Below are 101,275 nucleotides of genomic sequence, written 5' to 3'. Positions count from 1 at the left end.
TCCAGGCCATCCTCGCCATCCTCATCATCAAGGTAATGGCCAATTCTAATCCGTTGTTTTTCCAAACACTAAGGATCTAACAACAGGTGGTATTATTGTCCCTGTTTCAGAGACAAAGATGCTGAAGCCCAGAAAAGCTGCCATCTGCCCGACGTCATTTAGCTGGTCTGCCAGAACCGGAACCAGTGAAACAGGGCTGTCGCACTGTCATTAACTTTTGAAGTGAACTGTGTTCTTGAAGCGGACACGTGCCTACAAGAGTGCATAAACCATGAGCATGGGGCTCCATGGACTTTCCCACAGCGAATGCACCCATGTCTCCCGCACCTGGGACCGGGAACCAGGCAGGACGTTACCGTACTGGCCGCTGCTCAGCCTGGCCAGTCACGGCCGCCCCGGGGCAACCATGGCCAAACTCGTGTTATATCGAGAGCGGTTCTGTCTTCTTTGCACTTACATAGATGTTTTGTCGTTCTTGACCATTATGCTGCCATGCTTAGACCCCATAATGACCCTGGAGGAGTCTAGAAAATGGATCTTGAGCCCTGGATGGTGTAGCTCAATGGATTGGGTGTTGGCCTGCGAAGCAAAGGGTCGGTGGTTCGATTCCCAGTCAGGGCACATGCCTGGGTTGTGGGCCAGGTCCCCGGTAGGAGGTGTGTGAGAGGCAACCACACACTGATCTTTCTCTCCCTCTCTTCCTCCCTCCCTCCCCCTCTTGAGAAGTAAATAAATAAAATCTTAAAAAAAAAGAAAATAGAAAGAAGGAGGAATTAATCAGCACAGAACTTTGCCAAAATGCAAGCAGCTTCCATGAGGGAGCCATATGCAGAATTTGAGTCCAAGGTTCTGTGGACAGTGGCCGTGCCCTGGACTTCAGTCAGGGCTGGTCCTTGGGAAGGAGGCCAAGCCCAGCGGGGCAATGTCCCTGCTGGATGCAGGTCAGGGATGGCCTCCCTTCCTCTCTGGATGCAGAGGTGCCCCCTCCCTCCAGTGCCACCAGCCGGCCCAGAGGTGACAATAGGGCTGCTGTGTGCTGCTGACGGTTGGGGCGTTTCAGGGCTCAGGCAAATGAGTGGGTGCACACGCAGATATAGAGGTGTGCGGGCTCAGGGCGCGGCCCCCACCTCAGCACTCGCCAGAATGGAGGGCAGCCCGACGCAGCTCTGTGGGGGCCAGGGGCCCGAGGAGGCGGGGGACAGCCAGGCTGTGGGCCAGCTGCAAGAGCTGGCCCTGAGGTGGTTCATGGAGACGCAGGCCCCCCTCATTCTGCACCACGGAGCCCTGCCCCCCTGGTTTCACGGATTCATCACCCGCAAGTAAGGCTGCCCCTGCCTGCAGCCCTTTGGGGAGGAGAAGGTGGCCTGGGAACTCTGGGACAAGCCTGGCTCCTGCCCTTTCCCCAAACTGGGCAGGGACCCCGGGAGGCGGTGGGCAGGGGGACAGAGTGGGGAGCAGCACCCCGTTCCCTGGGGCACCGGCCCCCGCTCTGCATGTAGGCTAGGACACGAAGAGGCACTGGGAGCAGGGTGTGTTCAGGCCAGCTCTGAAGGACTTGATGAGCACCTAGGGGACCGTGACACTCAGTGTGCAGGTCCAGCACTGTCAGCACCATGTGAAGTGGGGGCTGTCCCCTGGGCGCACAGTGACCCTAGGAGCAAACGCCAAGATGCAGGGTTCGCACTCCGATCGGGCTGGCTCTGCAAGCCGTCCCACCAGCCCTCCCTGCCAGAGGCCTGTTCTTGGTTTTCGTGCTCTGCTCTCACTATCTTGGAAGTTTTCCCTCTGTAAGCAAGAGCTGCCCATGTCGCTTGCACTGGGTGCTGCCAGCTCTGTTGCTGGCCCTGTGTACAGCAGGCACTCTGCGTCCGTGGTGAGTCCGTGCCTCAGGCACACCCTGGCCTGTGGGCTGCCCAACCAGGTGGCAACTGGAATTTCCCACTGTGCCTGCAAAATACTTGGCACCACTTAGAAACAGCCGCAGACACAGTGGCCTGGGGCTGACAAGGACATAACAGGAACTGTCATGTAGAGCACGTCCCACACTGAGTGGGAACCTTGCAAACCTGGAATCTCCAGCTACGTGGATTCCTTCTTGCTGCATGGCCCTTCTGCTGGGTGGCCAGGGTCAGGGAGGCTGTACCCAAGGGGTTGCAGGGGGGGGACATGTGGCTTTAGGACTCCAACCTGTAGCTGCTGAGCTGGGCCTGGACAGACCCCAGACCCGCGGAAGGGCTGAACAAGTACGTGCAGGTCTGCGGGGCCGGCACCGTGCTAGTGCACCCCCCTTGGGGACTCCCAAGCCCAACTCAGGGCATGTGCTCTGCCCAGGGAGGCCGAGCAGCTGCTCAGGGACAAAGCTCTTGGCTCCTTCCTCATCCGCCTCAGTGACCGGGCCACTGGCTACATCTTGTCCTACAGGTAAGGGAGGACACACTATGCAGGTAAGCAGAGGGCCCCCCCAGCCCGCACTGCCTGGCTTTCGCTGGGCCCTGGCCCCTCACTCCCTCACTCTCCATGGTCATGGGACAGTTCCTCAGCAGCACTGGCGCGTGCTCGGATGGAGTGCCGGCCGGCCACGGGGATGACGGGGGTGGGACAGGGAAAGGCTTCCCAGGGGAACCTCTAGGCCAGGATACAAGGACGAATAGTAAGTTGCTAGGCAGAGAAGGAGGCGTGCCTGGGCCTGGGGTTTAGGAAGCATTTCCAACAGACAGGACTGCCTGTGCAAAGAGCCGGAGGCATGGGAGACCAAGGTGTCAGCGAGGCCGCTGACTTGGAGGGGTGCCTGGGAGGAGGGCAGGTGCAGTGGGGGCAGGGGCTGGACGCCCCCTTCATGGCAGGGCAGGGTCCACAGTGGGGTGGGTCAGGCTGCCTCAGGCAAGCGCGGAGCTGGATCTCATCTGTAAGACTTTGATATTTCGTTTGTCCTGGCTTTTTCAGTATTTCCATCTTCTAAAATACGGGGTTACAAGCCTCGATGACTGAATTTTGTGGTGCCCTTTAAATTTTGCACCAAGCGGGGTCTGTCCCTCGCCCAGCCCTGCCCTCCCCAGCCCCCTTCGGGCGTCCCAGGAGCCCAGCTCCCGGCCCTGCAGCACCCACTCCACAGGGGCCGCCCGGAACCCGAAGGGTCAGGCCAGCCTGTCATGTTGCAGGGGCAGCGACCGATGCCGGCATTTTGTCATCACCCAGCTCCGAAACCGGCGCTACCTGGTCTCCGGGGACACGCAGAGCCACGGCAGCCTGGCCGAGCTCGTGCGCTACTACCAGGCGGTGCAGCTGGAGCCCTTCGGGGAGACCCTGGCTGCCCCCTGCCCCCGGGTAGGCACCCCTCTTCACCGGCTGCGGGGAGGGTGGTGGGTTGGCTGCCCAGGTCTGGGGTGCGCACCCTTCAGGGCCCCCGGCCTTTTCTTCCCTATTTGCTGCTGCGCGGGGGCACTCACCACGGGGGTCATGGCCCCCTTTTGAAAAGGGGAGACTGAGGCAGTGTCTCCCCCAAGCTCGGGGACCCGGCGGGCGTGATTCATTCCCTAACCAGCAGGCAGCCTCCAGCAGGCACTGGAGGCTGGGCGTGCGTGGGCCCTCACTCCGCCGTGTCTCCCCTGTCCCCAGCAGGAGGACGGCGATCTCTACGACGCCATCACCCTGGGCCTCCGGCAGACCAACCTGGGCCTGGAGGACCCGCCTGCCACAGCGCCCCCCGCGGGGGCCCCAGACAAGGCCGGCAGCCCCCGCCCCCCTCCGAAGCCCCAGGTCTCCTTCCTGCACATGAAGGGGAGCCAGGACGGGAGCCCTGGGAACCTGTCTGAGGAGCAGAGTGTGGAGGTGAGGATTCTGGGTTCTGGGTGCGCCCACACACGAGCCCCGCAGGGGACCCCTGGGTGGCTTGCTGTGCCTGCCTGTGGCAAGCCAAACTGGGCCACCTCTTGCTTGGTGTGGCCTGTCTCGCTGGGTGATGTGGGGCAAGTGCCCAGTCTCTGGGAGCCTCATTTGCATTCCTGAGGCTCCCATGAGGCTGGCATGAGAGAGTGGGCGCAGGATGGGGGGGGTCTGCCGTAACTGCAGCTGGGGGAGGGTGGGGGGCGGGGCTCAGAGGCTCCTCTCGCTGTCAGACCCCCACATATACAACACCTGGGGAGATCTTCCCCAGCTCCTCACCTGGCGCCCCCCTGCTCCACCTCCACCTCCTCCCTCCAGGCCTCTGCACCTCCCCCCTCCAGGCCTTGGCTCTTCCTGTTCCCTCTGCCTGAACTCTCCTCCCAGCAGCCACCTGCATGGTTCGCTCTCACTGCTCTCACTGCTCTCACTGCACCCCGTTCCTGGCTCCCAGGCCATCTCCTGGCAAAGGCACCTAAGCTGTCAAAACGCCCCCTTTCCTGCCAGTGGCTCTGTCCCCCGTGACCCTGCTTTGTTCCTCCTCATTTCCAATGGGCACCCAACAGCATGTTGCCTGCTGATGTGTTATCACAGGCTGATGGCGGCGGCCTGTGTGATGGTGACAGGCAACACACAGCCAACTCTCAGGCTGGCACGTGCTCACCCCTGACCACTGAGTCCTTGGCACCCAGGACACAGCCTGGCACCCAGCTGGTGCAAAAGATTAATCTGGGGGGCATTCTGAAGGGCCTGAGTTCTAGAGGCTCTGGGGGAGCAGGGAACCACCCCAGAGGCAGGAGGAGCTCGGGTGGTAGGGACAGCTGGTGACCTCAGACTTTGAATCAAGACAAAGACCATTCCCAGAGTCCTGCATGGTTGCTGGCTGGGTCCTGAACTCATACAACCCGCCCTGTACCTGTCAGGTAAACTGAGGCCGAGACAGGGTTGCAGGTGGTCTGGGAACGCTTCAGTTTACCCATCGGCCTCTTAGCGGCAGTGACCTTTACAGGTCCTCCGTCCCTCTCTCCACAGCCCCCCACCGGGGTGCCACCCCTCCCCGAGAGGGGTGCCTCCCGTCCGGACCAGTCTCCTGGCAGCCCCAACATCGTATATGCAAAACCAAGGAAGAAACAGCAGGCACTGCCAGACCCGGCCACAGAGGTGTCCGGCAGGCACAGGCCACTTCCAGCCGGCAGCCAGGCCAGCACCCCTGGCAAGGGGGCCCTGAGCAGACTCTCAGATGGAAGCCAGGACAGGCCTGACAGCCCAGGGCCGGCCCTCTCCGGGGGCAGCCCAGACCAGGGCTTGACCGTCTCTCCGACTTCCTGGGGCCTCCTCCTGCCCCCTCGTTCTGAGGCCGGAGGACCCTCAGCTGCCCCCCGGAGCCCAGGGTCCCTGAGGTCCAGCCATAGCGCCCAGCCCCACTCCCCAGACAGCACCAAGGACACCTACGCGCTGCTCCTGCAGGAGGCCAACGATGTGCAGGGCCAAGGCGGCAGCACCTACGAGGAGGTCCCGGTCTGCTGGGGCGGCCCTGCCAGGCTCCTGCTTCCACGGGCTGCTCTCCCCCGAGGCAGGCTGTCGGGGTCGTCCACAGACTGTGCCTACGCCAGGGTCGAAGGGGCTCCGGGGCTCCTGGAGCCTGGTGACACCCACCCACACACCCCAGCAGCCAAGAGCAAGGAGCCTGGACAGACACAGAAGGTGGGCTCCGTGGGGAGTGGGTGACGGGCAGCTCCCAGGGAGCAGCTGGTGGTGGGCAGGACCTGTGGCTCTCGGGCAGGGGCAGGGCAGGCTTCCCCCCGCACCACAGGTGCCCAGACCTTTCCAGCGCTCACGTAGGCCCGGAGGTGGTGGGGGAGGCCGCTGTTAGGCTTGGGTGTCAGATGTTCGCTTCCAGGCCCTTCTGAGGTCTTTCCCTACAGCACACCGGGGTCCCTGACCCTCACTCTTAGCCACTTCAGGGGTCTCCGAGCCCCTGAGAGGAGGAGAAAGGGCTCCATGTCTGACTTGTCACGGCTCAGCCACTCCCTAGCCACATGGCTTTGGGCAAGAGTTTCCCCAGCAAGAGAAGGCCACCGGGCTGAGCGAGATGCATGGCGGGCCACCCAGCTAATTTGAATTGTAGAGAACAAGTAATTTTTTTTTAGCATGAGTACACTCCAAATACTGCAACTGTTCATCACCTATCCGAGACTGAAATTTAACGGGACATCCGGTACTCCTGTCCCTCGCCTATAGGAGGCGCTGGTCCTCAGGCTGTGTGCTGGACGGCTGCCCCTGGAGCAGCGATTTTCACACGCTGTGGGCAGCCAGAATGGTTAAACCATGTGATACCTGCTTAGTGGGGGGCACTGCCCTCTTTTCCCCCAGATGGTCGAGTAGAAGAATGACAACAGCCAGCAGAACAAGAGCCATCCGGGGTGAACGAATCAAAATTATACCCATCTTTCTTTGTCAGAGCAGGAAAAAAATCTATCTTTTGGTGTGCTGCACAATTTCCGTAATTAGTTTCTGGGCTGTGAGATGCACAAGGTTGAAAACCGCTGGCCGAGAGGATAGGGCACCTTCACAAGCTTGGGACACAGCCCGGAGAGCCCTCGGGGAACAGAGCTGTTGTTCTGACCACTTCTGATAAGAAAGGAGGGGGGCGGTTCCTCGGCCCTGGGCCCCAGCACACCCCACCCACACCCAGGGCTGACGAGCAGGCAGAGTCCACTCCCTGTGGGGACAGCCCTGACCAGCTCCAGCTGGAAGGCTTCCTTCAGCGAAGCTCCCCAGCCCCTCCCTGGGGGGGCGGGACTGTGCCCAGGAGGCCCTCCCTCCCCTGGGCCCATAGGCAGATCCAGCCGGGGAGAAAAGCCTAAGAACCACAGCAGCTGCACCCAGGACTGCACTGCCCCTGGCCACAAAGCCCTCGCCCTCCCTGGTCCCCAGGGGCACCACGTCTAGCCCGCCCCATTCCGCCTGGGGACAGCAGTGCTGGAATTCGGGCACCCTGGGGACCCCAGGCTCCAGCGTCCTCTCCCTCCTTGCAGCCTGACAGGTTCCGGAGGCTGTTCTTTGCGGACAAGAAGCCCAGACCCTGACGGCCTGGCTTCCAGCAGCCCACACCGCGGGTCTCCTGGTGCCCGGCCCTGCAGGGGTCCCTGGGAGGCCCTGACTCACCCGAAGGCACCCCTCAGACCGCCCCCAGCCTGGGCCGGAAGCAGGCTCGGAGACACAGCGGGAGGGGCCTCCCACCCCACCCGCCAGAGGAGGGGACTCACACTCCTCCCCTGAGACCCAGGCCGCCGGGTGGCCCCGGCCTCCCAGGAGCCTCAGGGCACAGGGCGCTTGGCCTGGCAGGGCGGTGGTCCCTCAGGTCGGGTGGCTCTGCCTGGACCCCCCTCCCCTGGGACCCTCTGTCCCATCCCACCCACTTCCCCGCCTCCCTGAGGGTGACCTTCAGCCGGCTGCTCCCGCCCACTGCCCCAGACACGGGAGGCGGAAGACAGACTGACCAGCCGCCTGGTGACCTCCCCACCCATCCTGGGCAGAGCAGGGTCGCTCCACACTCGTGGGAACTGTCCCCTGGGTGGCCTCGCGGCCGCGCAGCCCCTCCCGCTGAGAAACGGGTGCCTCCCGGGGGTGCTGTCAGGACCGAGCGTGGCCACCGGCCTGCGCCCAGCACGCGCTGGGCCCCACACGCGGTCACCGGAAGGACCACCATCACGGAGGAAGCGCGCACATCTCTCACCCGACGTCCGTCCTGCGTGGGGCTCCCTCGAGGACTTGGTCACAGAGGCACCTTGGCTCCAGCCCTCAAATGAGAGTTGGCGCCGAAGCGGGAGGCACGGCCTAGTCCAGCGGAGAAGCGCTAAGAGCGGCGGGCTCGCGGGATGAGGGGCGAAGGTCCCGACGCGGATTGATACAGACGGCGCGGACTGACACGGATGAACAACGCGGTTTGACGCAGACGGCACTGGGACCGCGGAGGGTTTTACTAGCCGCAGTTCGCAGATGCGCGCGCAGCACTCACTAGGGACGGCTCCGCAGGGCTGGGAGGGGCAGATGCAGGGACAGGGCCCTTTGGGCCTCGTGTTTGCACAGCTTCACGTGGGGAAGGATGGGGAGATGGGGCCGGGGGGGGGGGGGGGGCGCAGGCTGCAGCCCAGCTGTGGGGGTGCAGCGGGATTGCACGACCCATTAAAATCTCATCCTCTTTCTTTCTCTCTGCCCCGGGTGACCAGGGTGTGTTTCCCACACGTGGTCAAATCGGCGCCCCACCTCTGTGGGGCGCGCGTGCGTGTCCCCCACGCACACGCCCCGTCAGGTGCTCTGCCTTCCCCTCCTACGGGGGCATTTCTGAGGCAGGAAAACTGGGTGCCAGGGAGCTCGGGGGATGGAGGGAAGGCCTCTAAGGGGCTGTGTGTCCTGGGGCCGAACCCCAGGGGGGCCTGGGAAGGGCCCTGCTCCTTACGTTCCCCCTTCCCTGGTTAAGGCTTTTTTTTTGCTCAAAGGGCCAAGATATTGTCCGTGGGTGTAAACCCTGGAGGCTGCAGCTCCCGTGCTGGGAGCTTGGAGGTCACAACCGTGTAGACAGCAGAGGAGGATGGTGGGCTTGGGGGCCCGCAGCCTCCACCCGGGCCTCAGATCCGTACGTGGAAGGTGCTAGAAAGAGAATGAGAAGAGGGGGTCAGGGCCTAGACAGTGCTCAGGGAGGACGCAGGGCCCATGGTTATTAACGCCGAGGGAAGGGTGGCCTGCAGGCCAGGCTGTGCCCTGGGATCCACCCCAGGCTGCCTGCCGCTCACCCTTCACCTGAGGGCTGGCCCTGCAGGGGACGGGAGCTGGGCTAGGACGCCACCTGTGTGGCCTCGGACCCCACTGCCGCTCTGTGTGGTGACAGGGCCTCAGTCCCTGGGGGCCCCAGGAGACCTGGCACTGGGCAGCCCCACGGGTAGCCCCGGGCAGCACCTGAGGAAGTCGGGGGCCTTGGCGATCATGTCCTCGAAGTCAGAGAAGCCCAGCTTGCCGTCGCCGTCCAGGTCGGCCTCCTCAATGACCTTGTCACACACCAGCACCACCTCGTCCTCCTCCAGCTCCGACTTGGTGAGCCGGGCCAGCGTCATTTCCAGGTCCTCTTTGCAAATGAAGTTGTCGGTGTTAAAGTCTGCAGGGGAGGCGGGGGACACTCAGACTGGGCTGGGCACACTGTGTCCTGCCCCCCCCCCCCCCGACGCGCTCTGGGGACACTGGATTCTCGTCCCCCACTGGGTGCGACTGAGTACGTGTCAACCACCCACATGTGAGGCTTCCTGGGAACTTGGGTCTTCACCCCACAGTGACCCTGTAGTCCTTGCAAAGTTCAGGGACCCCAGGCCCAGAGAGGCCGAGTGCCTGAATCCGGGCCAGAGGGCTGCTCGGAGGATTCTGACGTGATGCTGAGGCCACATGTCCTCGACGGCACCCTGTTGCCCCGGCACCCAGCCAGACTCGCCGGCCAGCAGACGCAGGCACCCCTCAGGGGGAGCCCATGGCTGGCCAGGGTGCACAGTGCCGGGAATGCTACGTCATTACGCTGGGCAACAAGCCCGCCACAGCAGCCTCAGCGCCCTTCCAAACACTTCCCCGCCTGACAACCGGGTCCTCGCACTGGACGCTGCGTCTGCCCGAGGGGCCCTTCATACCCATCGGTCCAGCAGACCGCTACTCGGCCCTCACACTGCGGCTCCAACCTCACCACTCGGTGGGGCCTGCTGCCTAGACACAAGGGCTCCCTCCATGCAGCCCCTGCCGCTGCTCCAACCCTGACACCACGACAGTGACAAAGGGCCTGCCTAACTGCCTCCGTGAGTGTGGCAGGCGCCAGCTCCCTGAGTTTGCACAGCAAAGAGACCCAGTAGATGCAGTGAGAACCCCGGGACAGAGAGGAAGAAACGGAGGCGTGGGAAGGACAGGGAGCTCACATCCCTGAGGTCATAGCCCTGGCGGTCAGTGTTGCCTCTCAGAGCCCAGACCCCTGACAGGTGCCCACCCTGCCCAGGCCTGTGCTGGCTGACAGGCTGGAGAGAGGGGGACGCCTGTGTCCGTTTCACATGAGGACACTGGGGTCCAGCAGGGGGCGGCCCTTGCTGGAGGGCGGACCCCATCTCCCCAGGGCCGCCCCCAGCCCAGGCGAGCAGGGAGCCCCTCTCTGCAGACAGTGGCCCCACCCAGAAGCAGGGCCGCGGGGTTCAGGGCACAAGGGGTGACGGGAGGAACTCAAGAAGCTTTTTGGGAACCAGCAACCGCGGCTGGCAGGCAGGGTGGTTCTGTCTCTGACGTGCAAACACAGGGGGGCATGGATGCATCTAGACCCAAGTCCTCTAAATAAACGTGAAACTCCCTGTGTGAAAAACGGGGGCCCTGGTGCCTGGCTGACCAAAGTCCCCGGGGACAGGAGGTCTGTTCGAGGCTCTCTGGTCGAGGACAGGTCTCAGCCCCTCCCTGGGCCTCAGCATCCCTGTCTGAGGACAGTATTGAGGACTGGACGCCAGTAGGCTGGACGTCTCCCACCGCTGTGGAACAACTAGGGTTTTGAGGCGGCCAGCGCCCTCTGGTGGCAGGTGGGGCATTGACCGGAGGGCAGGGCTGGCAGGAGAAAAGGTGGCTCACCTCCCACAGTCTGGGGACCTCTGGGAGCCTCACTACTTGGCCGAGGTCTCCTCTCCAGCCCCAGCCTCAGCTGATGCCTTGAGACCCTTCTAGAACACAGAGCTGCCCTTCCCCACCTGAAACCTCAGTGGCCCCTGGTGGCCTGGGCACCAGGCCCAAACTACTTGATTGGACCCCACAGCCTGGCCCTAGGGGGCATGCAGTGTCCCTAGGCACAGGCCCCACCTCCTTGCCGGGGCCTGCACATTCCGTGTCCTGGGTCCTCGTAGGCTGCTGCTCCCTCTGCCTGGCGCTCGCCACCTCCCTGCCCACCCCGGTCCTCCCAGGCCCCACTGAAACCTCTCTCCATGGGCCCTCTCCTCCCCACTGAGGTGGGGCGGGTCCCACCTCTGCTCTGAGGGCCCCATGGGGTCTCTTGTGCACCAACTGCCAGCAATGGCCACCCTGCTGGGCAGGCATTCTTCTAAGTGTCCCTGGCGTCCCCCAGGGTGGAAACCAGCAGGAACTGGATGGCCCGCTGACCCATGTGCCCACCCTCCCTCCCCAAGGCCCTCAGCAGCCGCTCCCCCGCCAGCCCTCATCACCGTAGATCTTGAAGGCGTAGTTGGCCTTGAGGTCTCGGGGAGCCGACTCGCAGAGCACGGAGAACATGTCCACAAAGTCATCGAAGGTGAGGTTCCCCTCGCCATCCTCGGAGAAGGACTCCACTATCCTTTCCTTGAAGGGATTCTCCTGGACACAGAACCACGACAGTCTCCCTGGGGCGGGTTAGCTGGGAGGACCCCAGGGCCAGACAGGTTACAGCCTACTCGACCCAACCCCCTGGGCCTCAGTTTCTGCATCTGTAAGATGGGAACGACATTTGCACCCACTTAACTGGGCTCGGGGAGGACTGAGGAGTTATGATGTGGAGGGTGCAGCAGGCCGGCCCCTGCGAGACCTCACGGGGGCGTTAGGTGCTGTTGTGTCACTCAGGTGAGCACAGGGAGCTTGGCAGAGCCAGGGCGTGCTCACTGGAGGGTGAGCTCCAGGGAGGCTGGGGCAGGGGCAGGTGCAATGTCCAGGAGAGCCCACGGCGGCGGCCTCCGCCTTGGTGTGTGAGGGGGGAGGGCATCCCCAAGCAGGGGCAACCCTCAGCTCAGGCCGGACCAGGTCAGCACAGCGGGAGGCAGAAGTGGGACCCCCAAAGGGCTGGATAATTGGACAGGACAAGCAGCAAGAGTCAGAGAGCGCGGCAGACCCCAGGCTGGCCACCACCCAGCTCCCGGATTCTCCTGGACCAGTCCCGAGGCCGCCGACTCCCTCCTCACCCCAGATCACGCAGGGACACCTCCTGGAGGCTCGGAGACAACCACGTGCCTCCTGCCTAAGTGTCCGAGGGCCCACGGGCCTGGGCTTGATCCCCTCTGCAGGCCAGGCTGGGTGCCTGCACAGGGCCGAGACTGGCCTCACTGTCCCTCAGGACTGAAGTCACGACTGGGGCACGGGCCCCAGTGGATACCACGTGGGGACCCCTGAGTCACACATCCGAGGCCTGGCAGGGGCCTCTTTGTAAAGTCCCACACAACCGCTTTTTGTGCCCCCAAAGCTTCCTCGCTGGCAGAGGGCACCTCACGTGCATTACGGGTGAGGAAGTCATGAGTGACATCTTCATGTCCAATACACATGTGGTCGAGGACCAGAGGTATCAGCCCCACCTGGGAGCTTTCTAGAAAAACACAGCCTTGGGTCCCCAGACCTCCTGAGCCTGAGTAGGTGTTTTGACAAGATCCCCAGAGGAGTCCTTGCAAGTTAAATCCAGAAGTGATGCCAAGGATGACCCAGCCGTGAGAAGCTGCAGCCAGCAAGGCAGGAGAGGAAAACTCTCTGAAAAAGCCAAGGGCTGAGAAAGGGCTGAGAAAGACAGCAGACTGGCTGTTTAATAAGGTGGCAAGTGGCCTTGGCTGGTGTGGCTCAGCGGATTGAACACCGCCCTGCTAATCAAAGAGTCTCCAGTTCAATTCCCAGTTAGGGCACATGTCTGGATTGTGGGCCAGGTCCCCAGTAGGGGGCGTGCAAGAGGCAACCACACTTTGATGTTTCTCTCCCTCTCTTTCTTCTTCCCTTCTCCTCTCTCTAAAAATAAATAAATAAATAAATAAGGGACAAGCAGGTGAGCTCCAACCTAGAGCCCCACACATAGCTCAGTCATTCACAGTGAAGTGAGGAAACTGAGGCCCAGAGAGGTTCAGGGCGCGCTCAGGGCCGCACAGTCGTGACAACGGGCGGCCCCTCACCTACCCGGAGCTCCGGCATCTGGATGATGAGGTTCATGGGCACGTGGACGATGGGGCTCTTCCTGTAGTCCATGGGGACGAGGTTGGGGGCCAGCTCGTAGAACCGTGCGTGGAGCCTGCGAGGGGAGCAGAGGAAGCCCTGCAGGGGGCGTGACCCCACGCCGGGGCCGGCGCCTCTGCCAGCTCACCGCCGCTGGGGAGGCAGGCTGCTTCGACGCCGCTGCAGGGTGACTTCGCAACAAAAATCGAAAGCTTTCATAGTCTACACGTCTTCTGACCCAGAAGCCTCTGGGTCAGACGTTTATGCCAGGAAATAATCCCAGAGGTGAGGGTCGTATGTCACGGTGTCACCGCAGGGCCAATATAATGGCAAAACACTGAAAACCAAAATGTCCAACTAAATGCATTATGGAGGTGGTGAGATCATTTCTTCTTATCTATTTTTACCATGGGCCTCAGGAAAAGCAATTTTAAAGAAACGACTATACAACAGGATCCGAATCTTTGATAAACACGCGAGAAGGGAAAATATTGGCAAAGCGGCGAACCCAAAGTTTCAATATCCGGAAAGGTTCCTAGTCATTATTTTGAGGGCACAGGGGAGGATCAGAAGTCATGTTTTGGTCCTCTCTTGACTGGCTTTATTGTCTAATTTTTCTCTGGTCATGTATCACATGTGCAATAAAAAAATCAAGAGTAATTAAAATAGATGATACAAAGTAACAAACAGGTGGCTTGCTGGGTGGGCCTCTGTCGGTGCCAAAGGGACGAGGACTTGGCCCACTTACTAGGGAGGGGCTGGGTGCTGAGCTCTTACCTACCAGAGTGAAGGGAGCTGAATGGGGGGCTGCCCACCCGAGTCAGCGTGGGGGTGGGAGGGCTGTGCCCCAGAGAGCAACTGGACCCCGCCGGGGGGCAGGGTGGGGGTGGAGGGGAGAGGTCCCTGATGGTTATCTGTGATTCCGACTCAGTATCTCTGAGCTGGGCTGGGCCCCGCGCTGCTGAGAAGAACCTGCAGCTCACCTCTCCTCGCCATCTGGTTGGTGCTCGGGGTGCAGCTCACCCAGAAACCCACCTGGATGGGGGTGGAGGGAGGCGGGGAGGAGGAGCGGTGCTCAGAGGCTCCCGGAAGCAGGGCCTGGGTCAAACCCCACCCTGGTGTTCCTGCCTCTGGGCAGCACCCTGGGGGTGGGAGCACGATCCCCATTTGATGGAAGGATCTGAGGCTCAGCGAGGCTCAGGTGTCACCCGAGGCTGCCCCAGACCTGGGAGGTGGCAGCAGAGCCCATGTGTGCTGATGCCGAGGCAGGTGGGGTGGTGGGCTGTCCCTGCCCACCAAGCAGACAGGGAGGAAGAGTGGCCTGTCTGAGCCCAGGGGTTGGGGCAGTGGCCCCCACAGCCCTCTGGGGAAGCCACCAGCGGCTCCCGTCCCAGCCTGCCCGCCGACCTGCAGGGAAAGTGATCCCCAGCCCTTGAGGCTCTCAGTGCCACCCGATAGCCCAGGCAGGGGGCCAGGTTTCCTGGTGTTCTGTGCGCCCTGCTCACCATCTGGTCCTGGTGCCCTGAGACTGCCACCCCCTTCATCTCTCTGTCTCGGCCCAGCTCCCTAACCCCCAAGGAAAGCCCAGGGTATCCTGGGAAGGGAATACATGCTTAGTGGACAGCCAAGGGCAGTGGGGGCATCGCAGAACTTTCAGGCTCCCAGGGGCCAAAGGTCATCAGAGTTGAAGGGCCCTGAGGGGGCTCTGGTCTGACCAACAGGGACCCCTCGTCTGAGAGGCCCCAGGACGCAGGGAATTAGCAAGGGGCCTGGAGTCTGAGACCACGTCTTCAGTCCCTAGCTACGTGACGCCGGCCACACGGGGCACGAATTTGGATTCTCCCACTACAAGGTGACAGTGAAGATCACATGAAAATGTGCCCGAGACCACCCACCACACACACAGCCGGGTACACGGCCAGCAGATGCTCGATTCCTGACAGAAAAATCTGGGTCCAGGAGGGGCAGAAGGTTCCGGCTCCCGACAGAGACAGTGCTCTTCCTTGGCTCAGCCCGTGGGGCCAGCACGCTGGGGTCCCAGGCCCCGCCCCGCCCCCAGGCCCCGCCCCTCCCACTCGGAGGGGCGAGCAGAACCACACTTACTTGAGGATGTCATTCTTATTGAAGAACGTGCAGTCCTGCAGAGAGAACACGCACAGTCGGTTGGGCGGTCCCAGCTCCTCCTCCTCCCTCAGACCACCCACACGGGCGGCCCTCGACAGTGCCGGGGCCGGAACATTCACGGCCACCCAGCCCACTGGGGACAGCAGTCTCCTGGGTCCAGAAACTGCCTGAGGCTCTGGACCTGACCCAGGGGACTGGGTGCAGGGACAAGGGCTGTGAGGGAGAGCACTTAAGGGGTCGGAGGGGCAGTGGCTGGGAGGTGGCCTCCACCACGGCGCAGCCTCAGAGAAGGGAACCTCATGCTTGGAGACCCAGAGTCCCAGGCACACAGCTTGGGGGGGGCGGGGGGGGGCGGGGAGGAACACCTTCCTGGCAGCAAAGCCACAGAAATCAACAAGGTCACATCAGGGAGGCAGTGGAGAGGCTGGTGCGGGGTGCGGGGGGAGAAGATGGTGGCATTGAGTGACTGGAAGCATCTGGACAGGGGAGGGATGTCAGCTGTTTTCAAAGCCACTCGGGTGCTGCTGGGTGCAGCCCGAGCTGAGGACGACACCACACTACGGTCCATGGGAGTGGGAGGGCTGTGCCCCAGGGAGCTACAGGACCCAGCTCAGGGGCGGAGGGGAGAGGTCCCCTGATGGTTATCTGTGATTCTGACTCAGTACCACTGACAGCCCCCTGGGCTCTCAGGGGCCTGGTCCCGGGGGGCTCTGACTATCCAGTGCTGTTACATCCCCCTCGCTAGCCTATGGGGGGCTGTGCTGCTTCCCTGGGCAGAGATGGGAGCCCTGAGGCTCAGCCAACGGCAACTCTTTCTCCTTGGAAAAAGTTGTGTGAGAGGGGTGATGCTCAGTGTCTGCTGAAAGAAAGAGAAAGGAGGGAGGGAAGGCGTGGGGTGAGAAAAGCAAGGGGTTGTGGCAGAAGGTGTGGGTGGCTGGAGGGGGCAGAAAGGAGGGGAGGGCAACGGCACAGTTAGACCCTTCCGTCCGCGTGAGACTGAGGAGGCCTGGCCAGGGCCCTGGCGGTGGAGACGGGAGGGATCCCCAGGGAGGCTGAGTTACAGGACGCATACTTCACTGATCAGCTGGAGGAGCAGCCTGGGGTCTGGGGGAGGCAGCCAGCAGTGCTCTGGAGCTTGAGGGGGTTTGGGGGATGGATCTGCAAGGCAGAGAAGTGGTCTGGGAAGAACCCTGAACCTTAGGGATCACTGGCACCTGGGGCAGGAGGACACGAAACCCTGCAGCTCACTTGGGGAGCAGCCATAACTCAGGGTTGCCCACAACCCCCCCAGGCTGGCCCGGTGCTGCCTGGAGAGTTGGTGTGTGTGGGCAGCGGGGGGGGGGGCGGGGGGGTGCGGGAGGCAGGGGAACATGTGAGGCTCTCGGGTTTCACAGCTCTCATTTCTCCCATCCCAGCAGCCCGGCAGGGTCCAGCCAGGCTCTGGCAAAGGGTCAGAACCCAACACAGGGGCTGGCTGCAAAGGGTAACCCGATGCCAGGCTGGTCTGAGTGGGAACCCGGGCCCCTGCCCCCACAGGGCTACTCTTCACTCCTCAGCCTGGCCTACCTGCTGACCTGTGCTCACCTCTATGCCTTTGCCTGAGCTGGGCCCTCCACCTGGAATGCCTCCTGCTGGCCCTGATGGGCCTGCTGCAGGGCTGCCTTATTTCTGAAACTTCCAGCAAAGCAAGAGCCCCCTCCCCTACAGGTTTCCCACTCCCACTAGCGCCCTCCCCTGGCATGCACACTTCCTCCAGTGAGGCCACACTGCAGGTGACCGTGTCTCCTGATGACAAAGGACACACACAGCCCCACCGCCCCCAACAAAGAGTGAGCCAGGGATTCATGATTTGGATTCCCCCGTGAGACCACAGCAGGGTCTTGAATGGGTTGGTTTACCCGTCTGTAAAATGGGGCCAATTATCCACCGGCCCAGGATGGAAGGAGCTGACCATAAGTACATGCAGGAAGTTTAGTGCCTGATACACAACAGACGCTGAAGGAATGTGTGGGTCCCCATTCCTTGTCAGGTCCTCACGGGGAGCTGGGAAATCTGTTATTCACACTAGGGCACCCAGGAGGAGGCACTTTCATTTTAGGGCTGCCCACGGCAGGGGACCCACATTTCAAGACCAGCACCAAATACATATTCCTGACAGCGACGCAGGGCGGCTGTGGAGACCCTGCTGGCGGCATGTCCCCAAAGTGCACTGCACACAGGTGACAGCCCAGTCAGGGCCTCTGCCTGAGGGAGTCGGAGGGAGTCACCCGAACAGGGCTCTGAAGGATGAGAGCCACCCGGAGGGGCAGGCACCCAGGAGCGTGGGCGTCATCTGCAGCAGGGTCTCCCCTCTGGGACCTCCTGAGGAAGGGTCCAGGGGGTCTGTTAGGGTGCTTGGTGGTGGAGGTGGGGGCAGAGTGACCAGGTAAGTAAGGCTGGTAAGGGGTCGCCTCCTTGTTCCATCATTTCCATGCTGGGCCAGAGGAAGACTCCCCAGGTTAAACAAGACACCTCAACTTACAGCCGCAGCCGCCTTTGGGGGCTGAAGCACCTGACTCCCAACCCAGGTAGGACGCAGCTCGGCTGTGCTTTCCAGAGGCTCGCTGTCCCGGTGAGGCTCGGAGGAGTAGCGGCCCACCCAAGGTCATGCTCGGAGTGAAGGCAGAGGCCAGGAGTGACCCGGGAAACCGGCAGCGACGGGAAGACGCGAGCAGGGGCGCGGGCTCACCTGGTAGTTGTCCAGCTGCTCATCAGTGAAGATGGTCTGCTTGTTCCCCATGATGCGCGCGGCCAGCCGGGCGCCACCTCCCACTGCGCACGGCGAGCCCAGCACGCATCCTGCCGCGCAGTCCACTGGAGGGGTGTAGTCGGGGCGGGGCGTGGTCGGAGAATGGGGCGGGGCCTAGACATGGGGGCGTGGTTTGAGAGAGGGGCAGAGTAGAGAGGCGTGGCGGGGGCTGAACGGGGCGTGGTCCCCGAGGGGGGCGGGCCTGAGCAGTGGGGCGTGGCGGAAGAAAGGTGCAGGTCCCTGGCTGCAGGGCGCTGTGGCTCCCCTACGCGGCGCCGGCCGGGAGAAAATGCCCCTGCTGCTAAGTCCTGCTCCCGCTGGTGCCGGCGTGGCGACCCAGGCACTTTCCGCGGCGGAGATGCAGGGATGCGGCTCGGGGTCTAGGGTAGACACTTTCGAGAGCTACACGGGGACAAGTTGAGGGACCTGGCTCCCCTGGCCAAGGGGCGGGATGTCCCAGACCTGTGGGCGCGACCTGGGTCAGGCCTTTCTCCCGCCCGTCCCTCGAGGAGAAGGAGGGGTCACTGCGGCTGACTCCTAAGGCGCCACTAGCAACAGGGCGCGGCATCCCAGGCTCTGGGCCTCTTAGGTGGGAGAACAAGATTTGTTCGAGTATCTTTGAGTCCTTGGACACAGGCTAGAGACTTGATACGATTTAATAGACTTACTATGTGCAGAGACTGACAAAGGCCAGGGCATTTCCTGGGGCTTTTATGCAAATGCCGTAGCCGCCAAGTGCCTTCTAGGGGTCCGGCTCACACAGGAGCTATTTCTAACCTCAGGGCAGCCCATTCTACAGGCATTATCTCCATCTCACAAATGAGGACACTGCACTGGAGTAGTGCAGTAACTCGCCCAGGAGCCCATGGTTGGGAAGGGGCAGAAAGTGGCTGGACTCAGAGGCTGTGTCCTCATCCTTTGTTTATATTGGACACGTGGGATAGGGGCCTCAGACATGGGAAAGAAGTTAGTACATGTGACCAAGAATTCAGAGAATGTGGGCTTTTAGAGCAGAGACATGCTTTTATAAGATTCCCCCAATCTGCACTTCCCCCTTCTCCCATGTTAGAGCTGGAGAAATTGAAACTTCTCCAAACCACGCAATCACTTTTACAGAGGTTCTCCTTCTTCCTCATGAACAGGCCAGTATTCTGTGTTCAGAACCTGCTCTGGCACGTTCTCTTATGATTGTCAATCTCTGTTCACTTGAATTGCAGCCTTCCAGGTTGAAAAGCTAGAACTTCTGCAGAAGACTGAGTTTTCATTTCTGGAGTCCCTCCTCCCACAGGTGAAAAATAAAAGCACCACCCTGACTAGAAAATTCCCATAAGAAATCCCTTTTGATTGCTATTGCTGAAACCGGAGAAGACACCAGAGTTCGGGCTGCCTGTCACTACCAAACCCAGTAAGCAGGGACAGGGATTGAATCTTTATGGGCACTTTGTTCAGATGGCTGACGATCTGAGAAGATGGCCAGTTCATACCATCTTGTCTTTTCTTTCCAGGCCAAGGTTTTTGTAGCAGGGAATAAGCAAGGTGTGGTGAGGGGTTTTGAAATTCTGGGAAATGTTAATTGGATTAGGAAAAAAAAAACACGACTTCAGCATTCTTGTCCTGGGCAGTGGTCTTAAGCTGTGCCCCAGGCGGTGGTCTTTAGCTGTGTCCTGGGCTGTGGCATCTCACCCTGGAGTACAATGGCTCAGATATCATCTTGAATCGCTTGGAGTCCTCTGGAGGAACAAAGGTGGAACTGCTTATGGTCTCCTGGAGTCAGGGAGGGTCACACTTTCAGTTCCTGGAACAAAGTGTGCATTTTCGCATTGATTACTAGGCTTATTAGCTATTACTTAAAATAAAATTTTCCAACTCTTAAGTCCCCTATCATTGCTAGTGCCCTGAATGAGGCTCTCTTGAACTAATACAACAATGCTGTGAGGAGTTCCCATGGTACAGATGAGAGGCAAAGTGACTTGCCCAGCACCACCCAACTACAAAGTAGCAGAGCAAGACTCAACCTCATTCTGAATCCAAATCACGTGCTCCTGTGGCTCCCAGATGTTGGGTGTGGTCCCCAGAAAGACAATGTGTGTATTTGTTCACGGGGATTGTGGATGGAGGGAAAGCGGCATTGATTATCTACTCTGTGCCCATTTACTGGAAATTATTCCACAAACGCCTCTTAAGTCTATAGAGTGTGGTGTCATAATCGTATTTCACAGATGAAGAAATCGTCTCAGAGAAGATGACTTGCCCACGGTCACACAGCTGGTAATCGGTGGGTTAAATCTGGGCCCTGACTAGCGCAGGGGGACACTTCGTTATCGCTTCTACAGGCGTTGAGAATACAGTGAACCACGGGACAAAAATCCTGCCCTTTTGGAATTTATCCCTGGGGAGGAGACAAACGGTAAACAAATAAATAGGTGAAATAGACGTGGTATGTCAGCGAGATAAGTGCTACAGAAAAATAAATCAGCGAAGGGGCATAGACAGTAGGGAGGAGAGGGATTGCCATTTAAAATAGAGTGGACAAGAAAGGCTTTATTTACGTTGGCCTTCAGGAAAATGCATATCAAAGTCGCAGTGAGATACCACTTCATCCGCTCTAAGAAGGATGGCTATAATCAAAAAGACAGATAGTAAGAAGTGACTAGTTACTGGAAGTCTCAGAGCCACAATCCTACCTAAATGGTGAGTCAATGAATGGAGGAGCTGGAGAAGCCTGGGAGAGCCAAACCGCGCAGCTTCCGGGTCCTGGCTGCTTACGTCACCACGAGATAAGCCCCGCGATTGGCCAGTGGAGGCGGTGCGTATTGTGGAAGGCGGAGGAGAGGCAAGAATTCCCTGGGTGGGCTCTGGGGCGGGGCTTCTAGGGGGCGGGGCCTCCCTGGAGCGTGAGCGGGCGCGGGCTTCGCGACTGCGCAGTAGAGTTGCTCTGTCGCCGCGGTGAAGAGAGAGACGCGATGGCGGGTCCCGCGTGGATGTCCAAGGTGAGCCCCGGGCGGGCGGCGGCAAAGTGGATCCGGCGGGCTTGATGCGGAGGTGGCCCACGCGTGGCGTACGAGCAGCCCGCATCGGGAGGGCCGCACTGGAGGGGGATGACAAGGACGAGGGGTCGCGCGGCCCTGCTCCCCGTGGTACCCCAGGCCGGAGCCCAGGCCCCGCGCAGATCTGGACGGTCCGAGATCCGACCGGCTTCGCGCTGACTGCTGGGCCTCCCCGGGTCCGTTTGGCCGGGCCGGGTTACTTCGCGGGCCGCGCACTCTGGGCAGGCGAGGTCCCGTGGGTGACCCCGGGCTGCTTCCTGCCAGGTTCCCCCGCCTCCGCCTCTGCCCAGCTCTCGCCGGTCTGCCCCTGCGGCTCTGCCCCCTTCGAAGGGCACGGACGCCTTACACCTTAGAATTGACATCTGAGCCCTTGTACAGGAAAACCAGCAGCTCTTCCACCTTTATGGTGAGGACCTGCGGTGGGGAGTGCTTCCGCGATCCTGACAGCTGGGATGCGAGGGCTCGGCAGGGCTCGGGCTCTGCGGCTTCTTGGTTTCTGGGTGGCGCTCACTCGCGCCCTTAGAGGTCATCCTCAAGGTTACGCAGGAAGTCGGTGTCAGACCGAGAGGAACCCAGAGGACTGGGTGGATGTTCCTGGTTCTTAGTCCCGCTCTGCCTGCTCTGGGACCAAGGTCACACCACAGATTATAGGCACAGGAGGAGAAATCAGGCTCTCAGGTTTCCTGGTGCTGGTCAAGAAAAGTCCCCTAGAAATCTACCATAAAAATCTGAATTCTTTTGCCTGTAGATTTTAATACTCTTTTTCCTTTAAGTTTAAAGTGAGGTCTACATGCTCTGTTATTTGGTGGGGAAAGGTCTACATTGGAATGTAGGAGTCTTAGGTTTAAATCCTGATGGTGCAGCTAAGTGGCTGTGTGACCCTGAACAAATTACTTTACATCTCTGAGCCTTAATATGTCCATGTGTAAAATACCCATACTTGCTTCACGGAATTGTTTGGGGCTTAAATAAAAGAAATGTGAAGTCGCCTGGTTCCTGCCGAAGGAACCAATGCCTGAAGCTTTCCTAAGGGATTATCAGAGGATTTATTTTGCCGTCATCACACAGACCAAGTTTCTGGGACATCACTAACGGTTTTGTTCCGTAACTGGGTTCTGCTTGGTACCTCTTCGGACCTGGATTTGTGTGTGACGGTGACTGTGATGTCACATTTGCTCCTGAAGGGGAAGCAGCTTCTGTGTCTCTGTCTCAACAGGAGTCATTCCCTTAGTCACTGAGCTTACACTCTCAGCACCTCATTCAACTGTGGTAGGTACTCGAAGCCTCAGAGGAGGGACTAAAGCACCACTGTTGATAACCAAAGCACTAGTCAGTTTGTTTTGCCTTCAGTGTGGCCTACAAGAAAAAAAAAAACACGTGAGAGCCCGTTGGGGTGTGGAATCAGGAGACGAGGGAGGTTCTCCTCTGGCATGGACTTCCTGTGGGAACTTTGACAGTCCACTGACCTCTGTGGGGCCACTTTCTCCCCTTTAGAGATTAGAGCAGGGGGTGCCTCCAAGATATCTTATGAGGAAAATCCATTGTTTGACTTGAGAAAGTATAGTTTCTTTCTACCTTCAACGTCTTTTGACAAGTACATTAATAAAATTGCCTTTGGAGTAGTATATAGTACTTAAGTTCTCAAAGCAAAAGGTAATCTGAGTGCCGTATTTAGATTTTCAGATCTGAGGTAGCTTGCCACATTGAATATATGAGAAAGTATTACTTGGAAGTTCCCGAATATCTCTGCAAACTTGCAGCATTCGCAGCTGTTAGAAATGACTTCATCTCTGCCCTTAATGCATGTGGTTTAATTCTGTGCGTGACATTTTTTTGTTGATATTAATATAGGTCTCTCGGCTGCTGGGGGCATTTCACAACCCAAAACAGGTGACCAGAGGTTTTGCTGGTGGTGTGAGTATAATTACATCTTTTATTTCTTCCTTTTAGAAGTTTCTCAAGAAAGATGTTCTAACACATTATATGTAGCCCTTTATCTGCATTTATTTAAAATTAGGGAAAAGTGGCCATACTTACACTGTATATTTAAATTGGCTAACATGCAGAAATCTATTAGGTCACATTTAAAAAGAATTATATTACAGCTGGCTGTGTAAGCCTGTAACATTAATATCTGGAAAGAGCCTTGTTAAAAATAGATAGAAATTTCCCTTGAGTCTGTTACTTTGTTTCACAGTCTCATTTTGGTGAGATAGTTTCTTTCTGCAAAACGATTACACGTTGAGAAAAAATCATTGAGAAGCTTCAAAACCTGCTTTGCATTTTTATTTTGTGAGCATCCCTAAAAACAGTAGATTGGCTGCCAAATAGGAGCATCTCCAACATCTGTAAGTCCTGCAGGCTGATGCTTTCCTTCCGTGGCCTTTATAGGCGGTCACGTCCGTGTCTGTCTCTCATGAAATCCGCTGCTTTTGGAACTCCCGGCATTAGAGTTCTGTGCTTCAAAAGCTGATACCACATTTTTGGAGCATTCTAAGACTGTGGGTCAGTGACTCCTGTATGCTTTTATTTTAGCCTTCTTGCAGAATCTGGCTTGGGTTTCATGATTCCTATGCTCCCGTATCACATATTATTTATTCTATGTGGCGTCTATGAGGCTAAAGCATATATTTTTTCATTTACTTTCTCTAACTGTAGAATAAAATGGGGGTTTTTTTGCTGGCCTGATAACATTTGTTGCAACATGTTGGGAGAACAGGAAGAAGCAGGCAGAGGTTCTGGGCTCTGCTCCTGCAAAGATGCAGAGCGCGGCTGCATTTGGAGCTGGAGGACAGTGAAGTGGGCATTTTAAATGCGTTTTGCAAAGCTAATGAAATGATCATTGCGCTCTGCTGTGACTTAGTGTTCAAGCTATCTGTTTTGTAAAAAATATTAGCCTGGTGGGGAGGGGAGTATATTTGAAAGAAATATGAAGAGACACTAATTTTTGAAAGGATTTCTTCAGTTGTACCGAAAAACTGAATAGGTCCACCTGCTCAGGGAGTATCACTGGAAGGCAAAAGACCAAGGAAACTTGAACCAGGGATTTAAAAAAAGTAGCCCAGGCAGCTGGAACTGGAAAAGGCCAGGGACCTTGTCTGGGCCAGACCTCCAGGTACAGGAGAGTCCGCAACACTGATGTATGGTTTCTAAGTGGAAAGAGAGGGTCTGAATATTATCTTACCTAATTTAAATCCTCTCATCATTTCTCTTCACACATTTTTATTTCTATGTTTGAAATGCTGGCTTCATTTGGTTCAGAGCCTTTGAAAGAAATCATTGGGGCTACTTTATAAATACACTTGTCACTCTGAGTGTAACTCAGACTTTGCAGGTATGATTACATGAGCTATTCTCATTGGTTACGAGTCAACTTTGCTGAGTTTATTTCGATTACATTTGTCATTAAGAAGCCAGTTTTATAGAGGAACTCAGAAAAACAGAGTCCCTCCCTTACTGTGAAGCCTCGTCTTCTCTGAGACCTGCGTCTGGAAGTCGGTCGTAAAGTGTTTGATGGGACTGACCGGGTTTGTGTGAGACACTCGGCTGTCCAGGACCCCAGTGGAGGGGGGGCACTTGCCTTCATGGAAGCCCTCTCAGTTTTAGCGAGAACCCTGTGGAAAGCTTTTGCTCTCTCTGCTTTTACAGACTTGAATTAATGGGTCCCTTTGTAGCCTGCCTGTAAAGAAATAACAAAGGGGAGGAGTCTGGTAGTTTATTTTTGTTTTATCTAAAGACCGTCACTTGAGTCGTTTTTGTAACTCTGAGCTCAGCTACAGAGTAGTATCGTGGAGTCTCTTGAATCTTGCCTTTTTGATGAGCCCCGGGGGGAGGTAGGTCTGTTTTCTTAACGGCATTTGGGTCTTCTTGAGAGGCACCCCCCCAACACACATAAAGTGGATTTCTTTATCAATGATACTCTTTTTTAAACCTTCAAAAATAAATTCTTACTGTCGTCTTTGATGATTTCTCATATTCAGGTTCAGACAGTAACTTTAATTCCAGGAGATGGTATTGGCCCTGAGATTTCAGCCTCGGTTATGAAGATTTTTGATGCTGCCAAAGTAAGTGGACTTTAAACACACCTTAAATAGCAATTTGTAGAAGAGCTTCTTAGCCCATGGGAGTCCGTGACCTCTTAGGATGAGTCATTTGCATTTGCATGGAGTTGGTATGGTCTGTTAATCTTCACGGTTGTAACTGGAGCATTGGTGTTGGCCACTGTCACTGTGTGGGTGTTGTAAGCCGCCACATCGGCACCCAGTTCTGTGCAGTGATGAAGGCAGAACCGAGGTCTCTGTGGATCTCAGTCCTGCCTCGGCTTAGGTCTCCCGGCCTGGCCCAGTCACCTGCCTACCGCCTTCTGTCTTCCTGCCCAAGAAGACAGAATTGCTCTTTCAAAACACCACACGGCAGATTTTGAAAGGTTAGGAAAAGTTCTGATGTGGTATTATCATCAAGTGCAAGGTATTATTCTAACAGCCCAGCCTCCGTTTTGTTTTGGGAAGTTAGAAAACTTGGGCCTTTTTCCACATGATGCTTTATTGTTGCTCTTTATAGCTGCAGATGATAAATGTGTAAGATTAAATTAGTGGTGGTAGCCCTGGCTGGCGTAGCTCAGTGGATGGAGCGCGCGCTGGGAACCTAAGTGTCCCAGGTTCGATTCCCAGCCAGGGTACATGCCTGGGTTGCAGGCCATAACCCCCAGCAACCGCACATTGATGCCTCTCTCCCTCTCCCTCTCCCTCTCCCTCTCCCTCTCCCTCTCTCTCCCTCCCTCCCTCCCTCCCTCTCTCTCTCTCTCTCTCTCTCTCTCTCTCTCTCCCCCTCTCTCTCTCCCTTCCCTCTCTAAAAATAAATACATAGCCCTGGCTGGTGTAGCTCAGTGGATTGAGCTCGGGCTGGGAACCAAAGTGTCGTAGGTTTGATTCCCAGTCAGGGCACATGCCTAGGTTGCAGGCCATGGCCCCCAGCAACCGCACATTGATGTTTCTCTCTCTCTCTTTCTCCCTCCCTTCCCTCTCTAAAAATAAATAAATAAAATCTTTAAAAAAATAAATAAACAAATAAATAAATAAATAAAATCTTTTAAAAAAATTAGTGGTGGTTATGATACCAACAGGTGTAAGTTGAGGAATGCAGTTTATTTAAAATACGCACACATTGTTTTTTACGTGAGCTCGTAAACAGAACTCCTGCGGAGGAAGTGATGCTGGTGCGGGAGCACCTCAGCGCACTAGAAAAACAGGCTCGTTCCCTGCGCTGTCCACGAGGCGTGCACCTTGTTCTGCCCTGACTCCGGCACACTCGGGGTGGTGGCAGCTAGATGCGTGTGTCTGTGCTGAAGGATGTGGGTGGGAAGAAAGGACGGTGCTGTGGTTTATGCCTTCTAACTGCTGCCTTTGTAGGTTATGCAATACGGCTTTCTTTTTTAACAGCGTACTGAGAGATAATTCACATACTGTACAGTTCACCACTTAAAGTGTACGATTTAAAGGTTTTTAGTATGTTTGTCAGTTATGCAACCCTCACCACAATCTAATTTTAGAGTATCTTCATCACCCAGAAAGAAACCCCATATCCATCAGCAGCCACTCCCCACTCGCCGTCCCTCTCACCCTGCCCCCACCTCACCAGCCCGTGCCACCACTGACCTACTTCATCTCCACAGATGTGCTCGGTCCATTTCATGGGACTGGAAGCTTATGATGATATACAGTCTTTTGTGACTGGCTTACTTCACTTAGCATAGTGTCTTCCCGGTTCATCCACGTTCATCAGTTTTGTGTAACATTTCTGTGAACTGTCACTTCTCTGCTGATGACCATGTTCTAATTATAGCCACGCTAAGTGCTGTGGAAAACCGGAGTGGGCAGGTGGCAGCCAGGGGCCTGACTGGACGGGGTGGACAGTCCCTCAGGGCAGGCTGGAGAACGATATCTGTCCTCGCACGCCCGGGACTTTCTGGACCTTTATGATAGAGTGTGTTTTCACCGCTCACACCAAAGGTGAAGAAGTGTGTTGGTGATGATGGTGCAGGACTGTCACTCACGTTGTCTTTCCCCCTCACCGTGCTCTGCGGTGTGGCGTCCAGGCGCCCATTCAGTGGGAGGAGCGGAACGTCACTGCCATCCAAGGGCCGGGAGGAAAGTGGATGATCCCTCCGGAAGCCAAGGAGTCCATGGACAAGAACAAGATGGGCCTGAAAGGTAGCTCTGAAGGGGGCACGGTGCTGATTCTTGCTCCCAGCGTTATATTTTTGAAAGTCGATGCATTTAAGCCAAATACAGCTAGCCTCCAATGAAGCCACTCACTCACAGTAAATGCTGTGTTTTTCATTTTGGGACATATTTTCCACAGTGAAAACACAGAGTATTACTGGCTAATGTCAAATGTACTTTAGTTAGGTCATGATTCAAAATCCTAGCACAGGGGGGGCTTTAGATCCAGACGGATCAAATTTGAATCTCATCTCGGCCGCATACTGCCTGGGAGGCCTGTGAGAATTTCTTACTCTTGGTTTTCAAAAAGAATTTTGTTTTTTTTCTCTACTTTTAAGTGACAGTGACAGAGTTGATACTTCATAGGATGGTGGTGAGGGTTAGATCATGTCACGCTTGGTGCTCAGTGAACGTTCCAGAAATCTTCATTGAGGAGATTTCCTTCTGTCAGTTGAATCTGAGGGATGGGTACAGTCTGAGGCAGAACACAGGTACAAGGAAGCTCGGGGATGGGATCAGTGGGCACTGAGTGATTACCGAGGGTGACCAGCCAGGATGGACTCACCCACGATGAAGAGAACATTCAACTCACGAACAGAGCACCCGTCTGTCCTTTCAAGCGACTTGCTCTTTTGTGAAAGTGTCCCTTAGTTCACGAACCATGCATGTTAAAGGAGGGGTCCTAAATACAATTCTGATGGAAAGTTAAAACCCCCAAAAATTGCAGTTTCAAACAAACCTATGTACTTGTGTTTTATAAAGAAGAGAAGATCCTATGGTCATCTGGGTGTTGTTCTTTCTCACAGGCCCTTTGAAGACCCCAATAGCTGCTGGTCACCCATCCATGAACTTATTGCTGCGTAAAACCTTTGACCTCTATGCAAATGTCCGACCATGTGTCTCCATCGAAGGCTATAAAACCCCTTACACCGATGTAAATATCGTCACCATTCGCGAGAACACAGAAGGAGAGTACAGTGGAATCGAGCATGTGGTAGGTTCATTTCAGATACTCGTTATTCTCGGTTGGGTTGCTTCCTGTGCCCTCGGGCAGTTGTTCAGATTCCCAGTGAAAACAGCTCCCGCGGCAGGCCGCTGTGGCCTGAGGTGTGGGCGCTTGTCTCGGCCCTGGGTCTCTGGGCCACGTGCTCATGCGGGCACACAGGCCTGGGAACATGCCCTCTGCATGAACTTTGAATCCTGACTTTGCAGGGGTCCTCTTGGGCAGGCAACCATCTCTGAACCTCAGTTTTCCTCATCCGTGCAATGAGGCTTCCAGAGCCTACCTCATAGGGCCGGGTCAACATTCACCCCACTGATGCACCGTATGCGTGATGTTAGCCATGGCTGCTGGCACCGTGTGCGCATGCCACTGACGTTCATACAACCATCTAGTGCCAGGATGTTGCCAGCCCCTTTCCAGCAAGGCAGGACTTCCTGTCTTGACTTCCTTCTTTCAGATTGTGGATGGCGTTGTGCAGAGTATCAAGCTCATCACCGAGGAGGCAAGCAGGCGCATCGCAGAGTTCGCCTTTGAGTATGCCCGGAATAATCACCGGAGCAACGTGACCGCCGTGCACAAAGCCAACATCATGTGAGTCCCTGTGGGCCCAGCACCCTGTCATGCTTTGCGGGGGAGCACCGGGGTTTACTTTCTTCTGTCCAGCTTGTGCACTGACTCCTGATGTCTCCAAAAATACCCTGTTGAACGGTGGGAGGGTCAGGTACTTCTCTTGTCACAATCTCCTACTTTTAATGTACCTCTGGGGGTAAGTGAGTGGAGCAGATTTGCGGCAGGGGCTGGTCAGGAATTCAGGTCCTGAGGTTTAAGGAGGGACTGAGAAGTAAAAGAGAAGGAAGCTGTAGAGTCTGGAAGCCCCGTAGAAATGGCACAGCAGGAGTGTTTGTGAGATGGTCACATGCTCAGGGGCATTGCAGCAGTCCGCACTCGCAGTGCTCACCCTCGAGGTGCATGATTCTAGCCCGTCGAGTTCTCCTTGGCCCCAGCGGTTAAAGGCCATCGTGAACACGGAAAGAAACAGGTTTCCTGACCTAAGACAGTGTTGAACATGTAAAAGAGTCAAACCATTCAAATAAGTCTGTCAATCTTTTAAAGTGATTTTAGCATTTTCTTATAAATACGTATTTCTTAATTCTTATTGGGTAACACCACTGCCTAAAAAATAATTTTACTGTAATTGAAATCACACATCTAGGCTTTCGAAACGGACTCTATTTCTCTGACTTGATGCTTTTCTTTCTGCAAGTTTTTGCTTTCAACAATTTTTATTTGATTAAATACAGGCGAATGTCAGATGGGCTTTTTCTGCAGAAATGCAGGGAAGTTGCAGAGAACTGTAAAGACATTAAATTTAACGAGATGTACCTCGACACAGTATGTTTGAATGTAAGTATGCATTCCTGCTGGCCTGCTCCTTTCTGCGGCGTGCGGTGTGTCTGCTGCGCAGGTTTGATTGCTGAATGCACACGTGTGTTTCTTGTAGATGGTCCAAGACCCGTCCCAGTTCGATGTTCTTGTTATGCCAAACTTGTATGGAGACATCCTGAGGTAAGTCTGGTTGCACCCTTGTAGCCTGTAGTGTTTTTTTTATAAAGGTCCGAAAATGAATCCTGTTTGCTGTAGGACGTGAGCTGAGCTGCAGCAGTTTAGGGGGTGATCTTGTGATTACACACGGGTGGGCTGTTCCCCATTTCTGCGCCATCTCGGCTCCCGGCCATTGCTCCCTGATCGCGATTCTGCTGCACAGTCTTCCTGTGTTTTATTTACTGGTTGGCTGGTTGATTGATTGACCTCGATGTTTTCTATATCACTAAGGAGGTGGGTGGTCATTTTTGTAACTTTTGACATAATTTGAGACTTACAGAAAAGTAGCAAGAATGGCACACAGAATTCTTGTGTACTCAGAACCTACATTCCCCAGATTGTCAACATTTTACTTTTACTGTATTTCTCCCTCTCTTTACACGCTCACACTCGTGGTGTTGGCCAAGCGGTGATTTTCTGAGTCCGTCATTCCTTCTTACATTCCTTACTTGGGTGTTCTGTGGGACGAGCTTTTCCTTGTCCTGTGTGTGTCTGTGTCGATCAGTTAGGACTCATTTCTCTTGTTCAGCATTACCGTCACCATCGTGCACGTGGAGACGCCTGGGCCTGGTCGGGCGCGTCCCTCTGAGCTGTTGCTTGCTGCCTGGCACGGTCACATGCTCCAGGATCATCCTGATATTCCTACCCTAGTCCTGGGATCGGCCATTTCTCCAAGGAGCCCTGGTTCCTTTCAGTGGAGAACGATATTTAAAAGTGGAGTCTGGGTGCTGGGTGAGACATTTTAGTTTTCGAACCCACACTCCTGACGTTCTTTGCCCCCAGCGACCTGTGTGCAGGATTGATTGGAGGTCTCGGCGTGACACCAAGTGGCAACATTGGCGCCAACGGGGTCGCGATCTTCGAGTCGGTAAGGACCCTGCTGACACACAAGGCAGGAATTGGGCCAGAATGGCACGAGAACCCAGGAGGGGTGATCTGCACAAATGTGTTAAAACTTTTGTGTTTTTCCAGTTGTCAAAAGAAGATCATGTTTTTTTAATTCAGTGAGTTTTTTAAATATAAATGTGGTTCATTCATTCCCCTGTTGTATCCTTAATATTTAAACTTCCTTAGTTGAAATATTTCACTGCAAGTTGACAGGGAAAGGTAGTCCATAATTTTGCAGTTTCTTGAAACAATTACTTTTGCCCTTCATTTTTCTGCAACTTTGTTGCTAGACCCGTGTCTGATGAGCTGGGCGCAGTCGCTGCTGAGCGACTGCATCCGCAGGTCAGGAGAGAGGGCCAAGAGCCCCGCGCCCCTGACTGCGCCGCGTTTCCCCGAGGCAGGTTCACGGGACGGCCCCGGACATCGCTGGCAAGGACATGGCCAACCCCACGGCCCTGCTGCTCAGCGCGGTGATGATGCTGCGCCACATGGGGCTGTTCGAGCACGCTGCGAAGATCGAGGCGGCCTGCTTCGCCACCATTAAGGACGGGAAGGTACTGTAGCGGTGCCGTGCTCCTGCGTGTCTCCTGTGGTTTCTCCCGGGAGGGAGCTGCCTGGTGCCAGACAGGCTTTCTCCGAGTGGGATCCAAGTGAACCCGGGGGAGGGGGGGGAGTGCACATGTGTGTGCACTTGTGTTTCCTGAAGGGAGGCTCCACGTGTTTCACTGGAGAGGGCTGAGAAGCAGGGAGTGAGCCGTGGGGAGAGCAGAGGTTTCGCAGTCAGAGCCGGTCGGGGCCCAGGTGCCGCATGGCTGGCAATGTGATCGTGGCCAAGGCCCTCACCTTTGTCTATGCAGCTTTTTTCTCCTCCCAACAAGGCTACTGTGTAGCTTTCAAGGTGTGAAGCATAAAGAAGCCGAGGAATAGGATGAGCTCCTGGCCTCCAGGAGCTCCGACGCCAGCCGCAGACGCAGACGCAGTGGTGTGACTTGTACCGCGTGTGTCAGAAATGCATAGAGTCTTAGCGATGGCGGGCGTTAACCCAGTCCTTACGCTCTCTGGTCTTTGCATACGTCGTCTCAGCCAGTCTTCTTCGTTGCTCTGTGAGGAGGCCCTGTAACGAATTCCGTTTTACAGAGGAGGAAACGGAGGCACAGAGAGGTTAGGTAATTTGTCAGAGGCCTCACAGCTTCATGTACTAGAGCCGAGGTTCGCACCCAGTCTGGCTCTTGCCCAACAAGCTCCACCGTTTCCGTGAGCGCCTGTGGCCCCAGCGGGGTGCGGCGGAGCCCTCTGACCCAGGGAGCACGGAGGCGGCGGTGGCTACTTACTTCTTACAGGAAACCCCAGCTGTTTCCAGCAGCCCAGCAGTCCTACTGAAGGGCGTATGATTTCATTTGTTGTTTTTTTCTGACGCTGTATTTGTGAATTTAACCTGCTCACAAATAGCCTAGCAGAGGGGTGCCAATTACACAGCAGGCCCTCTTAATTATGCAGGATACGGTGACACCAGGTCAGTACATGGCGGTCTGTCTGGGAGTGCCGAGAGGAGGAGCTGGAGGGAAACAGAGTGGCTGCGTGGGAGGGTTTCGTGCCTACAGACGGAGGTGTGGTAGTCAGCGATTTAGATTACCTTAGTGTTTGTTTCCCAGCCTCTAAAAGCAGATCAAAAGATGTCTTAAGTTTTTTCAACTTTAGAAATTCCCCATGGGATTTATGATTCCCTTGCTTAGATGTCACATGTCCACAGTCAGATGCTTCCTTGGGACTCTGCCGTCCCCCTGGGGTCGGCAGGTGTGGTGAGTGGGGCTGGCTTTGAAGTGAACTGAGGGAGACAGCAGCGGGGAGCCGCCTGCTCAGCTGGCGTCTCACCACATGCTTTAAACCGAAATACCCTTGCTTTGGTTTACTATGAGACACACTTTTACTTTTGCTTTCCCCTTTTCTCAGAGCTTAACAAAAGATTTGGGAGGCAATGCAAAATGCTCGGACTTCACACAAGAAATCTGTCACCGAGTGAAAGACTTAGATTAAGGCTTTACAGATGGCACCCACCTCCGTCCCCGCCGCCCAAGCCACGTGGAGCTGAGCGAGAACACGTTCCATTCTGAGTGCACCGGGTCTCCCGGCCTCCGCCAGAGCACCTCTGGGCCTGGCCTTTCACCCAAGTCCGCAAAGGGCGCAGGTGACGTCCCCTGGGTGTGCTTTCCAAGGACTTTTCCAAGTGCTTGTTTTATTTATTGATGTCTATTTGGTAAACATTTTTTGTAAGCTCTTAAGTGGACTGTATCATTTACCATTGTTAACCATTTTACACTTCAGTTGAAACCGTTTTCCTCAGCTGTAAACATGATATACCATTAATAAGAGAAAACATCTAACTTTCTAAAGAAAAAGTTGTCACTAGTTTATGAAAAATGTAATAAAAATAAAACAGAATACTGACATAATAGCACAACATGACATTCTTATCAAATGAACGGGCACCAGAGAAATTTCCTAGGAAAGTTCACATCACAAACTGTGACCACGGTGTGTTTCTTCATGATACGGAAAACTAACACAGATCTGTCCTTTATATGAATTACTGACTATGAATAAAGACTTCAAATCCAAGAAATACGAGAGGTAACTTCTGTTACTAAGATACAGAGTGATACGGTGGCTACAAAGACACAGCTACATTGAATTATTTTGTTACCTTGAGCCTTTCATGAAGCGAAGGGCCGAACTTCCTTCTCACTGGACACACTAAGCATCATGGGTAACAGCCGTGGAGGCCCCACCCGACAGTCCGGTGTGGCAGCTGACCTGCGTGCGGTCACACTTCTGCAGCACGCGTCCCCCTCCGGCCGGTCCTGCTGAGGGGCCTGACCACACTATTAATTCCGTGTTTCAGAGGCTGCCCTCCCTGCCCCAGAGCACCCCCAGGGAGGGGCCAGGTTGCAGACAGCAGACGCCTGAGCCGGGTCACAGCCAGCAGCAGGGACCTGGGCTCGGGCTCGGCCCTCAGGCGCCGCTCCCCCCAGCATGGTTTTCCTTCGCCCTCAGGTGCTGAGTCACTGTTTTCCTGAACAGGCACCCTTTGGCCCCAAACCAAAGGCAACTCACGTTGCTCCTCGTGTAACGACACAAACCTGAGGCTCTGCTTAATGGGCCCGGGTCACGGGATACCTTAACGACAGGTATCCCTGCCTGGGTGCTTTTTAAGGCTTGTAACCAGACTTGCAATCTCACATGTGTTTCACTGTTTCAGCTGTTGCTTCCTCTGTTTTGTTGAAATTTGTGACTTCCTCTTGTGTTCACACTAATAAAGAATTCCGGAGCTGACTGAGACGTGTGCTCTCGGGGTCCGGGGCTCAGCCCCGCGCTAGGAGCCGCTGCTCCGCGGCAGGGCTCGGAGGCAGGGGCGGCACCTCTGCTTCCCCGGGGCCCACGGTCCCTCCCGAGCCTGTGGTGCACAGCCCTGCAGGTGAACGCCCGCCACTCGGCACTGGTCCCGCCTGCTCAACCGACAAGAAAAGTCACGTACTGGTTGACCTTCATTAAAAAGTTTAATATCCAGATCACGCATTAAATACAAGCCAGCAGCAGCCGTCCTACGGAGCAGCACGTCAGGAGGCGCGGGTTGGGGACAGCCTGGCTGTGGGCTGGCCGGTGGCCCGTCCGGCACGTTCCAGAGTGAGTGAGTGACAGCCACTGTCCCGGTGGCACCTGCAGTAACACGAGCCGACTTCCCCTCCCTCCACACAGCCTGCCGCTGGCGCGCTGCTCAGTGAGCTCCTGGCCCATAAATTCTACCTGGAACTAAAGCCATGTAGTGTCAGCCCTTCGGTTCTGGAAGCAGAGCTGGTCTCCTGTCACCCGAACGAAAGGCGGCCTCAAAACTACGCGCACGTGAAGCTGCTCGGAATCATTGGCCGCTGTTGGCGTGAGACCTGGCGCACGCAGACGCTGGGCCATACCTGGCCCGAGACCTAACAGACCTGCCAGGAGTCCCTCCACCCGGACTGAAGAGGACGTGGACCAGGTCCCTCTGGAGGCCCGTCGCTTCAGGAGGAAGGAGGAGGCCCTCCCGTTACTTAGTTTGCTCTTGGTAGAAGGAGTCGATGATGTCTTTATACTTCTCCAGAACCGTGAGCCGCTTCAGCTTCATCGTGGGACCTAAAGCGGATCGGAAAGCGTGAGTGCACAAGGACTCTGCGGTGCGTGGTCAAGGGCCAGACTCGCTGGGCCCTGCAGCTCTGGGATTAGGCCGGACGAATGGGCGGCCAGCCTCCGAGCTGGCCGCACACGACCCCTCCACTGGCACGGGTCGCAGTGCCAGCAGAGCACAGCAGTGGCGTCTGTCACTTCAGAGAATGGTCACGGCAGGCCAGCTGCTCTCAGGGGTGGGGTGACGTGAGCCACCTCCACCTCACCCTTGACCTGCACCTGTTTCCAACCTCGATGCATTTTCTGTGCTGTCCTTTGAATGAAGAAATGACTCAAACAACGCAAACCGCAAGCCTATATATAGGCTCTGCCCTGGGTGCTGAGGACCGCCGCTTCTGGGGCATGGCGGCTACTGTGCTGTGATCACACGGGCAGCTGTCACGGGCTCTCCGGTCTGGCCAAGAGCTGCGGACACGGAGCCCCTCGAGCTCCAGGGGCTGCTGCCCGGCCAGTGCTGGCTGTGACCTGGGAGACCCCGAGCGGGAACCACCCAGCTTAGCTGCCTGGATTTCTGACCCACAGGAATTAGGAGAGGTGCTCACTGATTTCAGCCGCTCAACGTGGGGGTACTGTGTTACACGACAGTAACCGATGTGCACGTCACGCCTGCACCCAGGAAGCGTGTGTGCTGCTGGACACCGTGCTCTCTGACTGCCTGGGACGGGGCGGGGGTGCCTGGCTGGGGGGCCTCGGCTCTCCCTCCGAAGCGAGGGTACACACGACTCAGACCCGAGGTGCTGGGCGGCGGAGAGTCCAGCTTGTGCTAGCTCCCTCTGCACTGGAGAGCTCAGAGTCAGAGTCCCCTCTCTCGCCACTGCTGAGAGAGGACCTGCGTCTGGGACCCTGGGCCGTGAAAACACCCCAAGCTGCCACGAGAGACTCCACAACCCCGGCTGAGGCCACGCCGGAGTCCCTCTGGTTCTGTGGGCCATGGTCCAGAAGGGCTTCACCAGTCCCTGCCACCAGATGAGGTGACATCACAGGAGGTCACGGGGGCCTCACCCCCTAGATAGAGCCATGGGGCTCCACCCCAACCACCAGCACGGCCTCAGTGTCTGCCAGGTGGCCCCATAGTGATCTCAGGGGACAGTGGCCCCAGAGTCAAAGTCACATGTCGTGTGTTCACAAGGACACACGGCAGCACAGCCCGCACCCTGGGCAGTGCCCTCCTGAGTGAAGGGCCGCCAGGGACCTCCACTGGCCACGGCTGCTTCTGGACACGCCGCTCCCAGGCCCGCCCCGGCCCTGTCTTCCCACACGGCACCTGGGCCCCCGGGAAAGGAGGCCGGAGCAAACCTACCCAGCTCTCCGCCCGAGATGGAGAAGTCCCTCTCGAGAACGGCCCACTTGCGGATGTGGTAGGGTCGGGCGGCCGCCCGACCGTTCACCCTCTGGATGCCCTCTTCGATGGCCCGGTACACGGCCTCGTCCTTGCTCCCCACGATCTCGGACACCGTGGTGGCGTGGCTGCCCACGCGCTGGCAGAACTCCACGGCTTGCTCGGTCAGCTGGTCGGTTGGGTCAGAGGTGTCCGGGTCCAGAGTGCACTGCGGACCAGAGATGGGGTCAGCTCCACGCCCCACCGCTCAGGATGTGGCAGAAAGAGCAGAGGCCTGAGACTCGCACCCCAGGCAACGACACCCCGAGTGCTGCCCCACGGGCTGTGCTCCTGCTGAGCAGGCCGTGCTGGGAGACACAGCCCGTCCTGGCAGCGGGCTGCCGATCGTGCCGGCGAGGGCAGCAGGCGCGTCCCCCCAGGGCGGCTGCCCCAGAACGAAGTCCTGACACCCAGGCGTGTCCTGTCTGAACGTGGCTTCACTTGGGACAGACCCACAGACACACCTTCAAGGTGAGCAGCATGGACAGGAACTTCCTCTGGTCCCCGATCAGCATGGCGCTGCTGACGATGGGCAGCTCCACCTTCACGGCCTCCTCGATGGGCACCGGGGGCACGTTCTCCCCGCCGGCCGTGACGATGAGCTCTGGGGGGGCAAGGCCAGGCCCCGGATGAACACGGACACAAGCCTGGGCCACAGGTGCCCCTCTGTGGCGGTGGAGCAGCGGCACCCCCAGAAGCCCCTCCCTCACACCTGCTGGGACAGGGGCAGCCCCCGGAAGACAGACAAACGCTCACCCGGGGCTCACTCCCCTGTGCTCACCGGCTGAGGCTCTCCGCCTGCACCACACCTACCAGACCCAGGTGCTCGCTGACCCTCCTCCCTCAGCCCTGAATCACCCCCCCGACCTCTGTTGCGTGGCCACGCCCTGCCCCTCGCACAGCAGGCACCACGGGCAGACTCGGCTAAGTGCCACGTGTGACGACTGACTCAAGCCTCGCCGCAGCCTGCACAGAGGCAAGCACTCTTCCCGTTTCTGACAGGGGGACGGCCGGCAGCAGAGCTGGTGTAAGTGCGGCACGGTGCCTCCCCCTGCCGACACCTGCCCGCGGGGATGCCCTGTCCTCTTCTCCTGACAGGCCGCCTCCTTCCAGAAGCCTGCGTGACTCTCCTCTCCGCACGAACTCCGCTTCCTCCGAGCTCTCCCTCGCCCGCCCGTCCACGGCCCTCCCTTTCCCCTGCATGCGTGCTGGGTGCCCGTGTGCAGGGCCCCGGCCAGGCCCTCAGCCCAGCGGCCTGCTCGCAGAGCGCCGGCTTATGTCCAGGCTGGACGGTAGCGCCGGGGCCTTCCATAAACACAGCCTGACTGACGCAGCTGCGCTGTGCTCCTGCCCCGAGTCTGACTCAAGAGAGACGAGCTGCTCCCACTCTGTGCACAGGTCCCGTGTTGGCCTGGGACACAGAATGGAGCGACACACCTGGCCAGGTGGCCATCGGGTCCCTGGGGAGAAGTCAGCAAAGCCCCCTTTCTGCACAGGAGTCCCAGCTCACTCTCTGGGAAAGCCGAGTTCTTCGTGAGAAATTTCTTGCAAGTCTCATGTCCTAAAATGTCACACCCAAGTGGCGTTCTCCTACACGTCAGATCCACGTTTCATGTAGAAACACCCATCCATGCCTTTACATTTTCTGGGAACGCTGGCTTTGCTGGTCCAGGAGTCTGAGCCCAGCTGCACCACCTACCGGCGGGGTGTCCTCAGACAGCTGGGCGCCCTCCTCAGTGACCTGAGCTAAGGATCGCGTCTGCCCCACGGGAGCCAAGGGCGAGGACAGCGGCGGCCGTCCAGGGGGCAGCGCCCGAGGGCTCCCTGCTCGCCGCGCACGCGGGTGCTGGCGCCCTGGGCCCCTCCCCCACCTTTCAGCCGTCCTGTGATGTAGAGGAAGCCGTCGGCATCCAGGCGGCCGAGGTCGCCGGTGTGCAGCCAGCCGTCAGCGTCGATGGCCTCGCGCGTCCTGTCCTCCATGTTCAGGTAGCCCATGAAGACGTTGCGGCCCCACACGCAGACCTCGCCGGTGCCCTCCGCGTCCTGGTTCACTAGCTTCGCCCGGCAGCCGGGCAGCACCTTGCCGGAGCTGGGGTGGGGCCCGGAGGCCTGGTCAGAGGGGGCAGTTCCTCCAGCCCCGGGTCAGCCCCCCGAGAGCCTGGGGTCCCCAGCCTCTCTGTTTCCACCGATGCCACGAGGTGCCCCTCCCAGGCCCTTCTGTCTCAACAGGGGGCCCAGGAGCGAGGGCTGCAGCCAGTCGGGAGTTTCCAGGGGACGGATACACACACGGGCGTCCCTAAGGGGACAACCTGAGGCTCTGTGACAGGCGAGCAGGGAGGGGGGTATTTAAGCCCAACAGATGGTCCTTCGACTCACCCGCAGACCGGACTGTCCCCTCTGCCCCCCAGAAGGCTGGCCTGTCCCTGCACTCTGACCCCGAGTGGCGCCTGGGCCATCAGTGATGCTCGGACACTTGTCACACCCTCCCCACGGAAGGGGCTACAAAGGGGAATTCCTCCGTCAGAGCCCTGCTCCTGGATCTCGGGCCCGTTAGTCGGCTTCCCACCACAGACAACGGGACACCGGCAGAGACCACCGCCACGAGACTGAGGCCTGGCCAGGAGACCTGGCACTGGGGACCCCGAGGCCCAGGGGCCCAGGCTCTGGGGCCAGTCAGCAGGCGGCACTGAGGGGTGTGACAAAGGAGTATGCGCTCGGACACTGCCCCAGACGCACCTGCCTATCCGGTAGTTGCAGGGGCTGGATATGGAGTGGGGGCCCGAGGTCTCACTGAGGCCGTAGCACGAGTACAGGCGGATGTCGAGGCCCAGGAAGAAGTGCTGTGTCTCTATAGTCATCGGGGCGGCTCCGTAGAAGCACTTCTGACACCTGGCTAAGCCCAGTGCCTGGCGGACCTTGGCCAGCACCAGGTAATCTGCCAGTCTGGCTGTGAAGGGCTTCAGGTCGCTGGTGGAAGAGGGAGGGTGGGCCACAGAGAAACACACACGTTAACAGGGCAGGTCCTTCAGTGGTGCGCACTGCTGGCCCGGGCGGTCTCCATTTGACTGGCTGGCGCCAACACTGAACCCACCACCATATATTTTGAATACCGGCCCCGCCTATGAACACGCAGGTGCACAGAGGTGTGTGTGCGCTGGTGCTTGTGTGCAAGTAAGTCTCCAGCCCAGAAGTCAGGCAGAGTCAACTGTGCACGGGCACACGTGCGCACAGAACGTGAGTGCCGAGACCAGGGGCATGTGTGCGACACGCCTGCACAGGCGTGTGAGCCCATCTGAAGCCTATGACCGGGCTGTCATGCACATTCACTTCGTGTGTGACATGAAGTGGAGGCGCAGACACAGGGACACCTGTCTCATGAGACACGATGCACTTTCACAGGCTGCCCCAGGAAACACCTGGACAATGTCTGTAAACCGGGAGAGGCCAGATCTATGCCCCTGACCCTCCCACAGCACTGGGGGCAGTTTAAGAGGCGGTTGAAAGGCATCAGGAGAGAGCCGAGTGGTCACATGAAGGCTGGAAAAGCCCATCACTGTGGCCCCTTCTCTGGCCACCTGCTGAGGTCAGCAGCTGCTCCCGGGATGTGAATGCATCTGGGGCAGCGAGTCAGTCCTCACAGAACCCAGAGAGTCCCGTGGGGCCTGGGGAGAGGCCTGCCCTGACAGGTCCTCGGATGCAGCCCTGACAGGTCCTCTGCAGCAAACCCAGCCCTCCGTACCTGCCTGGGCAGGTGAGGTTCTGCTCCAACATCACTGACATTGCCCACAGTAGCATCTTGCGCCGGATGAAGCCAGACTGAGCCACCGCCTCCTGGATGCGCTCCATGGTCTTCTCCCACACCCGAGGCACCCCCATGTGCGACGTGGGCTCCACCTCCCGCAGCGAGTCCACCAGGCTCCCCTGCTCGCCGCCAGAGGGAGAGAGGCCTCCTGGTTCAGGGCCAGCAGGGGCAGGAGGCCCTGTCACCAGGGTCGCCCTGCACACACCACAGGCATCCTGCACACAGGTGTGCTGTCGGCTGCAACTCAGCAACCATCTGCTCACTACTCTCTTCTGCCCACAGAACCCTGGTGTAGTTCTGACACTTCCTAAGTCCTGTGTGGTAACTCCTCCTCAGCTAACTCAAGGTGACTTCCCATCCCTCTAAGCAGTGACTGGTTTAGGGGTGGACATGTGACTCCGTTTGAGCTAGTGAGATGCCAGATGGGCACAAGTCAACTGCGGGTGGGCGGGGGGCACTTCTGGGAAAGTCCTTATGGTTAAAACAAGGATCCAAAGAACAGGTGCAGCTGCTAAGGCAGGTGCAGGGCAGGCGGTGGCCATCTGCGACCATCCGTGACCTTCCTCCGAGGATGACCCGTCCTCGATGGTGCTGGGCCCCCCAGAACGACTCCCACCGACTTTCCTTTAGGCAGTGCCACCAGTTTCCCTTCTCGTGTAGCCGCTGAAGGCTGTGCCGGTGCACCCGGGGCCGTCCCTCGTGCACGCCCACGGCCCTGGCACACACGCTCGGACACCCACACGGGCACGGGGCAGGCTGACCTGTAGGGCGTCGGGCTCGGCAAAGCAGACCTGGGCCCCCCACTGGGGGCCTGTCCACAGGTCGTAGATCTGGGCAGCGATGTGGCTGAGGGGCAGGTAGCTGACCACCACCTCCGGCTGCACCTCTGATAGCTGGATGCCTCCGGCCTGGCTGCCGTGCCGTGCTGTCCACGTGATCTGGAGGAAGAGCGGGCGGGCCTGGCAGTGTCTACCTGCCAGACCTGGAAGTGCACACAAGTGCAGGTACCTGGGGGCTTGGGCTATCTCTTTGGGTCACCCCTGGGCTGTCTGTCCTCCTGGGCATCTCTGCAGCAAACCCCAGGGACAGGTTCCCTCCTTTGCTGGGTTTGGTCTGGACCACGGACGGAAGAGAGCCCCACGCATCCCTGCTCCCCGAGCTGCGGGTCAGAGGAGCCTCCCTGGGGTTACTGGGGGCCACCACCCAGGTCCAGGGCAGCCCAGCCCATTCCACCCAGGACACGGCACTGGCCCTACGTTGTCCTGACTCAGCATCACACCCTTGGGGCTGCCGGTGGTGCCGGATGTGTAGATGAGCACGCAGCACTGGCTGGGCTGCTGGGCGTTGATGACGGCGTCCAGGTCCTCCTCGGGCACCTGCTCCCCCAGCTCCATGAGCTCCTCCATCTGCGGCCGGAGAGTGAGAGCACGCCGTCCGGGTCAGCGGCAAGGGCCCAGACAGGCCCCACCAGGCGCCCAGGCCCTCTGCCCGTACCGTGTACACGCCGGCCACCTTCTCCGCAGGGGGTTCTCGGTAGGTCACTACTGCCTTCAGGTGAGGCAGGCTTCTCCAGATCTGTGTTGGCAGGAAGAGATGGAGTTTCATTAAACATAGTCCCTCCGGAGAAGAGCCCCATCTCTGGGTGTCAGTCGACCTGGCAGACACTGTGGGAAAGGTCACTGGCCTCCCCCAGGTAAAGATAACGAGTGGAGAAAGGTCGATGGGAGTGTCACAATGGATGAGCTCGCGGCCACGTACAGCACCTCTACAGGTGGTCCCCACCTGAGGGCCCCTGCCTGGTGAGTGCTGCAAAATGAAGCCAGCAGCGCCCCCTGCTGGGTGTTCTCGCCCCACAATGTTCACTCTGCAACATGTGAAGCCAGCGATCTCACAGGAAGTGCGAGGTTGAGGAACAAGCCAGCAGGCAGCTGTGCGAGGCCGTCTGTCGGTCCGGCAGGGCTGACCCAGACTCCGGAGGCTCTGACACGGGAGCTGGGTCAGCTAGCTCACCGGCGCGCGTGCTGAAGGCAGCACGTGTGGTGGGGGGCCCACACCGAGCTCTGAGGCAGTGGGTCTCTCTTGGGTGGGGCCTCGTTGGTCGGGACTCAGGGGCCGGTGGCTCTGATCCGAACTGAGGCTGCCACACGCCGCAGGGCCTGGACCCGGCTCAGCGGAACCGACTGGGCCGTGAAGACGCACTGCGGGGACCAGACGTGAGGGGCCTGTTTCACTCGTGTTAAAGGTGACAGAGTTGCTATGGTTACTTTTTAAAACGTGTCCTTTTCTTTTTTTAGAGATGCATGTTGAAATTTTCAGGGATGGCAATGACAACGTGAGATTTGCCTTCGAATATTTCAGCACAAAAGGGAATGAATCAGTGCGATGAGTGGTGACACATCCCCGACGATCGTTGGATCTGGGTGATAGACCGGTGGGGTCCACAGGACGCTCGGTTGGTGTTGGGAACTTTCATGACGAGCATAACTTGGGTAGCTGCCCAGAGTGGACGTTTCCTAATTGTGGGCCTGCTTCTTCTGTTGCAAGTGGTGCTGGGAGGGGCATGTGGATTCGATCTGCATTTATGAGGAGGAGGTCTCTCCCTGAGGGGCAGGGCAAAGCCTCCCGGGGGCTCCGGAAGTGCCCGGCCCTCCCCACCAGAACCTGCCAGAACGCCAGAGAAGGGGGTGGGTTCATGGCAGGGGCCTCTGGGGCCCCCAGAGCCACAACTCCTGAGGGAACCAGGGCCCCACTGAGCTCTAGGACAGCTGGCAGGCCAGGAACCTGCCACTCACCAGTTTCGTGAAGGGCCTGGTGCGTGGGGTGGGGAGGGTGAGAAGGGCAGTTCACCCTGGGCTGGATCATCCACACCCACATCTCCTCTCCCCCTCCCAAGCACTGGTCCAAGTCAGACACATGGAGACACTCAGAATGGAGATCCTGAAAACACAGGGTCCCAAAAGGGTGCGGATGGACCAGGATCCCCAAGCAGAAGGAGAGTCCCCTCGCCGGTACAGGGAGCCCGTTTGATGAGCCCTTGACAGGAAGAGAAGGCAGGTCCACAGTGCCTGCGGCTTCCACACTGATCGTCAGCGGCATCCAAGAGGGAGCGCGAGTGAGGATCGGAGCCAGCCTGTGCATCGGGGACCGTGGGCAGGCCGACCGGCCGCGGAGGGCCCCCCGCACGCAGCTGGCCCATCCAGACACCGAGGTGTCCCCGGGCCACCGCAGGCCTGCATGGTGCACGTGGGGACGGGGCCTCACATGAATGAGGTGGCATCAGCCCTCTAGGGAAGACCCAGCTGGCTCCACAGGTATGCTCTGTCCTGACAGCTCGCCCTGCGGCCCCCACCACCTCGGGGCAGCCGGTCCTCCCCCCGCACAGGTCCCTGGCCCCACAGGAGGCCTGGCCCCGAGTAAGTCACAGGAGGCAGCAGGGTGGCTGAGAGTTCTAGCCCAGGCCTGGTCACCCGCTTCTAGAGTGACGTGAGGCCTGTCCCTGGGACCTTCTGGGCCTTGGTGCCGTGACCTGTGCATGCACGGGTGACCTGTGCGTGCACAGGGGTTGTGGCGGACGAACAGGGCTCTGCCCACAGGTGGAGGAGTCCTTTGCGAGCTGGAAGTCCCCAGGGACATCCAGCCTTAACCCCCGCAGTCCCCCCCAGACCTTCAAGATCTTTTCCAGCTGCTTCTGTGTGTCGACCACGATGACATTGGCACGGCAGTCGAGGGCAATATACTGGCAGGCCTCGGGGGAGCTGGTCGTGTAGATGCCGGTGACGATGCCTCTGCAGGGGCCCAGGCTTGGGGTCAGGCAGTTGCAGCTGGCCGCCCTGCCCCTCAGGCCAGCCCCAGAGAGCCCCTCACTGCCCCCACCCCCAGCAGGCAGGGCTCCCCCAGCAGCTCTGCACAGGGTCTCAGGGAAGAGGTGGGATGTGGGGGATGTTGGGGCCTCTCTCCACTCCCTGCACACTACCCCCAGACCCTGGCCGGCCCCGGCGCTCACCCTGCAAACACAGTGCCCACTGCCGAGAGGAACCACTCGGGGGAGTTGAAACCGAGGATGGCCACACTGTGCGCCGGCTCCAGGCCGAGCTGTAGCCAGAGAGATGGGCCTGGTAAGCCGACAGGGAACTGGGCCTCCCATTCCCCCCAAGGCCCCTCCCAGACCTTGGAGCCCCTCCCGGGGGCCCACTCAGTCCAAGAAGGCCCTGGGGGCCTGTCACCCAGCAGCTCTTGCTCCCCCCTCCCCCCAGGGCCTTTGCAGGTCAGCGTCCGGCTTCCCAGTCCACCTGGGTTTGCACATGATCACAAATGGGGGTGGGGGCCTGTGAGAGCCCAGTGCGACCGGCAGGCGGCCCGGGGAGGGAGGGGCTGGCCTTGAGGGCCACTCACCTTCAGGAAGCCTCTGGCAGCCTTGCGGGCCAGCAGGTAGTACTGGGAGTATGTGATGTGCTCCCACGAGCCCCGGCGCTTGAAGCCCAGAGCACGGAGGTGCCCGTACTTGTCCCTGGCCCGGAGGAACATCTGATGCACGGTTTGGGAGGCCTGAGGGCAGCCAGGGTCAATGCGCAAGCGGACCCTCCCGTCCGCCCGGGTCGTCCACAGCGTCTCCTCTGCAGGTGGGGAGAGCACAGCTGGGGCCAGGCTGGCTCAGGGCCGACCCCGCCACCCCTGCTCCTCCCCTGGGCAGGGCTGCGGGCCCTGTGGTCCCAACAAGGCAGACAGGCCAGGGGCTGGGACAGGCTGGAGGCTGCTGGAGGAGGAGGGCTGACAGCCCCGAAGGGAAGGGCGGGAAGGGAGAGCGGGGACAGGGGAGGGGCATGGGGCCTTTCCCCTTCACCAGTGGCCAGGGTCAGAGGGAAGTGCTGCGACCTGTCACTAAGCCCTTTCTCAGCCACAGGTTTTTACCTGCGGCACTGACCACCTTTTCTTAAAGATCACAACACAGTACTTGTTCTAAAAAGCCCGAAGTAATCTAGAAGCACGCGGTACAAACAGGGGAGGCCCCGCCGGGCCCTGCCAGGTCAGCACACTGACACTGCCGTGTGGGCACCGTGTCACAGAAACGCGGGTACGAGGGGGTAGGTTTTACTTGGTCGCTGTAATTTTTTACCCAAAGGCAGGAAAAGGATCATGTTACTACCATATTAATTGAGAAGAGCAAACCCCACATGCCCTTGGGGGCCAGGTGAGTAATGTACCCACATCGAGATAAATAATGTACGATCGTCAATAATGAATGAAGGAGGCAAACGTGTGGGCAAACCCCAGCGGCACAGGCCTCCGGCTGCTCTCATATCCCCGCCTCTGACCAGGACGGGGCCCTGAGCCCAGGCCGGCCCTCACTGTGGGGGCAGCAGGGCCTGGCGGGGACCATGGGAGGAACAGCACATGCATGTCCACGGGGGCGGCCGTCACATTAGGACTTAGCACCCAGCTGGAAAGGAAACAAGAGTTACCTGCAAGGTGGGTGTTGATGTGTAGTCACCTGATTTTTAAATGTTGGCTCACACTTGGAAAAAATACTATGTGGGCCAAAGCAAACACAGCCAGGAGCCAACCCGCACCTGTGACCTCGAGACAGGGCGGTCTCTCTCATGGGGGATGCGGGGGCACAGCACCCCACTGTCTGGCCACCTCACCCTTTCCTCAGCCACCTCCCCACTGACGCGCAGCCCGGGTCCCCGACTTCCCCAAAGCACAGGTTTCTACAATGGGCCAACTGGGCCAGGAGAAAAACCCTGTACAATTTTGATAGACCTCTGGACAGAGTACCTTCGTGTAACTTCTGTCCCGTTAACCAACTCCCCCCAGGCTGCCGACCCTGGAAGGCGGGGCCCACGGCTGCGCAGTCCTGCGAGCAGAGGTCAGGGCACTCCCGGGGGAGGACAAGAGAGCCTCTGTCCCACCCCAGTCCTGGGAGGGCTAACCCGAATGAATGACCATGAGTCCAGGGTCCCAGGCCTTCCCCTCCCCCAATACCCACTCCCGGCATGCCCGAGAGCCCCAGGCAGGCCTGGTAAGGCCCCGCCCTGCTCATGTGCTGCTGGCCTGGGCCCCCTACAGCCCAGTCCTCTGAGTCCTCAGGGGCCTCAGCCTGGGCATGGGAGCTGCAGCAAGGGAAGTGGGGTGGGGGGCTTTCCCAAGGCCCCGCGTACACTTTCTGCCCCTCTCTCTCCCTCCCTTCTTGCAGTCCTGTTGCCCCCGGCCTTGGCCTGACCCTGGCCTGTGTCTCATCAACTGCCTGTTGGGCCAGGGAAAGGGCAGAGGCAAGGGACAAAGGCTGGCATCCCTCAGCCTCACTGGGCTGTAGACCAAGCTGGGCTGAGTTCCCAGCAGATGTGGGAATTATCTAGAAAAGTGGGGGTGGGAAAGGCCCTCACCAGACTTCCACCAGCCCAGCCCCAGCCCCAGCCCAGCCCCAGCAGCTGCTCTGCCAGACCCCTCTCCTCTCATTCCGGCTGGGGTTCACGCTCAGCCTGCAAAGGTCTAGGAAGCAGTGCGTCTCCAGGGCCAGCACAAGGCTGCCTTTGTGTGGAGGTCAGATTCTGGCAGCTCTGCGGCCCGGCTCAGGCGGGCTGCCCCCTGGGAATGCATCTGGGGACTGGGGCTCGAGGACCCTCAAGCTTCTTGTGAACTCGGGGAGACTGAGGCGAATCTGAGTTCCTGAAGGCAAGGCTCCAAGAGCTCCCAGAGAGGCTGCCAGAGAGCTCAGCAGTTGGGAGGCAAGGCCCGGGGGACCCCGCTGTGCTCCGTGTTATCTAGGTCCCCCAGATGCAGCGTGCCCAGTTAGAGATCTACCTCCGTGGGCTGTGGGTCCCTGACAAAGTCACTGGCCCTCTCTGTGCTCGGTTCCCCCAGTCAGATGAGAATGAGCAAGTGCCCACCCCGCTGCTGCCATGAAGATAAAAGGAAGGAACGCAAGTCGGTCCCTCTGGGCTGCACCCACGGTCTGGTCTGTGCTCTCGTGGTGAAGGGGGCAGCTGTGAGGGGAGGAGGACTTGGCCTCGCGCACAGTCCCCAAACGTCCCCCCAGTCTCTGCTGCAGAGAGAGCTGCCTCTTCTCACCCCCTGCAACGTGCCCTGTGGAAGGGCAACTTCAAGGCCCCCAGGTAGGGCTGCTCCAGTTTCCTCCCCGGTGCAGAGCCCCGAGGGGCTCCTGAAGCGGCAGAGGGGTCGTGGAGACGAGGGACTCCGAGGCTGGGGAGAGGCAGGCTCTCGGGCGTGCTGACTCTGGGCGCCACCACAGCTGCACCCCAGACGTGCCGGAGGCTGCAGTGGAGCTGGCCCCGCACACCAGGCCTGAGGGAGCCGGCGAGGCTGCCTGGTGTTGCCTGGGTGGGGCCGGGGTCTCCTGGGGTGTCTGTCCCGGGCACCTGCTGACAGCAGTGGGGTCGAGAAGCCTCCTCACCACCAACCCCAGACACTGAGCTCCCAGAGGCAGACCCCTCGGCTCAGACCCAGCCCAGAGGGGGGTCTTCCTGTTCTGGGAAGCCTGCCCTTGCCACTCAGGTCCCGGGAAGCAGGCCTCCCTCCCTCAGCCTGCAGGTGCCCCACACCTGGGCCCATCCACTCTCAGAGGGCAGCTCCTGGATGGCAGAGAGAAGCTTGTGCAGCTCAGCCCCCGGTGGCCTGGCTCTGCCCCTGGATGGAGGCACCGGTGCATGCTCAGCGGGCTGCCCAGCCAGCTTCCCAGGGTCCCCATGAGCCAGAATGGCCTTCCCCTGCCTGACAGAGGCTCCCCACCCTGCCCCTGGGTCCAGGGCCTGTGCCTCCCCTGCCCCATGCCAGCCCCCAGTGGGACCTGCTGTTCCCAGCACCCATGGCCGCAGGGACGCGCAGGTGACAGCTTGAAGAGCTACTGAGGCCACAGGGCTGGGATAACTTGTCCCCAGGCACGGGCCTGGGGACACACATACTTTCCTGGGGCTCCAGGGACACTGGGCTGTCCCCACACTGGCTCCCCACCTGCCCCTCGAGTCCCGCCACCACAGCCAGGACTCCCTGGGCACCAGGGCCTCGCTGCACACCCAGCTGCCCTTCGAGCACTGCAGCGAAGCAACCACCAGCCAGCCTGCGGAAATGGGGCCTGGGCCCGCAGACGGACCTCCCGGAGTGACCTGGCCTGCCATCAGGTGCCCTGGCCCTGGGAGGAGGACACAGGAGGCCCCTCCCGCAGACACCAGCCTGACCTCTCCTTGGCCCGGTTCCTTCTCTATCTCTGGGGACGGGCACGACAGGCAGCAGCCACACCTGGGAAGGGCACACCCCAGGCCGGCTCCCTACCAAGGCCACGCTGAGACCCCCTGGTGTGCCCTGGTTCTGGCCTTGTCACTGCCCCGTGCAGAGACGCTTGGCAGGTCCCACTTCGAGGGCGTCCCCCACGGCCCCGAACCCAGGCCTGTCTAACCACGAGAGACAGGCCGGGCACATGCAAACTGCAGGACAGCATGCAAGGCACATGGCCAGTTCAACCTCTGCCACCGACAGCCCCCACCAAACTTCGCCCCACCGCCCGGAGCAGCCTGCAGCTGGGAGGATTCGCAGCCGGAAACCCAGCCTCTGGGGGAAGCCCTTCGCTCCCGACTGGTGACCCAGGCGGGTGAATGGGCAGCAGCAAGGCTCCGTCCCAAGGACAGCACGGAGCGCGGAGGCCATGACCCTCTGCTGCCGCCGTGTCCATCCTCCTACACATCTGCTGCCGCCACACGCTGGGCAGCAGCCAGTGAAAACGAATGAGGTGCCTGACGGGGAAGGTCACGAAGGGACCTATGACCCGGTCAGCCTGCAAAGCGAGCTCCACCAGCTGCGGCCGGCAGGCCTGCCCCTCACCCCACTGCTCCAAGGGCAGCATGAAGGCCCCTGTCTCTGCCTGTCCCCTTCCCGAACTTCTACAGGAAAAAGTCTCCCCCCACCCCCTTGCGTCACACGGGGCCCTGCTGGTGCTGGCGATTCCACCTGCCCTGCCCTCCAAGTTCTGCCCCGTGGCTCCCACCCTGCTTGCTTCCGCCTGGACTTTCATCTGCCCCCCAGCACCGGCCGGTTCAGCAGTCCAGCTGGCACCTCGCCCTGCCCAGGCTCCTGGCTGGCTTACCTGGAGAGCTGGGTGGAGCATCCTTCGCCTTCTCTGGGGACGGGAAGTCGAGAACGTGGCTTAGGGACTCTTTGGAGAGTGTGTGCCCACCAGTCAGGGAGCTGGCAGGGAGGAGAGATGACGGTCAGGACAGGGTGGACGTGCGTCTCGGCCCTGGCCTCTGCCCCGGCCAGCGGGGGTCAGGCGACCAGACGCCTACAGGGGCTGACTGCACCCCGCCGCCCCAGCCCACCTCTCCCTGCAGGCTCTAAGGGCTCAGCAGAAAGAGAAACCACGCCCGGCTCTACTCGACTCTGCTGTTTGACTCTGGGCAAGCGCATGGCTCTCTCTGGGCTCGGTATCCCCGTCTGGAAAGGCAACCCCTGGACTGGCACTGGAGGGTGCTGGGCGCCACCCCAGGGGAGTGCAGGCTTTCAGAGGGGCCCCAACCCCTCACTCCCCACAGGCACTGAGAACAGCCACATTCAGACACCCAGAGTGGAGTGAGGGTGTTCCCAGGGTCTCCCAGGTCCTGAGCAGGCCCAGCAAGAACCTCTCCTCTTTGGTGGTGCCTGTGGGTGGGCCCTCTGTCTAGTCACCCACATGGAGCACGGCATGGGACCAGGGAGGCCCTCGTGCCTGGCTCAGACCCCCCTTGCCTCCCAGGCGTGGCGGCCCCGGACTCCGCTTCCAGCCAGCCCAGCTCTGGTGGTTTGGTTACTGGGCCTCCACTACCAACTCAGGTCCCCGCGCCTCGGCACCACACCGGGGAAGACCCGCCTCAGGTAGGTGAGCAGACAGACTCCAGCACACCCAGCACACCTGGGCAGGGAGGCAGCGCCACACAGCCGAGGGGACCCTTTCCAGCTGCCAGCTCTGCAAACAGAGCCCACCAGAGTGGCGTGGCGAGCAACCTGTGTGGCCAGTCAGGGCGGCCCTGAGGGCCCGTGTCTGTCGGGGGCCCAGCTCCCGGACAGCTCGGCCAGTTACCTGCTTCTGAGAGTCGGCCTCCCTCCTGGCAGGTACCACGGGTTCAAACTAAATTTGCAAATACACCTGGGCCCACCTGGTGGCAGTCTGCTTAAGAACCTGAGATAGGTTTTAAAGCAAAAGACATCAGGAGGTTATGAAAGGAGAGGGATGGAGACAAGGGGGATGAGTGGGGGGCTGAGCTATCCCCTTTTGGGAACTTGGTGAGCAAGGCCTGGCCTCAGCTGCCCTTCTGTTGCTACGGTGACCGTTGCTGTGGTGACCTGTGGAGGGCATGCTGCCGGAAGGGTGTAAAGAAGACAAAGCGTGCTCCTGCGGCGAGGCCCACTGTGCCAGGCGGGGGAAACGGAAGGCTCTGAACGCTGCAGAGCGTGTCCTGCTGCCGCTGGGCCGCTGGCACTGCCGCTCCTCTCCTGGGCTGTCAGCAGAAACCACCTCCATTTGGGAACCAATCTTACAGAAGACTGTAATGTTACCCAAGAGCCCCTGAGCTCTGGGCTCAGACAGTCACGGGGCGGGGGCGGGGCACGACACGGGCACAGCTGGCTGGAGGTCCCACGCTGGTACAAGGTCTGTGCTGTGTCTCGGGCCATCCTCAGGAGACAGGGCTGGCCGCAGGGCAACTGAGGGTGTAGAGCTGACCGGCCTTTGCCACCAGCAGCTGGGCAGCCACCCCCAAATTAGTGGAGGCTGGCCCTGGCTGTAATCACCCGTCTTCCTCCCTGCTTCCTCACAAACAAGTCTATTTTTGAATCCTCACCATCAAAAGGGACGGGTGGCATTTCTTCCACCTAATAAACTGTGAAAACTGGTTCAAGTTTTAAAACAGTCGAACAAAGACTGAACAGCAAGATGGCCACCAAGGAAGCCGAGGCCCGGCGTCCGTCCTCATCGTGATGCGAGCCCTCTGTTTACGGGGAGGAGGGGCTGCCTTCTCCCCGGGGGCCGTCCCTGGGCATCTGGCGGCCCTCTCCTGCGGCTCAGACACTGCTCTCGTCCACTCCCCAGCCAGTCCTTTTCCTCCCTCAGCGGCAGCGTGGATCCCGGCCCCCTGCCTGTCCTCCTCATGACAGGAACACCTCACTTACCCTCGTGGACGGCCCACGGAGGGGGCTATCCAGCCCCTCTGCCTGGCACACACCTAACTGCCCGGGTGGGGGAAGGGTGGCCTTGCCCTCGCTGGAACCTTTCGGACCGAGCCCCTGCCGTGGGACATGACCCCTGCTCGTCATCCCTGTGACTCCTCCCGCTCACCCAGGGTCACGACCTGTCACAGCCCACACTGTCCCGCTTCATGACCCCGTGCGCCCTCCCCAACGTGGCTGCTGCCTGCACGCCACCGCGGGCAATGCTGCTGGGGAGTTCTGGTGTTTCAAGCCCCTCTGGCATCGCTGGCGGCCAGCTCTCCCCACAGCCAGTGGGCTGGCCTGCAGCGACCCAGCGTCCCCTCCCCTGCAGCTGACCAGGAGATGAGGTAACTGAGTGGGACGACCAAGCCTGGCGGGCTGCTGGGGAGCAGTCTCTCCTGTTCTGACTCCCTGAGAGCACTGAGGGCCTTCCCGGTTCTTGCTGCTACCCCAGCACGCCCAGTGGCAGGGACAACGTCCCGACAGGCGAGGTGTGACTCCTGCCGTCGAGACCCCGAGCCCATCCACGGTGAAGCACGCAGGGTGCCCGCCACCCCGGACAAGCAGGCTCCTCTGAATGCAGGGCTGCAGGCCTGGGTGCCATCCTGGGGCCGAGTTCCCGGGGCCACAGGGAGCCCGCAGTGCAGGGGAAACGGCTGGGGAGGCTGCTGGGCCGTGTCTGGTCTCCCATTCCGCAGGCGGACGGGGGTGCGCTCACGCCCGCTCACTCACTCGCTGGGAGCACCGGGCCTTACCCTCTGCTCACAGAAGCAGTGTGTGTCTAGCACCTGCCCAGCAGCACAGGGAGCGAGACGACACTCCCAGGACACGTCTGAGTGCAGACACGGCGGGGGGGGGGTAGGCAGAGGAGTCTGGGACAGCCCGCTCCCTCCCTTCCTCGCCGCCGCCTCTGGCCCAGGGGCCTCTCCTGCCTGCAGCCATTCTGGCCAGAGGAGCAGACAGGACCACATGAAGACACAGCCTGCCAAGCCTCCTTCGGCCCCTGCGTCGGCGAGCCCTCCTAGGCTATCCCCAGACCCTCTCGTGCTCTCAACTCAGGTGTGGCCCTTGAAGGCCCCTGTGGCTTGGGAGGCTCCCTGACAGCAGGGCCATGCCTGACTCCACGCTGTCCCCCGGCCCCGAGCACCACTGAGGTGCGCCGTGGGGCTCAGCCGACGCTGGCCAGACGGAGTCCCTCTCAAGCTCTCCCTGTGTGTGACGCTCGCATGTCGAAGGGAGCCCTCTCTCCCCTCGGGAGCCCCTCATGGAGGAGCATCCACCTGCTGTTTACTTCTGCCGCCCTTTCTTCCCACTCAGCCCTCAGCAGCCAGGCCACTGCTCTGCCCGCAGTCGGTGTTCAGTAACTGCTTTCCTGAAACAACACAGCACTGAGGATCGCCAGAGTCGGCTTGCCTGGGTCCGACTGGCTTTACTGGCTGGGGGCCTGTGGACAAGTCGCTGTGCGTCTCTGGGCCTCCACATCCTGCCTCCATCCTATGGCTACTGGGAGGGTGGCATGGCACGTGAAAACCGCCTGGGACGCAGTCCGCTCTCGTGGTCACCACTGGTGGGCTCCCAGGGATCTCTGGGGCAGTAAGCAGCGGAAGGCTCTCTGGTGAGATCAGCAGGGTGACCGAGTGGGTGGAAACGCCCCAAACCCACCCCTGCGGGTTCAGGGGCCATGCCAGGCCCAGGTACACCCCTGAGTGGCAGCGAGGGGCCGGGGGCTCTTGTTCCTTACACGGTCCTCAGGACAGAGCTGGCAGACCTGAGCAGGAGCGCCTCCGGCATGGTCCCCGAGGGGTAGCCGTGCCCCGCAGGCTCACCCAGGAGTGAGCCTCAGGGAACGTGATCTGGTGTCCCCCAGGGGGGCAGCGTCAGCCCCAGAGAGGCCCCGTGCCACCAAACCGCCCTGCAAGAGAGACACAGCGTGAGTCAGGGCTGGGCTAGGTCAGGGCTGTCGCCTGCCTTCCTGCCCGTGACTCACCGGGCCGAGCACCCGACTGTCATCTGCTCCCTCCCGAGCCCACACAGTCCTGACCACGGTGCTGCCCCCGGGCTCCCGGCTCCCTGTCCCCAGGGCCGGTGCACAGCCCCCGCCCTCCCGTCACTGCTTCCAGTCCCCGTCTCTGTGTTTGGGGCCAAAGGAGGGGGGCCTCTCTTCCAGGACCACAGAGAATGCTCCCTGAGGAGAATGTTGCCCGCTCCCCAAGTCCTGAGAACGCCTCTCGGGAGGAAAGTGGGCCCTCCGTGCTCCCAGCTGCAGCCACCAAGGCTGCGAGCCGCCTCCACACGGCCTCTCCAGGCCCCTGCCTGTGCCCCCACCCCTCACTTTTCTTCGTCTGCACACCGGCATCACCTTGAAGACCAGCCCCACCCACCTGAAGACCCCACAGAGGACTCCCGAGGGCACGCCAGGAGGGCCTGGCTGTGGCGGGGCTCACCTGCCTCCTCCTGGGGGCCGGCAGGCTCAGAGCTCCGCATCCCCTGTGTGGGCTCAGCGGAGGCTCCGTGAGTGTGGGAGCCGCACCGCCGGTGCCCTGGGCTCCAGGTAATGAGACAGTGGGCTGGGCACGAATGGGGACCCAGCCCAGTCTGCCTGGGGCTGCCTTCGAGGTGTGGCCCTAGATACCTCTGACCCACCTGGCACAGGCCCCACTGCCCACCTGTGGGACTTACCTAAGAGGGACCTGCCGGTGCGGGTGGGGGAGGCGCAGTGCTGGCTGTCGTCCTGGACAGATCCGCAGGGATACAGTCGCTGAGGCAGCCTGACTCACCTGGAGCCACCGGCAGGAAGCTCGCCCTCCTGGCTTTTCCTTACTGAGTGAGTGCACGTGCTGAGCCCAGCACCTCACCTGCGCTGGCTCCTTGCAGCCTCTCAGCAGCTTCGACGAGGGCTTGGTCAAAGCCCCATTTTCCACACGAGGTGACAGAGACCCCGCCAAAGGCGGGGTCCGGCCCGAGAGACCGGGGCCTGACTCTCGAGGGCTGAGGGGACCTGGACTCCGAGGACGTACTGCCAACATGTCCACTGTTTGCATCGTAAAACCCAGCCAACCGTCTCATCCTCGGCCCCAGAGCCCCCGCTCCATGGTAACAGGCATCCCTGCACCCAGCCCTTTGCCCTTAGTGCCCCCTCCACCTCCTCCCTCACTGCAGAGACCTGCAGGTTCACAGCATCAAACCTGCGTCTTCTAGGACCAGGGCCCTGTTTTGTGGAGCCCTGCCCCCCAGCCACCCCGACCCCAGAATCCCATACTGCCTCTGGGGCGAGTGCGGTGCAAGAGGTGAAAGAGGGGAGGCAGCCTGCTCATTTGAAGGCCAAGGTGCAGGGCACAGGGGCAGCAGTGGGGACGCAGCTGTTCCAAGGCCTCCCACACAGTCAGACGGCAGGCGGCCCCCAGGTTCCTGCACTAGGCTCACAGCCGGCACACCGATCTCCAGAAAATTCTGCCCTCGGCCAGAATCCAGACCCTTTAAGGCCTCTTTCCCCAGCAACCTTGCCCATGGCACCTCAGGAGATCCTGACATTTGGGCCTAGGGTGCTGGCCCGAGCCCCTCTGAAAGCCTGCTGGGGGACCATCTGCCCCCATCGGTGCACCCAGATGCTCTTTGCTGGTTCGGGTTCCAGAGGTTTGGAATCCCAAGCTGTGTCAGCGAACCCCAGCCCAGCGAACCCCACAGAGCCAGGGCACCCCTGCGGTGTCCTCTGCTCTCCCTCCCGCACTGGTGGCAACGATGGGAGGTGACCCTGGGGAGACGTGGGTGGGGGATGGAGGTCATTTGGGGGCTCACAAGGACCCATGCCCCAATTGCTCAGCCTCATCCTGCAGCCTGATGGCCAGGCTGGATGCAGTTTCCAAACCGATGAGGAGGTCGGGCAAACGGGCTTATTCCCGGATCAGGAGGGCTCGGGAAATGTGCACACTCCCCTCTCCCTGCCCTGGCAGACCCTCCTCCTGCAGGAAGCCCCATGCTTCTTCCTGTAGCCGCCGGCCAAGCCCCTCCCAGAGCACTGTGTGCAGGTGCTGGGTGGTGCCCTTTAAAACAGAGTTGTCTGCTGTGCAGTGACAATCTCAAGTCCACCTTCCCGGAGTTGGAAGTGAACCCTGACTGCCTCTTGACGGACGGTGATCACCAGCGCAGCACGGGCTCCGCGCAGACACTGCAGGGACAGAGTGAGCAGGGGGAGCCTGGCTCTGCCTCAAAGGCTCAGAGATGATGGGACTGGCGGCCGATAAAGGATGCATTTGAGGTCACTGCGGAGGCACCGGACCCAGGCTAGGGCAGGGAGAAGATGTGATTATTCCAGGTGAGGCAGAAGGCAAGAGCCCTGGGCAATTGGCAGCGAGGAAGGCTGCTCAGCAGGGCGAGGACCCAGGGCCTGGCGGAGAGACCCAGCTCATGCGGGGCTTGCCAAGGCAGAGAACTTCTGGGGACCCATGGTCTCCTGGAACGGAGGGGCGCGGTCTAGGACACATCCTCCCAAGTGGGCCCTTGGCCTTCTCTGAGCCCCTGGCCCAAGGCCTCAGCCCTGAAGGCCTCCCCCTGGCTGCTGCCGAGGGGGTGTAGTGATGTGACTGGCCCACTCACTGCTGACCCAGCTGGCAGCGCCCAGAGTGTCCAACCCCATGGAGCCGAGTCACACAGACCAAGCGTCAGTCATCAGGACGGCCTCCAAGCCCAGGAAGGAGGCGGCAGGCAGTCTGATCATCCCAGGAGAAACTCTCTGGGCACCAAGACACCAGGATCATAGCCCAGGCTCTGCCTCAGCCGGGGGGCTGTGGGCAAGTCCCTGGTCCTATGTGGGACTCGGTTTCCTCAGCTATGTCACAGACAAAGGGCTTCCCAACTTCCCCAGGGCTGCAATGGGTGCCTGGCTGGCCTCCCGCTGTGCTGGGCAGGGCCAGGCTTTAAGGCGGGTGCCACCAGGCCGCCAGGCCTGTGGGCCAAGAGGAAGCAGCACGGCAGGAACCATGCTAGTGCTGGCCAGCAGCTGCCATGCACCCAGCACTTTCTGTGGGCCCGGCACTGCTGCCTACAGTACCTGACACGTTTAGTCCTCACAACAGCCTGGGACTGTTGCTGCTACTGTCCCCACTTCACAGATGAGGAAACTGAGGTGCAGAGAGGTCACGTAACTCAGGCAAGGTCTTGGGGTCAGCAGAGTCGAGGTACAAACTCAGGTGAGTGGGCATCTCATGCTCTCAACCAGCAGGCTGCACCCCGTGGTCTCAGGGCTATGGAGTGATGGGTGGGGGGGAGCGGTGGAAAACAAGGAGGTCTAGAGGGGGGTGTCCCATGATCCTCTGCTGCTCTGCCACCCACCGTTCGTCTGCAGACCCTTTCAGCATACCCGCCCCTCAACTGTGTTTTGAAGAGTTTTGTGCATAAGTGAGACGCATATGATGATTCATGATAAAGCCACGACGTTTGGGTGGACGGACCTCAGTGCGACGGTGGCCCTGTAAGATCGTGGCGGAGCTGAAAACTTCCTGTCACCCAGCGACGCCGCAGTCCTCCAAACGGGCAGCACCCTGCTTTGCTCACACGTGCGTGATGGTGCAGGTGCAAACAAGCCTACTGCCGGCCGGCCGGCCAGGTGCACGAAAGCAAGGCAGACACAACTGTGTGCAGCACACGCCTGTCGCCAGTGACGACGAACGGCTGAGCTCCAGGTTTCTGTGTTTCTGCACCAGAGTTTCCACCGCATTCCAGAGTGTGCTCTTTCTAAGCGGCAAGGACTTCGCTGGGAGCCTGTGCGCTGTGCCACACCAGCAGCAGCCTCACCCAGCTCCTGTCCACTCCCTCTCACGGCGTCACCCTCTCCCGTGCTTGGTTCAGTCGCACCTTGTTCTGGGCACTACGGCTCTGCACGGGCTGGCAGCCCAGGAGCGGCAGGCTGTACCGGACGGCCTGGGTGTGTGGGAGGCTCCATCTAGGTCGGAACTGCCCTCTCCGTGAGGGCCGAGGACAGCAGCGGGCAGTCGGCTGTGTCTGTCATCGCTGCAGTCGTGCGTCGCTTAATGACGGGACACACTCTGACAGACGAGCCCTGGCTCTGGGGGACCCCTCTCTGCTCCGAGGCTTGTGCAGGCAGTGCTGGGGGAGGCTGCTGGGTGCCAGGTGGGGTGTGCTCGGTTGCTCACCACCCTTCCCTGAGCCAGGCTTGACCCTTCGGGCTCCCTCCTCTGGCCTCCTGCCTCCAGCCCACCCCCATGCCGCTGCCAGACTCCCCCCTGCCCAGGCAGACTCTCCCAGGCTTCTGCTGCTGCCATGTGTCCTGGGGCCCCTCTGCGCTCCTCCTGTGGCCCTGGCCATCCCCATGCCTGGGTGCCCCTCATCTGGCCACACCAGCCAAGCCAGACCCAGGAGCTCTCCTGGCCCTAGCCTGCCCTGTCTTAAGCACACCCTCAGTCCACACGGCTACTGCCTGCCCCGAGCACTCACACCGTCCACACCCAGGACAAGCTGCCCCCTTCTCCAGGTCCTCTGGAGCCCTTCCTCCAGCCGGGGATGCATCAGGCCCACAGAGGCAAGAGTCTCCACCGGACGCACTGCACGGGCACCCCCAATGGATGGCACAGTCCACAGCCACAGACTCGCTGCCCAGTGAGGGGCTGGGCCTCAGGCTCTTGGAGGCCTTGCAGGTGAGGAGCCCCTGCTTCCGGAAGCCGGGTTCCACTCTGGGCCCTCTGCCCAGCTGTGGAGAGCTCTGTGCCGAGGTGCATTCGCCCTCCCACCTTCTGCCCCCAACCTCACTCCACCCCCCGCCCCGTCAGAGACAGCCACACACCACACACACTGGCCCTGCAGAGGGCTCAGGGCCGGCCCTTCCCCATCCTGCACTCCGCCACCACCCAGGCCTCTCCCGTCCCTGAATTTCCTGTCCTCCCACTGTCTCCTCACCGCGGCAACCCTGTTCTCTCCGCCCACACGCCCTTCCACACCTCTCCCACTGACGCCACCCTTGAACGTCCAAGGCCTGTGTCAAGTGGACATAGGGGTTCCACGTGCTGGGGGGTTCCGGGGCCGCGGCGGGTCCCACCTGCTCAGGGTCTCCCCAGCCCGGATGGACAGGGCCTGGGCCCCTCCCTCTGGACCGCAGATTAGAAGGACACACACAGTAGAAAGGCGGTGGAGAACCTCGACCCACTGCACTCTGGCACACAGGGAGGCTGAAGCCCACAGAGGGGCGGTGACCTGCAAGGGTCACACAGCAGACCAGAGCAGACCCTTTCGCTCTCCCAGGCCTTGCCTGTCACTGACTCCACGTGCCCGACGAGATGGGGGCCATCCTCAGTACCTAGAAAACTCTTCCTCTGTCCCGCCGAAGCTCGACTCTCACCCCTGCAGGTGAGCCGTCACTCTGTCGCACCCCCTTGGCCACGCAGACGGGGGACACCAGGGAGCAGCCCCACATGGCACACGTCTCAGTGCAGACCCTCCCTTCATGCCCAGACAGAGAAACTGAGGCTCAGAGAGCAGAGCAGTTTGCCCAGGTTCACACAGCAGAGTACGGGCCCCGGCCTCGCGCTCGGTGGACAGACACCTGAATGCCAACTCACCCGGTCCCCAAGTTTTCCTGGGTGGTCCCCAGACTTGTGTCCGGCTGGCCGTCCTGCAGGACCTCTCTGCTATCCGGCATGCTGGGGTTCTTGGGGGGTGGCTGCATGCAGTGCAGCAACTGCGTGGCGTCCGCCTCGGGAACCTGCCGGAGAGGGCTCAGTCTCGTGCTGCGTGAGGCCGGCCTTGAGTGGGCAGCAGGGGCAGGCACCAGGCGGGGGAGAGGCTACTGCAAAGCCGCTTCCTCTCTATTTTTAGAAGCTCACAACGCTCCTCAGTGGTGCAGTTGCTCAGAATGAAAACTTTCCTTTCCTTGGTGGTTTTGTTCCACTCACCAGGAGGAGAATTTCAATGAAGCCAGTGTTCTTTTTGATGCAAATCCACTCCCGGTCTCCCAGGAAGCCTGGCCAATGGGCTCAGGGCTTCTGGGTCCCCAGAAAACCTCCCCAGCACCAAGCCGCACCCCCACTGCCCGCACTCTGCTGCCTTGCCTCACGGGCACTGGACAAGGGCCCAGGAACAGATTTCACCCACTCGGGCCCCCACCCCCAGGCCCACGCTGCAGACTGGACGCCCGAGGAGGACCCCCAAGTGCTGCCCTCCAGGAGACATTGCCAACAGTGCAGGCTTTTAGTTAGGTGACACGATACAGGGGACCTGAAAGGTGACTGTCCAGGGCACCTACATCTCAGCACGGCCTGTCCCTCAGCCCCAGGGAAGTGCAGTGGCAGATGAGCTGGTAGCCACACTCGACGAGGGGCGGGGAGAACAGAGGGCTTCCTCTGAGCAGCCGACGTCCGCCCCGGACTCACGGAGTGTCAGTCCCCAGGCGCGCAGGGGTGGGGGTGGCTCACAATGACAGAAGTGCATGCCCTCAGTGCTGGAGGCCGGAGTGCCACGCCGAGGTGTCGCCAGGGCCTGACCCCTCCGAAGGCTCCAGGGAAGGATCTTTGCTGGGGGCTGTTGGCAACCCCCACGTTCAGCTTGCGAATGCGCCACTCCAGTCTCTGCCGCCATCTTCGCAGGGCTGTCTCCCCCGTCACGTCTTGGCTGATGACATCTGTAAGGACCCAAATGCCAAGTAAGCTTTCATTCCAAGGCTCTGGGTAAACATGAATGTTGGGGGGACATGATTGTACCCAGTATAACTGCATACAGGAGATGCTGGTGGGGAGTCCTTTGTCTTCAGAAGGGGTCAGTGAGTCCAGCAGGGCTGCTGGGGGGTAAGGCTAGCTGGCTGGAACCGGATGTGCTCCAGGGACCATCAGAGTGTGGCAAGGTGGGGCCCAGCCCACAGCACACGGTCCAGAGACAGTCCAGGGATGACACAGGATGACACAAGTGTCCTTCCCTGGAGCCTCAGCAGGCCTGAGGCACTGGCAACGTGTGGTGTGTATGCATGTGTGTGTGTGTGTGTGTGTGTGTGTGTGGTGTGTGTGCATGCACACGCATGTCCATGTTGTGTGTCTCTGTGTGTGACAAGTGTACATGTGTGTTGCTATGTGCAGGGTATGTGCACGTGCCTACATGTCCGTCTGTCTGTATTTTCTAGGGGAGGGCTCCTGGCTTTCCGCAGACCCTCGAGGACGCCTGCACACACCAGGGAGGAACCACAGGAGGTGGGAACCCCCAGCCTCTGGCACCACACACACAGGCCTGGTTCAACTCTTGCCTCTTCTGATTATTTGCTGAGTGACTTTGGGCAAGGGACTCCACCCTCTGCACCTGAGCTTTGCCACCCAAGGGTGGGTCTTGGAGGTGTCGGTGAGGAGTGAGCTAAGAATGCTGGGAGGCAACCAGCACAGAGTTGGGTCGGCAGGACTTCCTCGTGGCACCACTAGGTGCTGAGGGGTACCCTGGTTTCTGCACACTTGCCTGCTCCCTACCCTCCGCTGGTGCCCAGTGCAGGCCAAGTTCCCCGTGGGTCCACATGAGAGCAGGAACAAAGACTCCAGGAACAAAGATTCCAGAAGCTGCTGGCCTGAAACGGGAGGGCGCAGGGCGCACACGGAGCCAGTTTTTCCACCCCTGGAGATAAGATAGGAGATCGAAAGTAGGTGAGAAGTGAGAAGAAGGAGGGCGTGTGGGGCGGGGAGGAGTGAGGAGTCCTTGAAACAGGACGGGAAGGGCTGAAAGGGACTCAGAAAACAGCGTGAGCTGAGGGCAGAGCCCTTCATCAGCTGGGGCGCAAGCTGCCGCCCTGAGCACGGTGCACTTTGCCGGCCCCTGCCGCAGGAAGGCCCCTGCAGGACTGCAGTCGCCGTGACCTCACCCAGCCACCCTGGCCTGCATCCCACCCCTCTGCTCAGGGCCTCAGTATGGACAGTCCCTTGGCCTGGACGGGTGATGCCCCCTACCGGCTGACTCTCCTTCACCTCCCTGTCGTTACCCAATGCCACCGTGTCAGAGAGGCCTTCCCTGACCCTCCGTCCAATCCGGCACCACGCCCTCACCGCCATCTCCCTCCCAGCGCTGTGTGCCTCACCACCTGTCTGTCGCCCGGAGTGCAGACTCCCGGGAGGCAGGGGTGTCTGTCTGTCCCTTCAGTTCCTCCTCTGACCTTCTCTGCCTGGTGCAGAGCAGACACTCGGTAAGCCTTTCTCAGGGGGACGGCCTGTGGCCGACGAGTGCGGCCGAGGCTGCACACCGAGCTCTGTGGCAGCTCCTTTTCTGAGCGGTTCCTGGGAGCCCCCCGGGCAAAAAGGGGACTCCATGGAACAGGCGATGTTCCATGGAGACGGCAACTCAACCTGAAGATACGCGGTCTGGTTGACAACAACGATGGAAAGAAGGGTGATGAGGAACACCAAGGAAAACAACTTGCCAAAAGAAATCACGGGACAAGCAGGAAGGCGGCGTGACTGTCAACAGCGGTCTCTGGGCCCGGCCCACTGGGAGGGAAAGCACCACAGCCGGCCACGCAGCCGCCCCAGCCACGGCCCTGCCCGCCCCCCCCCCCCACGCTTTCCCTCTGACAATCGACACCCGTTTTCCGATCCACCTCTGAACCCCCTTTCACAACTTTCGCCATGCCTGCCTCTGGGACCGTACATCATTTAAACCTGTTCTTCACCTCGATTCACTTCATAAGGCAAAAGTCGACTCTACCTTCATCCTAAGCAACTAGATCGTGAAACCACAAAGTGGAGGGCTCATAATATACACACACACACACACGCACGTGTCACAGGTCGGCACAGGTAACCAGGTTCCTAGGGATCACAAAGAACTGAACTGAACACACAGAGAGTTTACAGCACAGAGAGAGGTCGGGGGCGGGGGGGAGATGTATTAAGCAACAGTGCACTCCACAGGACATGGACGTGGGCCAGCTCTGAGCAGAGAATGACCTCCTGGGCTGGAGGGTTCCTGTTCGTATAGGGTGGACATTTCCTGGCCAGTTTTGGTGGCTTTTACTGCGCATGTACAAGTAGTTGCATTACTTTAAAGCTACTGCGCATGCGGTGTCCCGTGATTTTCCGTGCTTGGCCACCGGAGAAGGGGGTCGCACGGTGCTGATTTATGACAGTGCTGCTGTAATGAAGCAGGGGTCGCGCCCCATCTGTGCAGGTGCAGTCACCATTCACCATGACTCAGCGCCTTTCCAGAAACCGGGAACCCCAGGTCCTAGAGCAGGGGCTCTGTCCTGTACGGACGTCCCTTATCTCAGCCCTGGGGCCCCTCCGGAGTGTCCTCCTTCCCGACCACCGCCTGCCTCCTATGCTCAAAGGCATTTCCTAAGGTTTGTTAAAATGAATGTGAAGCTGTTTTTTCAAATGTCCATGTACCACCGCTAACATTTCATCGTAGGACACTTCTGGAATCTGTTACAGAAAAAGCTGGGAACGTTCATGTTTGTTTTCATGAAAGGATGCAAATGTCACCCCTGGTCACAAGAGGAAGTTCAGGAAGGGCTGGCGGAGGACGGGAGGGAACCGGGTCGCTCACACCCTCGCTGAGGGCCGCGCGATTGCCGTGGGCGTCCGTTGGGGGAGAGGAAAGGGGAGCGACGGCCCCGTTCAAGGTCAGGAGCCGTGATGGGGAGGGGGTTAAGGCAGGCGACCTGAATCGCCGCACACAGGGATCCTGTCCGGCTGGTCGGCTGAGGTCTAGAGGCAGGCGTCTGCTCTACAACCGCGAGGCCCTCAGGACAGAGGTGTTCGGAATGGAGGCAGTGACAGAAGGAGAACGGTGTTTGGGGGCTGGGCCGGAGGAGGACTGCTGTGAACTTTGAACATCAACCTCTGGCCTCCTCTTCTGTCACCGTGTGTATACATAGGTAGGACATAATTTTTATTTTTTTTTAAGTTTTGAAATGCAGCCTGGGGCTCTGGTTGGAGGCCTCCCGGTCCAGGGCCGGCGAGAAGGCACGACTGCGAGCCTCTGCTGGCCCCTGGTGGCTGCAGGACCTCCCACCAGCTCAGGTTTCCAAAGAACATTTTCAGGGACCTGGCAATCGCCACCTGCCTCTGCTGCCGCTGCCCGGACCCCAGGACGGGTGCCGGGGTGCCGGGATGCCGGGACGCCTCCAGGCCACGGCTGTGGTCCCCGCACCTGGTCCCCGGTGCACCTGGGTGCGCTGCAGCCCTGTGCATCCCTTTCTGCACTGAATGGGCAGGGGGGAGTTGGGTCCCAGAGTCAGAGCTGAGTTTCCTCCAGCTCCACAGAGAACCCAGGGAGTTTTGAGGCTCAAACCCCTCTCCCTGGGACTCAGATTCTCAGAGGTTTAGGTCACCAGGACAGCTCTCCCGCAAGCAGGGCAGAAGAAAGTGGGCACAGGGACTTCCAGCTAAGATGGAGGCGTAGGTAGACACACTGTGCCTCCTCTCACAAACAAAATAAGGACAATAACAATTTAGAAACAAAAGAAGAACCAGTACTGACAGACAACTGAACTGTATGGAAGTCTGACAACCAAGGAGTTAAAGAAGTAACATTCATCCAGGCCAGTAGGAGGGGCGGAGTCGGGTGGCCAGGTGCAGAGGACTCTCGGCAAAGTGTCGGCTGGCAGACCCCGGGCGCCTGACTCCACCCCTCCTACTGGTCTGGGTGAGGTAGACTCAGCAAGGAGGAGGATTGTGGAGGGGGCTTGGCGTACAAGGTTGCTGGCATACTGGGGGTCCCACATTCATGCGCAGATAAACCTGGCAAAACTGGAGAGCGAGACAGACCAAACAACCCAAGGTCCCAGAGCAGGAAAATAAAGACTTAAAACACTGATGGAAAACACCTGTGCGGATTAAGGTTCCGGGAGAGACTCCCAGCCTCACAGGCGAGTGCGTGGGAGAGACCCACTGGGTCCTAGAACGTACACAAACCCACCCACCCGGGAATCAGCACCAGAAGGGCCCAGTTTGCTTGGGGGAAGCAGAAGAAGGGACTGAAACCTGGCAGAGAGTGGAGCAAGCGCCATTGTTCTCTCTCGGACCCCACCCCCACATACTGCGTCACAACCCAGCAACTGCGTTGCCCGCCCTGGTGAACACTTAAGGCTCCTCCCCTTACTACGTAACAGGTACGTCAAGACAAAAAAAAAATGGCCCAAACAAAAGAACAGATCAAAGCCCAAGAAATAACACAATTAAGTGACGAAGAGATAGCCAACCTATCAGATGCACAGTTCAAAGCACTGGTGATCAGGATGCTCCCGGAATTGGTTGAATTTGGTCACAAATTAGATGACAAATGAAGGCTATGCTAGGTGAAATAAAGGAAAATGTACAGGGAACCAATAGTGATGGGAAGGAAACTGGGACTCAAATCAATGGAGTGGACCAGAAGGAAGAAAGAAACAACCAAACAGAGAAGATTGAAGCAACAAGAATTCAAAAAAAATGAGGAGAGGCTTAGGAACCTCCAGGACATCTTTAAATGTCCCAGCATCCAAATTATAGGGGTACCAGAAGGGGAAGAGGAAGAGCAACAAGTGGAAAAGGTATTTGAACAAATAATAAAGGAGAACTTCCCCAATCTGGCAAAGGAAATAGACTTCCAGGAAGTCCAGGAAGCTGAGAGTCCCAAAGAAGCTAGACCCAAGGAGGAACACACCAAGGCACATCATCATTACATTAGCCAAGATTAAAATAAAGGAGAGAATCCTAGAAGCAGCAAGAGATAAGGGGACAGTCACCTACAAAGAAGTTCCCATCAGACTGTCAGCTGATTTCTCAACAGAGACCTTACAGGCAAGAAAGGGCTGGAAAGAAGTATTATTTAGAAAAGCTATCATTTAGAATGGAAGGGCAGATAAAGTGCTTCTCAGATAAGGTCAAGTTAAAGGCGTTCATGACCACCAAGCCCTTATTATATGAAATGTTAGAGGGACTTATCTAAGAAAAAGAAGGTAAAAAACATGTACAGTAAAATGACAGCAAACTCACAATTATTAACAACCACACATAAAACAAAAAGAAAAGCAAACTAAGCAAGCAACTAGAACAGGAGCAGAACCACAGAAATGGAGATCACATGGAGGGTTAGCAGCAGGGGAGTGGGAGGAGGAGAGAGGGGGAAAAGGTACAGAGAATAAGTAGCATAGATGGTAGGTAGAAAATAGACAGGGGGAGGGCAAGAATAGTACGGGAAATGTAGAAGCTAAAGAACTTATAAGTATGGCATATGGACATGAACTAAAGGGGGGAATGTGGGTGGGAGAGGGTGTGCAGGGTGGAGGGGAGTGAAGGAGGAAAAATGGGACAACTGTAATAGCATAATCGATAAACTATACTGAAAAATTAAAAAAAAGAAAGTAGGCACAGACAGGATTCCGACGAGCAGGGACAGCTGGGAGTGGCCCTTTCGGGGAGGAAGTTGGGACAGAGAAGAGGGAGGCAGCGCCCTCTGCTGAGGAGGCACCTTCGTCCCCGGCCTGGGCCGGGGGAGCCGTGGATCTAGATGGCCCAGGGCAAAGGTGGGGCTCGATGGTTCCTCTTCTTCTTTTTTTTTAAAGATTTTATTTATTTGCTTTTATAGAGAGGGCAAGAAAAGAAGAGAAACATCAATGTGGGAGAGATACATCGATTGGTTGCCTCTCACACACCCCCAACCAGAGACCTTGCAGTTAGGGTGCCAGTCAACACTCAATCCACCGAGCCACACCAGCTGGGACCACAATGGCTCTTGAATTAGCTATGTGACCCAGGCCAAGTCACCTCACTTCTCTGCGACTCAGTTTCCTCATCTGTAAAATGGGAAGTCTTGGTTGTAAGGGGCAGAAACCCCTAACTGAAACCAGCTTAGCAAAGAGGACAGCAAAGTAACTCCTGTGACCCAAGATGAGATGAACAACTCAGCACAGGAGGGTGAGGGGTGCGGACCGGAAGGATCCGAGTCTGCCACCTCCTTGTCCTCACTCTCCACTGGGTCCCTCCCCCAGAAGACCCGTCCAAAGTGCAGAGCACTGGCCTGTCTGGATGTCCCATGTGGCGGCGGAGCAAAGACCTGGGTTTTCTTGTGAAACAGTGGGCAGAAACACTCTCGCTGCCTTGTACTTGCTCTCCTCCCTGTGGCCTCACTTCCTTTCCGCCCTCACTTTTGTGCCCTGGGATCGGCTCCCAGCACAGCCTCAGGGCATACCCTTCGCTGTGGGCTGTTTCCAGGGACACCTGGGACCAAACAGCTGCTTACAAGCTGTGTGGCCTTGGACACATTACTCAGCCGCCCAGGGCTTCAATGTTCTTATCTGTGAGACAGTAATTCCTACCTCCCAAGGTGGCAGTGATTTCAATACACAGAAAGCACTTAGAGCTGTCTGGACACTTTCAACAAGAGCTACTCTTGCTATTTTTATCACTGGGACCCTAGAAAGCTCTAAACGGGGACAGAGGCTGGTCACCACCAGGAAAACGGAGGTTTGGAGGACTCTCTCCAGGGCTCTCCGGGGGAGGAGGGTGCTGTTGCCATGCCTGAAGCTGGGGAGTGGGCCGGGTGAGGGCAGAGCACCTGACTGACAGCCAGCAGGACTGCAGCCTTCGTGGGTCACACCCTCAGACCCTCCGATGCCTCACCTGTGCACCGACCATGTGGACATGGACCCGAGGATGTCCGCGCCTACCCCCACGAACCTGGGAGCGTTAACTTGCCCTCAGAAAGGACTCTACATGTGATCAAGTTAAGGGCTTTGAGGTGGGTTGCCTATCCTACATCATCCAGTTTCTCCAATGTAATCTCGGGGACCCTTCCCCATGTGAGGGACGCAGGCGGATCAGAGTGCATGAAGATGTCATGACGGACACAACCCCAGGGAGATCTGACGATATTGTGCTGCTGGCTTTGAAGATAAAGAGGCCAGGAGCCTGCAAAGGCCGGAAGCTTCTAGAAGCTGGAAAAAGGGAAGAAATGCAATCTTTCTCTCCAGCCTGTAGGAGGCACGCAGTCCCGCCAACACCCTGACGTTAGCCCCTTGAAGCCCACTTCTGAGCTCCAGAACCGGGAGGGAATGAACGTGTTGTCTGAAGCCATCAAGCTGGTGGCGTTTCGTGATGGCAGCACAGGGAACAAACGCAGGGCCCTAGGGGAGGACAGTGTGGGGCACTGGGGCTTTCAGCAGCCTTAACTCACGGGCATTTGATCCTCACCCGTGGACTTCTTTTATTATTGCTTTTTAGAGAAAGAGGAAGGAGAGAGAGAGAGAGAGAGAGAGAGAGAGAGAGATTGACTGCCTGCTCAGGGCTCATTGGTGTTTTAGAAAGGTGGGTTAAATGCCACAAATATTTACCCAAGCACCTTCCATTTTTTAGGCACTGCGCGGGGCCTCGGGAAGACTGGGAAAGACAGATGCAGCCCCTGCCCTGGGTGGAGCGACAGTGTCATCGGAGGTCCCTCCACCCCACCCTGGGTCAGAGGCTGGGGCAAGGTGAGCTGATTATCTGTGCCCAGCAGCCTGAGCAGAACCAGTCTCCACCTGGCAGTTACAGGCCTTCTGCTTATCCCAATGGCTCTGAAGACAGCGCTTCCCAGCGGGTGGCCACATGGCTGCAGCCCGCCTGTGCCCACTTCTGCCCACTGTCCTTTCTCCAAAGTGCAGCCTGGGGCACAAAGGGTCCCCCAGGGGGTTTCTCAAAGCACCAAGTAGGATTCTGTATGGTGGGGGGTGTGGGCGGGGGGGGGGGGGGAGGCAAGAGGGGCGAGTCACTCTCAACCCACCCAGCCAACTGCACTCCCGGGGACTGTATCCAACAGAAAACTGTCACATCCACGCGCAGAGGACACCGTAGAATGCGCACCACAGGCGGCGTGCAAACAACTCAACTGCCCCCCAACAGCAGCCGGACATCGAGGAAAAAAAGGCCAACGCGGGGCGGGGGGGGCCTAGCATGTGATGCCATTAACGTAATGTACACCAACAGGCGCAGTGAATGTACTTTGGAAGTCAGGACAGGGGTTCCCCAGGGGGTGCACAGGGTTGGGAGGTGGCACGGGTGACTGCTGGATGCAGGTAACGGTCTGATCCGGGCCGGGACCTCGGGACGCACGCGGCTGCCTGCCCGGGGGCACCGGCGCGGCCCCCTTCCCCACGCCGGGCCCGCTCCCGGGGGTGCCCGGCGCCCAGAGCTGGGCGTAGCGGCGGCCGGCGTTATCGCGGCGCTGCAGCCGGCTCCGCGTCCCGAGGAGGCCCCGCGAGGCGCGGTCCCCGCACGCAGCCCGGCGCCCGTGACCGCACAGAGGCCCCCGGCCGAGTCCCCGGCCCCGCCGACCCCGCGCGGCCCGCGCCCGCGCGGGAGGTCCGAGGAGGCGGCCGTCGAAACCCCCGGAAAGTTCTGGGCGTTTGTGGCGTCATCGTCCCCGCGGAAACTACCGCCCGCGCCCAATAAAAGCCGCCGCGGAGGCGCCGGCGCCCGAGAGCGAGCGGGAGCGCGACGGACGGGACGGAGGCGAGGCCGTGACGGGGCTGCGGCGAGACGCGGCCGTGACGTGGCCGTGACGCGCCCGGGGCTTACGGGACGGGGACGGGCCGTGAGGTGACCGGGCCGGGCGGGCGGCGGGGCGCGGAGCGGCCTCCTGAGCGGCGTCGCCCGCCGGCGCCGCGGGGACAAGATGGTGAAGGAGACGGAGTACTACGACATCCTGGGGGTGAAGCCGAGCGCGGCGCCCGAGGAGATCAAGAAGGCCTACCGGAAGCTGGCGCTCAAGTACCACCCGGACAAGAACCCGGACGAGGGCGAGAAGGTGCGGCCGCGCGCGGGGCCGGCGGGGCGGCGGCGTGGGGGACGCCGCGGACGGGACGTGGGGGGCGGGCCGGGGGGCGTGAGGGGCCCGAGGGGCCCGCGGGGCCCGCGGGCGGGGGGCGGGGCCGACGCGGCGCGACCCGCGGGGACGGACTTCGCCCCCGGCCCGGCGACCCCTGAGCCGGAAGTGGGGTCTGCGCCCCTCGCTCCGGCCGGGAAACCTGCTCGGACTCCGCGGCGCGGTCCCGTCGCCCTTTTTAAACCGGGGCCTCATCCGACGCGAATGTTCCAGGCTCTCGGTGACAAATGACTCACACAGCTCGTCCTCAGGACCAGTCCCCCCTGGAACCTGCGTCCTGGAAACCTCCGCTCGCCCTTCTCGCCCGGGTCCCAGCCCGCGTTTTGTCCCCAGACGACCGGGCTCTGTCCCCGCTGAAAGCGGGTCGCCCTTCCCACTCCTTTCACGCCGTGTCATTTTCTTATAAAATGCGGCTGTCCCCAGCGGGGTGGGATGGGGTGGAGCGGAGGAGGGGCTTTTCTAGGAGCTGAGCGCAGGGACACCCGGCCCTTTTGAAGTCACCGATTATCCCCCCAGCAGTTAGTCGGGGCAACCGACGCTCGTATCAAACAACCTGGCTGCCAAGCTGGAGACAGCTGCTTCAGGACGGGTGGCCGGGTGGAGACAGTGATAAAATATTTATATTTAGCCACAGGTGCCGACTGGGGCTGTCACAAGTTGGTTAAAAAGCTTCCCTGCGGTACCATGCGTCTGAGGCCAGCTGGGTTCAGGCCCACTTCGGGGTGTCAGTGACCCCTGGACGCGGTCCCCTCGGCCCCTGGGCCCCGTGTCTGAGAATCCCTGGGAAGGAAGGTGCCACCAGGCTCCTCTAACGGTGCGAAAGCAGCTTCTTAAAATGCGTTTCTGTGGGTGCTGCCCTGTGCACAGCTGTCCGAGCGCACTGTTTGGTTTGTGAACCCAATATTTGTTAGCAGCACTGAACTAGTGTGGCTAAGGCCCTCGGTAAGCGAGGCCCTTGCTGGCGAAGCCTGGCAGGTCCCCCGCAGCAGGTGACGGGCCCATCTTCCAGAGAAGGGGGAAAGCCCCGACACCAATTCCCAGGCAGGACTTCTTCCAGGAGGTGGCCCCTGGACCCTGGGCTGAGCTGCTGAGCCGGCCCTCAGCCTGCTTTGAGTGCGAGTCCTCAGGAGACACCCGCGCTCCCCAGCGCCAAGCCGGCAGGGCCCCCGCGCCCACGCGTGCCTGTCGGCTGGCTGAATGAATGGAGACAGTGGCAAGAGAACACAATGGAAAGAACTCCGTGTGGGAGGAGAGAGCCCCGTGGAGGGAAATTGTGGCAGTGCAGGCGGAAGCGGGGTTGGAAATCTAAGGGGACGATATCTCAGTTGCGATGGTCCCTAAAGAGAACTCGTTCGTTCATTCACCAGATAACCTCCTGTCTGGCCCTCCTGTGCCCCAGCTCACTGTGTCGACCTTTTCTCTTCTCGCAAGTCTGTGTGGAGCGCTCCTCCACTTCAGCTGCCATAGGTGGAACCTTCTTTCCTGCCGAGTCTCTCACTGTATTATTAATGACTCTTCAAAAATAGATTAAGGCAGTCCCGTCCCCACCGGCTCCAGGATAACTGAGATGGCTGTTGGTGTGTCGGTCTTTGTTTTGTGCCCTGTTGTCCGTGTTGCTTAGCACTGGGCACAGTGTTTGTTGTCAGGCGCTCTGTGCTGGAGCCTGTGCTTCTTTCCTGGGTGGCTGGTTTCCGTGGGATACTCAGTGAGCTCCTCCCTCTGGTGCAAGGACAGGGATATATTCTTGGCTATTACCTCAACGGGCTCTCCAGATGCCTTTGTTCTTTTGGCCCAATTTGAATAAGATTTTCATGAAAGTTAAAAAAATCATAAAGGAGCCATCCCCCCTGCCCCCCAGTGCGAGGTGCATTCCAGGATCACAAATTGTATTTAATTTTCCTGTATTTTAGTTTTGCAAAATGTCCTTCCATGTCAGTTTTCTGATTTTTTTTCTTTACAATTGGATTCCAGTGATCACATTTTTGGTGGGAATGCAACACATGGGGTATTTTGTCTGTCTCAGGGCACCGAAGATACATGTATCTGAAGGTAGCACCAAAAGGATTTGTTGACAGGTGAGACAGGAGGGAGAGAGTAAATGAGGTTCTGGCCTTGCCAATAACTGGCACATGGGGAAACTGCGGGAGGGGCAGCACTTTGGGGGGGAGTGTAGGTTTGCACACAGTGCTCGCAGCCTGCGGCGATAGGCGCTCACAAGACATCTGTAGTTGAATTTCAAGCTAGCAACCCTGTAAAGCAATCCTCATGAGTCCCGGGCTGGCTCCGGTTGTAGGTGAAGTCCTGGCCTGGGCTTACTGCCTCCTAGTTCCCCATGACTGTCCTGTCTGGTGCCACCTGAGTAGGAGACACTTGCCTTCCCACCGCTGCTGTCCCTTGTTCTCTGCAGGGGCCCTGCCTGCCACTGGTCCCTTAGTAACAGTCACCTCGTGTCTCCCACCTTACAAGGGAGTAAATGGAAAAATCGAGTTCCAGATAACGGACAGACCAGTTACCCTGGGGGGCTGGGTGCAGAATACCTCTGACATTGCATTCATGTGGTGGGTTTGCTTAATAACACAACCCAAGGCTTACCTTGTTTAAAGTTTTATTTATTGATTGATTTTAGAGAGAGAAAGAGGAAGGGCGAGAGAGAGGAAGGGGGAGAGAAAGAGAGACAGAGAGAGAAACATCGACTTGTCGTTCCACTTAGTGATGCATTCGCTGGCTGATTCTTGTCTGCGCCCTGACCTGAGATCGAATCCGTAACCTTGGTGTACCAGGACGATGCTCTAACCTTATCTCTTAAGGTGCCAGGGCACCTTATGTCTTTTTAATTGCTCTTTTTTTTTCCTCTTTTAAAGTTTAAGCTCATATCCCAGGCATATGAAGTGCTTTCAGACCCAAAGAAAAGGGAGATCTATGACCAGGGCGGCGAGCAGGCGATCAAGGAGGGGGGCCTGGGCAGCCCCAACTTCTCGTCCCCCATGGACATCTTCGACATGTTCTTCGGCGGCGGAGGGCGGATGGCTAGAGAGAGAAGAGGTAAATGCTTGTGAAGACTGTAAGCAGGTTGTATAGTTTCCAAGTTGTTCATTGTTGGGATCAGGACAGACCCTGACTTAAGAGGGTACACTTGTCGTGATTTGGGAACCGTTAGTCTTAACTACTTCATCCCGCGTCTAGTATCCAGGCTTCCTGGGACCTCTTAGCACATTTAGCAGTAAGCTGCCACCCTCTAAATACCACGTGTAAAGGAGCAGAGGGAGGGGCGCGTAGAAAGGAGGAAGGTCAGGTTCATCTTGCCCTCTTTTCTCTGTCATTGGGGTCGAGCTCCTGAGTGTCCTCAGGGACATGGGGGCACCTCCTGGGGTTATCAGTGATGTCACTGCCAAGAGCACCTCTCTGCCCGCCTGCATGCCCTGCCTCCCCCGCCTCTGCCCTGGGCTCGGACCCTGTCTTGGGCGGGTGCTCTGCTGTGTGCGGGGTGGCCTCCTTTTCTCAGCCTGCTCAGGAGACGCTCTAGGCAACAAAATCTACCCTTTTATGTGTAAACATCTCGGTAAAAGAACCTAGCTGCCTCCCTCTGCAGAATGCATTAAGATTAGCAGTCTAATGCCCATGAAATGAATGAGGGATTTAGTCCTGAGCCAAACTAGGCTGCAGTTTTTGAGTTCCAGGGTTTGCTCTTCCCACTTTTTCTACCTTTTACCTCCTGCCAAACTGCAGGCTGTCTGTCACCTGTGACTGTTCCTGGTGATCTCTCACAGCCCCCATTGTCCTGCTCAGCAGACTGTCGATAAAGTGTTTTGGACCTTGAAACCAGGCGGATAACCAATATTACAACCCTGGACAAAAGCAGAACAAAAATGTTCTGCCTTGAGGTTTACGGAGGGTGGCGGGCGGCCAACAAGAGGCCCCTAAACAAGGCTGCACTGGCTCTTATGTTACAGCTGACTTCGAGCTTTGGAAAGCTTGACTGTCGATTCTGTGAACCGTATGCTGAAAATCGCCGTGTGTTTTGGGGAAAAGCCCCTGCCCTGCTGCCTGGGTGTGTTGCCCCCTCGTAGACTGGACGATGCAGATGTGATTAAAGCCTTGGGCCTCTCTCACCCAGCTCTCTCACTGTCTGAGATGGGCAGCTTCTTGCCCTTCCTTCAGTCGTCTCTCCAAGCTGACGGCCGGTAAACAAGGACGGCTTGTCTCAGGGGCCGCGGGCAGCGGCGAGGGCCCTGATGCTCCGGGTCCTGACAGGCGGGCACAGTGCCAGCGCAGACAGACTCCCGCCCTGAGGACAAAAGGCCCACTGTCCTGCCCGCGTGGATGAAAGAGTTCCCACTTGGCCACACATTACAGAAGGGCTCCAAGAGTCAAGTGCGCTAGGCTCAAGGAGGTTTCAGCGAAAGGTCCGGAGAGTGGTTGGCACACACTCCCCCGTGCGCACAGGGCTCCTTTCGCGGGGAGAACCTGGGCAATCAATTTCATTGTAACATTGCTTTAGGTTCTCTCCGCTCGCTGTCCTCAGATTTGTTTTGGAAATAAAGATGGAAAGTCTTTGTGTTGACATCTATGAATGATTCATTAGCTCCTGGCTAGAAGGGGGTTAGTTCTCATCACTGGCAGAGAGCCAGAGGAATGAGCTTGGGAGGGGGGGAACGGTGGCACAGGCACAGCTCCGAGTCTCTGGAGAGACTTCACACGAGTGTCCTGTGGGTGGCATTTGGTACCGTGGTGCGTTTACTCATGTTACTAATTGCTTTTTCTTCTCCTCCCCTCGGTAAGGCAAGAATGTTGTACATCAGTTGTCTGTAACTCTTGAAGATTTATATAATGGAGTCACAAAGAAATTGGCCCTGCAGAAAAATATAATTTGTGAGAAATGTGAAGGTAAAAATCAATTTTTCAATGACTCTCAAAGTTCTGATCCCTTAGATCTGGAAACAATTCTAAGTGTTTTATAATTCAGAAAAAAAAATTGAATGATCTTTTCAAAGGGAGGGTCAAACACAGATTGCCAGCAGGTGACCCGACCCGAGGAACAAATTTGTTTCGTTTGTATATTTTTATGTCAACCGCATATTTATTTAATATATGATAATTATTTACTTTTTAACTTAAATTATTTTATTGTTCAATTACAGTTGTCGGTATTTTCTCCCCACCCCTCCCCCTGCTGCTTCCAAACCCACTAATATATGACAATTATTTTAAAAAATTTGAAAATAAGGCAGTTCACCCAACCTAGAAGTGAGCAAACTCTTGGTAAAGGGCCAGATAGCACACGTTTTAGGCTTCATGGGTCACGTGGTCCCTGTCACAGCTATTCAACTCTTAGTGCAAACACAGCCACAGACAATACAGATGGACACGCCTATGTTCCAGTAAAGCTTTAGTTACAAAAACAAGCAGCTGGCTGTAACTGACTGACCCTTGACTTAAATGCACATGTGATCTATGTAATTTTTAAAATCTGATTGGTTTCTAAAGAACAGTCAGGGCCACGCCGTCCCACCGAGAGCAGGCTGAGCCGGTGGCTGTCCTCCACAGCCCACCCTGCTCAGTCACCTGTGGCATGGGTGGTCCTCCCCCCGGGTGGAAGCAGCCACAGCTGATGGAGCTTCAGCCCTGAATTGGGGTTGGTGCCACCAAAAACACAGATGGTGGAAACCCCACGTGAACACCTGGCCATCATCTCAGCGAGAACCACCCTGCCACTTCCACCTCGCGGCCCACGTTCATAAGTAGTCCAGACAGCGGTTCCTCCCCCACGGCTGTCCCGCAGCAGCAGCCGTGCCCCTCCGGGAAGAGCTCAGCTCCCGTCTGTCCCCCCGCCCCGCCCGCAGGTGTCGGCGGGAAGAAGGGCTCCGTGGAGAAGTGCCCGCTGTGCAAGGGCCGCGGGATGCAGGTCCACATCCAGCAGATCGGGCCGGGCATGGTGCAGCAGATCCAGACCGTGTGCATCGAGTGCAAGGGCCAGGGCGAGCGCATCAACCCCAAGGACCGCTGCGAGGGCTGCGAGGGCGCCAAGGTGGTCCGGGAGAAGAAGATCATCGAGGTGCACGTGGACAAAGGTGAGGCTGCACGGGAGCGCCCCGGGGGCCCTGCACGGCGTGTGGGTTCCGAGCGGGACACGTGGCTCATCGGGAGGGGACAATGTTCGCAGGCATGAAGGACGGGCAGAAGATAGTGTTCCACGGGGAGGGCGACCAGGAGCCCGAGCTGGAGCCCGGGGACGTCATCATCGTGCTGGACCAGAAGGACCACAGCGTCTTTCAGAGGCGAGGCCATGACCTGATTATGAAAATGAAGATCCAGCTGTCCGAAGCGCTCTGCGGCTTCAAGAAGACGATACAAACCCTGGACGAGCGCGTCCTCGTCATCACGTCCAAGTCAGGTATCGCCGGCTCCGGTGCTTCCGTCGTCGTCGTGGTCGCTGGGCGCGGCGGCTCGCAACTGCTGTTGCCCACGGAGCCGGTCTCACCCTTAAGGCCGCCTCCTGTCGCTACACGTGTTAGCGACTAGGTTTTCTCTAGGTTTCAAGTCCCCGTTCGTGGCTTGGGGAATTATGAATTTTAAAATAATCTAGAAAAAAATTTCACAGTGGCAGCGGGAGCAGGGAAGAGCCTCAAACAGGAATCTTGGGGGGGTCTAAGATTCTACCTGGAAACTGCCAATGTAACTAGAATTTTAAACGTAATTTTTGCGTAAGAGGAAGACCTAGCCGATGAGAGGCGTTCTTCTGTCAGGCGGTTCTTTGTGATCCATCCACACGTTCCTCCAGCCTCTGTTGTTGACGACATGCGAGAGACAGTTTAAAAACAGAATTTTCCTGAAGAAAGACCTCTAGGCTTACCCGTGCAGGCATCCACAGGACTATCTGCACTCACCTGCTGGGGCTGCAGGGAGCTCCCTGAGGAATCAGAAAGGTTCTTGAGTTTGCTCGGCCCGCTAGCTCGGGCAGACATGAGGCTCCCGGCTCCCGGGAGGGCGTAAGCTCACAAGGGCACCCTCGCCCCTGCCTGGGAGGGGCTGGGGGGACCGGGCTAGCACCCGTGCTTGAAGCTGCCTCAGAACAGCAGTTAGGGTCCCTCGTCCGTGTCACAGAACATCCGTGTCACAGAACACCTGCACAGGTGTGGTGGAGGCCAAGCCGCCCACGCACCCCCGACCCCCTCCCTGGGTGTGAGCACCTTCTGTGGCCGTCTGAGACGGAAGGCTGGAGGGCGGGGGTCTGACCCTTCGGGGCTCCCTCCAGCCCCGTCTCCTCACGGACCCTTCTCCGCGGCAGGGGAGGTGGTGAAGCACGGGGACCTGAAGTGCGTGCGCAACGAGGGGATGCCCATCTACAAAGCGCCCCTGGAGAAAGGCAGCCTGATCATCCAGTTCCTGGTGAGTTCACGTGTTTGGCTTCACGGCACAAGCAGACGGCTTCCCCGGGGAGGGAGCACCCAACTCCTGCTCTCGCCTGTCTCGCCCTCTGCAGGTGATCTTTCCCGAAAAGCACTGGCTTCCTCCGGACAGGCTCTCTCAGCTGGAAGCTCTGCTGCCCCCCCGGCAGAAGGTGAGGGTCACGGAGGACATGGACCAAGTGGAGCTGCAGGAGTTCGACCCCAACGACCAGAGCTGGCGCCAGCACCGGGAGGCCTACGAGGAGGACGACGACGGGCCCCGGGCCGGGGTGCAGTGCCAGACAGCCTGAGCCGCCCGAGCGCGCGGCGGGTGTAAAGCTGGCACAATGAAAACGGCATCGCTTTAACAGCCTGGTCGGGGTGTCCCGTGTATGTGTTCAGCATCTTCAATGGCTGAGTGTCTCTTTGGGTTTTCTTTTGGTTGTAACCTGTTGTAACTTAATTTATATTTAAATGTTTTAAGTGTAAACCACCTCCAGTCTGCACACGGAATCAGTTTATTTCCACGTCCGGGGTCCTCGGCAGGCCAGGGGCCGCACTGACGCGGCGAGCTCGGCGAGGCTCCGCCTGCCTCTGCTCCCCCACAGCAGCAGAGTCCGGGCCGCAGCCCTTGGTCTGCGGCCCCCGCCCCGGGGCCCCGGCCCATGCCTGGTCTGGTCTGGGTCTCTCTCCTTCCCTCCCACGCAGAGGAGGCACCCAGGGCTGACCTCCGCGCTGCGAACGGAATGTTCGAGTCTGGCTTCCCGCCGACCCTCCTCCTCGCGAGCAGAAGTGCGTCTGTGGACTGGCCCTGGCTGCAGCGCCCGTCCACGCGGACTGGGCCGCGGCCGCCGGGGCTCCCGGCGCTCTGTGCCCGAGTGAACGGAGTGGAGTATCAGTGTGTCTGGTCACCTCTCCTGGAGGCTTCCTGAACCCTCCAGGCCTCCTCCTGCTGCTGAGGACAAACCAGTGTTGTGACACACGGGTGTAACTGTTCGCCTGTGCCTCCTGCACCAACTGCACCTCGTTCTTGGTGGTTTTGATGATTTTCTGTCGACTAACATTGGCATGCTTGATGCTCCCACCAAAGTGCTTCCTCGTGAAGAGAATGAAACCTTCTGTGTCCCCAGCAGCCTCGGTGCAGCCACGAAGGATGCGGGTGGTCTGCCCCTGGCACTTCCTGCACAGCTGGGGTCTGTGGGGGCACCCGACGCCAGTGTTCCACCCCACCCGCCCGCCCAGACTCGGCGCCTCCCGCCACACAGCCACAGACGGGCGCCCTGCTCAGGACGGGTTCTTTCGCTCCCGGCAGGCGGCCCCAGTTTAATTGGGGGGTTACCTCGACTCTGAGCCGTTACTCCCCTCCTTCCCACAACAGTCACGGAGAAAAACTACCTTCTAAGCTGCTGGGCTAAAGCAGAGGCCACTCGTCACCTGCACCGCTAGGTCACACAGCACCTACAAGTGTGGCGCAGCCAGGGGCCCCCCCAGGAGCGACGGTTTGCTCGACGTGGGTGTGGGAGAGCCCACGGTGCCACTGTGATCACCGGTCAGGACAGACAGAAACCCGTGCTTCCGACGGAGCCCGCGTGGAAATCTGTGTACAGACGGACGGACCGCACCGGCCGGGCGTCCCGTCCCTGTGCTGGGACTTCCTCATAAACAATCGCCGGAGAGCGGTTTAGTGGGCGGCGGGCCAAGCTGCATTCGGCTCCTTCCTTCTCATGTGAGTGGAATCTGGAGGGTGTTGCTTAAAATGTATCCCACCTGTACATTTGTCACTTTAAAATTAAAGTTGAGCTGGTATGAGAGACAAAGGGCTCTGGCGTTTTCTTTTCTGGACCTCAAAAAGCGTCAAGTGCCAGCTTGCTGACAGAATGGAGTGAAGTCTCCACCCATGGAGCTTCCCTTGGGGGACAGATGCAGCCAGCATCTGGCAGGGACAGCGGCTCTGACGAACGAGAGTCGTGGGAAAGGGCAGCAGGGTGTGGGGCAGCCTTGTGGCCGAGCAGCTCCCTGAGCAGAGTCTGAGGGAGGACCGTGCCAGGCTGAGGATGTGGCTGGGCCTGTGTGGTCACAGCGGGGTGAGCAGGGCAAGGGGCAGGAGAGAGAAGAAGCGGGGGCACAGGGCCTGACTTACAGGCACGTGTTGTTACGATCAAGGAGGAGGGCAAGCTCCGGTGTCAGCTGTGCACACCTCCCGTTCACCCGCAGCCAGTCTCAGGCCCAGGTGCTGAGGCCAAGGGGCGGCGCAGGAGTCCATAGCAGGTGCAGGCGGGAGCCTGTGCATTGTTAAGGCAGCAGTGCCCGCTGGCGAGCTAGAGACTTGTCTGCGATTAGGGTAAAGCAGACAGTGTGGCGGGGCCATTGTTAGTACATCTAACAGAGGGATGTCCAGACAGGAAGGACCGAGAGACGTCCCCAGCCGGTCCGATGTTCCCTGCAGCGCCTCCTCCTCCTCCTCCTCGTCACAGCTTCTGCACGACTCAACGTCCTGGGACCCCAGGGTGAGCCTGTGTTTCTAAGCTGTGCCTGGATCTCCGTGGGAGGCCGACGCCGCTCGCTGTGCGCCAGGACAACGGCGCAGAGAAGGAGCATGTTTGAGAATCTGGTGTTTGCACTAAGGACATGTTATGAGCAGCATTTCCAATAAAACATGAAAAGGTTTAGATTGTATCTACAAAATTTATGTTTCTGCCATAATAAATGCTGTATTTCTTCGAAACGAGCTACAGAGACAAGGAACGTTACGTTCGACCTGTACGTCCTCTCTGCAGCGTCAGCGCGGAGAACCCTGACGTCTAAACCGGGCAGTCGTAGACGTGGATTTCCTGATCGTCTCCGACAGACACAATTTTTGAGCCATTTCCATTGTATTTCACTCCCCAGACCTGTAAATAAAGTAAAAAAAAAGTTCTGCTAACGCCTTTCTTTATTCTTTATGAATGAATATCCTTACTCTATTCTCATTTCCACCCTGGCTGGTGTGGCTCAGCGGACTGAGTGCCAACCTGGGAACCAAAAGGTTGCCGGTTCGATTCCCAGTCAGGGCACATGCCTGGGTTACGGGCCAGGTCCCCAGAAGGGTACGAGCGAGAGGGAACCAATCGCATATGGACACTTCTCTCCCTCTCTTTCTCCTTCCCTTCCCCACCATAAAAACAAATAAAACCTTAAAAAAATTGTTTTTTAAGAAATTAAAGCATTTCCTTGGACAAAATGACAAGTGACGACTGTTCAAGCAGCAGAGACTTCTGAACAGGAGGGTCCCTCTCCCGCCACCCCGGCCGGGCTGCACCCAGGTGAGGGCCCCAGACAGCGTTTCCCAAACAGGGCCTTTGGAGGTGGTGCGACAACTCCGTGCGCCCTGGCCTGTGCGTGCCCAGCGCTGCCCAGAGAGTGTGCACAGGACACAGGCTGCAGGACGTCCGAGCAGCAGCAGCTCGGCGCTGGGCCCACTGGCCCTCGGGCCCCGGCAGCGGGGCGAGGACAGGACAGCGTTGGGCGCGGTGGCCGGCCAATGCTGGCGAGCCACACACGAAGCACTTCGATGCCACCGATGTCCTACCTGATCCTGGTGGTCGAAGAAGGTGTGAACACACGTTCTCGTCCCCACATCCCAGACCTTCACGCTTTTGTCCGATGAACTATTTGAAAAAGGAAACACTCTCTCAGAGTAGAAAAGCTCTCTCTCGACTCAACACCCCGCACTCTGGCTCCGCCGCACTCTGCCTGTGTCCACCGGGAGCTGGCCAGGACGCAGGCTGCGCGGGGCGGCTGTGCGCTCCCAGAGCAGCCACCTCCTGAGGCTGGGACCCGCCTGGCCCCCACCGGCGGTGGTGTTCTCATCAGGAGTCTCACACCCTTTAACCCCTGAAGGCAGAATCCTCGGTTTGTAAGGAAAAACTGGGAGTTGAACCGTTCAAAAGAATCCACGTCTGTTCCAGCTAAGGGCAACTAACTCCACAACCGAAAAATAACACGCTGCAGACGACCAGGGCTACCTGGATAAAAAACGGGTCAACCTGCTTCAAATTTTAAGGCAGTGCACACTTTCGAGGGAGGGCTAAGAATCGTAAGTACCTGGAAACGAAGTGGGTGTCGTCAGGACAAAACGCCACGTTCAGCACCCAGGACGCGTGGCCACTCAGCGTGCCGGCTAAGTTGGCGTGTTGTCTGAAAGGTGCAGGTGTCAGAGAAAACGGAGACGCCGTTAGCTCTGCAGCGAGTCACTGAAGGTCCATTATTACCTCTGCCTGTCTAATCGCACCAAATCTACTGGCCTTAATAATAACAGCATGAGGAGATCTAAAATCCCCTTTTCAGGGAAGGAGCATCACACACCACAGAAAGACAGTTTCACAGCGGCATTAACCCCAAATGGGTTACTGCCACCAAGAGCCAAGAGTAAGATCCAGGACAAGCAGAGAGCTTGGAAGCTCAAACAAAGGGGGAGCCTCACTCCAGGGGCGCAGCAGGCGGCTCTGAGGACGGGAGGCTGAGGACAGCAGCAGGTTCCAGGCAGGGCCAGCGCCTCCACAGCTCACCTACACAGACCACTTTTAACCTGGCCAGGGACAGTGCAAGTGCAGTTGCTACCACTGCTTTCACTTTCTAAAAGAGTGAAATGAAATGACCCACAACAGGAGAACGACGCTGAGGCCTGACTGAGGTCAGCAGCTTCACTCCTGTGAACACACCCCCGTGGGTCGGTGCAAGGATGCAGCCCCCGTGGGAAGTTCCGGGTCTTCCTCCAGCACCCCCACCTCAGCCTGCTCCCCCTCCCCCATACAGTGTGGGGACGCTACTCCCTAACCCTAACCCTAACCCCACGGGCTGGAGGGAGCACGGACGGAACTCGGCGATGAAGCCCTACAGAACCGAGAGCCACCCGCCCCTCCCCGCCCATGTCCTCGTGCAGCTCTCCAGCAGCTGCAGCTCTGGCTCCAGGGCTGCAGAACCAGCGCGGAGGAGCGCTGGCCTGACTCCCACGGCCGTGGCTGTGGCCCACACGCCCCGTGCATCTGAACACCAGGTTCGGGAGCCGGAGGCCAGAGGCGTGCTGACCACAGCACCGCGTCAGAGCGTCAGGACCCGCTCTGCCACCTCTGAGGGAGACCTGGGGGAACGGGCGTGGGACCGAGGCTGCCGGGAAATACCAGGCTCCGAAGGAGAGCCGTCCACCAAAGGGGGTGCTGACTCCTGTCCATACCCGGGTCAAACCCCAACCACAAAAGGCTCCTGGACCCGGACCTGCTGCGGCCAGGGCAGGGGAGTGCCAGTGGGAGCGGCCAACCCCTTGGGAACTCTTGGCCATCTGGGCAGCTACAGCCCAGGGCTCTGTCTCCCCATCTTCACGCTACTCACCTGCCCCACGGAATCTACAACCAGTGAGCCCCGCAGAGGCAGGATGCCTGAAACCCAGCAGCGAGTCTCTGACCCCGGCCGGTAACCCACGCACACCTCCCTGCAGGGCACACTGCACTCACAGACTCACAGGTGGGGAGGCCTGGTGAGGAGGAGAGGCTCCCCCAAGACCTGAGCACAAGTCTCCAACAGTAACAAGGAGAGACAAGCGGGCATCGGCGTCCACAGGGGAGAGGCCTGTGTCCCAGCGGGTGACTCACACATCATAGATCTTGATGTAGCCGTCGTCTGAGGCAGTGACGAGCAGCTGGGAGTCCGGGGAGAAGGTCAAGGAGCGGATGGGCATGGCATGGCCTGCAGTTCACAAAGGCCCTCGTTAACCTGGTGACCGCTGTTTCCTGTCCTCTCCCGTGAGCTTCCGACCAGCTCTGTCCCTTCTAAGAACACCGAGAGGAGGGACGAGAGGAGCGTCCAAACTGGACCTTGCCTCGTGTTCTGGAATCATCCATGTGACCCAGCCCCCTTCCCCTGAGCTGCTGCTCCACAGCCGACCCTTTGGGTGACAACGGCAGGGACGGAACTGAAACTCGGAGGCACCCAGGGTTCTGGGGTGGCCATCTTGCAGACCGACTGCCCATCTGCCCCTCAGCGAAGCAACGACGCTTCCCTGGGGCCCGACACCCCCGACGGCACAAAAGGAAGCGACGGGCCACACCTTCCAGCGTGTGCAGCAGTTTCCCGGTCGCGATGTCGAAAATATTGATGATCCCGTCTATGGCTCCGCTGGCCAGATACTTCCCATCGGGACTCTGCGCACACAACACGTGGAGAACCAGTGAGGCCGCACGTCGCGCCGGCCCCACCCAGCACGCGCACGTCGCTGGCTGCAGCTCTCCCCGGCCGGCAGGCCACCCCGCGGCGAGGCGGCCGCACCCCGAGGAAGGAACCCAGCCGGCTGGGAGGGCGAACGCAGCCGAGGAGCAGGGAGCCGAGAGAGCAGGGTCTCCTTACGTATGCGATGCTGAGAATGAATTTCCCTCTCGTGTCCAGAGAGTATTCCTTCTTTCCACTCTCCACACCGAAAATGTTCACTTTCCCCACGTGAGTCCCGGTGGCCAGGTACTGGGAATCGGGAGAAAAGGCCAACGTCCAGGCGTCCACTGAACAGGAGAAAAGAAACAAACAAACAAAATGCCGTGAGAAAAGATGTGACCTTACTTTTAGAAACCTTTGAAACACTGGTGGGCACGTAAAATGGTACAGAGACTCTGGAAAATGCTCGACAGCTTCCTAAGGGGAAGCGACCCCTCTCCTTAGCACCAGACAATGGCCTGGCCGGGAACCCGCCCGAGAACAAGACAACCAGGTCCGTGCCGAGGCTTCCGCGCGGGTGTGCACGGGAGCTCCACTCCAAGTCACCAACTGGGAAGTGGCTGGTGTCCCCTGAGGGGGAACCGAGGGGCAAAGAGTGGGGCCTCCGCCCCGGGGGACAGTCTAGGCACCAAAAAGGAGCAGCCGCTGCCCCGTGCCAGAGCACAGGGGACCCCGGACAGGTCTCACCCGAGGAGGAATGGGCTGAGCCAGACAACCCGACCCCACCTACGTGAGACTTCCCAGAAAGGCAACACTCCAGACGCAGACAGCAGAGGAGCGGCTGCCTGGGGCTGAAGGTGCGACGGGCGGACCACAGGCGGGCACAGGGGAGCGGGACGGGGTGCCGGCCGCACAGGCACCCGGCGCCACTGACACTCGCTGAGCTGCGTACGTCAGTTCAGGGTGAAATCAGAGGGGTGACACTTTACCTCCCTAAGACTGCAAATAAAGGAAGGTGTATGAGAAATACTCTCGCACAAAGCCACACTGTGACCAGGAATTTTGTGCAGATTCACAGGGAGCAGGACAGGGAAGAGGCACTGTCTGGAAGGCACACTGGCTAGTGTTCCATGGCAACTGCGCTGGTTTCAAGGGCTCTGTCCTTCGCTGGGACGGACAGGTGGCAGACTCCCGCCCGTGGGCGCTGGGCCTCCCCATGGGCTGCAGATGCTACATTAGCCTTTCTCTTCCCAGGAGCATGGAAACCCCTTCAGACGCAGGCATGCAGGGCTCTGGGAGCCGGTGGGGCCAGGGCCCAGACACAGGAATGACCCAGCTGTCCACTTGCCGCTCAGGCCCTCTCCCACGGGCCCTCAGCCCTGCCCTCCCGCACCTGCCAGAACCGGTCCTGGCGGGGTCAGAGGGAAAGGAGAGAAAGGCTGTGTCCCGAGTCCCTTGCCTCAACCCCGGGGCTCAAGGACCGGGGACTTGGTGCACTGCTCAGCCCACAGGGCCGTGAAGGGGAGGCCTGGGCTCTTGGTGGACAGCGGCTCCCAGCACAGACGAGCCAGCTCCATATTCCAGGGGGGTTTTAAAATAAAAGCTTCTCATGAATTTTAATGCACACCTTCAAAGTAATGGAAAATTGTTTAGCTCTATCACAGACCTTATGAAGTGTCTGCTTTAAAAAGCAAACCAACGCTCGATGAACAAGGAAGACCTATCCACGGGATAGCTCCCTTTAACATCTAGCTTTACTCCCAAAGGACGACAGCGTTTGCTCGAACGGACACGGAGCGCTGCCTCTGAGGGGCCCCGGACGCCCGGCCGTGAACTCTTACCAGGTCCTGCATCTATAGACTTGATCTGCTTGCCGTTTTCCAAGTCCCAGAGGCGGATGTGAGCGTCGAGGGAGCTGGATGCAGCGATGGGCAGGGTGTGGCTGATGTCCACAGACACCACGCCCAGCTGGTGTCCCTCCAGACTCCACTGCAGGTCCAGCCTCTCATCACACCTTCGATGGGGGACAAAGAAACGGACTCCTTCGCACACAACCGACCGTGCCCGGCACCCGACCGTGCCCGGCACCCGACCGTGCCTCCCAGGGTCTGAAAAGTGGGGAATCGGAGGCGTGTGAGGAGCCCCAGGACACCACAGGTGGCCACGCTGTAGCCGTGGCCTTCTTCTAAAACACTACGGGGCTCAGCAGTGAACGACAGGAAGGCCGGCGAGAGACCAGCCGCCCCTCCACAGCCCCACGCTGCTGCCGCCACTGCTTTCTGGCCCAGACAACAGCGAGCACTTTCCTGACTTCACCCGGGAGCCCGGAAGCAAACCCCGAAGCCCCGACTTCCAAGGCTGCCCGTCGGGGGCGAGGGCGCTCACCATTTCCAGACCTTCACCAGGTCGTCCAGGGACCCCGTGACCACTGTCTCCGAGTTTTCTTTCTTGTTTGTCCCCCAGGCCACTGACCAGATGGCATCGTCATGGGCTAGAATGGAAAACATTTAAAAAGTCATTTAGCCACGTGGTTGGAGTAAAATTTACTACACACATAAAGGTCATTTAAAGAGTTTTAATGCAACTTCTAAACTGAATGTGCTAAATAAATGGAGCTAAACACAGTTCCAACAATTCTCAGGCAAATCCGCCTGTCTGCTTCCTGCTTCATGAACAGCTTTGATCACAACTGTGGAGCCACACGTGAGAACCGGAGGTTCTGAGGGAGCCGCCCGCCCACAGCACGTCTGCCAGGTGGGTGGCGGTCCTGCAGCGGTCCTACGACCAGTCCACTCGGACACGCTGTCCAGCATGTGTCCATCTGGAATGGCTACTACCACCAGACCGAAACAAGCGGGGCCGGCCAGGGGGGCGCCCTCCCTGCCCACTGTGCAGAAGAGAGACCTACACCTGCTAAGAGCGACCCACCAGGTCTCTGGGAAGCAGCAGGCGACTCCTGTGGGCAGCACAGGCCTGCCAGCGAGCACCTGCTGCGGCCCCCCCACGAGCTGTATTGTTATGCTCGATGGGCCAGTTCCGGCATCAGTCCTTCTGTGAGGAGTTCCTCAGCTAACCGCCACCACAGCCCTAGGAAGGAGGCACTGTGAACGTCACCCTCCTCTTAGAGACGAGGAATCGGAGGCCTGGAGAGGCCTGGTAGCTCGCCCGAGCTCAAAAGCGAAGAAGGGCGGAGCTGGGAATCAAAGCCAATCTTCCCCATAACTAAAGCCCCCCCGGAGCTGTGGGTGTGGAGGCTGCCCCTGTGGGCCACACGCGGGGCCTGCACCCCTGGCAGGCGTGCAAGGGTGTCGGTGCGCGTGGAGGCTTTCTTCCTGCCCGGCTGCACTTCTGCGGGGACACCCCTGCGAGACGTGCACGCGAGGGCACTGCACGCAACAGCTGTGAGTCGCGGCGTCACGGCTCTGGCGATCCCCACCCACCCGGCGCGACCTGGATGGCACCGGCTGCACCCGCGGCTGCAGCCTGGAGGCCCGGTTAGCCCCTGGTCGCCCATCCCGCCTGGGGTGGGAGAATGCTTTAGCCTGAACTTCGGACCACCTGCACGTCAGCCGCTTAGAGCGGAAGAGTGCTCACCAGCCATCCCACCTGTTCCCCCGGGCCTCTCCTACTCGCCGGCACCGTGCTAAGAGCTGAGACGCCTGCAGAGAGTCCGCTGCCCCCTTCCCAGGTGCGACGCCCTCTGTCACGGGCCAGCCACACTCCCGGCTGGGACCGGCACCTGCCCCTGCTCCCATGCCCACTGCCACCGCTGCAGTTCCCGGTGCTCCCCACCTCACTGTCACATCCTCCGCTGTCATTAAGGTCAAAGGTCCCCTGTGGGCTGAGTGAAGACCCCTGAAGCAAGCTCTGAGTTCAGGGCCAGGCTCCAGTTCACCCTCCTGATGAGCCGACACTCAACACATTTCCTTTCTTCACCTGGCAGCTGGGAAGCTCACAACTACATCCTCAGCTGGGAGCTCTCCAGCCCGTCATCTGAATGCCTTTGATTTTTGTAGTTGTTGTTTGTTTGTTTTTAAGTGTATTTGTCTTCACCTGCCTCTGCCAATTTTGCCACAAAGCGAGTACACTTGTGTGTCGGGTCAGGGTGACAAGAATCTTAAGAGACACCAGAGACAACACCGTTTTCACGGGTGAATTTGCTCGAACAGGCAGGCTGCTTACCTTGCTCTTGTTTGAAGAGGATGCTGTACTGAAAAGGAACAGGAGCCACATTAAACCCAGGGTCAGGTCTCAGAGGTCTCACACCCCCTGCCTAAAACGCTCGCCCCAGCAGACACAGTCCCCGCGTGGTGTCGCCCTCACCTCCTGCCAGCGCCTGGGCTCCTGCTCATGCAGGATTTGAAGCCACACCAGAAAACAATTAGGTCTAAGGAAACAGACTAATAAATGTGCTCTGGCTACCAGGGAGCTCAGAGTCCACTTTGCAGCTTAATTGTTGCAGTCGTATAAAACTGTACAGCTTATAGAATAACCTGTGAACTTTGTCCCTAATCTTATTGCAAAGATGTGTCTCTCCTTTCCCGATCTTTGTTTTTGGGTACAAATTCACTTAAGTTCCTCAATTCCTCTGTAACCTGGTGAGACTCAGATAACATAATCCCCCTTCAAGTGTGTGCACCCCGAGGGTGCCACCGCCCCCGCCCTTCAGAGGCAGAGCGGGTCTGCAGCCTCGTTTCCCCACCGCAGCCGCACACCTGCCTACAGACCCACTGGTGTCTTCTCCTCACCTCGGCCTTACCTGGTTGGTCATTTCCTTAGCCGAGGATGAAGGGCTGAAGGCCAGACAGCTCTGTGGAGACAACACCAGGGTTTCAGTTGGGGGGTGTCACCAGGACAGAGGGGGCTACAGGAGGTTCCCCTTGACTAAGAAAATCAGGCAACCCTTTGCCAGGGACTTGCCCTGACCCATGCTTTCTTCTCCCCAAGTCTGACCACAGAGGGTCCAGTCTCTGTTCCTTCCTGCTCATCAGAGAAATAAAACCAAAGGGCCTTTTACTCTTCTGCTGCTCCTAGGGGGAATATCGGGTTGGGCCCTGCAAGCTTCTGGCAACAACATTTTTGTTAACTAATCAATACGTAGCTTTGTTGTGTGTGTGTTTCTGGGTAAAGACATCTTACTTACTATGCACTGTTAATTCCTTCATATTGAGCTCCTGGCCAGCAGCACTCTGCATGCCCAAATGAAGCTCACCTCACACACACGCATTTCCTCTGCAGGGCACAGCATGGCCTTCCTGCACTTAGGAGCACCACGACAGCACTTTGGCGCTGTGCTTGGAGGCTAGTGTAAACAGTGAACACCAACCAAAAGCACAAAAATGCACAGGTCGTGGTGCTACAAAGACTGGAAAGGGCACTTGTTTACAGTGTGAGCTGAATGAGAAGGCAGAGTGTGAGCGCCTCCTTGTTCACCTGTGTTGTGTGTACAACAGGTGACCCGAACTTCTCACCACCTCACACACGTCCTCAGAAGACCGCAAAAGCACTCTAAGAACTGATTTGGGGGCTACCAATAAATTTTTGCTCATAGGCAAGTTTGACACTGACCCTGAATATACAGACGCTGTATAAATACAAGATGCACTTAAATACAGACGCTGAAAATAATAAGGGTCGACTGTATGCTGAAATAAGATTTTATCAAAAACAAACTTGTGAGCCCTGGCTGGTGTGGCTCAGTGGATTCAGCGTGGGCCTGTTATCCAAAGGGTCTTGGGTCTGGTTCCCAGTCGGCACATGCCTGGGCTGCAGTCCAGGTCCCCAGTGGGGGATGCGCGAGAGGCAACCACACACTTACGTTTCTCTCCCTCTCTTTCTCCCTCCTTTCCCCTCTCTCTAAAAATAAACATTAAAGAAAAAACCATGCAGAGTGTAACATGTCACTTTTTAGTAATACTTTATGTAACAATACCCAGCAGCAAGCCCAGTAACTACCATAATTTCAAAGTTGTGATGCACTTACACAGTATCCTCAAATATGAAAATACTTGTGATTTCAGCCCTGGCTGGCGTAGCTCAGTGGATTGAGCGCGGGCTGGGAACCAAAGTGTCCCAGGTTCGATTCCCAGCCAGGGTACATGCTGGGGTTGCAGGCCATAACCCCCAGCAACCGCACATTGATGTCTCTCTCTCTCCACCCCCCTTCCCTCTCTAAAAATAAATAAAATCTTTAAAAAAAAAAAGAAAATACTTGTGATTTCTACTCGCAACAAAGTGGCACTGTTAATATTGTGATTTGGTGCCTACATTGATCATTGCAGAAAGTGGTAAATTTCAATCAGAGGTTAGAGAACATAAGGATGTAATTTTCCCTCTCACCCATGTTCATGGCCCCCTCCATTCTATTCATGAGCAAAAGAGATCACACAGCTAAGGCATCCAGGTTCAGGTTATTTGTTTTAACTCTACCAATTCCAAAAGGCTACTGTGAAGTTTCTCCAAGAATACAGAAAAGAAAAAACAAAAAACCCAAACGATGTCTGAATAACCCTTGCCTGTCAAGATCACATCCAAGCTGGTGGTGCTCAATTGGTCTGTGATCCAAGAGCCGGTGCTGCCCAGGGTAGGACAGACAGCTTTGCCAAAGTGACTGACATTCAACCTCTGCTCAGGCACCAGCCCTCTCCCCTTCCAATCCTGCTCTCATACGCAGCAACAGAGGGAAACAGGAAAGGGTAGGGGCTTGCAGGAAGCCAGCCTCCAAGAAGCAGTTTCCTCACACAATGGCGTGATTCCGTCAAGGGGTCACATTTGAAAATGTATTGAATCGGGCCCATACACTTGGATTAGCTCACTGAACCCTCATTTTCAGTAAGAAAACCCAGTCAGTAGGTTTTCTTATTATCATCTCCTTCCTGACACGGGAAGTGAGGCTGACAGCGGTGAAGGATGCTGCCCCAAAGTCGGTCTGACGGTAGGTGATACAAGCTATGTTAGAGGCCACCAAGCTCCATCACCTCCTACACCAGTCTCTGGTAACAAGAACTTCAGAGCCCAGGGGACCCCAAAGCCCGCTTTTGCCCTTTTCTCTCTTTAGGCAATTTTGTCAAATTCCTTAAGCGGAATTCACGCTCGCTCCTCTGCGTCTCCAAACAGCACCCCTGGGTGCCTGGGTGGGAGCGCTCTGGCATGAATGACCCACGACACCACACGGGACTTGAAGCACGGAGAACCGGGCTGAGCTTGGACTTGTCCGGTGATGGGGGGCTCGCTACCTAGGGACACAGCGTGGCCCTTCTCAGGAGTTCGGTTGGGGCGATCCTTCCATCTCCGGGAACAGGGACCTGTCCCGCAGACACACCAGCCCCCACCTTCAGGCTGCACCGAACATTCCCAGGATGCACCCCGAGAGGCAGCAGGGTCAATAGTCACAGAAGCCACCTCGGGCCCGCTGCCGGGAGCAGCCTCGGGCTCACCCTGGCTCATCCGCTCTCCCGCCTGGGCCATCAGTGGCCCGGACGACGGGTACCCCTACCAGCCCGGAAGCCACACTCACCGACTCAAAGCCCAGTCGCACAGCCCAGGCGCACGTCTGACGCACTCGGCGCGACCGCGACGCACGGTGATGAACTCACGAGGGGGGTGGGGCATCTCGCCCGCTTCCTGGGCGCCGGCGCGCGCCGCAGCGCCCCCTGCCGACGCCCTGCCAACTCGGAGGGGCGAGTGGGTGGAGACAGGCGGGGAGACCACGCCCCGCCCCGCCCCGCCCCTTTCCCCCGAGAGGCAGAGCCGCGGGAACTGCTCCCAAGGTGCAGGTTCAGGTTCTCGCGGTCGCAGGTGCGGGTTCGGGTTTCTCCGTTTCTTTTCTGCTATTGGACTAAACCTGAAGACTTCCCGGCTTCTAGTGTTTAAAAATTTTCAGAGAAATAGAACCTTGTTCTAAAAAATGCAAGTCACAAGCTCTTAAGAGTGGCAGATACCAAAGCACACCGTTTACCTTTATGCCTTTTAATTGTACTCGTTGTCAGAAAACTTGAGGTTTTCACCCTCTGTTCGCTTGCTTCCAAATCTGCTACTGTTAATTTCCAGTTGGAGCAAATTGTTTTGGGTGTTAAGCCAGTTTTTGTCCACCAAGAGTTCAACTGTGTAGCTCACCCAAAAGAAATAGACTAGATTTTTAAAAAAATAGATGTTAGAATATCATGAGTAGTAAAGATATGTCATGTTTTTTTTAAAAAAAACACCTCTTTCATATCTACATATATGGAAAAATGTCAGGGGACCGCCCCCAGTGACCACACATACATGTTAAATTATACATACATGCCATATATTATTTATAAGTCATGTGTATGTGCTACTCTGCTAATACACTTTGTATATAATAAAGCAAATACAAGAGTTTTAAAAGGGTGAGATAATGAATATAATCAGAGGGTCTAATATTTTTTTCCCATGCCCCAGCAGATGGGCTTTTCACCGACTGTAGTACACAACCCCACTCAGGAGACCCGGGCATCTCCACAGTTTTGTGTTGGTTTTAAACATCTGGAGAGCTACGACAGCGAAGGTACAGACACAGGGTGCCCGTGATAATAGCCTCAGCATAGGGGTTCACCGTGTTTCACACAGAGAAGAAAGCTGACGCTAGAGGGCGGAGTGACTTCTCCAAGGTCACTCAGCCAGCAGGTAGCATGAGGATGGGAACTGGGGCCCCACTAGGAGATGGACGGCTATTAGTTTTGTCATTCCCCATCCCACAGGGTTAGGAAAGGGGAAGGTGGGGAACAGGTCACAGGAAGGAGAGTGGGGCCAGAGGCAGGAGTCGGGTTCAAATCCAAATACTCAGGGTGCCCTTTAAGTCTTCTTCCAGCGGCTCCAGGGGTGCTGAGCCAGAGAAGCGCCTGAACCGGCTCTCCACTTGGACAGTCTAAGCAATGCAGCCACCAGCCGAGGGCTTTACTACTGGTGGCCACACAGTGGCAGTCTCTGCCTGCTCCTGGCCACTTGGCGGGGGCTTGCTGAAGGAGATGGGGAGTAGCAGGTACCTGCGGCCCTCCTCAGCACCTTCAGACCTGAGGCTGGGACCAGATGCTGCTGAGTCATCATGGGACCCCCACTGAAGGCCTCCCAGGCCTCAATTTCCTCATCCAGAAAATGGGCAGGAGCCACCCTATGCTGGGAGACAAGCCCAGAGGAGTGAAAGGGCAGCTAAAGGACTGGGCCCTGCGCATCAGAAAGGCAGGGGCTGGTCACGCCCAGCAGCACCCGGAATTCTGCTGCAGCCAGGCCCACCATGACTTTGTTGGCCTCTTGGTCATTTACCTGCTGACCCAAGAAGTAGCCAAGTTAGGCAGGTGAGCCAGAGAGCCCAGCGTGTGGGCCTGCCAGGGGGAGGCTGCAGCCTGGGAGGGTGGCAGAATTGGGTGTGGAAGTGGTGAGCCGGCACCACACTCTGCAGAGAAGGAGACAAGACAGGCTGGTGGGTGAGGGTGTGAGGAAGGTGGGGGGGGTGCCCACTTGGATGGAGGAGTACAGTGAGGAGGAGCAGGGCTCCCGGGATGTGCTAGCCAAGGTTTAACAGCAGGCTCCTGGGAGAGGAGCTAACCCTGGTTCGCAGCATGTGCCAATGGCTGTGGTGGTCACACGGCTCCTGTGGGCGGTTTCAAGTGACTGACGTGCTGTAGCTGACCCATATGAAGAAACTGCTGCAATAAGGAGGTGTTGGCTGGTGTGGCTCAGCGGATTGAGCGTGGACCTGTGAACCAAAGGGTCGCTGGTTTGATTCCCAGTCAGGGCACATGCCTGGGTTTCGGGGCCAGGTCCCCATTTGGGAATGCAGGAGAGGCAACCACACATTGATGTTTCTCTCTCTCTTTCTCTTTCCCTTCATCTCTCTCTAAACAAGAATAAATAAAATTAAAAAACAAAAAACAAAGAAGGTGCATACCTTCTTTGGGTGTCACACTGGACCCCAGAGTACATGGGGTGTCTGTACCTTGAAGTGTCCACCCCATAGGCCATTCGACAAAGTGCCCTCTGGGGCAGAGCCAGCGTGCGTTGAGGCCCCCGATGCCCACTCCTGTCCACAGCCTCCTGCCCCTCTAGTACAGATCCTTAGGATTTTGGGGAGTAGCCACCCATGACTCCAGGGCTGCTGGCACTCCCCCAAACCCCACCATGTCCCCCTCTGTCACTTTCTGGGTCTTTGGCAAGGAAGGAGGCCAGGCTGGGTTCCAGGGAAGGCCAGGCTGTGAGAGGACAAACTGCAGGTGGGGGCCCTGGCCGTCCAAAGTCTGGGGAAGCCCAGCTGCATGTGAGAGCCCTACTCGAAAGGGTGGGAGGGGGGTCAGGAGTCCTGGGTGCCAGCCAACTCATGAACCTGCTGTCACTTGGAGCCCATCGAGCTGTCCCTGGGGCCCAGTTTCCCAGATCACTCACACACACACACACACAGACACTCAAGACACACGCCCTCAACAGTGGCAAGCTCTCAGCCCAGAGGGTACTGAGCTCCGGCCTCGCAGGGGATAGTTCTGTCCTCACAGAAGATGAGGGCTCCCAGGGCCAGGCCTCTGAGGACAAAGTCCCGCTCTGCAGTAGCTGCCTCGGCAGATCCCCTGTCAATTAACGTGGCAGCTCAGTGTCCAGGGGCAAGTGGTGCTTGAGAGGCATAATGCGTCCCCGTCAGAAATGAGCGATGGGATTCGCCGTGGGGCCGCGGTCATGCCTCCCGCTCTGCCCCCTCGCCCGAGAGGCCTGCTTTGTCATCGGGTCCCCGCGCTTGCAGGCGGCAGTGCCCGGCCACCCCTGGCCAGCAGGTGGCCACGGGGGACTCATTGGAGGCCCATTATCGGTGCTGGTTGTGAGGGATGATGCGGGGCAGGCCCAGCTGCACACACATTAGACCCTTTGTCTCTGGGCCGCTGGGGAAGATGAATGAGGGCCGTGGCCAGGCCCCTGCTGCCTGGGGGACATCCGGGCCGGGATGGACACAGGCTGGGTGTGGGCTGGAAACTGGACAGACCCAGATCAAACGGGCTTACCCAGAGACAGCCAGACGAGGAAGCGGGGCAGAGGAGCCCGGGGAAGCTGTGCGAGTCAGGCGGGTACTCTGCTGGCCCCGGGCCAGTGCTAGCCCCACGAGGGCTGGCGCCTGGTCTTACGGAGCTGGGGTTCCGCTGGCATTGTGTCCAGGCAGACGGAGTTCTGAGGGCCACCGGGGAAACCGAGGCCTGAGGAAGCCGGGATTTCCTCAGGAATCAGCCACTGGGTCTGGACAAGAGCAATGTGAGGAGCTCCCACAGACACCCCCCCCGCCCCCTTCGAAGTAGATCCAGCCACACAGTCCCTGGCGCGGGTTTGCCCACGGGACGGTCCCGGGTGGGAGGCAGGGAGAAGAGATCCAGGCGAACTACGCTGTGGAAAACCGCTGTGGAACCCAAAGCCACCTCTTCCCAGGAGCAGGCAGAACCCCGGCCTGGACCGCAGGGGCCTGGGCGGAGGAAACAGCTCGATGATGAATGGCCTCTTCCCCTCCCCTCCGGAGCCCGGACTCTGTGTCCAGGGGCCCTTCCTAAACTGCACACAAGGAATGTGGCCTGAGCTGTGAGCCTGCGTCAAAGGGGAGGTCGGCCTCACGGGCAGTCGGCCTCGCTTTTCAAAGTGGGCCCAGCGGAGGGACAGCAGGACGGGGCCGTTTCCAGGTTAACCCTCCTGGCGTCTCTGTCTCTGAGGTGGGCAGGACGGCAGTTCCTGCCCTTTGTCTTACCTAGGCTCAGCCCCCATCAAGGGCGGATGGGGAGGAGGATGCTGAGGGTCCTGGAGACAGGCCACACGGGCCCCAAGGCAGTTTTGAAGTGACCTGGACCGGGAGAGAATTTCCCAAACTGGTGTTCCCTCTCCCACCTGACAGCCCTGCCCCCACCCCCCACACGGAGGGTGATGTCCCAGGACGGCTGTGTCTGCTGCCTGGGTGATGGATGTGTGAGGGCAGGGGTGGGGGGGATGGATGGGTCCTTGTTAATGAGTCGGGGAGTCCCACTCCCCACCCCTCCCCCTGAGGGCCCGTGGGGCAGAGGCTCCAATGGCCGTGGGGCCTGCCATCCCACTGCAGTCCTTCATGGACGTGCCTCAGAATGACAGCAGCTGGGAACACCCCACCTCCCTGGGGAGACCCAGTCTCCCCGTCTTTGGGGCACCCACGCCAGGTAGCAACGGAGGTGTCACTGAAGGTGAGAGATCACCTGGGCCCCAAAGACTCTCCCGCTGGGTGCAGGCAGGGCCTCCTGGGACCCTGTTTTGGCTTCTCTCCACCACGGGGAAGGTGGGGTACAGAGGATCCTGCCTTCTCTGGGGGGGTCATCCCTGCTCCCCAGAACCCCTCTTCAAGGGGGGTTCAGGCCCTTTGTGAGGCCTTTTAACCAACTGTGGTCCAAGTTCCGTGTGAAATGAGGCCTCTGATCGCCACCCTGGGTCCTGTGGACGGGCAGGGGGCCTGTGTGCAGGCCCGGCCCTCCCCCCCCCCCAGGACGGTGCCCAGTCCCGCTGGGGCAGCTCTGTGGTGGGAGGGGCGACCCCCCAGGGGGTCAGCTGCCAGGAGCCGGCTGTGTGGAGGGAGGCTGGTGGGCAGAGCAGCCGCAGTGCTCAGCCGCGGTAACAATACGCCCGTGAATCATATTTACAAACACTCCAGCGAGCAGGAGACGGACGTTAATTAAATACTCACGTCCTGCGGGGCCTGCGGGGGCCTGGAGAGGGGGACGTGTCTGCAGCGCCGCCGGAATGCGGGCGTCTTATTAGGAAGATTAATTTTCGAGTTATCAGCGCTAATGCAATCACCATCAAAGGCCAAAAACCCTGCGCAGCGTCCGCACCCTGCGGAGCGGAGCAGCCTCGGAAACCGGAGGGGCCCGCAGCTCGCCTGGAGGGAGAAGCGGGCAGCGGCGCCCCAGCCCTCACCCTGCAAGGCCCCTCAGGTGCGGCTCCCCAGGCTCCCCCAGCTGCCTGGCTGACCGAGAAGGGACTGGCCTCCCCCCCGGACATCTGGGAGGCAGAGCAGCTGTCCTGCCCACCGCCCCCAGGAGGAGCCCCGGGGGCTCGCACAGACCCCATGCCCCACATCCGTCAACCTCTCCACCTCGATTAGGGAAGGCTGCAGGGCGCTGGGGCTGCTGGGGCTGCAGAAGCGGAGGTGGGCGTCGCTCTTGTCCCAAAGATCATTAATCCGGCAGCGGCGCCTGAGCCCCGTGACCGGCAGCCATTGTCCTGGCCCACACGCGCCGCGCAAGAGACGCAGCGGTGATTGATCAGGCCCCGATGGTGTCCCTTTCTTTATGGACTTTCAAAGGCACCATTTGGCATCCTGAGCTGGCGATCGATGAGAGGCAGCTGACCCCCCTGTGGCACCTCCGGGCAGCAGGTGGACGGGCCCACGTGGGGGACGGCGGAGGGCCTGTCACGTGCTCCTCCGCGCCGGGAGCAGGGTGGGCCTCCGGCGCGCAGGGCTGCCCGCCATCATTTACCGTCTCCTCCGGCACTGCAAGGGACGCAGGAACGGCTGCCGAGTTTCCTGATAAATTATAGCCGCTCCTTCCCCGGCCCTGAGCCCACAGGATCCCAGCTCTCGTGTAAATCAGACTAATGAAAGCTCAGGTTGTCATTTTCAAGAGCAGGCAGTCACTCAGTACACCTTCGTGGGGTGTCCGCTAGGTGCCCGGGCCTGCGTGGACCATGGGGGATATGCACACAAACGGGTGTGGGTGTGGGGCTGGGGGGTGAGGGACCCAGGGCAGGGGCCAGGGCAGCCAGCTGCCACCAGGCAGCCTGGGGAACCAGCTCCACCACCTCCCGGCTTTGTGGCCTTGGGCTGGTGCCTCAGCCTCTCTGAGCTCTGGTCCCCTTTCACAGGATGGTGGTAGAAACCATCAACGACAGTGTGCCAGGCCTAGCCGGGTGCCTGACACGGGGTTGTGGGGGCACAGTGAACCGTGAGGGCTCCCTCTGTCTCCTCTGCTCCTGCACTGAGACCCACAGGGCCGGGGGAAGGTGGGAGGCCAAGGGGGAAATGCTCACCCAACCTGGGGACACAGGGAGGATTCACAGAACAGGGGATGGGCAGGCAGGACGTCCAGGACCAGGGTTGGCGGAGGAGGGAGGGTGCTGAGAGGGAAGAAGAGCAGGCGGAGACCCAGATGGGGGCGCGAAGTGTGAGGCACAGAGGTCGGGGTCACAGGGGAGGCTGCACTGACGGGGAGGGTGAATGAATGGGGACAGTGTGCTGTGATGGTTCTGGAACTGCCGGCTGGAGGCTGGAGGCTAGAGGGGCCGGCTGGACTAAGCCCCTGGGCTGGGCAGTGGGGCGGAGAGGGGAAGGAAGCGGAGCTGGAGAAGGGGCTCGTGTGACCGGACGGGGCCACCGGGGAGCACATGCTTGCTGTGGGCAGGGAGGGTCACACGCACACGGAGACAACCACATGGAGAACATCCCCAAGCGTGCGGACGCTCGGAGATGGAGACACACACACAGACGGACCCCCCTGAGCGCAGTCAGGCACACGGACACACAGCCCCCGTGGCAGATGCAGGAGAAAAGAGAGGACCTGTCTCCACAGGGCCCAGCCACAAAGCACGTCTCTCAGAGCTCACGCAACACTGGACACGGTGACTGACTCGTCCCAGTAGGCGGGGATGGTCCCATTTCACCATGCAGAGCCCCACGTCCCAGAAGCCCCTGGGCCCCGGGAAACCAGGACGTTGGAGAGCTGCGCCCAGCACCCAGAGACGCGAACCTGCTGCACCCGGTTCTCGGTCCCGGCTGTTAGCAGGGTTGTCCCCGTTAGAGCTCAGGGAGTCAGACGTTCCAGGATCCCCGGGGCTGGCAGGCAGGGCACGAGGGTCCCCCTGCTCCACGGTGCGGTCTGAGGCCAGGAGCCCCCCCATCCCGGGCCTCTAGGTGCCCATCTGTGCCATAAACCGCAGAGGGGGAGGGCAACCCACCGGGTTCACCCCCAACTGTGTCTTAAAGCAGCTGAGGGAGCTGCGTCTTCATCTGTGTGCGGGTCAGTCCCTGGGCCTGGTGATGGACGGATGCTGGACAGATGCTGGACGGATGCCCGCACGCACGGATGAACGTGCATGGAGCACCTAGGACAGGGCCCGGTGCTGTCAGACCTCAGTAAATGCCCACGGCTGGCATTTATTCTCCCGCGGGCTGCACGGTCCCAGCTCCCCAGCCCCTGCACCTTCCACTCCATTAACCTAGAAGAAGCCCCCTCCCCGGCACAGGCAGGTGCGGCCCCGCCCCCAGTCTTCCCCAGGAATCTGGCTCTTCTTTGTTTTCTTCTGCTGACTCCCCAATTGTCCCCGCGCCCCAGGCCCCACGGCTGCGTCCTGAATACCCCCACTGGGACCCTCTTCAGAGCCCCCAGCTTTGGGACTGAACTCTGACCTCCATTCTTCCAGCCTGAACGCGGCCTGCCCGAGGGCACGGGGCCAGGCCGGCAGGCCCCGGGAGGCTGAGGCCCTGGCGCCCCTCCAAGCAGAAGAAGCCGACCTCAGCAGAAACGTCCCCGACAGGGACAACAGGGAGGCAGGTCAGCGGCCTGGGGGGAGCTGGCAGCGTGGGGTCTGCGGAGTCAGGAGTCAGGCGGAGGGGCCAGCAGAGAACAAAGGGGCCTCAGAGAGGGGGCCCCGGGCCCAGCTCCCGCCTCCGAAATCCGGACCAGAGGGGACACACCAGGAGTGGGCTGTGACTGCAGACAGCTGATGGCGCCCACTCTGGCCTGGACTCGGGGTGCCGTGCTCCGACGGCGAGGCCGCCTGACCCAGGGGAGCCCCTTTTACGGGCAGCTCCTTGCAGATGGCCCCAGAGCAGCCGTCAGGAGCGCCAGGCTCCCGGCTTGGGACTGCCGGCGTGTCCCCTTTCTCCGCCTGCTGAGGCCCTTGCCACCCTTCAGAGCCCTGCTTGGGCTTCGTGTCACCCTCCCTGGGAAAGTCCGACACCCCCAGAAGTTAGAGGCCCCTCCACACGGTCCCAAATTTGGTCTGGGTGCAGTGATCTTCCCCCGCCTGTCCCTCCGCCCATGAACCCCATGCTGGGCTCAGAGTGTTCTTTCCAAACACACTGAGCGAGTCCGTGAATCTATTTATTCACGGAGCTGATCTTCCAAGAGTCTCTTTGCTCCAGAGGTTCAGAGATCAGTGTTCCGGCCAAAACCCCAAGGGGATCCCGACCGCAGGCACGTGTGTGAGTGAGCGTGCCACACACACCCAGGGCGCCCTGGGAACAGGCAAGAAGCCGCAGACGGAGGCTTGAGTGGCTGTGGGCGGCCCGCTCAGCCAGGAAGCAGCCTTTGCCTGCCCACCGGCACAGTGTCCTCGGACCGAGGCATACAGGGCCAAGGCCTGACTGCCAATCTTGGCCACCCCCAGGTGGGGCTCTGCCACCTCCCACGTGTCACCAATTCCACTTGAAACTCCCAGCCCTGTCCCCGGGCCTCACGCTGCCCCGCCAGACCTCCCCCCTGCAGCCTGAGGTACCCCTAAATTCCAATGCTGTGCTCCATGTTACCCACACCGCCACCCCACACCCGGCCCTTTCTCCACCGCCTGGAGCTGCCACAAGGGCACGTGGACCCCCCTCCTCTTGGAGGCCCTCCGGGATGCTCCCTCCTCGCCTCACTGAATTTCACGCTCTGAGTGGCTCCATCTGTGCGTCCCCAGGAATCTTAAAGCCACTACACCCGAGGCGGACTCAGAGGACTTCTCACGGGGTTGACCCGCCCCCTGGGCTGGCGGTCCCAGCTTTTCCATGCCCCATCTCAGCTAGAATCCAGACGCACACACACGTCCTTGTCCTTCCCCTCCGACACCCAATCTGACGGACGTTATCGTCCAAACTCGGGTCGGGCGTGATCCTCCTCGGCCCGAGTGCTCTCTGCCTCTTGCCGGGACCCTGCAGCGGACCCTTCGTGGGTCTCCGGGCTTCAGCTCTCATGCCCTTCAATTCACCCTCCAAACTGACGCCAGAGGAGGAGTCTGGTTAACGCGCAATCCCACCAAGTCACCGTTCTCCTTAAAAATCTTCCGCGCTCCACAGCCCTCCAGGGGGCAGAGTGCGGTGGGTTCTGCAGGCCGCCCCACAGATACTCTCAGGAAATGACGCACACCGCTCGCCCCTCCGTTGGGTTCACGACGCACGTTGGCTTCCTCGGTATCCTGAACACCTTCCTGCCGCCCCGGACACACACGCCCTTCAACCTCACAAGACATCCAGGCCTCAAGCTCTTTCCTTTTCTCCCCGCAGGCAAAGCCAGAAACCTGGAGTCATTTGGCCTCCTGCTCCCACACCCCACTGCCCTGCGGGCACAGCGGGTCCCAAAGGATTGCAGGGCCAACGCGGCTGTACAAGAACAGTCACCTGCAGGCTTGGGACACACAGCTTCCTGGGCCCCACCCCTGACTTACTGCACCCACATCTCCAGGCCGGGGCCGGGGGTCTGACTATCAACAGAGCTTGCCCGGGCTGCTCTGATGCGCGCCCCAAATCCCGACTGGCGCGGAGGGGAACCGCCGCTCTTCTTCTAACCCCTCCCGGTCCCCTTCACGTCTCCACTGCCCACAGCACCACCCTTCCCTGCACAGGGCTACAGACCCCTTCCAGTGCTCCTGGAGATGTCCGACCCTCCCATCCACTCTCCACGCTGAAGCAGCGGCAATTTTACAAAAATACAACAGGCCCAGGGCTTACCTCTGCTCCTTCTAGGTGGCTTTGTGGCCCTGTGCGCTTAGTGGATGTCTTCTGCTCGCTCTTGCCTCACCCTCTTCAGACCACGCTCAGCAGCGTAGCTGAGGCACGGGGACCCAGGAACACACAGCTCTGTCTTGGCACAAATCGTTCTTCCCCCTGCCCTGAGGATGCAAGGCCCCGGCGGGGGTTGGGGGTGGGTTCGCAGGATCTCGCGGGATGCTGGATTCCAGCAGCTACGTCCAGGAGCGTGCTGGGGGGTTAGGCTTTCCCGCTTCTCGCTCTGATTGGTCCTGCGCCGGATGCGTAAGGGATGCGGAAAGGGGTCCCTGACTGGGAGCACAAGGGGAATGGCTGGGCGCACCCAGAGGCGTCACTGGTTGTGGGAGAAAGCGGCTGCCGTCTCCGGGTGACCCCTCTACTTTATATTATGGATATTCTCAAACACACACAAAAGTGGAGAGAAGGGTGCAATGCTTCCCCAAGACCACATGGCCCACCTTCCACACTTGTCCCCTTGTGATGAACATTTTGGTTCATCTAACCCTCTCCCAGCACCCACTTTAAGAAGGGTGGCCTGCGGTTGGCAGAAGCGCCTCCACGTCCAGCTGGAGGACAGCGGGTGGCAGGCCTGCACCCTGGAGACCAGAACGCCCAGGGCGCCGAAGGGGCATCGGATCTGGGGGCTGGGCTCCGGGCCGCCAGGGGCCGCGGGGGCGGGGCCGAGGGCGGGGCCGAGGCGGGCGGGGTGAGGGGCGCTCTGCGTAGACTCGGGGCGCGCGCTGGGCGCAGAGCGCAGTCTCGGCTGTGCAGCTCCGAGTGCGCCCGCCGCCGCCGCCGCCACCACCACCCCCGCCTCCGCTGCCGCCGCCGCCGCCACCATGCCCAACTTCGCCGGCACCTGGAAGATGCGCAGCAGCGAGAACTTCGATGAGCTCCTCAAGGCCCTGGGTAAGCGGGCTCGGATGCAACCCTTGGAGGTGCTGCGGGACCTGCAGGGGGGTGGGTTTCAGGGACCGACCTCAGGCAGCAGAAAGTTCCCGGGGAGATATATCCGCGGTGCTCGCCGTGTATGAGCGGGAGTGGGCCCGCGGGTCCAG

The 101,275-nt window shown here is 59.0% G+C and overlaps 7 protein-coding genes across 17 annotated transcripts in view; 4 read left to right on the top strand and 3 right to left on the bottom strand.

The window, feature by feature from the left end:
* The first annotated feature begins 835 nt into the window (after window positions 1–835).
* Window positions 836–7,794, top strand: SH2D7 (SH2 domain containing 7). Its single transcript, XM_028502456.2, has 6 exons — window positions 836–1,319; window positions 2,332–2,421; window positions 3,159–3,324; window positions 3,616–3,828; window positions 4,912–5,583; window positions 6,918–7,794. The coding sequence occupies exons 1-6, from the start codon at window positions 949–951 to the stop codon at window positions 6,966–6,968; spliced, it is 1,563 nt and encodes a 520-aa protein (XP_028358257.2). The 5' UTR covers window positions 836–948; the 3' UTR covers window positions 6,969–7,794.
* A 570-nt stretch (window positions 7,795–8,364) lies between these two features.
* CIB2 (calcium and integrin binding family member 2) lies at window positions 8,365–17,870 on the bottom strand. 5 transcript variants are annotated; one of them, XM_036013281.1, is made up of 8 exons: window positions 17,687–17,868; window positions 16,031–16,116; window positions 14,938–14,972; window positions 13,818–13,869; window positions 12,799–12,910; window positions 11,103–11,250; window positions 8,839–9,034; window positions 8,365–8,532 (listed from the first exon to the last, which is right to left on the bottom strand). In XM_036013281.1, the coding sequence occupies exons 3-8, from the start codon at window positions 14,948–14,950 to the stop codon at window positions 8,511–8,513; spliced, it is 543 nt and encodes a 180-aa protein (XP_035869174.1). In that variant the 5' UTR covers window positions 14,951–14,972; window positions 16,031–16,116; window positions 17,687–17,868; the 3' UTR covers window positions 8,365–8,510. The 5 variants fall into 5 exon arrangements, with proteins under 5 accessions (XP_035869174.1, XP_035869173.1, XP_035869175.1 ...); XM_036013280.1 differs by lacking the exon at window positions 16,031–16,116; XM_036013282.1 differs by lacking the exon at window positions 13,818–13,869 and having other exon boundaries at window positions 17,687–17,867.
* Window positions 17,871–20,630: 2,760 nt separating this feature from the next.
* On the top strand, window positions 20,631–33,838 carry IDH3A (isocitrate dehydrogenase (NAD(+)) 3 catalytic subunit alpha). The gene is made up of 11 exons (XM_028502397.2): window positions 20,631–20,736; window positions 22,645–22,707; window positions 24,774–24,857; window positions 26,888–27,002; window positions 27,821–28,008; window positions 28,475–28,608; window positions 29,319–29,421; window positions 29,519–29,583; window positions 30,403–30,487; window positions 30,909–31,061; window positions 32,458–33,838. The coding sequence occupies exons 1-11, from the start codon at window positions 20,710–20,712 to the stop codon at window positions 32,539–32,541; spliced, it is 1,101 nt and encodes a 366-aa protein (XP_028358198.1). The 5' UTR covers window positions 20,631–20,709; the 3' UTR covers window positions 32,542–33,838.
* On the bottom strand, window positions 33,052–59,975 carry ACSBG1 (acyl-CoA synthetase bubblegum family member 1). Of its 5 annotated transcripts, XM_036013275.1 has the most exons (16): window positions 53,537–53,801; window positions 52,834–53,004; window positions 49,966–50,064; window positions 48,997–49,097; window positions 44,295–44,515; window positions 43,906–43,994; window positions 43,567–43,687; window positions 41,397–41,477; window positions 41,159–41,308; window positions 40,664–40,840; window positions 39,840–40,021; window positions 38,837–39,067; window positions 37,972–38,189; window positions 36,565–36,704; window positions 36,023–36,269; window positions 33,052–34,671 (listed from the first exon to the last, which is right to left on the bottom strand). In XM_036013275.1, the coding sequence occupies exons 2-16, from the start codon at window positions 52,881–52,883 to the stop codon at window positions 34,586–34,588; spliced, it is 2,193 nt and encodes a 730-aa protein (XP_035869168.1). In that variant the 5' UTR covers window positions 52,884–53,004; window positions 53,537–53,801; the 3' UTR covers window positions 33,052–34,585. The 5 variants fall into 5 exon arrangements, with proteins under 5 accessions (XP_035869168.1, XP_035869167.1, XP_035869169.1 ...); XM_036013274.1 differs by lacking the exons at window positions 52,834–53,004; window positions 53,537–53,801 and adding an exon at window positions 58,661–59,326; XM_036013276.1 differs by lacking the exon at window positions 53,537–53,801 and having other exon boundaries at window positions 52,834–53,043.
* Window positions 59,976–68,591: 8,616 nt separating this feature from the next.
* Window positions 68,592–78,105, top strand: DNAJA4 (DnaJ heat shock protein family (Hsp40) member A4). Its single transcript, XM_028502359.2, has 7 exons — window positions 68,592–68,825; window positions 71,765–71,945; window positions 73,683–73,787; window positions 74,744–74,971; window positions 75,064–75,294; window positions 76,189–76,289; window positions 76,384–78,105. The coding sequence occupies exons 1-7, from the start codon at window positions 68,694–68,696 to the stop codon at window positions 76,597–76,599; spliced, it is 1,194 nt and encodes a 397-aa protein (XP_028358160.1). The 5' UTR covers window positions 68,592–68,693; the 3' UTR covers window positions 76,600–78,105.
* Window positions 78,106–78,931: 826 nt separating this feature from the next.
* On the bottom strand, window positions 78,932–90,090 carry WDR61 (WD repeat domain 61). Of its 3 annotated transcripts, none has more exons than XM_028502328.2 (11): window positions 89,985–90,090; window positions 87,228–87,278; window positions 86,651–86,678; window positions 84,854–84,959; window positions 84,310–84,482; window positions 82,667–82,815; window positions 82,371–82,464; window positions 81,916–82,009; window positions 80,372–80,464; window positions 79,857–79,935; window positions 78,932–79,179 (listed from the first exon to the last, which is right to left on the bottom strand). In XM_028502328.2, the coding sequence occupies exons 2-11, from the start codon at window positions 87,237–87,239 to the stop codon at window positions 79,090–79,092; spliced, it is 918 nt and encodes a 305-aa protein (XP_028358129.1). In that variant the 5' UTR covers window positions 87,240–87,278; window positions 89,985–90,090; the 3' UTR covers window positions 78,932–79,089. The 3 variants fall into 3 exon arrangements, with proteins under 3 accessions (XP_028358129.1, XP_035869166.1, XP_035869165.1); XM_036013273.1 differs by lacking the exon at window positions 89,985–90,090 and adding an exon at window positions 89,567–89,687; XM_036013272.1 differs by lacking the exon at window positions 89,985–90,090 and adding an exon at window positions 87,681–87,779 and having other exon boundaries at window positions 87,228–87,276.
* A 10,860-nt stretch (window positions 90,091–100,950) lies between these two features.
* CRABP1 (cellular retinoic acid binding protein 1) overlaps window positions 100,951–101,275 on the top strand; it is a 5,976-nt gene continuing 5,651 nt past the window's right edge. Inside the window, exon 1 of the mRNA XM_028502335.2 lies at window positions 100,951–101,126. Within this exon, the coding sequence (XP_028358136.1) occupies window positions 101,057–101,126 (70 nt within the window). The 5' untranslated portion in view covers window positions 100,951–101,056. The remainder of the gene's footprint in view (window positions 101,127–101,275) is intronic.

The sequence above is a fragment of the Phyllostomus discolor genome, chromosome 12, assembly GCF_004126475.2.
Source record: "Phyllostomus discolor isolate MPI-MPIP mPhyDis1 chromosome 12, mPhyDis1.pri.v3, whole genome shotgun sequence".
In the NCBI taxonomy this organism is placed as follows: domain Eukaryota; kingdom Metazoa; phylum Chordata; class Mammalia; order Chiroptera; family Phyllostomidae; genus Phyllostomus; species Phyllostomus discolor.
Note: the sequence above shows the minus strand (reverse complement) of the source record. Positions and strands in the feature narration are given on the sequence as shown.

What these genes read in the sequence shown, in the direction of transcription:
- WDR61 (XM_028502328.2), bottom strand. An exon ending in GTCTATAGATGCAGGACCTG is followed by an intron (nt 82,816 to 84,309) that starts GTAAGAGTTCAC and finishes TCTCCTGTTCAG; the next exon opens with TGGACGCCTGGACGTTGGCC. An exon ending in TCTTCGACCACCAGGATCAG is followed by an intron (nt 79,180 to 79,856) that starts GTAGGACATCGG and finishes CTTTATTTACAG; the next exon opens with GTCTGGGGAGTGAAATACAA.
- ACSBG1 (XM_036013274.1), bottom strand. Translation starts at nt 58,767, where the DNA reads ATGCAGCCACCCCCCAAGAACCCCAGCATGCCGGATAGCAGAGAGGTC. An exon ending in CAGGAAAACTTGGGGACCGG is followed by an intron (nt 50,065 to 58,660) that starts GTGAGTTGGCAT and finishes AACCTATCTCAG; the next exon opens with GTTCTTAAGCAGACTGCCAC. An exon ending in CTGCCAGAGGCTTCCTGAAG is followed by an intron (nt 43,995 to 44,294) that starts GTGAGTGGCCCT and finishes CTCTGGCTACAG; the next exon opens with CTCGGCCTGGAGCCGGCGCA.
- CIB2 (XM_036013280.1), bottom strand. Translation starts at nt 17,868, where the DNA reads ATGTCTAGGCCCCGCCCCATTCTCCGACCACGCCCCGCCCCGACTACA. An exon ending in AGCAGCTGGACAACTACCAG is followed by an intron (nt 14,973 to 17,686) that starts GTGAGCCCGCGC and finishes TTCTCTCTGCAG; the next exon opens with GACTGCACGTTCTTCAATAA. An exon ending in TCCAGATGCCGGAGCTCCGG is followed by an intron (nt 11,251 to 12,798) that starts GTAGGTGAGGGG and finishes TTCTGTGTCCAG; the next exon opens with GAGAATCCCTTCAAGGAAAG.
- IDH3A (XM_028502397.2), top strand. Translation starts at nt 20,710, where the DNA reads ATGGCGGGTCCCGCGTGGATGTCCAAG. An exon ending in TCGACACAGTATGTTTGAAT is followed by an intron (nt 29,422 to 29,518) that starts GTAAGTATGCAT and finishes TGTTTCTTGTAG; the next exon opens with ATGGTCCAAGACCCGTCCCA. An exon ending in CCACCATTAAGGACGGGAAG is followed by an intron (nt 31,062 to 32,457) that starts GTACTGTAGCGG and finishes CCCTTTTCTCAG; the next exon opens with AGCTTAACAAAAGATTTGGG.
- SH2D7 (XM_028502456.2), top strand. Translation starts at nt 949, where the DNA reads ATGGCCTCCCTTCCTCTCTGGATGCAGAGGTGCCCCCTCCCTCCAGTG. An exon ending in CACGGATTCATCACCCGCAA is followed by an intron (nt 1,320 to 2,331) that starts GTAAGGCTGCCC and finishes TGCTCTGCCCAG; the next exon opens with GGAGGCCGAGCAGCTGCTCA. An exon ending in TGGCTGCCCCCTGCCCCCGG is followed by an intron (nt 3,325 to 3,615) that starts GTAGGCACCCCT and finishes CCCTGTCCCCAG; the next exon opens with CAGGAGGACGGCGATCTCTA.
- DNAJA4 (XM_028502359.2), top strand. Translation starts at nt 68,694, where the DNA reads ATGGTGAAGGAGACGGAGTACTACGACATCCTGGGGGTGAAGCCGAGC. An exon ending in GATGGCTAGAGAGAGAAGAG is followed by an intron (nt 71,946 to 73,682) that starts GTAAATGCTTGT and finishes CCCCTCGGTAAG; the next exon opens with GCAAGAATGTTGTACATCAG. An exon ending in CGAGGTGCACGTGGACAAAG is followed by an intron (nt 74,972 to 75,063) that starts GTGAGGCTGCAC and finishes CAATGTTCGCAG; the next exon opens with GCATGAAGGACGGGCAGAAG.